The sequence below is a fragment of the Manis javanica genome, chromosome 15, assembly GCF_040802235.1.
Source record: "Manis javanica isolate MJ-LG chromosome 15, MJ_LKY, whole genome shotgun sequence".
Classification (NCBI taxonomy): domain Eukaryota; kingdom Metazoa; phylum Chordata; class Mammalia; order Pholidota; family Manidae; genus Manis; species Manis javanica.
Window position 1 is genome coordinate 13,197,765 of NC_133170.1, and position 136,403 is coordinate 13,334,167.

The 136,403-nt window shown below is 36.3% G+C and overlaps 1 protein-coding gene and 1 non-coding gene across 28 annotated transcripts; one reads left to right on the forward strand and one right to left on the reverse strand.

Moving 5' to 3' along the window:
* Window positions 1–4,155: 4,155 nt before the first annotated feature.
* On the forward strand, window positions 4,156–90,818 carry C2CD5 (C2 calcium dependent domain containing 5). Of its 27 annotated transcripts, none has more exons than XM_037020311.2 (29): window positions 4,156–4,286; window positions 11,709–11,795; window positions 15,323–15,494; window positions 17,870–17,965; window positions 20,233–20,388; window positions 23,675–23,873; window positions 28,848–28,999; window positions 31,909–32,100; window positions 33,685–33,770; window positions 34,393–34,425; window positions 39,379–39,487; window positions 42,175–42,240; window positions 51,838–51,952; window positions 54,675–54,770; window positions 58,002–58,193; window positions 61,221–61,407; window positions 64,137–64,301; window positions 71,037–71,177; window positions 72,554–72,617; window positions 73,004–73,065; window positions 73,283–73,381; window positions 73,868–73,957; window positions 74,389–74,476; window positions 75,431–75,517; window positions 83,723–83,773; window positions 84,678–84,779; window positions 86,086–86,276; window positions 88,215–88,361; window positions 89,497–90,818. In XM_037020311.2, the coding sequence occupies exons 1-29, from the start codon at window positions 4,197–4,199 to the stop codon at window positions 89,626–89,628; spliced, it is 3,447 nt and encodes a 1,148-aa protein (XP_036876206.1). In that variant the 5' UTR covers window positions 4,156–4,196; the 3' UTR covers window positions 89,629–90,818. The 27 variants fall into 27 exon arrangements, with proteins under 27 accessions (XP_036876206.1, XP_036876207.1, XP_036876216.1 ...); XM_037020312.2 differs by having other exon boundaries at window positions 84,708–84,779; XM_037020321.2 differs by lacking the exons at window positions 28,848–28,999; window positions 31,909–32,100 and adding an exon at window positions 27,740–27,864.
* Window positions 90,819–94,166: 3,348 nt separating this feature from the next.
* On the reverse strand, window positions 94,167–94,356 carry LOC118972754 (U2 spliceosomal RNA). Its single transcript, XR_005061833.1, has one exon. It is a non-coding gene; the product is annotated as a U2 spliceosomal RNA (small nuclear RNA).
* Window positions 94,357–136,403: the final 42,047 nt, after the last annotated feature.

Here is a 136,403-nt window from a genome sequence, read left to right on the forward strand (position 1 = left end):
GTTATCCCATTCTTGAATTTCTGTACATTCCTACTTTCTTATAAAGAAAAGAGTCTGACAAGAATAAGGGAGTATCCCCTGATCTTTGGGCGGAAAAAATTCCCCTAAAACTACAGTGATACAAATATACTTGCTATCTAATGCTATCTAAAAAATCACTTTGACTGCTTTATGGTGAATGGATTGGAGGACAGCAAGTGTGGAAGTGGGGATTTCAGTCTTCCTGGGATAAATGGAGAGTAGATGGATTTGAGAGATCTTTAGGAGTTATAAACAATAGCACTTTGTGAGTGACAGGGCATTAAGGGTAAGGAAGTGAAAGAACCAAAGATAATTGTCAACTGTGGCTAGAGTTTCCTACAAAGGCCTTAAGTAGACATAAACAAAAAACCTCTAGTCTTTGCAGTATAGGCAACCCATAAAGGGAGTTTGTCTTGGCACAATAAGGAAGTCAAGGCCTATAATTTGCTCATTACACCTGGGTGACATGGCTCACTAAGTACACTGATGGATACTTATACAAAGTGATGTGTTCCACTTCAGTAACCTTCCATTCGGAGAACATTTTATTTAATGCCACCCTTATGCCCACTGTACATTAGACACATCTTTATGAGATAGAAAAGAACCAATGGGAAGATGAACCTACCTAGCAGTCCATTTAGCTCAGTTTTACCCTTTGCTCAGCTGATACGCTGCTTAGAAGTAAATCAAAGTAACTGAACTGAGTTCAAGCTGCCACTTTTCTCCGCCTTCAGACCAGCAAGTTTCTGGCTCAAGCACTTGACTAGGTAACTGGTGTTGCTAGTGTTTGAGATGAAGAACATAGTGGAGGACAGGTCTTTTTTTTATTGTAGCTGTAATTGCTATTGTAATTGTAGAAGTGGTATAGAAAATACGTTCAGTTTTGGATATGCTGACTTTAAAGTCACTTTGATACTCCAAGTGGAAATAGGAACTAGACAGTTGTGTATATGGGTCTGGATCCCAGAAGAGTTACAGGCTAAAGATAAAAATGCCATAATCCTTATCTAAACAGACAGAAATTGAAATTATAAGCAAGAATGAGATCACCTAGGGAAAGAGTAAAGTTAGAAGAGAAGAGGGTCAAGAACTAAACTCTGAGGAAAAGACAACATTGTTAAGGATGGCGAGCAGCTGAGAAGGGATATGTATACAGCAGAATAGGTTAGAAGCATGGTATCTGGAATACCAAGAGGAAGACTACTTCTAGGAGAGAATGCCCAAGAGTGTCAAACGCTATTGAGAGTCACGTGAAATGCATACTGTCCACTATATTTAGCAGTCAAAGGTTACCAATGGCCTTGGTGAAAACTGTTTTGTTAGAGTGTGGTAGCTAAAGCCAGGTAGAAATAGTCTGGGGAGTGCCTGTGAGGTGAGAAGCTACCAAATATTAGATAATCCTAGAGAAGTTTAACCTTGAAGGGATGGAGAGAGATTAAAAGGAACATTTTAGGAAGCCAGGAAAGAGAGAGAAAAGTAGTAAATGTATATGAGGTGTTACTCAAATTTAATTCCACAAGCATTTATGCTGATCAAATGAAGGGCACAGGGTAAGAAACTGAGAATTTAGAGATGAGTAGAAAACAGTCCTTCCTCTTGAGATGTTCAAAGTTTAACTGGGGGGAGAGAGAGACAGATAAATAAAATAATTATGTATCTGGAAAGTGCAACAATAGATATTCAGTGGTAGCACAGCAGTGGGAGTGGAGACTATGTTTATTAGGAAGGAGATCAGGAAAGACATTAGAAGTAACATTTAAACTGAGCTATGAATTTTTAAGTGTCTTCTAGGATGCTATAAGAAAGGCATTCAATGCACAGAGAAATGCATAGTTTAATCAGAAAACTACATGTAACTTTTAGAGAGCATGGCATTTTGGAATCACATTGCTAAGATAATAATTGCTGCCTCCAACATTAGAGGCTCCATGTCTTTGGGTAATCATCATACCTTTGCAAAGTCTCGACTCCTTCTTCATAAAATGAAGACTGATCATCCGTATTGCATAGGATTTTAGGGAGGCTTAAAAGCTGTGAAGTACTGAATTCAGGAGCATTTCTAACATAAAAAATGCTCAATACATGTTAGCTCGTTATTACTGTAGGATCTAAAATGCAAAAAAAAGAATGACAAGGTATGAAAATAAAGAAGGTAATCAGGAACCAGATCATGATAGATTAGTCAGGAAAGTCAGCATTATTCTCAGCATTAATTAAAACAAACTAGTACATTAATTAGAAAACAAACTGAAGTCAGGCTTAATTCTATTTTTAAAAAGTCTTCAGGAAGTATTTTAATTATAATCTCCCATTGATGAAGCCTAAGGCAACATGTATGTGTAAGAACCTTACAGGCTGCTTAATTAGCAGGCTGAGATTGCTAACCTCTAACTGTACAATTTGCAAATTTTTTTTTACATTACATCTTGTAATACAATGTAATACTTTCCATTAAGATTGTTGCTAGCGTCAGTTTTCTAATGTTTTTTCTTCATGTTTCAGATTTTTTTTTTGAACTGGTAGTATGGTAATACTTTGATTTCAGCAAAAATCTGTGTCAACTCTACCACCAAAACAAAACACAAGACATCAGAATTAACTGATCACACAGTGTAGCTGACCTTTAGAGTTTGGGAAGGGCATTTTAATGGTAGAGTTAGGCTCCACAAAAAGCTGCAGGTATGCACCTAAGGATATTTGCATGGGAATTCGGGGACTCTACCCTTCTGCCAAAGTTCAAAAGGATAAAGGTGTCTCTAGTCCAAACAGTCAGTGATTTATTATCTTTTAGATTTTTATTTTGAAGAGGTCATTTTCTTTTCTCTTTGGAAGAGTTCAACTTCTCCCTTATGTGAATATTTCATCTGAAGAAGGAATGTTTGCCTTGAAAAGCTAATTCTGGGTCACCATTGCTAGAGCACTAAATTCAGCCTGCTCGGTATATTCCAAGTTAAAAAGTTCTATCAGCTAAGAAAATAATCATTTGGGAATTCTCCATTCCTACTGAATCCAGTGGTATAATATTTCTACTGAAACTGTTAATGGTGATTTTGGTGTTGGATATGGCATGTATTATTATTGTCAATGCTGTTTTTGATATTTGGGAGTGATTTGAGTTACATCCTGTGCAGGTGCCTCAATTTCCCTAGTAATGTTCCGAGGGCCTAAGCCTACATACTATGCTTCATTTTTTGCATATCTATATGTGTATATAAATATGTATGTGTATATGTATGGATACGTATGTACACGTGTATACACGCTTTAAGATACTTAATAAGCACGCTGGGACCATCTAAGGGAGCAGGGGAAACTCCTTCAAGCAGCGGCTTTGGGTTTCCAAGTGTTTTTTATCCCCCACAAGACCTACAGTAACATCTAAACCTAATTCACAGTAAAAGTGGATATGACTGAATAAAAACTGTTACTACTGAATACTTATTCGACTACTCGAGATGTCCCTAAAATTCCTCATTCTGTTTCATATAAAACCGTGCACTCCTTCCGGGTAAAACCAGCTAAACTGTTTTTACGAACCCCCACCGGGCCGTCGAAGGCGGCCTCCGTCACCGCGGGCCGGGCTCGGCGCTCGCAGCCGGGCGCCCGCGCTGGGCCGGGGGCAGGGGGCCGGGGCCGGGGCCGGTGGATGATGCAGGGCTCCACCCACTTCCCTGCCCGCCCGCTTCCTCGAAGTCCGTCCCGCTCCGCCGGCCCCGCTTCATTCCGCGCAGTTAATCTCTCCCCGGCGAGGTGGGCCGAGAGCGCCGAATGGTCGATGCTTCCTCCCGGCCCCGGAGCCGCCATTTTGGGGGGAGAAGGAACACATGTAGCGGCGGCGGAGGCTCAACGGGATGCTGACTGGCTTTCGCCTCTCCAGCCAGGCCTGCGGGACTGGGATGGAGGAACCCAGCGGGGCCCCTGGGGTCCCTCCCTCGGCTGCCTCTCCGGAATGAGGCCTCGGCGGCCGCGAGACGGCGCCCCGTCTCCGCCGGGCGTGAGCGCCGACCCGCGCCCGCGCGCGCCCTCCGCCGTCAGTTACCCCGCGCGCCCCCGCCGGCGCGCGCCGCTCCCCGCGCGCTCCCGCCCCGCCCCCGCCCCCGCCCGGCTGGCGCTCGGCGCAGGCTCGCTTGTTTGTTTCTGCAAGAGCGCCGGGAGAGGCCGAGGCCGAGACGATGCCTGGGAAGCTGAAGGTGAAAATCGTGGCCGGGCGCCACTTGCCAGTGATGGACCGAGCCAGTGACCTGACTGATGCCTTCGTGGAGGTTGGTGCAGGGTCCTGCCCCTCACAGCACAGGGAGCGCCGAGGCCCGTGCCGGATCCCGCCTCGCCCCGGCCCGACCGCCCCCGGCCTTTCCCACCGCCCTGCTGTGGCCGTGCTCGCCCAGCCCTCCGGGGAGGGCTCACCGCCGCGACTGCAGCCCCGGTGATGGGCGCCCTGCGCCGCGCGGGGAGGCGGGTGCGGCTCTGCATGCTGGGGTGACCCTGGTGTCGGGGCTCCTACAGGCCACCTGCCAGTCGGGAGATCCCAGGTGCGGCCGCCGTAACACGCACGCACACACACTCAGTCACACTCGCGCCGAAACGCGCGCACACACGTCCGCCCTTCTTTGGCGGAGGGGTGGCTCTCACGCCAGGGTGATGGAGAGGACGTTTGAGAGTGTGGATCAGCCCGTTATGGCCACTTGGAGACCTACAAGGCGCGCAGATCCACGCTTCAGCGTACCGTTTTCTGAATCATCAGTGTAAGCTCCAAAACACAACTGTTAACACTTCCGTTCTTGTTTAGACTGGTAGGTCCGATGAGCTGTTGTAGGCTAATTTAGTGCCTTGAGGTAGGAAGCCAATTAGGTGTCATGGATTTAAATTGCAAAATTGCTTTTTAAATCTATGATTAGTCCAAAACTCATGCAAATTAGCAGAGGCCTAGGGCCCGGAAAGTAATAACACAGAGTCTGAAAGAAGCCAAGTAAAAATTCTAATAAAAATTGACATCATGAACTAGATCATTGAAACAATAATCATTTGGGCTCTTAATGCTTGGAGTTGATTAATGATAATATACAGCCTGATTTCATCTCAGTGTAAGATATTCTTGCTGTTCCCTAAAGTTTTTCTAACCTAATAACTGCAGCCCCCCCCCAACCATCCCCTGACATTGCCATGGTGATTTTTTTATTAAGGTATCATGTCTATTCAATCTTATGAAGGTTTCACGTGAGCAACATTGTGGTTATTACATTCACCCATAGTATCAAGTCTCTCCCACTCCCCATTGCAGTCTCTGTCCATCAGTGTAGTGAGATGCTATGGAGTCACTATGTGTATTCTCCGTGCTGTACGGCCTTCCCTGTGACCCACCTATATTGTGATTGCTAATCATAATGCCCCTTAATCCTCTTCTGCGTTTCTCCCCATCCCCATCCCTTTGGTAACCGCTAGTTTCTTCTTGAAGTCTGTGACTCCGCTACTGTTGGGTTCCTTCAGTTTTGCTTGTTATACTCCACAAATGAGTGAAATCATTTGGCACTTGTCTTTCTCCGCCGTGGTGATTCTTAATCCCAACTTTACTTTCATTTGAGAAAGTTAACTGAATGTGTTCTTGGGCCAGATGCTAGGTCATGGGGATGCAGCGTTACCAAAGCATAGTCTCTGCTTCCCAGTAGCTAAGAGACTGCCCCACACAGGTTAGGTTAATAACCAATAGCTAACATTTATTCATTCTCATTGTTACTAGGTCTGTGCTCAGTACTTTTTAATTCTTAGTCCTTATGACAGTCCTGCTATTGTGTTGTTATCATTCCACATAACAATTGAGGTAACCGAGGCCTAGGAACTGTAATTTGCCTAAGGTTACTTAACCTCGTAGATCTCCATAGCCTTGTGGTGTGTTTTCTTCAACACTGCTAACACTGCCTCTTCAGACAAGAAATATAGTGAGTATTGCTCTAGAATATGAAAACTTAATTCTGCCTAACTACTAGGAAGTCTTCCTGAGAAAGTGCCATTTGAGCGGAACCTTGCAGGACATCAGGATTTTACCTGGCAGAGGGAACATCAAGTGCACAGAATGGGATACATGATATGTTCAGGAACCATCTTAGTTTGGAACGTGTCTGGAGTAGAAGGGAACATGTGGGTCGTGGAGGTTGTGCGGGATGAGGCTGGGCAGGTAGGTTGGAGCCAAACCTCACTTTCTATACTAAAGAATTTTTCCTTTATTCTGTAAGCAAGGCGTAAGCCAGGAAAGCTTTTTTAAGCAGAAATGAAATAAGATCATGTTTGTAGGAGGTTGTTTCTTTAATGGTGGTGGACTGGATAGATGTGAAATAAGGCAGGGAGATCAGTTAAGAAGGTGTTCAGGCAGTCTGTACGTTGAGAATGGCACTGGGAATAGATTAGAGAAGAAAGACTTGAGGGATATTTCTTAGGTAAAATTGTCAAGCTTGGATAACAAATGTTTTTGCTGGTGAGGAAGGATTTGGATTCAAGGATGATTCATTAATTCCTTCTTTCAGCAAATAGTTATTAATTGCTGTTTGCCAGATCCACTACTAGTCACTGGGTAACTGATTCATACACATGGTGAACAAAATAGACTTGCTTCCTATTTTATGGAGTTTGTATTTTGGTAGGAGAGATGAGACAGGCTTTAAAAAGTAAAGACATAATTAACACATAATTGTGATGCACACTATGAAAGAAAGCATTAAAAAGAGTAACAGGGAACATCTGCTTTAGCTTGGGTAATCGGGAGATGTCTGAGAAAGTGTCAGTCAGTCAAAGATCTGCTAGATGAGAAGGAACCAGCTGCTCAGAGTGTGTGTGTGTGTAAAGCAATTTCTCAGAAGGCAAAAGAGAGGAAATTTCTAGAAAGAGGAAGCTGTCAACTGTCAAATGGCACTGAGAGGTCAAGTAAGAGGACAGAAAAATCACTTGCTTGGACAACATGAAGTTGTTATTGGTTTGACAGAGGGGTGTTAAGGATGGAAGCCAATACCGCAGTGAATTGAAGAAGGTTAAAGTGCAGGAGGTGAGAAAGTAGGAATGGCATGAATTGACAGTTATTTCAAGAATATAGTTATGAAGGGGAGAGGAGAAATAGTGTGGTATTTGGGGAGTATGTAGCTTTTAGTACTTTAAAAAAATGTTAAAAGATATTAGAATATATTTGTGTTCTAATAGGAATAATCCAGCAAAAGGGAAAGATTAATTCAGGAAAAGGGGGATAATGAAGGATTACAATAATAAAGGGATAAATTGTGAGAGACTTTAAGTACTATATAAGCTCTTAGGGAAAGGAGGTGATAAAGCCTAGGCTGGTCATGGGATCTTTGTGTTAGGCTTGAAGGTTGGTAAAATTTCCATTGGCAGAGAGGGAAAGGAGTATTGTAAAGATGAACAGGAAAAACTTGGTAAAAGCAAACGAGGGAAAGAGCATTATGTAATTGGAGGGAGGATTCGTGTTAAATAGAAGTGGGAAGTAAAATTTGGCTGGGTTGGCGGGATATAGATTACTTACTGAGTAGTCCGAAAATGAGGGGACAAGTCTTTTCAGAAATTCTCTTAACCAGTTTCCATTAACGTGGTCATCACAGAGTCCAGTGTTCTACGTTCATTCCTTCCATAAGCATATTCTGGAACACCCCATATTGTTATATTATTGTTCAGCGTGCCTGTATGCCTGCTTCTCTCATTAGTTGTCTGATATATTTACCACAAGGCAGTTATGTTTATTCCTGGACCTGTTAATACAGCTCTGTTACTGTGATTTATTTAAACCTTGTATCAGTTGGTGGAGTGTGAAATTGATATTAACAATGGTATGTAAAGATGTATGTATATCTAATACCATTATATATTATTTACCCTTTAATTAGATGGAGAAAATATTGTAACAATACCTCAGATTCTTTGTATTTTTTTGCAAGCAATGTTAAGTGCCACCACCACATAAAAAGTACCACCCTGGACATCACAGATTATATATTATAGGTGTAATTTATGCAAAAAAGGTGATGCAGAACTCTCAACAGTGAATCCTTACTTAAAAAAGAGGCCTTAGTCTTACATTCAAAGATAGAGGAATGAATTATTTATGTATTTCATGTTAAAATGTTTACTGTTTATTGTTTTTAATGATTCTCTGATTTAACCAAATTACTTGATTAACTGATGAAGTAGTGATTGCACTGGTTGAGGAAATGTCTACTGTATATGATGTGAGGAGTTTAGGAAGCGGTGAAAACCAAGTAATATTTAAAGATGATGATTATTGTCAGGAATCTCCAGGATGAATAGTATGGTGTTCTGTACAAGGGAAATATTAATGGAAATATATCCCAATATTAATGTGCATGTTACACACTGTTTGGCAGACTACATTATTATTTGTTTACCTAGGAGCCTTTGAGGAAACAGACAAGAAAAATTAATATTTAATGATGTACCAGATATTTTTTCTACATGCATTATCTCATGTAATACTGGCAGCAACCCCCCTTTTCAGAGGAGGAAGCAGCCTTAAATAATAGGTTAAATAACTTTCTCAAGGTAATTTAGCTAATGAGTGGGGGAAGAGAATGCTTTTACTTTACTAGGGAATCTCATTAAAATCCCTGATGTTCATTAACAAAGTTGTAAGGCATTCATTTAATTGCTGAGTAATAAAATCTCCTTTGAATTAAGTAAGGCGAAATGAACTGTGGTTCTTCTTTAGTAGAAGAGGAATTATCACATTGGCACAATATACTCCCTAGCCTTTTTCTTTTTCTAAAATCTTCTTTATTCAGTGTGGCTAGAGGACTGTCGGATTTTTAATATATCTGGGATGGGCCAAAAAAACAATAAAAGGCACAGTATGGCCGTGCGGTATATAGTCAGTCAAAACTGAAGCAGGATCTGAACTCTAATGTAACAAATGATAGGCTGTTTGTGGCAGTTGAGTCCAAACCCATAAGTACATTTGGCTTTCAAAAGTTTTTGAATGGTTTTTAAAGTCCTCACAACATTGTACTTAAGATAAAGCAGTCTGTAGGTAAATAAAGCAATAAGAATTTCCTTGCTGGTTTGAATATTGAAATGTAATGAAACTCAAATTAGTATTGAGCAATAACCTCTGTTCTTCCCATGTTTTTTTTCCCCCCTCTCATTAAGTTTCATGTCTTTAAAGTTGGTGATAAAAAAAATGATAGAAGTAGTACATGACTAGCTCCTGTTACAGAAGACTCAAATAACTCAAAAGTCAGCCATGGAAGCCCCTCACTTCTTCCCTCATCACTGTACTATATATACTGTATTTCCTATAGCCTGTCACTCCCTACTTCAGAGATAATTGCTGTCAGTTCTTTGGCATGTGTTCATTTACTCTCCTGCCCTTCCTTTAAAAAAAAAACAACTTTTGCATATTATATTTTTAGAACTAATGTATATTATGCACTTTATCTATTCTACTTTTTCTCAACTGTTGTCTCATTGGCATCTTCACATGACAGTACATGTAATCAACTCCATTCTTTAGTAAGAATGCATGTGATTTAGTAACTTTCCTTTTGAAAGACTAGGTTTTTGTGTATTTTTTGGGAGGGGGCTTTACGTGAAAGTGCTTCTTTAGGGTAAATTCCTGGGAGTTGACCAAGAATTCTGTAATTTTATTTGAAATAAAGTTACCATCATTTAAGATTTTAATTTTTGGTGTTTTTGAATTCTAAAATAAGACATTTTAAAAATAGGTATTATATGCATGGTTCAAAATTCAAAAGGTACAAAATGAGTCAGCCTTTCTTATTGTGTTTGTTTTCACCAACCTATTCTGTTTTTTTCTAGTGGCCACTGTTAACATTTCTTGTATATCCTTGTAGACATAAATCTGTGCAACATAGGCATATATGTCTTAAAACATTTTGCTATTTTCGTCTCCCCAAAGAATGCCATTCACATTGTTTGTTCCACAGCAGAAAAATTTATCTTGGATCCTGCTCTGACCCAGTGCAGAGAGAACTGCGTCATCTATTTAGCACTGCATTCTTGGCTTTACTGTACTTCAACCTTTACCGAACTGATGGACATCTAGGTTGTTTCTAACCTTTTGCTACTATAATGCCACTTTATACATCTTTGCACTCCACTCTAAGAACTTGTCGGATATTGGCATTTAAAACTCTGATATCTATTGTCAAACTGCACTCCTTAGAGATTGTTCTGATTTACACTCCCACCAACAAAGTATGAGAGTACCTCCCAGTACTGTTATCAAACTTTTTGCCAACCTGGTAAATAAAAATGTTGGTTTAGTTTGCATTTCTGACAGTATGAATGAGGTTGATCATCTTTGGATATATTTAAAAAACACCCATATTCCCATTTCTTTGAATTGTCTACTCATGTCCTCATCCTATTTTTCTGTTGGGTTGTTGCTCTTTTTGCTTTATATCAGCACATTAGAAACTGAGGAAAGTAGCTCTTTGTGACACGTCTGACAAATACTTTTTCTCAGTATCTTATTTATCTTTGACTTACTGTGTTTTACCATACAGGAAGTTATTTTTATGTCATTATTTTTAAGCTTTTCTCCCCTCTAACCAAACTGCCTCGGTACCAAATGGTTGATACCGCCTGATAATTCAATGAAATGATAAAATAATTAGAAAAATATAGAGAAGATAAAAATAATTACAGTTTAGATATTTTGCTTTTAGAAAATTTCCTGGACTGATTGAACAACAGTATCAGCCAGTATTACCATATCAAAGGAAAGGAGGTTTCATATATTATGTGATTGAACTAGCATTTCCTAAGTGTCAGTAATGTACAAAACTCTGTATGTTGGGTATTGTCATAATGGGGATAAGCTTTAGTGAATTTTGAGGTTAGGAAAGGTGGTTAATGGTGCTAACCAATAGAATTACAGAAGAGTTTGAAGAGATCAAATTTAGGAAAGGTGAGGTAGTCTACAAACTAGTTGCCTAGCTATTCTGTTCTTAAACTTCCTGACCATGTCTCAAGTCCAGTCTGAGGTTTCACAATGTCCACACTTTGTTGGAAGCAAGTAGCAGAGATTTAGCCTGCTTTCTGCCTTCTTCATTTCCTTCTTATTTACTTATTTTTGATTATCTATGATTGTACAGTGACTGCCAAGACTGGCTGTGAAATAAGATAGTCTTCCCATCCAACCCTTTTCATTGTCCTTGCAAATAGGGACATAAAACCTATAGTATTAATAGTTCATTGCTGAACATGATGTGTACAGAGATTGGAGTTAAAAAAATAACAAACATGGGGAAGTTAGAAAATGCAAGGATATATGACTAAGTTTTTAAAATAATAGGTAGTAGTTCTGGATTCCCTTTCTGAGATGTCAAGAGGATGGTCAGCTGGCCTTTTTAACCTTCTGATTTTAGTTTTGCTTGTCTTCTGCCATCAAGACTCCTTTTTTGTCCGAGCTCGTGTTTCATGAAGCCTATGCTGACTCCTCCCTCTGTACCCACGTAATTGTGTATGTTTCTGATTTCCTTGTAGAGCTGGCCAGGCAGAGCAGAGGTAAGCCTTTGTTCCAAGTGTGGGCTATAAGCTTAGCTGGACCCGTCTATACTTTCCTTCCTTTTGTTTCATAGGCTCATTGCTTGGCTGACATTAAAATTTACTCTTATTCACATTTTTAATATTAAATTTTTTCTTACTTGTTTTAGGTAAAATTTGGTAATACCACCTTTAAAACAGATGTGTTTCTCAAGTCCCTCAACCCTCAGTGGAACTCGGAATGGTTTAAATTTGAGGTAAGTTTTTAAATGTCAGCATTTTTTTTTTTTTTTTTTTTTTTTTTTGGGGGCAGAGGGGCCCTGGTAAATGTCAGCATTTTTTACTGTTTTTTTGAAGTGACTATTTTTACCCAGGAATGCTAGGAGTACCTTTTTTTTACAGGTGTAGTAGCTTTCCTACACCATAAAAATATTTTTTTTCTGCTTAACTAAGAATATTGAGTTTTTAAAAAATTCTTACAGTTCAGAAAATATATAGTGAAAAGAATCCCTCAAAGATATTATATGTTTATCACTAGAGTAATTTTCTTTTGTTTTTAAGTGATTTGGATATATTTAAAATCCATTTATAGATGAAAATTTTTTTTTGATTATGGTAAAAAATATGAATACTGCCATTTAACCATATTTGAAAACAATTCAGTAGCATTACTTACATTCACAGACTTGTGTGACCGTCATCACCGTATCGAAACTCTTCCATCATTCCAAACAGATACGCTGCTCATTCAGCAATAACTCCCTGTTACCCCTTCACCCCAGGCCCTGGCCACCTCTAATCTCCTGTCTCTTTGAATTTGATATTTCATATAAGTGGAATCATAGGATATTTGTCTTTTTTGTGTCTTGCTTTTATCACACAGCATAATGTTTTCAAGGCTCATCCATGTTGGAGGGTGTATCAGAAATCCACTCCTTTTTATGGCTGAATAATATCCAATTGTATATATGTATGTATGTATCTGTTATATATTCTTTACCCATGTAGCTATTGATGGACACTTGGGAGTTCTGCCTTTTGGTGTTTGTCCTGGTGTACAAAGATCTGTTTGACTCCTTGTTTTCAGTTCTCCAGGTTTGTACCCAGAAGTGGAATTGCTGGTTCATGTGGTAAATTCTGTCTTTAGCTGTTTGAAGAACTGCTGAACTGCTTTCTACAGTGGCTGCACAATTTTACATTCCCAGTAGCATGTATGAGAGTTTCCATTTTTCCACATTCTTGTCAAGACTTGATATTTTTCATTTTTCTTTCAAAAATCATAGTCATCCTTGTAGGTCTGAAGTGATATTTACAATGTAATTTTAATATGAATTTTTATTACACATCATATTACATATGATTTCTTATGGCTAAGGACCATTTGCGTTCCCTTTACTTTCAAGTGTTGCCTCATATTTTAACCCCAAAGAAGGTATTTAGAGATGACACTAGAGAGGTATGCTTCACAGGACTGGTGACTAGCTTAATACAAAGAAGGTAGATGTGAGGTGGTGTCTCATTGCTTTTGATTTGCATTTCCCTAATGAGTAGTAATGTTGAGCAACATCTTTTCATGTGCTTATTGGCCATTTATGTGTCTTTGGAAGATTGTCCATTTAAGTCCTTTGCCTATTTTTAAGTTGGGTGGTTTATCTTTTGTTGAAGTTCTTTTTATGTGCTGAATAGTAAACTCTTATCAGATGATATATGATTTGCAAATATTTTTTTGTGTTCAGTAAGTTGTCTTTTCACTACGCACAACTTATTTTTTATTTTTTTTTGTTAAGGTATCATTGATGTACAATCTTATGTTCAGGTTTCACATGAGCAACATTGTGGTTACTACATTCCCCCTATTATCAAGTCCCCACCACAAACCCCATTACAGTCACTGTCCATCAGCATAGTAAGATCCTGTAGAGTCACTACTTGTCTTCTCTGACTATGCACTTTTACAATTTTTTTAAATTTTTGTCAACACCAATTTATTTGTTTTACTTTTGTTGCATACCCAAAGAACTGAAAACAAGGAGCTAAACAGATCTTTGTATACCAAACTACAGTGTCCAATGAGAGATGTATTCAGTGTCAAATGAGAGAATCTGTTGTCGAATCTGAGGTTTGTTTTTTTTTTTTCTGAGTTTTATGTTTTTAGTTCCTAACATTTATGTCATTGTACATTTTGCGTGAATTTTTGTAATGGTGTGAGTACAGGTCCAACTTTATTCTTTTCAATGTGGAAATCCAGTTGTTTCAGTGCCATTTGTTGAAGAGAGTGTTCTTACCCCACTGAATGGTCTTGGCACCTTTGTCAAGTCAGTTGGATGTAGATGTATAGATTAATTTCTGGACTCTCTCTATTCCATTGGCCTTACATATCTGTTCTTATGTAATTACCATATTTTTTTGATTAGTGTAACTGTGTTAAGTTTTGAAAGCAGGAAGTGGTTGTCCTCCAACTTTGTTCTTTGTGTTAATTTTTTTTTTATCATGAAGTATTTTTATTCCCTTCTTATTTTCTTTTGTGTATATGGTGTATAAGCACAGATTTTTTTGTTAACTTCTTCCAAAATTACATTACGTATTTTGAAAGATCTATTATTGCACATGTATTAACTATTGTGCCATTTTAAACTATATTATTAAGGTAAAAATGTGAAATATTTGAGTCAGAGAAAGTAATTAGATCAAATTGCTTACACAGTTTCAGATGGAATTAAAATTACAAAGTGTATCTTCATTACCTTAGAAAACATTTAGGTGCTTACATAGCTTCATTTTGATGGCTTTTTCCTTTTCACATAACCTAGAGATGGTTAAAAACAAATGGTTTTGGTCAGTTACATTGTTACTGGAACAGTAGGAGGAGGTGGGCTTTATGTTTTAGTTTTCATAATACTGTGACATTCATATTTAAGAAAATGAGTATTTCATTTTATTGATTTACAATACTGGTAATCTTTAAAGCTATAAAGTGCTAAGCTTAGGTAACTTTAAAAATAATATATTTGGCTGGAGGACATTATGCTCAGTGAAATAAGCCAGGCAGAGAAAGACAAATGCCAAATGATTTCTCTCATTTGTGGAGTATAACAATGAAGCAAAACTGAAGGAACAAAATGGCAGCAGACTAAGAGTGTCCAAGAATGAACTAGTGGTTACCAAAGAGGAGGGGTGTGGGAGGACGGGTGGGGAGGGCGGGAGAAGGGGATTGAGGGGCATAATGTTCAGTACACATGTTGTGGGGATCACGGGGAGAACAGTGTAGCACAGAGAAGGGACATAGTGGATCTCTGGCAACTTGCTGCACTGATGGACAGTGACTGCATTGGGGTGTGGGTGGGGACTTGACAATATGGGTGAATGTAGTAACCACATTGTTTTTTCATGTGAAACCTTCATAAGAGTGTATATCAATCATACCTTACTACAAAATTTAAAAAAATAATGTATTTGTACTTTTCTGAAATACAGGATTTTGATAATATTAATGAGTTTTAGTAATGAAAGTTACTAGCCATTGCCCTTAAAATTTAGTCAGTTTACTATTTTGGCTAGAGCTTCTAATAGTCCTTAATCATTTTTGCTGGATACCACAGGTACAGTAGTAAAACACAGGATAACATGTAGAAAAAAGAATTAAAACATTTGGGTGGTAATTGTAGAGATAAATTTGTAAGATTTTTTTTCAGAAATTAATCTTTACATTTGGCATACATATACATACATTTGTGGTAATGAAGATTTTAAAAGTAAAAGATTTAATTTTAAGATATGCTTTTAGGTGGATGATGAAGATTTACAAGATGAACCTCTACAAATCACAGTTCTTGACCATGATACTTACAGCGCAAATGACGCTATTGGTAAAGTGTACATTGATATCGATCCTTTACTCTACAGTGAAGCTGCCACAGTCATTTCGGGATGGTTTCCAATTTATGACACCATACATGGTAAGTAGTTTATTTTAAGAAAATGTAGTCTTTTTAATTTATCCTTAAAGATTTTGTGCTGCATTTGGTGGTTTTAAAATGTGTATCTTTAAGATATGTCTTTGTAATAGGCATGTAGTAGTAAAGCATTGTTGGTAGAATTGTTACTTTCCTGAACATAATGAAATTCCTGCTGAATTTGTACAGCATAGCAAATGCATTATTTAAAAAAAAATCCCTTAATGTTGATAACTCTGCTTCTAGAACATATTTTCAAGTGGATACTATTGATATTTTCCTGCTTACAAATTCTTCAAAGGCATTTTTTGTTGCCTAAAGCAGGGTTCTCAAAGTGCAGTCTTGGGATATTATCCTAGGGATACTTGAGCTACTTTCACAGGTTCTGGAGGTGAGATTAGAATCATTTTCAGCATAATACTTACGTATACTATGTCATTTGCTATTTTTACTCTCATTTTCTTACAACTGTACAGTGGAGTTTTCTTGAAGTTTTCTTATGCATGTTATTGCACATTGATTTCAGAGCAGAAATGAAAATCAAATCAAATTAACTTAGGCCAAATAGAAATTTGCAAAAATGTAACCAGAGTGCCACTCTTAGCACTACATTTTTCTCCCAAAATAGAGTTATGAAAATGTTTTTTATGTTAATATAAATGGATTTATTATTACTTTAATAAGTAAATATTTTAAATTCTTAATTTTAGTGTACAATATAGTAAATATTGATAATGACCAACATAAACAAAAACATTTTGAGGCCCCCCAAAATTTTAAGATTATAAAGGCAGTGAGAACTGTTAGCCTAAAAATATGCCATCTCTTCAGAATGGCAGAGACCCAGAAGGAACTGGCAGATGCTTTCTCTCTACAATCTCATATCTTTCTGCCTATTTTATATTTTTGACTTGGAAATTCCATTAATAGTGATTATTATAAGAAAATAAGATTTTACTGAGGTTTATGTAAAAGTATGTCTATTATGATATGACTTAATTTTGTTATTTACTAATGTTTAAATGGTAAAATAAATTGGAAAACAGAATTTACTTATATAAATTAAAACATATGTAAGACAATGAACTACACAGCCAGAGCAAAAAGTATGTTTTCAGAATACACTGGCATAAGGAAATGTGCAGTATATTATGTATTGCAAAATTCAGATTATAAAACATTATTATAGAATGATTCTGTATTGGTTTAGGAACAAAATCATTGCATGTATGTGATATTATTGCATAAATTGACAGTACTTGATAACATGTTTATCCTTGGATAGTTTTATTTCTGGACTACAATCTTACTTTTTCTCTTTGTCCTCTTTTAGTTTTTCTATATTTCCTACAACGCATATGTATTACCGTGTAATCAGGAGATGAAATCCAGTTAAAAATGATATATTTTTTATTGAAGTATCATTGATATACAATCTTACATTCAAAAATTATATTTCTAATAAAGCAAGTCACTAAAGAATTAACCTGAGCTTGGATTAAAGGCAATAGCTGTATGAATGAATGAATTTTTCAAGCATTTTATATTTTATTTTGTTTATCGTTGGTTTAGTATGTTTATGGGCCCTTTGTTAGGAACACAATTCTTTAATTATTTCAGTGAAAAAACGAGCAAGTCAGTTTCCTTATAGGGCCTTCCTCCACAAGTATGAGTTTGACATGAAGTCAGGACAGTCAATTGAAAATAATTTAGTAAATGTTTAGAGATAGGGACTAAGTCATTTGTATTTATTAGATCATGTCCTGAAAAACTCTTCTTCTTGGAGTTTTAGCTCCTTTTAATTTATCTTATTCATTGAAAAGAACAAAACTTCTTTTGTGTTTAATCAGACTCTTGTATTAGTTGTGAAGAGCATTTACGCTGGGATCCTGAAGATCTAACTTTTAATCCTAGTTCCACCACTTACCAACTATTGACATTTTGAAGATTATTTAACTTTCATTAAACTTTAATGTTTTCCGCTGTAACATGGGAGTGACAGTACTACAAAAGTTACCTTACTGGGTTGGTGTGAGCACTGCGATATACTATGTGTAAAGCATTTAAAACATTATCAATGCTCAGCAGATGGTATCATCATCATCAATTTGAAGGGGACTCCTTTCCAGTTAGTTTTGGTTCAAATAAGTGGAGACTTGTGGTAAAAATGAAAATTTGTTCATTCTCTAATGCATACATGTCCTTCAGAAAATGTAATAAACTCCTGAGAACAAAAACAATTAGGAAACAAAGTTAGCATTATGATTATGATTGATACATTATTTTAAAATCATTAATTAGAATTTATTTCCTTGACTATTTAATTGTACTTTATTTGCTTAAGGTAGAAACTTAATTTTTTCCTTTTGATATTATAGGTATCCGTGGGGAAATCAATGTAGTTGTCAAAGTAGACCTCTTCAATGATTTAAATCGATTTAGGCAGTCATCGTGTGGAGTCAAATTCTTTTGCAGTAAGTAAATACATTTTATTACTCATTTAGCAGGAAATTTAATAACTGTTAAATATGGAAAATCAAATTAATATTTCAGAAAGCTAATGGAACACCTATTATAATTTGGTATTACTGCCAGAGAGAAAATTGTTAATGTTTTGGAAACAATTACTGTAGCTCTGGGGACTATTTATCTGATTTAAAAGAAAATGATATCTAAGTTTTAACAAGTCCCTACAGAGTTTGTTAGAAAATCCATTGGGATATGTGGTATGCGGGCTGTTGTCCTGGGGGATCAGAGGAGCTGGTGGTGCAGCCGGGAGGAGGCCAGCCCCCGCCCTGCCCAGGCCCCTTCTCTAGCATCTGCAATGAGTCATACCGAGCTTGCTGGTCAGCAGTCTGTTAATGCCAGTAGGAAGAGTAACAGGTGAAGATATTGGATTCTTTCCAGAATTTTAACAAAGAATCCATATATTAGTGAAACAACCTAATCTCATTTACTTCAGTCTGATGTTTAATGATACTGGGTTCGAAGGTGGAGGATTGATTGCTAAAGCACTGCATAAGAATGTGACACTGAAATATCTAAGAATGATTGGAAACAAGTTTGAAAATAAAAGTGGAATATTTTATTTGCTTCAGTACTACAAATTAATTCACCCTGAGAGAAATGGGATCTAATGACTGTGGTCTTGGGATGCAAAGTGTGATAGCTCCTCACAGAAAACCAAACAGTTAAGAGATAAACCTAAACTGACCTATACTCTGTGGTGGACAGAAAGAGTCTGCAGTTCATCTAGGCCACATGTGGAAAGAAAATCACTGCCTTGTTGAACTATTCATGTGTGAGCCTGACATAAAAATTGTGGTATAAAAATACTTAGGTGATATACTGTATCTGAATGGCAACCTGTACTTCCTTAATGTCTGCTTGCCAGTGGTCGGCAACAGCATAGAGGGAGGACTTGTTGCACTTTGAAAATCAATGAAAACAGACCCCACATTCTCTAATACCTACATTTGGGGAAATAAATTTGGTGAGGCTATGTGAGTGGCATATTCAGACTTAATTCAAATGGGTGGTCTGAAATCAGGTAATACAGATGTGGGGCCATGTGTCATGGATGGACAGGTGTATCTTGCAGAAGTCCCCAGTGGTCTTAAAAAGCATTATTGTTGGACACTAACTTAACAGAGACACTTGGATCCACTCGTCTGATGCAGGTTTTACTCTTATACCAGTCACTTAACATCTATGAAAAATAAGCTCTAAAATAATTTGTACATATTTGTCTTATTACTTTCACAGAGATTAATATTTCCTAGGAATTTTTCTTACATTAGAACAAGTTGCTTTCATCAAATGTGTAAAAGATACGACTCTATTAAATTTGTATAACTGTCAAAAGAGAAAAAAGGAAAAGCCAGTGGTACTTCACTCTCGTACACACACTGTAAGATAGGAGCAGAGCACTATAGCCGGGCACCGTGGTGCCGCCCTGCATCAAGCAGGCTCCCGCGGGCTCACGGCTCCCTGAGTGCCGTGAAATGTGGGCTGGAAGTGGGCAGATCACGGTGACTCACAGCCAGCAGGGATAAGTGGGGTTCGAAAACTCCTAAGTAGTGGAGTTAGTTTCAAGGCACAAATGTCTGTTTTAAGAGACTAGTTTGGTACAGCTGTTCTCAGGTTCTCCCCTTTTTGAATCTGACCAGATCGTATTTAAAGCCAGTGACATTGGGTGTTCCACATATTAAATGAGTCTGTTAAGAAGTACAGTGACTGCTGAACCAAATGGCCATATGGCCATGGATTATTAGAAACTGTGGGGCTGTATGACTCCTCAGATTATGTCAGAAATGCAACAGTTTGATTTTTGAGGCTGCAGCTATGTGGTGTACTAACTTTTTCAAAGGGCTTTAAATAATTGAAGTTTTTTTGTATTATCCACTTCCTACGTATTTATATAATGATCAGCCACCTAACTTTAATCTTAAGTTGCTTAAAGTTGTCTATAGCTATTCTCTAAATTATTCAAATAAAATTTATATCTACTATGCTTACATGAGAAAGGTGACAGGTCTCAGAAAAGAAAACAGTTATTCTAAGAATAAAATGAAACTTAGAAGACTGACTGAAAGTATTAGTATTATTACATTGGGATTATCATAGTAAAAGGTGTTCTTGTATGTCCAAAAGGTAAAATATAACTTAATGATACAATATTTTTTTAAATATATATAACTTTTTGATAAATAGAAGCATAATAGACAATTTCTTTTAATAGCAACATCTATTCCGAAGTGCTATAAAGCTGTGATAATTCATGGATTTGTAGAAGAACTTGTGGTCAATGAAGACCCAGAGTATCAGTGGATTGATCGAATTCGCACACCAAGGGCATCAAATGAGGCCAGACAGAGACTCATTTCTTTAATGTCAGGTATTTTTTCAAAACAACTTTATTACGTGTTGACTTAATATTCTTATGTTTTTCAACTTTGTTTTGACATGCTATCTGAAATTTTACAATGAAGGATATGAATTGCAAGTGGCCGATTCCCTTCCCTTGGCCCCATCCTTCTGAACACACATGCATTCCATTTTATAACAGGAGATCTGATTCAGAAGCTTAGAGTTCCTTCTTAACTAGATAGTAAAAGGGCACCCTGCTCACGAGGTGGCATGGTGGAAGGAAGCCTGAGCAAGACGGTAGGAAGCTGGGTTCTTTGTAATCAGAGTTTAGGTACAGGCATATCTCATTTTACTGTGCTTCATCTACACTGTGGTTTTTTAGAAGTTGGAGGTTTGTGGCAACCTTACATCGAGCAAGTCTATAGGTGCCACTTTTCTAGCAGCATTTGTTTATTTTGTGTCTCTTTGTCTCTGATTATGGTAATTCAGCATTTCAGACTTGATTGTTATTTGTTACAGTAATCTGTGGTCAGTAACCTTTGATGTTACTATTGTAATTGTTTTGGGACACCCTCAACCATGTCCACATAAAATGGCAAACTCAATCAGTGTGTGCCTTTTAACTTCTCCACTGGCCAGCCATTCCCCCATCTCTCATCCTCTCCTTGGGACTTTCTTTCTGAGACACACAATATTAGGCCAGTGAATAACCCTACAATGGCCTCTAAAATGTTCGAGTGAAAGGAAGAGTCACATGTCTCTCACTATAAATTAAAAGCTAGAAATGATTAAGCTTAGTGAGGAAGGCACATTGAAAGCTGAGATAGGCTGAAAGCTAGGCCTTAGCTGCTTGTGCCAAACAACTAAGTTGTGAATGCAAAGGAAAAGTTCTTAAAGGAAGTTTAAAGGGCTAACTCCAGTGAACTCAAGAATGATGAGGAAGTAAGAGAGCCTTCTTGCTGATTAAGGAGAAGGTTTTAGTGATAGGCAGAAGACCGAACCAACCACACATTCCCTTAAACCAAAGCCTAATCTGGAGCAAGGCCCTAACTCTTTTTAATTCCCTGAAGTCTGAGGGATTTGAAGAAGCTGCAGAAGAAAAGTTGGAAGCTAGCAGATGTTGGTTCATAAGGAAAGAAGCTGTCTCCAGAACCTCAAGTGCGAGGTGGAGCAGCAAGTACTGATCTAGAAGCTGTGGCAAGTTATCCAGAAGATCCAGCTCCGATTATTAATGAAGGTGGTTACACTAAACAATAGGTTTTCAGTGTAGGCAAAACAGCCTTCTGTTGGAAGAATGTGCTATCTAAGACTCATAGCTAAGGAGGAGTCAATGCCTATCTTCAAAGTTTCAAAGGACAGGCCGACTCTCCTGTTAGGGGCTAATGCAGCTGATGACTAAGTTGAAGCCAGTGCTCATTTGCCATTCTGATAATCCTCGGGCCCTCAAGAATTATGCTCAATCAATTCTTCTGATGTTTTAAAAATACATGTAAAAGGAAAAACAACCTGCATGACACTACAGCTGTTTACAACATGATTTACTGAATATTTTTAGCCCACCATTGAGACCTACTGCTCAGAATAAAGATTCTTTTCAAAAGATTAGTGCTCACTGACAATGTACCCGGTCAATTCAGAGCTGTGATGGAGATGTACAGCGGTGTTAATGTTGTTTTCCTGCCTGCTAACACGGTATCCATTCTGCAGCCCATGGATCAAGGAGTCATTTTAACTTGTAAGTCTTACTATTTAAGAAATACATTTCATAAAGCTAGAGGTGCCTTAGATAGTGATTTCTCAGATGGATCTGGGCAAAATCAATTAATTGAAAACCTGATGGAAAGAATTTGTCATTCTAGATGCCATTAAGAACATTTGTGATTCATGGGATGTGGTCAGAATAACAATATTAACAGAAGTTTGGAAGAAACTGATTCTAAACTCTTGGATGACTTTGAGGGGTTCAAAATTTCAGTGGAGGAAGTGACTGCAGATGTGATGGGAATAGCAAGGGAACCAGAATTGCAAGTGGAGCCTGGAGATGTGACTGAATTGCAGCAATCTCAGCATAAAACTTTAACAGATGAGTTGCTTTTTATGGATGAGCAGAGCAAGTAGTTAATCTTGAGGTGGAACCTACTCCTGGTGAAGGTGCTGTGAAGATTGTAGAAATGACAACAAAAAGGACTTAGAATATCACATAAACTTAGTTGAGAAAGCAGCAGCAGGGTTTGAGAGGACTGGCTCCAATTTTGACAGTTCTGTGGGTAAAATGCTATCAAACAGCATTGCATGCTACAGAGAATGGTTTGTCAAAGGGAGTCAAATTGATGTGGCAGATTTCATTGTCTGATTTTAGGAAATTGCCACAGCCACCCCAGCTTCAGCAACCATCACTCTGATCAGTCAGTAGCCATCAACACTGGGGCAAGACCCTGCATCAGCAGAAAAGATTACAACTTGCTGAAAGCTCAGATGGTGGTTAGCATTTTTTAGTAATAAAATATTTTTGAATTAAGGTATGCACATTGTTTTAGACATAATGCTATTACATACTTTATAATAGACTATGGTATAGTGTAAACATACTTTTATATGTACTGGTAAACCAAAAAATTCATTCGATTCACTGTATTGCAATATCCACTTTATTGTGGTGGTCTGGAACCAAACCCACAGTATCACTGAGGTATGTCTGTAATCTCTCTAATGTTTTCTGTTCACACATTGCCTCCTCATAGTCCTCTGACAACTTGTTACAGCCCCCTCTACTTCTCCCTGCCCCTCTTACCCTAGTAAGTTTTCTTTATTTGTATTGAAGAACTTGTTTAGCATCTATAGTTTATCTGTATATATGTGCGAGTGTGTGTGTGTATATACACAACTCAGATGATAAAGTATAAATATGTCATATTTATATATAATAAATACATATATCTTTAAATATAAAAATATATTTACAATTATATTAACATGTTAAATATAATATCAGTTGTATTTAATTAATACTTATAAAGATAAGTGTGTTAATGTTTACATGTAACATAATATGTAATACTTTATTTAATATATTAAACAATATACATCCTTTTTCATCCCTGTATTCCTAGCACTTAGAAGAAGGAAGAATACCAGGCATATTGTAGACACCAAAGTTATTTGGTCATGCATGCACAAATGAGTGAACCTTACTTCCCGTGTCTCTGAAGTGTGGCCAGTATCTTACCTCCCTGAAAGTAGGAGGCTGGGGTAGATAATCCTTCAGGTTTCCTGTCAAGTTCTAAAAAGCTATGGTTTTCTTCCTTTTTCTGTAGGTGAACTTCAGAGGAAGATTGGCTTGAAAGTACTTGAAATGAGAGGAAATGCAGTTGTTGGGTACTTGCAGTGTTTTGATCTGGAAGGCGAATCTGGTTTAGTCGTACGAGCCATAGGAACAGCGTGTACACTGGATAAACTAAGTAGCTCGGCAGCATTCCTTCCTGCATGTAATTCTCCATCCAAAGAAATGAAGGAGTAAGTATGAATCAGTGATTTGTTCTTATGGAGCTTTTATCATTTACCTATACATTTTCATTTGATTTGAAACATTTTAGTAGTTATTCAACATTTGTCTTTTTCCTATGATGATTTTTCCTATTAGAAAGGACTATTGAAATTTGAAGCTTAAAAGTATTCAGATACACTATTAAGACAGTATTTATTTGTACTGTCTTAATATGAAATTCCAATTATGTAATATAAAATTAACCTCATTTCAGATCTATAGAGACTGTGTGTTATATCTAAAGCATAAAATGAATGTTTGTGGAATTTTTATCCTCTGGAGAATGCTTAAAACCCAACACTGTGTCTGAAGATCCAGTTATGCTTATTACTAGCAACACGTATAGAAAGCAGGAAAGATTGACTTGTGTCGGGGTCTCAAACAAATGTCTACAGAGGCCAGGCAGTTTATATAAGTAAAATAATTGGGTATAATTAAATAGGAATACTGGGGACTGTGTAAAGCTGATATTGGCAAACTTTTCCTATAAAGGCCAGATAGTAAAAATTTCAGGCACTGGCCATGTAGTTTCTTTGTTCCAAGGAAAGGAGTTTGCCCAAACTGAATTAAAGTAATTTAGATTCATGTTTTTTTAAAAACTATGTGTGATCCAACAGAAAACACTTCTTTTGGCTGGATTTGGCTTATGTGTCATCATTTGTGTCTAAAGCAGAGATTCTCGATGTGGTGATGGGGCTGTCGACATGGAAATGTTTGAAATGAACATTTTCTGTCATAATGATTGAAGCGAGGAGGAAGATGATGGTTGGGGACTGGAAATGCTAACTGTCCTACACAGCAAGGGACAGTTCTGTACAACAAAGCTTTGTTCCTGTCCGAAATGCCAAATGTTACTTTCATTGAGAACTACTGAGCTAGAGATTATTCTAGGTCAAGGGTTAGCAAACTTGCTGTAAACGATTGGAAGGTGCAACAAATAATTTAGATTTTCCTAACAGCAGCTGCTCAGCTCTGCCCTTGTAGCATGAAAGCAGTCACTGACACTATGCAAATGATGAGTGTCAGCTGTTTGAGTACAACTTAGTTATCTATAAAACAGATGGCAGGATAGATTTGACCTGTAATATGTAGTTTGCTGACCCCTGTCGTATATTGTCAGGGAGTCAGAATTCTGTAGTCAGAAAACCTGAAATGTTTCCCAGTTCAGCAGTAGTCAAGACAGGCTGGTGAGAAAACAGTCACCACCTTTTTTAATAGTGAGGTTTTCCTCTTTATCTTAAGCTATTTTTTTTTATCTTAAGCTATTTTTATTTCCTTTCTGTTGGTCTTTAGTTATTTGGATTAAATTTTAATCACAACAGAGTACAGTATAATATATATTGCTTAGTTTTATTTGGAAGTACATTGACAGGTGAAGTAATTGTTTCAAATAAGTTGAAGAGTAAGTTTGCTTTATAGTCCATTTAAAATATGTCTTAAAAAGCTATGAATAGCCTGCTTCTACAGGTAAAGTCATATCACATGATTCAGATTTTTTTCTTTTTCCCTATTAAATTTAAATTTTCCATACGAAATCTATACGTGGGTTTCTCCTCCCGCCATTCTCCTGCCTTATCTGCATTGCCTGCAGGGGCCTGGCTTGTGCAGTTGTGATGTCTGAAGTTTTCTTCTTTTCGCTGTTACTCTGTGAAAGAAAGCTGTGTAGTCAATCTGTTGGTGGCTTAGAATGATATATGGAGAGTAGGGGAGTAAGTTTTGCCTACTTTCAGGAAGAGTTCCATGAATGTAAATCTTCTGGAGTTGTTTTGTCCTTTCCTAATCTTTGTCCTTTTCTGATTTTGTTGTAGCCAGTTGCATTAAATTGTCAAATATTCACACCATGAAGAATTGAAGTAGCTTCATTAAGATTTTGTGAAAGGCATCTTGCTACGCAAGTCATTATTATTAAAAAAAAAAGTTCAGTACCCAGGCTGCTTTATTTCAACCAGCTTCTTTGTATTTTTGATAATCAGTTTAGCTGCTAGTTTAAAATTGTTTTATGACTTAGCTGATTATAATTATTCTGGAATTTAATAGTAACATTGTTGATTCTACACTACACAGGAATTTGACAAAAGGTAGTTTGGATTGTGTTGCCATCTGAATGGATTTAATATTGGAAATACCACTAAGGTATTCTTGTAAGGCAGCCCTTCATGCAAGGAAACTGATAAGAGTAAGAACTGCAGGAATACATTAAGGTGATACTCTAGTGTATTTGGATTTTAATTTGATGTTATAATTTGTTTTGTTTTATTTTACCTTTATTAATGGTGTGTTCTCTTCAATTTGCTTTTTCCTTTTAGATGTTTAGTGTAATGTATAATATAAATCTCTTTGGTGTTTTTGCTGAATTATTTTGATTGTAGAAAATGCATTTAAATATGATTTATTGCCTTCCTTAAAAAAAAGTAATTTCTAAGAGACTAGCGATAATTTATCCTCTGAATGGCACTGATTCTTTTTAGACTTTTTAACTCCAACAGAGAAAGAAGAAAGAAAAATAAAACCTCACTCAGTTGTTTGTGTACAAATAGATCTCCAATGAGATGATTTTCACCAGTTATATTAAAGACATTTTTAATTTAAACCAGCACAAAAGCAGAAAGATATATCCTATGGGAAAATTAGTGATATTTTCAGAAAGTAGTCTGTAGACCCTATGAGAGACCATTGCTGCCAATCAGTGATAGCTTGTGTTTGAACCTTGACAAATCACAATTATTGGGAATGTACACTGGGCAGTAGAAAAGAAAAGGCCAGGAAAAGTTGGGTTCTTTTTAAAAATTGCCCTGCTTTTAATTTGAATTCTCAAAAGTGGGAGTATGATAGTTTTTCAAAGTGTATACTTGTGATTCTTTGCCCCTCATTGTGCACAGGTGAAGGCACTGCACAGTGAGAGGATGACTAATGTGAAGTCCAGGGTGTTTCATTATATCCCTTTTTCCTCATCCAGTGTCACTGTGCCCATTTAGCCAAAATGGTGAGAATTTTAAACATTATATATGAATATATATCTGTGTATCTGATCTAAATATATCTATAAATGCACATACTGCAGAATGTAAGTTGGTACCTTAGAAAATTTCATTTCAGAATGTACTTTAAATAATGAATTCTGTTTAAATTTAAATAGGATTCTGTTTGAAAGCTAGACAAAAATCATTTACATTGCTTTATTAATGTATTTTTAAAAGCAGTTTTGTTACCACTGAATCTAATTTTAAGCTATATAATTGGTGTGCTGAAATATGGGAATGTTTCTATCTGCTTATATCCATTCGGCTCACTCATTTTTCTTTATGCTGTCATTTTCATATCCTTAAGTACTCCTGTCTTGAGATTCTAGACATAAGCAGTTATTTTAAACTTTCTTTATAGAAAAATATAATTAATTATATCAGCAGTTATTCACATCTCAGTTTCAAAGGTAATACCAGAACTTTATATTTGACTTTTCATGCTTCTGGGTATTTTCTTCCTAAAATACTGTACTGAGCTCTATAGTAATCAAAATAATACAAACATTTTAAAGCAACTTAAAATCCAAATCTTAGTTTTTTTTCTTATTTACTTCTACTAACTATTGGGCTGGCTATTTTTTCTCTGTTCACAGTCCTAATTTATTAATGTGATCCTTTAAAGCTATAATGATATCTTAAACAAATTAATATTTAGCTATTCTTTTAAAATTTCAACTTGTTTTTTGCATGCTAGGGATTAAAAGTAATTCCTCTTCCCTAACTAAAGCTCCTTTCAAACTATTTTAACATAACTTTGCTATTTGTGTACGTATTGTTCTCTTTTCTTCCACTTTGGCCACAAACTCCCTCAGGTCTCCGCTGGTTCATCCTCCAAGCCATGGATGCCGCTCGACTCACAACAGCCCAATTCACACTGCTACTGGCTCACGACTTACTCAGAACTTCTCTGTGTCTGTTCCCACTCTCATCTATGCTGGTACGAGACTGCTCATCCAGAGCTGGGGAAGGCAGGCCAAGGTGGAGTGTGGCTACAGAGGGCAGGCAGGCAGGCAGTTAGGCAGGCACCACAGGTCTGCTTCCGCCTCTTCCCAGTTCAAGTCCAGCTGCCGTGAAGAAGTCCTGTATTTAGCCACCATGGAGGCTCTAACCACATGGGAGTGAAGGTTCTCTTCCAGCTTCCAATGTCTCTTCCATAGATCCTCTAAGAACCCTATCTTGTATATGGATACTGTGAGTTTTTAAGAGAATTCTCCAGTATGTATTTTTGCCGTTATTTCTGCATTTAGTTAGAAATAAAATTGCTAATTAGATTCTAAATGAAATGGCTGCCAAACCTTCCAATTTGCTTACTTTTTTAATGTACAAGACCTGTTACGTAGGTAGGGTCTGTTGCATTCTGTGGAAGAGAGCTATTGGAAAACAGGTAAGCAACTATTTTGCATAAAATGCGATGTTCTGTGTAGCTGTATTCATTTTTCTCTGCTGTGTTTTTAGCTGTGGCACTCTTGATGCTTTAGGATAAGGAAACATTTTTCTTTTCAAGATACATGTGTGTGTGCAAATATAAAAACAGTTGTGAATATTTACACACACCATTTGCAGTTACCATTTTTTCTTTTGTAGCTTAAAAAAGCATTGTTTATTTGAAAATATTTTCAGTCATGTATTTTTTTTTCTTTTTGTTTCTCCTTTTAATATTTTTTATCCCCTTGGTCCGTCATTTCATGCTTTTTTGCTTTTTTACTTGGCTTATTAACTGTTTCAATGCAGATAAATTATTTCTCTGGAGAATGATGAATGGTTGAACAGCAGTTGGTTGTCTCTGGCCTCATACCGGCTCCTCACCTAAGAAATGAGTGCTGGCCCTGCCCCAATACTTTCCTGGGTTTGGATCATGCTGCCTTCCGTCAAGTCCTTTGGCACATGATTGCTTAATATTTCTCCACCTTCTTCTGGCAGGATTCCCTTCAATGAAGATCCCAATCCCAATACTCACTCATCAGGACCCTCAACCCCTCTGAAAAATCAAACTTATTCCTTTTCACCTTCCAAGTCCTACAGTCGGCAGTCCTCTTCTTCTGACACAGATTTGAGTTTGACACCCAAAACTGGTAAGGCGCACTTTCACTCACCTTTTCTTTTTTTTTTTTTTTCCTTTATTTATTTATTTTGTTTCTTTGTCTTACTAGCTTTCATCCAAGCCTTTCCTCCTGTTTTTGGCATTTAAGTTAAAATGTTGAATACTGATCATTTTTAGTTACTGTAATTAAAATATGGAAATTTTGTATAGTTCAGAAGTGATCTGTTCAAAGATCTACACCAGATGCATAATCATAGTGTAGATGTGAAATCCGGGATTTATTTTTGCATGTAGACATTTTTCATTTCATGCTCAAGTTAAGAGGAATAAAATCTTAAGACATTCAAATAGAAAATAACCTTAGATGCTTGCAATCTTCATGCAGTGTAAGCATTTTTGAATTCATTGTTTCTGTCCATTTCTGGATTCTAAGATTTTATATGAAAAAAATCTTCAGAGCAACTTAAATGGTTATATTGGAATACATACATATATATTTTCTTGTTATTTAAAATGTTTGGTTTTGCTAGTCTTGCTTGCTAGGTTAGAAAATGGCAGTTTTGCTTCATTTACCATGTCTCTCTCAGGGTATGAAATTTAACATTTTCCCCCTCTCCTATTTGTATTTTGATGAATAATTTCTCTGAGTTTTTAATGAATATATTTTATGATAAAAAGTGACAAAAAAATCTAGGTCCTTACTCCTTAAAATAGAAATTAATGTATTTAAATAATTAGATTTTAATTCTTAGTAAAAATTTGTTAAGTTTAAAAGTTAATGGTTTGCAATTTTTGTAAATAGTATTTTTGTCTGGCAGTTTTTCTCACCAGATCAATAAAAATATTTTACGTAGTTCTTATGTGTTATTTTAAATTTATTACCTTTAACAATCTTATTTTTGTGTTAGACAAGAAACTTACAAAATGACTCCACAAATTTTATGAGGACATTGAAAAGATATCTAATCCCAAAACCAGTGCTACTGCCAAAGTATAAAGAAAGGACATTTTTAAAGAAGCCCATAGATTTAATCTGGTTTTTATGAATATAGTCACAAAATGTGAAGAAGATAATTATGAATACCTAATTCCTTGAAGAGAATAGCTTTACTTTTATATATTCATAGTTATGAATAATATTTAAAAAATAATGTGATATTTGATAATGATGCTTTGAAGTGTGATCTTAACCATTTTTATGCTATAAAAACTGAATGATTCAAAATGTAGTAAAGTTTTTTTTTTAAAATCAAGAATGAGATTCTTGTCTTGATATTCATAACAATCAAAACAAGAAAGACCTGGGGTGGTATTTGAAGAATAAGTTTCCATAATAATATTTTTGAGACTTTGTCCATTGGCTGTTTTTTGTGTATTCTGGGTCACTTTTCAATATTCTTACCTTTATTTTTCTTTGCCATGCCAAAAATCAATTTTTGTAAGTATAAGTATTTCCTTGGTCTTTGTTTCTTTTTCTTTAATTCACTACAAAGGCTAAGTCTAAAAAAGATTGTGAAATAATAAATTAACTGAACCAGATGTTTCTTAACTTTTAGTAGGCAGTCAGTTATATTAGCAATGAAAACTTCTTTGTATTTTTTTAACCTCCATATTTTTAACTTTTAAAGACTCATTTATAATAGAGGTGGTATCCTCATGGATTTTTGTATTTATAGGCTACCTCTAAATAAATTGTTTTATTTTGACTATCACTATCCACTACCTTAATAGCAAATGTATAGGAAATTAGCAATTTTTAATCCTTCGGCATTATCATGTGTACCTCAGTATCTCTGAGTACTCCTGAGGAGCTTTCCCACTTTTCATGGAGATTTAAATAGGAAATCTGTGATTGTTTTAAGATCTCTGAAACTGTAATTCACCATGTATTTCATGATTTTTTGTCTTCTAATTTATGTATATACAAAATCAGTCTCTTGAGAAATAGTGGGAATCGATAAGCTGATTATGATTGATTTACTATATGTAAACTGTGGAACCAAAATTAGAATAAAGTTAATAAAGCTTAGATTGAGAAAGTGTTTTTTTCTGTTTGTACTTAAAACTGTCCCCTGTTTTTCAAAGCTCTTGTTTTTAAAAATTTCATAAGATTTATTTCTGTAGATTCTAATTTTGACATTTTACAAAGTTTTCTTTTCTTTTTTTTCTTTCCCCATGCCCTCAACTAGTAGGAGTGGAATTTTAGAATGCTAGTGTTAGGATATCAATTGACACTTGATTCAAGCTAATTTTTACTTTCTTAGTCAGGCCTTTAACCAAGTATAGTTTTTGTTGGCTGGAGGGTATTAGCCCCTTAGGTACTCAAATCTATGTAAATGAAATAGTAATATGATCAGACTTGAGTATTTTAAATTTTATGGGGAAAGAAAAGTATTAACATACATCTCAAAACTGGACAGAAGTTAATCTTTTATTTAAAATGAATAATAGCAACTGGTTAATCTGTTAACTGAGTTTTTTAATACTCATTAAGTGATATGTTTCAGTTAGTAACATTTAAAGAATTGTACTTTACCTCTTTAAGGATTTATATTTGAGGCAACAAGCTTCTGGCTTTAAAAATTTGTCAAGTGTAGTACATTCGTAACCTTACACATTATAAAGCAAAAAAGGAAGATTATTTAAGTGTTTTTAAGAAATCAGCTAGAAGTGATTAGGTTGGCCTAAAATCCTCTTAGTGATTTACAATATGTTAATGAATACAAAGGTTATAAAGGTTTTACGTTTTAGACTGTGCCTTTTATTTTTATTATGTTGGATAGGTGGTCTTGCTAATGAGTTCATATGCTTAATGTAATTTGTGTATGCATTTAAAAATTCATTTTACTGTTACGTTTTGCTTCGTCATTGCTTTCCTTATTCTGCATTTTCTGGTCATCTTCTGAATCTGCATCTTTTCTCTGCTAATTTCCTCCACAGCACCTTACCCACAGGGGCCTAGGATTTACCTGTGTCCCAGCTCCCCCTCTCTCTCTCCTGGTTCCCTTCATCTTAGACAGTCCTGTCTCCTCCTCTCGGAATCTAGCCTTCCCCCTCATCATTCTAGCCTTGTCAGCCCAGTTCTGAGGAAAAGTGTTTCTTTCAGTGAAGAGCTGTTCCTGGCTGCTTCTGGTATGATCACATTATGTCAGCTTTTTAATCCCTTTATTTTAAATCAGCTTTAAAAAAAATTATTTATTTTATATTATAAAGAAGTATTGGGTATTTTACACAGGATGCACTTCAGAGTTAAATGATTAAAATTATGAGGACATGATTGAGGACTGGTAGATAATTATGAATAAGCTGCTAAAACTATTTTATATATTTAAAAAATGATATGTCTAAGGACATAGATCAGCATATTTCCAATAATTATTAGGTTCTCATTATTAGAGTTTCCATTTTAGATGCTTTACTTTGTTTCCCTTCATACCAATTCTGTTCATGTTGGACCTGTACCATCATGTTGCTAAACCATATGGTTACATTAGTAAATTACTCTGTTTGAATCAGTTTAAGTCTCATTTGGATATTCTTTTATTATCCATTTTTTTTCTGTCCATTGCATTAATTTTCAAATTATTCTGCTGAATTTTCTGATGTTTCATTTATCTCTACAAAATAATATTTTATTTTATGGCTTTCAATATGCTTCATATACAGATCTTAATTTTATTTATTTGTTTAGTATTGTATAGTCTCTAAAAGAACATGTTTAGGTTACTACAAGAAACATGAATTTCTTTTTTATTTTAAAATAACAGAATGGGACTATACATATGCTAACCTTTGTTTCCTTATCCAAGAACAGCTAAAAATGTAAAAGTGAATTAGTTCTTCTGTAAGTCATTGTATTAAATCTGTATGTATCTTTAGTTTTGAAAGGATGGGATTAAATGTTAAGTCCTGTGCATAGAGCACTGGCCTCTCACCTTTCCCCTGCTTTCTGTAATTCTTTGGCCATAGTTGGTCTATTGAAATTATCAAAAGAATAAAATAAGGTAGGGAAAGAACTTTAAAATTAAGCCTTTAAAAAACACATTTAAGAGCTTGGGAAATACAGTTCTTTCATCCATAACTGTACATTTGTGATGTGTCTATTATATGTCCATGATTTTTAGTTTCTTAAAAAACTTTTCTGTTGATTTTTGCTAATAAGTGTTGAAAACTGAATATTATTACATTTCTGTCATAAATTTTATGTTTAGGAATGGGAAGTTGTCAGGAAATAGATTTGATTACATTTCAAAATTGCCTAAAATTCATGCTCTCTAGAAAATTTTGTAATGGAATATTTTAAATAAGCATGATTAGTGCTTTTCTTCCCTATATTTACTTTTATACATTTTTTCTTTCGTTTGAATATTCTTAAATTTGTTGACATAGTAATTTGTATTACCTTGAATATTATTTGGAAGATGCAACTATTAAAAATTAAATATACAAAAATTCATTTTGTTAATGTAAGTTTTAAAATAGTTTTTTAGAACAAAATAAATCTGTATCTACCTGTGATCAGTAGGACTTTGACGTTCTGCTTCTAAAGAAAACTGAATAAAATGGAGTAAATACGTGCTTAGTTGCCATCACAAATACTTTAAATATTGATTATTTTAACAGATTTTGACTCATGATAATTATGAAGATGAATGCAATTAAACTCTGTTTCTATAGTTGTTTCTTGGTTGTTATTTATGTACTGATGTTCTGTAGGAATGGGAAGTGGTAGTGCTGGAAAAGAAGGGGGGCCATTCAAAGCTCTTTTAAGACAACAGACTCAGTCAGCACTGGAACAGAGGGTAAGAGTCATTCAACATTCTTTATTTTTACACTGTTAATATGATTTTGTTATGCTTCCATGTACTTATTATAACTTACTTCATAGACTGGTTTTGATCATGTATCTGTAATACTATAGTTTCAAAGTCTAAATATTTAAGGTATCCAAATAATTTGTTTATGAATAAATCACTTTTAATTTGAAATAATTCTAGAACTGTTTTTGTTTTTTTTTTTTTCCAGTCTTTTATTAGAGATAATCTATTTGGAAATATACATTGAATGATGAAATCATTTCTTATTTTATATTGAAGTTATAAATAATATGTAAAAGGAAATAGTAGATGTTTTTCTAGAAAAAAACATTTTAGTTGTATTATATTAAAATAAGTCCTTAGCATATTAATATTTATTTGTTGAGATTATTTTTATCTGGCCAATCTCTTAGGGGTAAGAAATGAACAGTTCCATATTTCTACAGATTAACATAAATAATGTGGTTACTCTGTATGAATACATCTCTTAATGATTTTAAGTTTAATATTTAGTTAAATAATATTAAATGGGAAAATGAATAGTTGAAGTTTTTGGATGATATTTCTCTTTTTATTTTTTATTTTTTTGTATAACTTCATTGCTAAGGGAGGATCGCCTCATAGGTTCTGTAGAAGGCGGGTATGTTTCTGTACATGTGTCAGAGCCTCTTTCTTGTATTGGTAGCTTTCGTAGTTTTAATCTTGGTCATTTAAGTTTTATTTCAGCTTTAACAAATGTTGCCAGCTTTTTTTTCTTTTCATAATGCAAAGTTTTTTTTTTTTAATTTAATAGCACTACAAGGCTTACTTTTTTTTTCTACTTAACTAATACAGTGCATGATTTTATATGTCATACAGTTACTTGAAGGCGTTGTTCCATAGCTTCCATTATGCCTGATTGGAAAGTTACAAGCATTTATGGAATTTTCTTTTACATGTTCCATTTCACACTAGCATTTTCTTACAAAAAGGTAAAACAAATACCTGTAAAAGGATGCATTTTATGAAACAAAGATTTCTAGATACAGGACAATAATTTATTATTATTATTATTTTATATAAAATAAGCCAGTGCTTGGCTTTTACCCTGCATCAGGCAGCAGTTGCCTTTCAGCTACTCTTACACCTTGTTATGCCCACCAACTGATACCATGGAAAAGCCCACCTAAAACATTCAAACCACCCACTGAAACAGAGCATAGAGAAAGACGAAAAACGTGGAGAAGAGGGTCAGAATGAGAGTGAAGATGTATGTGTCCACCTACCATTTTTTAGGTCAGAATGCTCTTAACTCTTTGCTGTCCCCTGTTTTATAATCTCTCCAGAGTCCCTTACACCAGCAATTTTCCCTGTAGTCATTCTAGACTTCCCAGATTCCCTGTCATCTAATTACTATTCTAGAATTCACATGGGCAGGAAAACCTGGGTTACCTTGATGGTGGGTATGATGAGATTCTGCCTCTATTTTGCCTGTGACTTTGCTACCTCTACTAAGAACTTTCTGAGCATCTAGCTTTAAAAGAAAAAAATACTTAGTTCAGTGGAAATTGTTTGGATTCAGTTTGGATAAAATGTATGTTTTAAAACATGCTTTTGAACAGTCTTAAAATTCTGGACCCATGAACACATTGGGCATATATTAGTATATAATATTCATGGAATTAACAGCCAAAATGTGGAGAACTGTAGTTATCATTTACAACTTTGTACACCTGAGTTGGCAATGTATTTCACCTTAGCTGACCTTGATAACAGGTACTTGACTTTAAGAGACTGCCTCTCCACCCTTTGTGCATAGTAAATACAAAAAGCATTATGATCTTTGGCTTTCCCATTCATCTGTGGCTGCCGTTAGTATGGTTTTGTTTTGGGAAAAATTTGTACGGAGTTATGAGGAATTCTCCCCATATGTGTAGGATATGCCTTAACTCTGTTAAGTTGAATACTAGGTCAAGTTGAACACATGATCTACTTATATAATTTTTTATATTAATTTTTAAATACTCATTTCTCCCCCTTGCCACCCTTAATAAATTGTTTTTTTTTTCCCTTGAGGAAAAGAGAAACTTTATTTGTTCAACATCTTTTATGTTAATGGCTTATTCAAGTAGAAGTTCTCAAAAATAAAAGTGTTATTCTTTTCTCTCCTGAGCAATAAAAAATAAGTTGACAAGATCTTGGTAATAGGTATCAGATATTTGGGAGATGAGAAATGGAGAAAATCATTTTATTTAGAATTGGATTCCATCTGTCAACTATTTGGTATGAAGCAAACATTTATTTTTCAATATGACTTTTTTACACATAAGAAAAATGAAGGTGTTTTTTAGATTCTAGGATATATATTTTTCTACAGTAAAGAAACCTAGTTGACTAAGTTTAAACTAGTATTTACCAAATACATTTATCAGGGAGTCTTTCCATTTAAAATGCCTATTAGTGAGGAACATACTTTGGGAAACTGATATAAAGCAAACTCTTAATGAATTATGATCTTTTTAGAATTGGGGCTAAAATTATACAATAGATCATAGTAGGAATCTTGCATGGAGTTTTATATCTAGAAAGTTTACTCTGGTCTCTTGGGATAATAAAAAGAATATCTGAGTAAAAGATATTTAAATATCTTCTAAGAAAAATCCTATTTAAGTCTTAAAAAAATACTCCCATGTGTTCTCAGCTCTTTCAGATAGCATGGTTTTGAGCACATGCTGTTAAGTCAATTTATGCTGTATGCACTTGGCTTATGTCACAGCAACAACATATGAAGACTTGTGTAGATACCACAGGGCAACATACTTTAAATATTAGGACTTTCCATAGAAAATGTCTTCTACAGTAGCTGAAGTTCTCATCAAGGCATATGCTTGGGCTGATCTTAAGGAAGCTGGCCTTTTCAAAGGAAGAGAACCTATGAATTCAAGTGTAATAATAAACTAGAGATTAAAATCAACTCTTTAATTCAGTGTTTTAGCCAGAAATGTCAAGAAACCAGATGATAACAGTTTGTTGCTAGGCTCTCCTGAATTCAGTGTTTCACCTGAAACCTAATAGATATAATAGAATCTCCCTCATGGGTATAGCAAAAATTATAAAGCCTAGTTTTTAGATTCTTGGGCACAAGGCTGGTACTTTGTTTAAGTATCCCAGAGAGTTGCTGGTGATGGTGGTGAAAATAGGTGTTCATAGCAGCTGGCTGCAGATGATCAACAGTAGCTCTTCTGTGGAGGGTTGTCTGGAGATGTAGTTTTGGTGGAATAGCAATGCCATTATTAGGTTAAATATTGTGTGTGAAAGTGAGCGGGTGTGCTGATTGGATGAACTAGGGACATGTAGGACAGAGTTTAAATTGGCAAAGTGGGCCTCCCTCTTTGGTCAGCCATTCCCCTAGTTTTTCTACTATGACCAGCTCTAGTATGATGCCTCTTGTCCCTTTTGTCCCATCTTAAATTTGCAAAGAAGAGTCAAAGAACCTCAAATAGAGAAATCATTTAGGTGCATTTTTTCATACTTCTCTAAAATCTTATATACAGATGTTTTCCAGTGTGTGAAATTACCTAATTTATCTCTGTTTTCTTAGAAGGAAGTACTACTTTCCATTTAGCTTCCAAAGATTTTAGTTTCAGTGTCTCTTGCCCAGAATATTTGAAATGTTTATAAAGATTAAATGTAAAGTGCTTTTTTATACTATGCCTCAGTATTTTAAGGAAATTGAAAACTTCATTGTTCTTTAAAATTGAAAAAAAAATCTTAAGACCTAATTTATTAGGTAAAATACTCTAGTTTCTAATAGCATAAGCTTACCTATGCATTTCTAATTTAAAACATAAATTTAGGGGATTCAGATGGAAATAAGGAGGCATTTTGACTAAACAGTTTATAATACATTGAAAGTGAAATTCCCCTTCCATCTTCTCCCTTTTCCTCCTTTTCCTCTGCTTATCAGCTGGGCCAAACATACCCACTTCCATAGACTGTTTTTTTTTTATTCTTTTTTAATATAGCTTAGGTTTTTCTTAACCTTTGTTAACTTAAAGATTACTTCCAAGTTTTAACTGAATTTATTTCTAAGTGTGTGTATGTGTATATGTATACACACACACATAAATTTTATGCTGTGTCTTCGTGGGTTACTGAGGTATGCAAGAATCTTTGCATTTGTGCTAAATGACTCCAAGTTGCTATGCTTTGTGAATTATGCTTTTTGAGTTCGTATTCTCCATGCTTTAAGCAGCCAGTCAATAATCTTGCCGCTTTTAATGTGCCTGCTTCTAGTAGTCCTTGTATCTCTTTTATCTCCCAGCTCTTATTTGCTGCGTATAATCTGCTGTGGTTCAGAAGAAAAGATACTGATAAATTTTAGAAAATGTTCTTAGAATTTTATGTTTGTAATTACTGTATATCTGAATTTGAATATGATCTGCAGGGATCTCCTATAAAGTACATGAACTTTAGAACTTAGAACTGTAACAGTTCTTTTGATTATTGAGAGCCCTATTTTGCTTATTTTCCAGTTCTCAGTTATGTTCTGAATAGCTGAGGCTACTGGTAAGTGACTTCTGGTTAAGTGAGCTACATTAGTACTGCAGCCAGATAAGTCAGGTATTAACTTTCTCTTACTTGCATCCAGTTTGCATCATGTGAGAGGGGGCCTCTGTATTTGGGCAGCCACAGGAGCTTCCCTTTCATCCTGGGTGTTATTTCAGTGAATATCCTTTCTCTCTTGCATGCTTCTCTTTGTCTCTAAATTGATGAGATTGATGTCCTTGAGAGAGAAGGAGAGAATTAAGTTTGGAAGAGCTCGTGGAACTTGATTGCCTCCCTGGCTCTCATCTACATACCTCCCCCTTTTCCTTAAGGTGTATTTATGTCCTTATATTTTCTCCTGCTGCCCTGGTTTTGGTAGGGTAAAGAATCTCTCACAAGGATTCTGTACCCATCTAACTCGATTTTTTGCCCTAATCGTCACCTTTCTATGTATCTCTTAACGCACACTGCTCATGCCATCCCCCCATCCCCACACTCCCAGTCCCACGTTTTTTTAGAGCTTTTGCCCCAGGCCTTTAGAGGCTTTGCAAGTAGCCTACAGTCAGGTTTGTATGCAGGGGGCAGGGTGGTCTACCCAGCTGAGAAGTAGATGTGGGGTAGAGGGGTCAGGGAATCTCCTCTCATTGGAAAGTTGTATCACGGTAGGAGCTTGAGGGAAAGGAAGACTATGCTTAAATAGCTCAAGTCAGAACTCTGAGAACATGTTTTTCCATTGAGAATTGATAAAAAGAGGGTTTGGATTCTGTATAACATGGTATATATGGGAAAATGGATTAGAAACCCTAAACATCATAAGAACATTTTTACTACAAAGTATGTATAATGTATAATTGGTAGCCTTTTGTTAAGGGATCGAATTTATTTCCTTATGATAAGCATTTCTTTTTTGGTATCATTAATTTACAATTACATGAGGAACATTATGTTTACTAGACACCCCCATCACCAAGTCCCTGTTACAGTCTCTGATGATAAGCATTTTAACAAGCTAGTTTTTTGTACTTTACACGTGGTCAGTTGTTTCTTCCCCCATTCTTTCTGCTAGGAATTTCCATTTTTCACCTTGACGGCATTTCCTCCAGGATTTCTTACGCATGTTGGTGGTGTCGTTAGTGCGCGCTCTGTGAAGCTGCTGGATCGAATCCACAATCCTGGTATGTTCTTTGGAAGTTTGTTTTCTGTGTTTCATTTACTTAAATTGTGGTTATTAAAATTAATTTTTAGAATGTTGTTTGTTTAAGGCCGTATCTATCCAAAAAGAGGAGTGAAGAAGAAAGTGTAAACTAGCACATGTTGCTTTAAAAGATATGCACAGTAATTTTAATTAAAAATAAACTAAGTAGAAATATATTAGTTATTATACTTTTATACAAAACAAACAAATCTTGATTCATTTTTGGCCAAAGATGTAACTTTGAGAGAATCCTTAAGTAACTTTTGAGTCAGCTACTTTATTTGACCCAGGCAGATAACAAATTTTACAGTTTCACCATTGTGGCTGTTCTCTTAATGTAGTAAGTTAATTCTTTTCACTAGCATTAGCTTTTTATAGATTATTTAAATAATTTCCTTATTCCTAAAAGAAGCTTTCTTTTAAGATGTAATTATAAACACTGTGTAGAGCATCTAAGAATTTTTTAAAAATTACTGTCTCTGGGTCCTGGTTTCTTTTATGTAGCTGTTTGTTCTGTATAAGGAACAAATAAGAATAGTAGCTCACTCCTTTTAAACATGGGGCCATGATTATAACAGAAGAAAGGGATCAAAGCCCCAGAAATTTCAGGCCCTTGGATCAGAAATGTTTTGGTGATTTTTTCTTAATCTAAAATAAACTTGTTAAGTGTGGTAGGACCTTTCCATATAGAATGTTTTTTTGCATCTCTCATTGATTAAAAGCCCAGTAACTTGCTTGAGTCCCTTATAATTTGAATGACATACCTTAAAATTAAAGTTATATTAGTATTCTTATTTGGTATATATACATATATTTTCAGAAATTTTAAATTGTCACTTCCAATAATCTCTTCCTGAGGCTTGCCCTAACTGCTATAACAAAGAGGAAAATACTTTGAAATTAGTGCATGCAGAACATTGCAGGTAGTGATTTTGAGGATATAGAGCATTACTGTTCTTTTAAATTTTAAAAAAGTTTGTCTGTGCCCTGTGGTTTGATGTTATTTAAGTTAACAATTACAGAAAAACTGAGTGGATTTTTTCTAGACCCTGAGTGAGATTTCAGAAAAGCAATACTAGCTAGGATTATTTAACTAAAGCTGAACAAATGCATCTTTTAAGTGTCAGTCTTCTCTTTCTCTTTTCTGGTTTATTATTTTTCCCCTCTGTTCCTTAATTTTCTGGTCAGTTTAAGATCTTCATATAGTATTTGTATATTCTGTAGTAATTAAAGGCAAATTTAGACTGATGCCAGTTTAATGTAGAGACCTTGAAGACTCTGTCAAGTTCCTTATCTTTGTGTTTAGGAACTTTAATTATTTGGAAGGTGTAAGGAAATACTGAGTTATTTGATTTTTAACTGTTACTCAAGAATATTTACCTGTATTTCATTAGACCATTGACTTAAATATTTTGGTAGATGGTGCTCGCTGTCACATGATAGCTCTAAAAGTGGTTTCAGGAGTATATTCACTTGTTGGTGATGTCTAATGTCAGAAAACATTTTGATTTTATTGTTGCTTCCATGAACTCTGAGTAAGCTGTAGAGTCTGGGAGAACAAAGGAAGGTTACTTAAATAAGTTTAAAAGTAGAGAACTATATTTAAGATCACATTACTGTTTACAAAAACCTGCTTTTTGGGGTTTATCACACTTGCCAGTTTATTCTAGCTGTGTAAGAAATCTAAGAATCTAAGTCTGGGGAGGAAAACAGAACTCCTAACTGTAAGATACATTTTGTGTATTGTAATTACCAGCTTACCCATATTCTTCCTTTCAGAACATTTTCTCAGTTCACATGTAGAAATTCCCAGTTACTAATGGATTATTTCCTAAAAGATTATGACTGTATACATTTAAATGCTTTTAATGGTATATAAGTTGTATTTTAATTTTGCTTTCAATTAAGTACAAATGAATTTTATATTCAAATGGTACCAATATTTTAATATAAATGTCACATTCTTTCATTGTTTTACATATGTATTATGCATTAAAAGGAACACTTTATTAACATATTATTAATCTCTAGGGTCCCTTAAATAATTATTTTTCAATTTTAATTTGTTGAAAAAAACTGAATGGTAAAATAAAACTGCATATTAGCATCTACCATAATGATGATGTATTAATATCATGACACTGAGTTACTCTGCTAAGAGAAACTTATGATGGGTTGACATTAGCATGTGCTAATGTTAAAAGTGCTCTTTTTGCACTTAGTTGAATCTTGAAGCTATCTTTTTTGATTTAGTTAATGTGGGAAATTTTCATTTCACACTGAGTGTAGAAGGAAAAAAATCTTATTTTAAAACCACCACCTCCTGAAAACTCTACTGATTATTATTTTGGAGGTGTTACTTCTTTTAGAGCTTCCTCCTTTGTTAAATTTTAAGCAAACAGGATCATATAACAAGGGAAAGAATGGGGTGGTTTTAAAAATCAAGGTAATTATCTTAAACAGTTAGACTTTAGTTACTGTTAGATTATGATAGCATGCTTCTTCTTCCCTTTCTATTTCTACTTCTTATTAACTCTGCTGTCTGTGTCTTTCCAGTTCCTGTCGAGTGGTGTTGTCAATTGTGTTCTTGTTTGTAGTGTTTTTTGTTTTTTTCCCCTACTATTCTGCACCTAAAACTGATCTACTAATTTGCTGTTTTGAACTCAGCCTTTGTCGGAATTATGGGTAACACAAGATCTTACAAACTGCTAGACTGGAATAGTTTCAATTCAGGTATTTTAATGGTCATTCAGTACTACATATGCTGACAAAAATTATGGCAGCTCAGTGAAGTTCTTAGAAATGTTGTAGATTAAATAGGTTTAATGTCAATTTAGTTATATAGATATATTTTGTAGTACGTATGTTACAACTTCTGTAATTTCCATGGAAATGCAAATATAAAAATGTGTTAACTAAAATGGATTAAAACCATAGAAATACTATAAATTATGAATGACTTTTGTTAGGTGTTTAATTTTAAAAATGGTAACTAAATTATATTTATTATCTTTTGGACAGTTTTTTCATATAGGTAAATGACATAGGCATTAGTTTTACAATAAAGGAAACATTAAAGTAGTAAATGACTAGTTTAATAATCTTAAAATGTATTTAAACTTCAATTTAGATTTGAATATATTTAGTGTTGTATAAGTACTGTAAAAGTATAACTTTCTATTTATAGCTCTAGAAGTGTTTCAAAATTTGTTAAAAGCAGATTTGGGAGAATTAATAGCTTTCATAAGCTTTCCTCCTTCCCCTTCTGCATGAGAATATAATATTTCTTTTTATAAAGTAATTTTACATCTGGATATAGTTTGTAGCTTTTAAAGAAACTAACTTTACAGCTGATGATGTGGTTTAGAGTCAAAGCCAATTTTTCTTTCTCATAAAAGTATATTCTCATAATAATATAAATATCTAAATTTTTGTTATTTATATTTCAGAATTAAATTTTTAAAAACCATTTGATTCATTAACAGAAGCTGATATTTTGCCTAAAGAACTTTTTTCTGTTCTTTGTCAGAAAGTTTATTTGTTTACAGAAAAACAAAAACAAATGCCAAGAGCTCAGCATTTTTAGATAATATCTCATAATCTTTTCAATATTGTAAACTTTTTTTGTTCTTCGGAGTCCAGGATGTAAGTTCTCATGTAAGTAATACATGTTTGACCACAAAGTCACCTACATTCATCGTACAGATTTACCTACATTCAGTTAAGTACACAATCTCATCAGTTCCAACCTTTGCAGATTTAGACTGACGTCAGTGGGTAAATCTTTAGGGCAATTACCTCGATTTCCTATTCAAGTTTTTGCTAACATGTTATGATGTTGATTGGAATTAAAATAATCATTTTTAATGTAATGTTTTAGTGAGAAATCAGAAATACCCTGGTGGATTCATTTAATAAAAATAATATATTTTTAAAACATAGGCAGTGTAGTGGGAAGAGAAAAAGGCTAATTTTGTAAGAAAAGGACATTGAGAGCAGATTGGTAATTAGTGATTTAAGGAGCTGAAACCTTGTCAGGGCAATGATGTTAAGATTGAGATGTGTGTAAGTCTGCTGATAGAACAGACTTGGGAAGTAGAAAAGGCAAAAGTTAAATCTTGTAAACACAATAAGACTTTGTCCTATGTAAGCCAAATTATAGAATTTGGCAAGGTAAAATATGGTTGAGGAAGTAGTGTATCTTGCCATCATTTAAAATAAAGTCAGGTAGTAAGTGTAGGAAAAAAGACAGATGTAAGTTATAGAATATTAAAGAATGCAAAAGACCTTTTCGTCTTAATGTTCTCAGAGTTGTATGCTTTTGATTGAGGTATTAGAATCTTTCTAATAATGCTACATATTCAGAAATCAGGCTGATTCTGATATTAGACTAGGAAAAATAACCTGATAATTCTGAAAAAATGATGTATTTGGTAAACATATTCAAATAATATATGTGTTCTTTCCTATAATTAGGGAATATTTAGCTACTGCTGTAGTGAATTACCATAGAAAATGAAGAATTGACCACATCAGTAAGAAAATAATTATTGATACAGTTTTCATTAATGCTAGAAATTGTTCATTCATATTTTATTTCCTGGTTTCTCTGACACCATGTGTTATGTGATTTACCATCAATTTAATAATAAACTTCCAAGAGGAAAGAGAAACAGCACTGTATTAAATATTAATTATTATGTGTCCTTATTTCAGAAACATGAAAATGGGAAAAGAGGTAGGAAAACATTTTATATCACAAAAATATTTCATGAAAAATGATCTATCATGAAAGCATTTTATTTGAGTTTGTTTTGTGCCATGCAGTTAGCTAGATAATAGGTGTGCGAAGATGCCAGTCCCCCTGTTTTCAGGAAGCTCCTATTCTGGAATGGTCGAAAAATATGTAAATGGTTTACAGCATGGTACGGTGTGATACAAGCTACAGAGTTAAAGAGGAAGCTGTGATTAACTGTGAGATGATAATTCTTGAGCTCAGATTTGAAGGATATATAGGAGGTTGATGTAGATTTATTTGGAGCCATGTTAATACATCCTTTGATCATAGTTCTGAAACTTCAAGCATTTGCAGAGCAAATAAATATTCAGTGATATTCACTTAGTCACTTCATAGGTTGAGTACAAAATGTCTTGGTTAGTTCAGCATTTTTTTCCTGTCCTCTTTTCTCCTGCTTTGCTTTCTTGATTTGTGTTAACTACAGTGATAGAAAATGTTTTTATAGAGAAGGAAGAAGGGAACTCAGTATCTGCAAATTTGTTTAAAAATTACTATCTTTTCTTATGTTTCTGGCCTGGTAACAAGCTTTGATAAAGACAAGAGGAATCTTATTGCTAGGAAGGGGGATGCAGCATTTGTGGATCTTGTGTGTAACATGCCAGAAACAGGGTGTGCATAGGAATAAGGGTAGCCCGTGGTCACTTTTGCATTAGATCGCTGACTATAGGATGGAGAATGGCTTTAAAAGCGACAAGACTAGAGCTAGGGAGACCCGTTCGCCCTGGCCAGATAAGTGAGTGACCTGGCTCTGGTGGTAATAGGAAAGTTAGAGTTTATAGAGCATTTATGATGTGCCAGGCACTCTTCCAAGTGCTGTATGGTAGTCATTTAATCTTCAAAACACAACTCTGAGGTTTAGGTACTATTCCTATTTTTTAAATAAGCAAAATGAAACAAAACAATTTTCCCAAGGTAAAATATTTAGAGAGTGGCTGAGGCACAATTTGAACCATACTATTGTGGCTTTAGGGTTTACACTCTTTAACCATAAATATTTAAAATGTAAAATAAGCAAGACTTGGTACTTAATAGAATGTGGTGAGTGAAATAGGCTCTTGGAAACTTTCAGCTGAGAGAGGGAGAGAGAGATTATGTTTATCAAGCATATCTGCAAGTCTAAAATCCTAGTGAGCAATCAAGTCCTAGTTTTTGGAAACTCAAGTTTATTGGACAATGAGTTGTAAAAAATATTTTTAAGAGTAAATTTTTAAAGTTGTAGCTCATTATTTCTCAGATACCTATGGTCTTTTTTTTCCTTCTGAGTTTACTGGAAGTAAAAAGTATTTCTGAATAGTTCATATATATAATTTTTAAATTAGTAGTAGTCTGTGTAGTTGAGGAAAATTTGTTTTTTTTTGTATAGGAAACATGTCAGTTCAGATATTTCTTCAGGAAGTGATACAAGGAAATACAAAGTAGTTATATAATATGGTTTAAAAAGTACTTGTTTGAAAAAGCTTCTGAACTTAGACAGCATGTTTGGTGAATGTTAAGTCCTGAGTTAGTAAAACAGGTTGTTTAAAACTATATAACTTTTCTTCTATTTTTGAGAAAACTTTATAAAGTTTTAAAAGCATGTTTTAGTCAGATTGTCGATTTTAGGACATTTTATACTTAGGATTTTCTCAATCTTACAATAGATCTTTTTGTTAATGATAACGGAAAGGATAAGTGGTCTGAATTTAGAAAATGTTACTCTTGTTAGTCATTAAAAGTACAGTTCTTTAGAAAATTCATTATTTGGGGGGCAAAAATTAGTTAAAACCTAGAAAAATAAGTATCATTTTTACTTTAAAAATATTTAAATTTTGACAAAATGTGAGTCAGCTGATGTGGAAGGAAATATTTATAGAATATTCATATCAGGCTGATGGTTCAATTTTTTTTTTCAGTTTTAAGTAAAAACCTCTTATTCAGGGGATGTTTGCAGATTGCCTGCCATGTCTTGAGCACAGCGTTGGGGATTGGGAACACCATTGTTTAGACAGGTGGACATCCAGGTGGACTGTTTTGTTTACATACCTAGTCCCCGCTAGTTCTTACAGGATTTAGCTCTGTGTGTGTGTGTGTGTGTGTGTGTGTGTGTGTGTATTAGTATTAGTTAAGTGGACATAGGCTTTCTCAGAACTTGAATTCTACTGATGATCTCAGCAGTTATTCTTCTTACTGAGAAGTACTCATGAGCAGATGTGCAAACTAAGCCTTAAGTGGTTAAACAGCTTTTGGTTTTCAGTCTTTCAATAAGGTTTTTAGGAAGTAGATACATAGAGTTCAAAAAGGCATAAATACAGTATGTATGAAATGTGAATGTTTCTTTATATATGCTATATACATAGACAAATGTAATATATAATTTCTCCTCTGTAACTAGATATTCATTACTTCCTTTCTTTCCTAACTGTAAAAAAGTCAGATATGTACTCTCCTTAATTGTGAAATTTCACTCTTTATACATATATATATATATATATATATATATATATACTGTATTGGGATATTCATTACATTATTATAGTGTAAGATGTAAATGTAACATATAATTTCCTTTCAATATGTGTATGTATATGTATATATATAAAGAGTAAAATTTCACAATTAAGGAATAGATTACATGTCTGCCTTTTTTTAACGAATAGTAAAGATTCCATTTTGGTCCAGCATGTATGATAGCTCAGCTACCATCCTAAGTGACTACGTCTAGATTTTGGTCTGGATTTGCACATCACTTCCTTTATAATGAGACTCTTCCTTCTAGTCTGATATTGAATCCCTACTTAGTCTGAGTTTGTATATGCCCCTGAACCTGAACTCTCTAATATCTATTTTTTATTAAAAGAATGTTTTTCTTTATAGAAGTATCTTTGATATACAATCTTACATTGATTTTAAGTATACAGCACAGTGGTTCAACAGTTCCCCATATTATTAAATGCTCACCCCCCCTAGTGCAGCTACTATCTGTTGCCATAGGAAGGTATTGAACTCTCTAATTTCTATTTCATTAGGGGAAATTTATCTTATTCAGAAGTTGTTTTGGGCTGGAATATTACTTTCTGGTATTTGAGAATGTAGCTTTTTATGCTGTCCATTTAATACAATCCTATCATTGTATTAAAAATCTTTATTTGATCCTACCTAACACTTTATCTCCTCTTGTTCATTTAAAAACTAGATTGAATAACTGTCCATTTCCTTTTTTCTATTTAAATTACATTAAAATATTCTCAAGAGCAGAATTATTATCTTCCAGAGCTATGGAAATATAACTTTTTTTAAAAGATTTTTGTTTTATTTTTTAAGTTTTCATATGCTTTCACAGGACTATCTTTCAACATTTGAAACAATTTTGTGAAAATAATTTGAAATGATTTCTGTGTAATAAGGGACATAGTCTGTGGAGGCAGGATGGTGAAAGAAAAATATACAAATGTAGTTCTTTTGCTGAGCTACAATATTATGATTCTGTTCGCAGCTCCTACTGGAGCTCATCACCACCTAGTTCACATTTTGCACACAGTGATGGTTTCATTGTAAAAATCTTTTGTGTCTATTTTCAGAATTGCTGTGTTGTCTATAAATATTTAGTGATAATTCATGATCGTGTTGTATTTGCCCCTGTAGTCATGTATTACAAACGGAATGACAGCGTCTGCTGAAATTAAAAGTGGCCACATTTTCACTGGAGCTTAATTAATGCCAAAATTTATCTACATTAACAACAAAGTAGTGAAATTTATTGATCAATTCCCATGATATAAGTTGACAAATGGCTTAAGCAATTGGGAATATAAATTTAACACTTCAGGCAGTCAGGGTTTCTTATTTGCAAGGGTGTGATTTCCTAAAATCTCAAAAGGATTGAGTTTTATAAAGGCATACTATATTGAGTTGTTCGTTTCTTTACTCTCTGAGATATGAACTATTACTGTCATTTTAGGAATCTTGACCAGTTTCACCTGTACTTCAGAAATAAGATAAAATGATAATAGGATGGCAAGATACCAAGCTATGGCCATGCTCTAGAAAAGTAACAGTAGTAAAATGAATTAGTTATGATGGTAACCCAAGTATGCAGACATTACCCCCAGAAGAGGCAAAAGTGAGGCATTGATCTAGAGCTCAGTTCATGCCAGCCATTAAAAGGATATATTAAAAGATTTGTGATATTATCTATGAAGAGTTGTGACCCATAGAAGGAAAACATAAAATAGCATGAAATGTAATTTGTATAATAAATTAATGGTAATATCTCCTAAAATACCTCTTTATGACAATAAGCATTCTACAGATTATTGGGAGTAGCATGGTATTTAAAGTAAAGATAATCTTTTTCTTTGTGTCTCTGAAATATTTAACTTCCACACTCACATCTCAGCTGTATAGCCTTCAGATTGCTAAACTGTGTTAAATTGTATCCAGTTTCACATATGGCGTGTATAGTTGCCGTAAATTTTAAAGTCAGATTCTTTGTTTTTGCCTCTTATACAAGTGTGGTAGATCCTCAGTTTTGACTTTTGTAGGGTGAATAAAACAATTCAAATTCACTAGTGTACCTATAAGAATGTAGTTAGCAGTTTTTAAGGTCTAAAAATTCTACTGTAGGAATTAAATACCATGGTACTGTATGAATTTTCAGTTGTAATAGGTTAGGCTGAATCATAATTACTAAATATTCCCTGGCTTATCTCTGGCATACGTATAATGCAGGCTCTGAAGATAAATTTAATCTTTCTTTAATATTGAATAAACCAATTACTCTTAATTTTATTTTAATTAATCCCTAAATTTATTAGCCAAAAAATTCATCTTTTGGCTTCTTGCTTACAGTTGTAGGTAATTACTGTTAATCCAATTATTGGTTTGTGATTAAGTGCTCCCTATTGTATGCTTGCCTTGCTTTCACCTAGAATCTAGGGCCATTACTTTCTGTAACCATTTCAGTGAGCTGCCATAGTTTTCAGTCTGTACTGTCACCTGATCCAAGCATGCGCCAAAATACCCACTGTTTCTGGCTCCTGTCTGCTGAATCTGCTTTGCAAAACCTTTGTTCTCTGAGCTTTTGCTTTAGCCAAAAACAAAATTTAAGAAATTCTTTGGAGTGTGGACATATCCCATTTGCTTTCCGAGCTCCCATGTTATGTAACTCTTCAGCTTTTTCTTAAACTTGTAAATACTTTATTAAATACAACAGTGGCATCCCCATGTGCAGTTGTGTGGCTCATGTGTCAAAATAAGGCTGCTTGTGAACTCGTCAGAAGAATATGAATGCTCCACTTGTGCTGCATTCAGCCTTTTGTTTTGTTTTGTTTTGTTTTAAATCAGCCACTTCTTTCATAGTGTTTGGTTTAATTATCTGATTATTTTATGTGTTATATCAAGGTAAGTTTGATGTAAATAAACTTTGTATTCTATGTGGTTACATGTATCTCATAGCAATTATTATTACATACTTTTCCATTTAGATATGCCCGCCATTTCCAAATAAATAGATCCTGAACTTTAAAATAAGTCACTACCTCCAATTTTTATTAACCTAAAAAACAATGTTATGGATTACTTTCTGAAAAATTCACTTTGAAAAGCAGAAAAGGTGCCATGTATTACTTGTGGCACAGAAGTAGGCCAACCTAATGTGAGAAAATGTATTTTTATAAAAACATTGTTCACAATTATTTGCTGTAGCAAATGATATTTTTAACTTCTAGAATTGTTTAAAAAGTAAATAGCAGGTTCTAATAGTGCATTTAGGAAAAGTTAGACTCTTTATTGTGTACAGTTTTTCAGGAAATTGATTATTTTCTAAACTGAGATATTTCTAATGTTCTTTGTGATAATCCATGTTCAAAGAACTGTAATAATTTGATAGATTGAGCCACTACTTGAATAATCATTTGTCTTGTGAAATAAAAATTCCCTATTAGGAAAGGACTATGTCAGATAGGTGTCCAAATTGGTCTGGGAACATGTCTTAGAAGAAGAAGAGAGAGTGGATTTGGAAGTGTATTTGTGCTGTTAATGTCTGCATTTCAGTTAGGACTATGAAGAAATTCTTTTTAACATAATAGTGCATGTAAAAATACGGTCACCAAATTGTCTCACAACTTTCATAGTTCATAATACTGATTGCTAACTCTGCATTGTAGTCTTTTCTATTTCTCTTCCTTTATTTTATCTCATACTTTGATCTTTTCCTCAGTTTCCTGGAGTCTGCATTTCTTCCTTTTCTTCTGAAAGAAAGTTTCAGGGTAGCTCTGTCTTGGATCCAAAACTTTAATCCAAGAACTGGCTGCCCTCATTTGTAGTTCTGGCTTCTTAGCTCCTCATTTCTTCCTTTTGCTTATCTCCTCCCTGTGGAAAAAACAGAATTACATCATAGAAATGTGAGCTATATCAAGCCTTTTAAACTTTCTTTACTTTGCTGTCTTCAGTATTTTACTAGTGAGTATAATTCTACTTATTTTGAAAAACATATTTTGAAAACTGGATATGTATTGAAATTCAAAAAAGAAAGTTTTTGGATTGTTTTATTTTCAGTTTTAATAGTGCCTTTTATGTGTAAAATTGACAATGAGAGCTTAGCATCCTATTAAGGGTTGATTAAGTTTTTTCTATCTCAGATTGTTCCCAAATGAAATTGGCCACAAAAATAAATTAGGATATACTGATTATAGACTGTTTCTGTTTTTAACATTTTTGCTCATAAAAAGTTGCTGTAATTTGCAGCTGCTGTTCACCAGCAGTTTGCAGCTAAATGCAAGTGATTAGGAAGTATGTATGACAGATGCTCTGTTATAAGCAATATTGGACTTCTCTGTGGTAATAAAATTCAATTCTATGATACTAAGGCATTTTCTTAATTACAGTTATATGGAGTTAGAATGTTGTATCTGAAACTTGTCCTTACGTACATTAACCAGATTATTTGTGTTAATCTTTTAAATGTATTTGCTTTCTTTGAGTTGGCTAGTCCCTTTTTTCTTGTCATTTTGCTTTAGGACCCACATCTCTTTAGAAGGATGGGTATAGATGGCTTTCCGTTTATTAACATTGACAAATCTTTGTCTTGGAAAGAACCCAGAATATAATGGGTTATAAAAAAAAATAGCTACCAGGAAATGAAATCACAATTTAAATTGTGTATCTTTGGATATGACTCATAAGGTGTTCACTCAGTGAGGTGAGATATAGGATATCTTCTCATTTTAAGACTGGAATCTGGAAACTCTGGGTCTACGTTTTGAGCTGTATCTGATAAAATACATCCCTATAGATGTTCCTCAAAATAATAAAGCACATAGAAATAGGTGGTTTATTTTCTAGTAATCAAGTTCAAAATGTTAAACTTTGAGAAGTAGCCTTAAATTACAGTGTTAATACACTTTTTGAGAAGTAGCATTTTAAAGACGTGATGTTTTAAAATCTGTTGTAGAACAGTACTTCTTTGCCTTCCAGAGTAAGTTATTTTAAAAGTTTTTTGTTCAGAAAGATAATGTGCTATTGAGTAGTGAACTGATTTAAAATTTATTTTTCAGATGAACCAGAAACTCGAGATGCGTGGTGGGCAGAAATCAGACAAGAAATAAAATCACATGCTAAAGCATTAGGCTGTCATGCTGTAGTGGGCTACAGTGAATCAACTAGCATCTGGTAAATGATAACAACACCTTGGTTTTCTAGATGCTGTAACTTAAAGATTTATCATCTGAAAGGGGAAAATTTATATGCAGATATAGAGAAGAAGAATAGTGGAGTGAGTCAGGAGCATGGGCCTCAGAGTATGTCAAATGCCATTTTTGCTACTTAATTGCTGTGGAATTTTGGGAAAATTACTCCTCTGAGCCTCAACTTATACACTGAAGTGGAGATGATAACCACCTATCAATTAGGCTATTGAGGGATTAAATGAGACTATAATACTGGCACATAGCAAGTATTAATTCTGGGCCTACTTTATTCCAATTTGTGACTCCACTCGCTCCTCCTTCTGGGAACTTTGCAGCCCTTCATCTGTTGTAAATGAATTGCCATATGTCTTTAGGCTTGTCGGCAAACTCCTGCCTTTCACTAACTGCAGCGTTACTTCCTCCTGCCAACAAGTCATCCTTCTGAACTCGGTCGGGTTAGGGACTTGCATACTCTTAGTTCTCAATTCCTTTTTCTCCTACCTTCCATTTGAACAAAATCTCCCGCCTTTAAAGTCCATCCCATGTCCCAGTTCAGACTTTACTACTTCCAAAACATTCTTCTACCTATCTTAATTACTTCTCTGCCATTTCCTCCATTAAAGTTGATTATCTCCCTTCTAAGATCCTCATACTATACTTTCTCATTCTCAAGTCCTCTACCCCTTCTTGACTTTCATATATTTTGGACCTCATTGTTACTCAAAACTGTTCCTTGTTAAAAACTTGTACCTATAAAATTTCACTCTTGGATCACAATATATTTCCCCCTGTTCCATTTGCCATATGTTACACCTGATTTGTTTTGAGCCTTATCTTAACCAAGGTTGTTCTGAGTTCCTTATTCAGGTTTTGACGTGACTCGCTGTCTGTTATCCTTGAACCCTGCTTTCAGCCCCTGTAAAACTTTACAATAGGTATCATCTAGAAACTGACCTTCTGCCCTCTTGTTTTTTACACCTTCTGTCCTTGGATAATTCTTAAATGCCAGCCAGCTATTACATGGATAATTCTCTTGCACTTGTGGTGATAATTTTTGTTAGAGAAAAATGCCTGGATCGTGTAAATGTGGATAGTACAGATCTATGCTATTTCATCAACTGAGGGCCCCTTCTTTTCCTTTGCAGACTATGTAATGCATATATATATATGTGTGTGTGTATATATATATATATATATATACTCTTGAGCTCTTCTGTTCCCACTGTAGTTTTTCTACTCTTGTTTGGCTGCTAAACCACTAACTTTTATTTTGCTTATCCTAACTTACTCCCTAGTAGATAGTCCTACTTCATTCATGGATTTAATGCTATACTCTTTCAGGTCTTAGGGATACAGTTTTAAAAGACATAGTTCTTACCATCAGATTCATATTTTCTTGGAGAATTGTGATAAGTTATATAATACATTTTATGATAGAGATATTCTCAGATGCTGTGGGATCCCAGGGGTCTGGAGGTTAGAAGTAGGATTAGAAAAAGTATTAATGGAGTAGCTGAAGCTTGAATGGAATCTTGGGGGATGTGTAGGAATTATGTAAATGAAGACAAGAGGCATAGAAGAGTGTTCAGGTCTCAGAGAATAGCATATGGAGAAGGCCTGAGGTATAGGTTGAGTATGGCTGGAGATAGGTTGCAGATGCAGGAGTCTACAGAAATGAGTCCAATTAATTTACTTAGAGGTTTGGATTCACCTGACAAAATGTCTTTTTTTTTCCTCTAGACCTCAAAAAAATCTCTGTATTTAAATCTCATCTTTACTAATCTTTGCTGTTCTACTACTGAGGATAACTGGATTAAACACCTTGATGCACTTCTGGTCTGGTAGCTCCTTGACTCAGCACCGTCACTGGCTCCGTGTTATCCCTTCTCCATTCTTAGTTCCCACTTAAACATTTCTGGCCTTTCTCTTTTCAGCTACAGATCAAGTGGCCATTTCTTTCATGTCCTCTTAGGCTTCTGGTCCTTTGACACTTTACCTTATTTCCAGCATTTTGTCGCTAGGCCAAAACTTTGCGCATTTGCTTTGGGTGATCTCATTTACCAGTTGTGCTGTGTAATTTCTCAGCTTTCAAATGGATGATACGTCATAGTTACAGAGAATTCTTTTGAAAATCAGTTTTTATCATACATATGGTGATGTAGTTTAAGCTCTGATTAGCATACTTTGGATATTACTTGTTTCAGATACCTTTTTATTATAAAGTTCAAATTAAGCTATAGCAATGTAGATATTTACACAGTTGTGGTTTTAGAATAAAATTTAATACACATTTTAAGTATTGTAATATAGTGTAATGAATTATTGCTTGATTTAGCAATATAATTTATTAGTTTTACTTTGAAACATTCTAGTCTTATCAGCTTTACAATATTTTATGCAAATCTTGTCATTACTTTACGATTTAAAGATTTATCATTTGAAAGGGGAAAAGTTATATGCAGATATAGAGAAGAAGAGGTTTGTCTCTTACAATTTTTAAGTAATAAGGAGTCCTTACTCTTTCCATTTTTATAGTATTCTATTTCCTGTCCTAGGACAGCAGGCAATCCTGTGATATTATTAGTGTTTAGTAGAATATAACCTGAATCTAAAGTGTCACCCTTGTAAATCAGTTTGATAGTTAACATTTTCCAAAGTTAGATTGCCTAAAAATGTTAACTAGTTTATGTTTTTTTCTTTTATAGTGAAGAGGTCTGTATTTTATCTGCATCCGGCACAGCAGCTGTACTGAACCCTAGATTTCTGCAGGATGGCACCGTGGAGGGCTGTTTGGAACAGAGGTTGTCTTGGCAGCCTAGCTTATTTTCCATAAGGGCAGAGAAGGGAGAGGTTGACTTTTCTCCCAGAGTTGGGAGAGTTCTTTTCTGTGAGGGTGGGTTCTTGTGATACAGTGTAGAAATCAGGACCATGCACTTCACTGATTTTTACCTAACACATAGCAACAGACAAGTATTGAGTTCACTACATGACATACATTATTTCTGGCATCTTGATAAGTGACATGTATGACTACCAATTGAAGAATTTCAAGTATACATTTTTTTATTTGTTACAAAACAAATATAGTTGATCTTTGAACAGCATCGATTTGAACTGCACGAGTTCTTATACATGGATTCTTTTTTATTATTATTAAAGTATTGATATGCAATCTTATAATGGTTTCAAATATACAACATAGTGGTTCAGCATTCACCCATATTATCAAGTCCTCACCCCCTCCATTGCCATCACTCTATCAATGTAGTAAGATGTTTTAGAGTCATTAATTTATACAGGAGTCTTTTCAATAAATATATTGGAAAATATTTTGGAGATTTGCACCAATTTGAAAAAACATTGTCTTTCCTCTAGCTTGCTTTATTGTAAGAAGACAGTATATAATACATAGAACATACAGTATGTGTTAATCAACTGTTTATATCAGTAAGCCTTCTCATCAACAGTAGGCTGTTAGTAATTAAGTTCTGGGGAGTCAAAATTATACATAGAATTTTAACTGTGTGGGGGTTCCCTGCATTGATTGAGTTAACTATAATTTATTTGATTTTTCTCTTCCTTTTCCTTTGTCTTAACCTCCAAATAGTAAAAGGCCATGAGACAATTTTCATAAGGAAAATTCTTAATTTGCAAAACTAGCAAAATACTATATTATACCAAGATTATATATAAAAGCTTCATGAAAAGTGAAATATAACTTTAATATATGTTAAAGAAAAGGTTGAACTTGAAAGCATTAGGTAAAATGTGGTTACTTTTTGGTTAATTTGATTACTGGCCCCTTTATTAGCTTCTATAAATGTCATAAATGCTTTCTGTAAACAGATAAAATTATCATATGTATACACATACCCACATAGAAAACAATTAATTTGGTCCAGAGTCTACTTGGGTAATAAAATTTTAATTACTCCTCCTTGAAATTATGTGCACAGAATTCATGTTTGCTTTTTTTTTTCTATGTTAATATATATATATAGTGTGCAAAATATATACAAGTTCTATTATGTGATCAGATTTATTATCTATTTGCAAGTCGCTATATAACAGAGATGCTCTAGCTTGCGTAGCCCGGCACACAGAAGACATTGGTCAGTTTCTTCTTTTGTCTGTATTAGAAATGGATTTAACCATAATATATTTCAGACCATTAGAAGTCCTTATAAATAAGAAAGTGAAAGGGGGACATTTTGAAATACATTAAACAATTGGACTGTTCTGTTGGGAAAAAGGACTTTGCCAGCAGTTTGTCCTAGTACTGAAATATAGCTCTCTTGCGTGTAAGTAGATTTCATTCTTGTGTTGACAGAAGCCTAATCTAACAAATGACCCTTTCCATGCAGTTTGGTCATTTTGGTGTCGTACGTTGGATGTATACAGTTAATTCTCTTATACGGCAGTTCAGTGCAATAGATACCATCCTGATTTGTGAAAGAGGAAACTTACTTTTTGTTTTTCATTATAAAATTATTAATGCTTACTAGAGAAAATTTGGAATGTATAGGAGAGTAGAAGGAAGAAAAAATTCCTTAAGATCTTCCTATTCGGAGACAATCCCTTTTGTACATTTCATATTTCAAATGCTTTCATAAATTTAGAATTTTTACTTTTTATACTTTATGTTGTAACACGTATGTTCAAATTTCTGTGAGGTGTTTATTTAAAAACTCCCCCAGTTTTCATTTTTTTATGTCCCCATAAAAAAATGGGCCTTGGATTCAAGCAGACCGGTCTGCTCCTTTGTATTTAGTGTGGCTGACATAGTTAGTGTATTAACTGACAAATTATTAGTTAGTGTTATAACCAACTTAGGTTGGTTTCAGGCCAAGGGAACTAGTTTTGTTATCTGCTGGGCATTATTTTGGGGAGGGTGTGTTTAGCTATAGTTTTTTTACTTAGTCTTCAAAAAAATCAAAACCATTTCTAAGTAGATATTGTTCAAGTTTCATTGAAGAACCTCTGAGAGGTTAAGTAACTTGCTCAGAGCCACACATCTCCACTCAGATATGTCTGATTCCCCTGTTACTTTTCATATACCAGAATGCTATCTCAACAATAAAAAGAGTGATATCTTGGAAGTATTTTGTTTTGATTTAGAGGGTCGTGAAAATTCAGTGAAATCATGTACACAAAGAATCTGCAGAAAAGCCTGACTCCTAGTGGTACAGAATCAGTAGCATTTCTCTTTTTTAATTTGTCTACTTCCCAAGTTGCAACTTCAAATGGTTTGCTTTAGATTAGAGAGAACTGAAACCCCACGTCTTCCCAGACCCCTGGAAGGTGTGGCTCTGAGAGTCTGGCGTTCTCTGTGGAGCCTCCCTCTGTTTACATTGCTATCCTCCTAATTACCTCAGATTTAATGAGTGAAAAAATACTTACTGTAAAATGAATTCATAAACAGCATATTACAACAAACATTTTACAGTGAATGGGACGGTTGTGGTTTGTTCATTGGTGGAGCATGCCATGTATGAAACAGGTGTCCCAGTTTCTCAGAAATGTTAAACAGTCATTGGAAATTAGAAGCATTAGAGTATGCCTATTTTTGACTTACTTTTTACATTCTTAAATAGATTTGTTTTTAACCATAATTTTTTTTTCAAATTGTTAGGTTGTCTTGTTAAAAAAAAAAGTTTGCTTAGGACTATTTTGTGATATATAGTGTTTGTCAGACTGTAGGAAAATGTCACTCTTAATCACCTAACCGTTTGTTTTTAAGGTTGTATCACAAAGAGAAAACTTTGGTATAATAATGGTTTATGTCAGGTGGTAAGTCATCAAACATATGAATTGATACAAAATGACTTTCTACTTATATAAATATTTTCTCTTATGGGAAAGTGTATGGCCTGATTTCATCGTCATTTTTAATTGTTAACCAATCATAGCGGTGCTCTTACAATCTGTGGTGAAAGTTGTGGTACAGGTACTGCATATGTAGTATATGTTTTTGAAAAAAATGCAAGGAAGTTTCAAGAAGGCCTTAATGCTTTTTTAATGCATTCATGTAGGACAGAAGAAAATTTGCCTGCAGGCTGTGGATTTTGCCATATACCGTATGATGAACTGAATATGCCTTTTCCAGCTCATCTCACGTACTGCTGCAACTGCAGGAAACAGAAAGTTCCTGATGTTCTCTTTACAACCATAGACCTCCCAGCAGATGCAGCAGTTATTGGAAAAGGTTGTCTTATTCAAGCAAGGTATGTTTGTGAGAGCATTTTGGGTCCCTGAAAGAGTTTATGGTATGGAGTCAGATAGATGTATCTTCAGATATCTGCTTGACTGTTTCCTGTGTGATCCTGGTCAGGCTGGACAATTCTATCTGAAACTTGTATTTTACTGGACAGAAAATTGGGAGAAAAAAATACTCCTTACAAAAACTCACATTTATATGCAAAAGCGATTCTGAATATTTAAGTTCCATACAAATGTTTATTATTATGAAGATTATTAATTTACCTGTTGCAGGCTAGAGAGGTGACTTAGTATGTTTTAATGACATTAAATATGGAATACATTTTGGAAATAGACTTTTTTCTTTAAATAACGGTGCTATGCTGTGGTTCTTCTACTACTTCACTTAGCTGCTAAGAGTTCCTTTGAAAATATACTGGAGTAGGAAATGCCAAATTGTGGTAGGCCTCCAGGAAACAGCTGTAGCTGTCTTGGGCACCAACAACTGCCAGGTTACCAAACCTGCTGAACATTTCTGTCATCTGCCTAAACGTCTCAGCAGTAGTCACACAGTTGATCTTTTCTCCTTGACCCTCCTCTGACTTCGCAGTACCACACCTTCTGCTTTTTCCTGCCTTTACGTATAGTCTTCAGTCTCTTTGTTGATTCCTCCTCATTTCTTGAGCCTTGAGAGCCATGGGTATAGACCTCTTTTCAAAGCTTTCCTCCTAGTTGAACTCATCAGCTTCTGTCAGTCTATGTGCTGTCTGTATGTCTGTGACTCCCAGATTTGTAACTCTAACTCAGAACTCTCTTCCGAGCTTCATATACCTATATGTCTACTTCACACCCATTTTGATATCATAGATATCTCATACATACTCCAAATTGAACTGCTGATTTTCTCTACTTCTTTCTTATTAGTCTTCTCTGTTAAGGTGTTCTTTGATTCTGTCCTCTTTCCTAACTTCACCCCATCATTGTTACTTTACAAAGTCACGTTGAGTTTTCTTCTAAAATATATTTCTAATCCATTTACTTTTGCTTTCATTCTCTCATGTATCTTAGACCTTCTGTTTGGGATTATTCCTCTTTCCCCTGAGGTATATCCTTTAGTATTTCTTTGGTAGGTTTAAAATGGTAACTGTCTATTTTTGCTTGTCTGAAAATGTGTTTACCTTTAAAGATATTTCAGCGTGGCAGTTATTTTCTTCTGGCATGTTGAAGATGCCCCTCCACTGCCTTTTGTCTTTCATTGCTGCTGTTGAGAAGTAACCTTTTTGATGAACTGTGGTTCCTTCAAAGAGAGCTTATTTTATTTCCTCAGGCTGTGTGTGCTATTCTAGTTGTCTTTAGTTTTCTGCAATTTCCCTATGAAGTGTTAGGTGTGGAGTTCTTTTTATTCTAATTGTTATACATTGGGCTTCTTGAATCTGTAGATTGGTATCTTTCATATGTTTTAGAAAATTTTTAGATGTTAGTTTTCCCATGTCTCATTTCTTCTCCCTTCTTGGTACTTTAGTTAAAAATATGTTAGACTTTCTCACTGTGTCTTTTACACTCTTGTCTGTATTTTCAATCTGTTTGTTTCTCTATACTATATATTTTAGATACTTTATGTTTCAATTCTTTAAATCTCTCTTCAGCTGTCTTTAAAATGCTAGCAAGCCTAATAATTGGGGTTCTTAATTTTTGATAATCTGTTGTTATTTCTAGAAGTTTCATTTTGTCTTTTTTCAATTATAATATCACATGTTACAGACTGATTCTGTAACTGATAATTTTACTATCTGAATTCTCTGCTTTCTGTTGTATCTGCTGGTCATTACTCATTGTGTTTTGTTTGCTTTGACTGTGATAGGCTCACAAGAAGTTGCAATGGTAGAGGGTCCTTTTGTACCCTTCACCCTCCTACCTCCATTGCTGACAGCTTATGTAGCTATAGTAGAGGATCAGCTAGCAAATTGACATTGGTATAATGCTGTTAACTATATTTTAGACCTTACTCAGTTTTTACAGTTTTTAAAACACGCATTCATTTATGTGTTTGTGTGTAAATGTATTGTCCTAAGCCGTTTTACCACAAATGGATTTGTGCAACTCCCACTGTAGTCAAGAGACAGAACTATTCCACCACCACAGAAGAACTTCCTCATGGTACCTCCTTATATTTATGCCCCCACTGCCTCTTGCACAGATCCTGTGATGCTTTTAAGATTAAAAAAAATAATTTATCCAGCTTTTTACTTGTTGTTTTAGGTAGGAGGGATTAGTTTCCATTAGCAGTTCTCAGGGTGTGGTCTCAATAGCATCACCATCCGCAGGGGAACTCCTCACCATGACTCGGAGCCCCTGATACAGTCGTGGCCCTGCCTGATCCTCGTCTGTACTGCTCTCACCCTTGCTCCCTTCACCTCAGTTACAGTCATCTGCCTTTGTCTCTTCTAATACGCCAGCTCCATGCTGTAATTGTCTTTCCCCAAGGTTCCCAGTTCCATCATGTCGCTGAGGCCCCTGCTCAGGTGTCATCTTTCCTGTGAGGACTCTAGTTACCCCCAGTCACTTCCCCTAGTTCATTTTCTTTAGATACTTGTCTTAAACTTAATCTGAGGTTGTCTTGCTTCTTTGTTTATTCCCATCTACCATCTGTGCTGGAACAAAGCCGTGAGAACAGGGACGTTGGGTTTTGTTCCTTAATTAGTGCTCACTGCCTAGAACAGTGCCTGGCACATGGTGAGATACTCAAGATTTGCATTCCGTTAATGAGTAAATTAACTTTTTTTTCTTCTGCTATCCATCCATCATATGATCACAGGGAGTTATGAAACCTAAGATATAAAGTTATATTCTGTAGTGATTTGGGCCAGCATTTATTTCATTTGTAGAGATTTTGAGATTTTTGTCTTTTTGTTTATTGAAATAAGACTTCTGCAAAAGCGTGTACAGTGAAAAAAATGGCAGAAAAGATGATTTGAGAAAGTTTGAAAAATTGTACGTTTCTTAAGATGGTACCAAGAATACTGTCCATGGGCTAAATTTGTTTGCTTTAACAGGTTATGCCGCTTAAAAAAGAAGGCACCGGCAGAAGCAAATGCTACAGCCATCAGTAACCTGTTGCCATTCATGGAATATGAAGTACATACTCAGCTAATGAATAAACTGAAACTCAAAGGAATGAATGCTTTATTTGGTCTAAGAATTCAGATCACAGTGGGTGAAAATATGTTGATGGGCTTAGCGGTAAGTTTATGTGTTGTGTTTGTGTTTTGTGATTCCTGTATTTGCAGTGGATTCTGTTTGATGTGATTCAAAGAGTCTTTTAAAAAGGCTTACCTAAAAAAACTGACATCCAGAGCTTTAAGGGGTGGGGACATTATAAGAAGTAAAAAATCTGGTGATAGGCTTCCAAATATTTTTAGATGTAAAAATTATATCTATTATTATTTAAAATGAAATGAAATGAAATTATTATATAAAATTATTTGTAATTACATTATTAATATACTTTTATATTCTAACCGTATCTTCAGTAGTCAGATACCTAAAAATTATTATGGTTAACTTGTTTAATAAGTTGGCCACCTTTGTTCTGGACTTTATTGTTTATCCATTACTAAAATGGGTTTTTCTAAAAGGGGTTTTTCTCAGCACTGATGACATTTGGGGCTGGCTAACTCTTTGTTGTAAGGGTCTGTCTTGTTCATTGTTAAGATATTTATCAGCATCCTTGGCCTCTGCCCTCTAGATGCTAATAACTTCCCTCCAGTGTGACAACCAGAAATGTCTCCAGGCATTACCAGATATCTTGGGAGTGGGGAGAGGGGGGAGAATCACTCTGAGGGGGAGGGCCACTGTGCTACAATGACCTGTAGTTTTAATGGAGAAAATAAAGCAACACATGTGAGAGAGACTCTGCCTACTCTTAGAAAATTAAGTCATCATAAATGTGCACTTGTGGTCAACAGAATGTGCAATAATGTATGTGTGTTTTTTAAGTGCTCATAAATTGTGAGGCAATGAAAAGCTCTTTATCTCAGCTTCCTGTTCACCTTGGGTTGTTAGAAAAAAAGTTCTGATTAGAGAGTTGTCAGTGGAGAAAGTGAGAGCTACTTTTATGAGTAGCCTGAGTCCCAGAGAACTAGATGCCTGCAAAATATGTATTGATCAGATAGCTGATCAACAGTACTTAGGGAAATCCTCTCATACTCCAGAGAGTTTGCTAGCTAGAATTTTTCTCTGTATCATTGGCACTTTTCAAATTGGAATTCTTCACCATCTTTCTAAAATTATGCATAGAAATTTACTTTAAAGAAATTTATGCATCTTGAATTCTTTTTTTTCTTTATGCGTTTTAGATAAAAATGCTAAATTGTTTCCTGCTTCATCTCTTATTTCTATAAGGGCAAATACCTAAATTTTAGTATATATAGGGGGATAACAGTGTGAAAATGATAAACTAGGTGATCACAGTTTTTAAATAAGAGAAATTTGTAATTAATCTGTAATCTGATTTGTATTAAAATATTTGATATTTAGATTAATATGGGGAAAAAAGTGTTCATTATAATTCATTAGTCTAAAAACTCACATGCTTAGTGAGGACTTAATGTAAATATGTAATAGGGGCTAAATACAAAACTGTAGTTATTGGTGGGTGTCTATGAGAATTAAGAGCTTGAATTCAGATTCAGAGATTCAAACAGCCTTGTGCCGGCTATGTCAAACACGTAATGGGTGAGCCCCAGCAAACTAGTTTATGCCCCTTGTATAATTCTTCAGTACCTGCTTCAGATACTGCCTTTTCTGATACTTACTATCTTTCCCTTCTTGATCCCTACTTGTACTAATGACAGCTGCTTGAGATTTTAACCTTTGTGCTCTGCTTTAGCTTGTACACTTCCATCTCACAGTTCACGAGCAGCTTCCATGGTAATGAGTGCTTCCGTTCCTACGCCTGCTCGGTGTCTGGCACTGTGCTTCTCCAGAAGGAATGTAGCCCTGCCTTCACTTTACACGAGGAGAGTATGGGCGCTCTGATAGGTGGAGACTTGGCCAGAGTGTATGGTCACACGTACTGCAGCTGGCTGTCACACCCAGGCTGGTCTCGTTCCGCAGTCTGTATTCTCAGCCATTCTGTGCTATTGCCTCATTAGTAAATGCAGTTAAGAAAGTGTTAGACATGTTGCACTAAGGCTTCATATGGTTCAGAGGGTGTTCTGAGGTTGAGCGTCTGAGACTGGATCATAGGTGCATATTTAAACGTAGATGCTTAAAAGAGTATGTGTGTGGTATATGTGTGTGTATGTATGTGTACATATAAAATATCTTATTTTGTATTTCCCCAGATAGTTTTTCCAGTGTGGATGGCATATCATACTGTTACAGAATCAGAAATGAATAGTTACTGAATTAAATATTTAAAATGAATCTGTATCAAAGTTTTCTTTCTTGGCAATTAAGGAGGTAGGGTGGTGTAGTGGAAAGGTCTTGGGGTTTGGAGTGAGAAACAGATTCAGACCTTTTCTCCACATTTTGACAGTGTGATTTTAGTAAGTTTCCTATCCTTCTGAACTTCATTTTCTTCACTTGCTTTGCAAATTTCCCTGTTACTTTTGCCACTTTAAAGGTAAATTATCTTATTCATGAAAACCTTTCATTATTTTTTCTAAGCTGTTTATTCAATGCATCTTATTTTTTGCGATCATAAGGTAAAAATTTTTAAATGCAGTTGAGAATGCAGTGAACAGTGAATCCTCCTTTCACTTCTATCCCCCAGGGTTCTCACCAGATGCAGCCAAACCCTTTTCACCAGTTATGTTTTTCTGTGCCCTTCCATGTATGTCCTGTGCAAACCCTGATGCTAATTATCTTTTTCCTACAGGGCAAAGACCACTTTCTAAGTACGAAAACTTATGAACTACTGTTTTTTAGATATTTTTTCTGACTATTTCCTCATTTTTTTTTACAAGTCGGCCACAGGTGTATATTTAGCAGCCTTACCAACCCCTGGTGGTATTCAGATTGCTGGGAAGACTCCTAATGATGGCTCATACGAACAGCATATCTCTCATATGCAAAAGAAGATAAATGACACGATTGCTAAGAATAAAGAATTATATGAAATCAATCCTCCAGTAAGTAAATTGATATTTTGAATACATTTAGATGTGGGTTTTTTTTGGTTACATTATTTTGGACATAAAATGTATATATTTTTCATTGTTTAGATTTGCTCTCCTCATTATTCACTCTTTGACCCCTCTCCCTTTCCGTCTGCGCTCAAGTGTCTCCTTTTCAGGGAGATCCACTCTGACCACCCTATTTGAAAATTGTAATTTTCCTGCCGTTTTTGGTACTTCTACCCCATTCTGTTATATTGTTTGCTATTTCTCTTATTTCTGTGTGTCTCTGTGTGTTTGCATATACACAGAGAGATACGTTTTTTGTTTTTGTAATTGCTTGTTACTTCCAGTAGAAGTACTTCCTTCAGGGCTGTATTCCTAATGCCTAGAATATAGGTCCCTCCAGGTAGTAGCCTCTTGATAAATATTTGTTGAATTACTAAATAAAGGCTTAAAATATTCTTGTTTAGTAAAAAGAGAGCTTGCCTGTCTGTGGTGAAAGAATATAGTTTTTCAGGTTCAGCTTCTTTCTTACAACTTTCCTCTTGGTTATTGCCGTAGTGAGGCTCGCAACCAAGTTTGCTGTAGGTGTCACAGTGCCCGCTGCCGAAAAGAGCCTGATAGCCATAGTCTGAATGCAAAGAAAGATGTGTTGGAGTTAGAGTGACGATGATCTTATGAGTCTTGATAAGGAAATGCTTCTCTAAAAGGAAAGTGGATAACAATGTTGGTGTTTTTATTTTTATACATACGTCGAATTTTGATTGATCTAGAACAATGCATCTGAATTATAGTTCAGACCTACAGCTTTCTAGCAGAGTTGTTAAGCTGGGAGGAAATTTAAGGATATGACCTAGAGTCACTCTGTTCATCGTAGTAGACACAGGCCACATGTGGCTTTTGAACACTTGATATGTGCTTAGTCTGAACTGAGATGTGCTGTAAGTAAAATACACACCAGAATTTGAAGCGTATGAAAAATAATGTAAAATAGCTCATGAGTACTTTTTATATTGATCACATGTTGGAAATACAATGTTTTGGATATATTGAGTAAAATAAAATATTTTATTAAAATTATTTCATTTGTTCCTTTTTTTAATTGTTACCTATGAGGCTTGCTTTATATTTTATTGAGCAGTGCTATTATAGAGCTTCTTTAAACTCACTAAAAAAGTTGATGCATTAATATATTAATGCTTAAATGCCTTTTGTAAGAGCTTCCATGTAGCACTTTGCTGCTTTTTTGGAGTATTATTTTTTCTTTTCTGTTTATATTTTGATAGTTGAACATCCACTAATAGTGTTTATGCAAACTCCTGGGGAGAATGATTTGCAAAGCTGTATGTTAGGGCTTGGTTTATCAGTTCTAATGATATGAGCTGAACTCTTTTGCTTAACAGTGTTTATGAACTCTGTCCTTCCATCCTGACCTCCCACAGGAAGAATCGACCCCCTCCTCCATTGTGTTCCTATTGTACCTCTTTGTGCTTCTGTCACGGTGCCTGTTAAGTATTACTGCACTTTGCTTTTACAGGTCTGTCTTCTTTTACTATGTGAGTCTATTGAAGACAGACATATTTAGAGAATGTGAATTAAGTGACTTCACCCACTCAGTAAATACTGAGCTTCTATTTTAGTAAGACAGTTTAGAGGAGGGAATAAATCTGTTATGATTCTCAAAAGTTCAGCATATATGGATTTCATGTGTTGAAAATGACTATTTCCACAAAAGGGCTAATCAATTTATGTATCTTCTAACATGTCTTGCCTTTTATAAGATATGACTACATTACAGGTTTTTAGTGTAATATCTTAGAATTTGATAAATTGTACCAAGCCACTACTCATATTATAGTTTTGTCTTTTCATTTCTCTGAAACAATGTATGCCCATCCTGAAAGTGTGAATCACACTTGTTCCTTCTGTTAGGAAGGTAGCCCCAGCTGAAGTGAATGCTATTATTTTTATTTTGGTATCATTAATATACAGTCACATGAGCAACATTGTGGTTAGTAGATTCCCTCCATTATAAAGTTCCCACCACATACCCCATTACAGTCACTGTCCGTCAGTGTAGTAAGATGCTATAGAGTCACTACTTGTCTTCTCTGTGCTATACTGCCTTCCCTGTGTCCCCCCCCACTACATTATGTGTGCCAGTAGTAATGCCCCTTATTCCCCTTATCCCTCCCTTCCCACCCATCCTTCCCAGTCCCTTTCCCTTTGGCAACTGTTAGTCCATTCTTGGGTTCTGTGAGTCTGCTGCTGTTTTGTTCCTTCAGTTTTTGCTTTGTTCTTATGCTCCACCGATGAGTGAAATCATTTGGTACTTGTTTTTCTCTGCCCAGCTTATTTCACTGAGCATAATACCCTCTCGCTTCATCCATGTTGTTGCAAATGATAGGATTTGTTTTCTTCTTATGATTGAATAATATTCCATTGTGTATATGTATCACATCTTTATCCATTTATCTACTGATGGACTCTTAGGTTGGTTCCATTTCTTGGCAATTGTAAATAGTACTGCGATAAACATAGGGGTACATATATCTTTTTGAAACTGGGCTCCTGCTTTCTGGGGGTGAATTCCTAGGAGTGGAATTCCTGGGTCAAATGGTATTTCAATTTTTAGCGTTTTGAGGAGCCTCCATATTGCTTTCCACAATGGATAAACTAGTTTACATTCCCACCAGCAGTGTAGGAGGGTTTCCCTTTCTCCACAACTTCGCCAACATTTGTTGTTGTATGTCTTTTGGATGGGTGGCGATCCTTACTGGTGTGAGGTGATATCTCATTGTGGTTTTAATTTGCATTTCCCTGGTAATTAGCGATGTGGAGCATGTAAATGCTATTTTTTTTAATCAATACATTAAAAAATGTTTCTAATGCAGAGATGTAATATCACTTAAATGGAGATAATTCAGTCAACTAGAGGTACCAAAATAAGATGCAAGACTTTTAGAATAACCAAAAATACCAGTGGTGAAACCTCATCATGAATTTAAGATCTATTTAACACCAGATAGGTACATTTATTAGGTCTATCATACAGTGAACAGCAGCATTATTGAATTTTAAGTTACTATAAATTATAAAAAGAAGGGTGGTAAATAGTGGGAAGAGCATTGCACTCAGAGGCAAAATAACTGATCTAAACAAGTTCCTTACTTACTAGTTTTCACACCCAGGCAAACCACTTTCCTCCGAACTGCAACTCTATCATTTGCAGTTATACTAGGCACCCTGTCAAATGTATACAGGGCAAGTTAATTTAGAGTGCAAATATGATAAATGAATGTGAAGTGCTTTATAGATAGCTATGTTATGAAACTGTGATGATAGTGTTACTTAAGGTATGCGTTAGCAGTGAACATTTAAAAGTACAGTTTTGAAAATCCTTTTCTCATAATTTCCTTGTTTTTTAAAAGATAACTTTTACACCAGTAATGGGATATGCCTTTTGTATTTGTGCTCACATATCCAAATTCTCTTAATACTCTTTGTGGCCAACAGATACTTAGAACCTCTAATTAGTTCTGATCTTTGACTGTGTAATACTTGTAAAAGCTAATGAACCCATGTAGGATTGCACCATACACTGATCTCAAGATCATTCTTGTAACTACCAAAAATTAATTCAGCTTAATAAATTGCATTAGTAAATACATGCATAATCTGTGTATTACCTATACATACCCATAACATATTTTTCATAATGCATATTGTACCTTGTGGAGCTTTAAAAAATTACCACTGGGTAAGAAAAGATATGAAAGATTAGCATCCGTTTTGGAGACCTAAATCTTTAATTCTTGATGGGCTATTAGGTCTTTTTATTTATTTATTTACTTACTAATCAACCAATCAATCAGTCAATCAATTAATTAATTTTTATTTTGGTATCATTAATCTACGATTACATGAGGAACATTATGTTTACTAGACTCCCCCCTTCACCAAGTCCCCCCAACAAACTCCATTACAGTCACTGTCCATCAGCGTAGTAAGATGCTGTAGAATCACTACTTGTTTTCTCTGTGTTGCACAGCCCTCCCCGTGCCCCTCACCCACTATACATGCTAATCGTAAGGCCCCCTTTCTTCTCCTCCGCTTCTCCCTCCCTTCCCACCCATCCTCCCCAGTCCCTTTCCTTTTGGTAACTGTTAGTCCATTCTTGGGTTCTGTGATTCTGCTGCTGTTTTGTTCCTTCAGTTTTTCCTTTGTTCTTATACTCCACAGATGAGTGAAATCATTTGGTACTTGTCTTTCTCTGCCTGGCTTATTTCACTGAGCATAATACCCTCTAGCTCCATCCATGTTGTTGCAAATGATAGGATTTGTTTTCTTCTTATGACTGAATAATATTCCATTATATATATGTACCACATCTTCTTTATCCATTCATCTACTGATGGACACTTAGGTTGCTTCCATTTCTTGGCTATTGTAAATAGTGCTGCAATAAACATAGGGGTGCATCTGTCTTTTTCAAACTGGCCTGCTGCATTCTTAGGGTAAATTCCTAGAAGTGGAATTCCTGGGTCAAATGGAATTTCTATTTTGAGTTTTTTGAGGAACCTCCATACTGCTTTCCACAATCGTTGAACTAATTTACATTCCCACCAGCAGTGCAGGAGGGTTCCCCTTTCTCCACAACCTCACCAACATTTGTGGTTGTTTGTCTTTTGGATGGTGGCGATCCTTACTGGTGTGAGGTGATATCTCATTGTGGTTTTAATTTGCATTTCTCTGATGACTAGCAATGTGGAGCATATTTTCATGTGTCTGTTAGCCATCTGAATTTCTTCTTTGGAGAACTGTGAGTTCAGCTCCTCTGCCCATTTTTTAATTGGATTATTTGCTTTTTGTTTATTGAGGTGCGTGAGCTCTTGGTATATTTTGGATGTCAACTCTTTTTTGGATCTGTCATTTATGAATATATTCTCCCATACTTTAGGATGCCTTTTTGTTCTATTGATGCTGTCCTTTGCTGTACAGAAGCTTTTCAGCTTGATATGGTCCCACTTGTTCATTTTTGCTTTTGTTTCCCTTGCCCGGGGAGATATGTTCATGAAGAAGTCGCTCATGTTTATGTCCAAGAGATTTTTGACTATGTTTTTTTCTAAGAGTTCTATGGTTTCCTGGATTACATTCAGGTCTTTGATCCATTTCGAATTTACTTTTGTGTATGGGTTAGACAGTGATCCAGTTTCATTCTCTTACATGTAGCTGTCCAGTTTTGCCAACACCAGCTGTTGAAGAGGCTGTCATTTCTCCATTTTATGTCCATGGCTCCTTTATTGTATATTAATTGACCATATATGTTTGGGTTAATGTCTGGAGACTCTATTCTGTTCCACTGGTCTGTGGCTCTGTTCTTGTGCCAGTACCAAATTGTCTTGATTACTGTGGCTTTGTAGTAGAGCTTTGAATTTTAGAACTATTTGTTCCAGTTCATTGAAGAATGCTGTTGGTAATTTGATAGGGGTTGCATTGAATCTGTAGATTGCTTTGGGCAGAATGGCCATTTTGACAATATTAATTCTTCCTACCCAAGAGCATGTGATGAGTTTCCATTTGTTAGTGTCCTCTTTAATTTCTCTTAAGAGTGACTTGTAGTTTTCAGGGTATAGGTCTTTCACTTCCTTGGTTAGGTTTATTCCTAGGTATTTTATTCTTTTTGATGCAGTTGTGAATAGAATTGTTTTCCTGATATCTCTTTCTATTAGTTCATTGTTAGTGTATAGGAAAGCCTCAGATTTCTGTGTATTAATTTTGTATCCTGCAACTTTGCTCTATTCCAATATCAGTTCTAGTAGTTTGGAGAGGAGTATTCAGGGTTTTTTTATGTACAATATCATGTCATCTGCAAATAGTGACAGTTTGACTTCTTTACCAATCTGGATTCCTTGTATTTGTTTGTTTTGTCTAACTGCCGTGGCTAGGACCTCCAGTACTATGTTGAATAACAGTGGGGAGAGTGGGCATCCCTGTCTTGTTCCCGATCTTAGAGGAAAAGCTTTCAGCTTCTCGCAGTTCAGTATGATGTTGGCTGTGGGTTTTTCATATATGGCCTTTATTTTGTTGAGGTACTTGCCCTCTATACCCATTTTGTTGAGAGTTTTTATCATGAATGGATGTTGAGTTTTGTTGAATGCTTTTTCAGCATCTATGGAGATGATCATGTGATTTTTGTCTTTCTTTTTGTTTATGTGGTGGATGATGTTGGTGGATTTTCGAATGTTGTACCATCCTTGCATCGCTATTAGGTCTTTTAAATGTTGAGTAGTAAGTACCTTCTGAGCTGTGACTGCCAGTTGTAGTGCCCTCTCTGTACATGAGATGTCAGTATTGCCTTGCTATGTCTGTGACATGTTTCTGAGTTAGTGTATCAAATAGCAATACTGCTTATTATCCTTAAAAGGAATTATCCACCTATTCTGTAAAAGGTTAATTAGTCATAAGGGATATAATTAAATATAGACTGTGTATTATTTTGTATTTGTATTATTTTGTAGACTTTTCCCCACAGGTATTTGTCTATTAACAAAGATTTTAAGCCAAACTGAAATCTACAAATAGGAAACTGTAACTAATATAATGAAACTAATATCTGAAACTAATATAATGTTACACATGTCAGTTATACCTCAATAAAAGGAAAAAAGAAAAGATTGCAGTTTATAAGAAAAATAACAAAACTGAAGAAAACTTAGATGATACAAACTGATTTATTTCTTTTAGGAGATATCTGAAGAGATAATAGGATCACCCATCCCAGAACCTAGACAACGCTCAAGACTTTTAAGATCTCAGTCAGAAAGCTCTGATGAAGTTACAGAATTGGACCTTTCACATGGGAAAAAAGATGCTTTTGTTTTGGAGGTATTATTTCATTGGACTAACCTTTTAAAGTTTTTGGGAGATAAGATGTGCGGTTTTATAATCATATCTAAAAATTGATGTGATATTTTTGTATCATTAAAACTTGTAATACTTCAAAGTTTTATTATAGAAATTATAAAAAACTTGAAAATATCAAGAGTTTGGTAATATATTCTTCATGTAACACTACATGACTGATATATTAATCTATAATTAATGTATGGGCTAAAATGAAATTAAAATAATGTTAAGCTCTTGGAGCTATTTTTGCAAACTTGAATAAATTTAAATAAGAAAATGTTATTCTTCCACTTACTGTAATTATTGCCTGCTTAATATGCTTTAACATGTTACTATAATTATAACATTTTTACATGTAATGTAATAAGTGCCGTGAATTCTGACTGTAGTGTTTTCTTACTGAATGCAGAAGGTATAACTGAGCTTTCATTATAAAAATCCACTCAGAACTAACATTCCTGTTGAACAAATGTGGCATGAAAAGTTTATGGAGCTTCTTTCCTCACAAATCTGTTCCCTCACCTTCCCCTATAGAATGGTCAGGCTTGTGAGAAATGCAAAATCCAGAGTCCCTAGTTGAGACCCAGTGAATGAAAGTTTCAAGGTGGGATCCAGGAGTCTGTAACAAACTGTCCAGCTATTCTCTGCATTACCTGAAGTTGGATCTCGAGCACTATTGATATTTCTGTTTGGGGTCCTGGCTAATTAGAGAACAGGTGTGGGCAGAGGACTGAGGGCAAGGTACAGAGTCAGTAAGAGAAGGCACAGAGAGACAGGGAACTGGAGCTGGAGAATGCTTGAGATGTGGGAGTGGAAGGTCTTTGGGAATAGTGGGTTGAGATATGCCCATGATGACTGTGGGTAGCGAAAGTAACGCTGAAGTGAAAGTGGCCTCGAAGTCCCAAGGGGTGGCGTGAAGGGAGGCTTAGGGTTCGTGAGTCAGGACTTAAATTCTGCTCCTACGTAATTATATTTTAAAGCAGCTCTGTATTTAATAAAAAGATTTTACTTATGTTTTAACTGCACTTTATTAATTTAAACAAATGGAGGTGATGGCTGTGGTATCTTTGTCTTTTGAAAAAAAATGCCTTCATGAAGGCATAAGAAAAACTTTTTAAAAAAACTCAATATACTTTATAATATAAAATATTTCACTTGGAAGTATATTACTGTGGAGAAATATACAGATATTAGAGGTTTTTTTTTCAAGTTCTGTATTTTAACTTAGGGAAAAGTGGCTCTACTTTGACTTACGTTTTGTATTTAGTAAATAGTAAAAACAATAATTCTGTTTAAAATTTGAAATGATTATGTATTTACCACTTATGTAATAGTCTTAATCTTTTTATTTTCAGATCGATGACACAGATGCTATGGAAGATGTACATTCTCTACTTACCGATGTTCCTCCTCCTTCAGGTGAACAGAAAAAATTACTTTTGTGATGAGACTAGTTTGCATATCAATATTTAAGTTCATAATTATTATAGTGTTAACTTTATTGTAAAGGCTTTATCAGTGTCACATCCTGTCATGTGCTTTACTGCTCCAAGGCCGAAAACATTTATGGTTTAAGAACATTTATGTTAGAACCTAGGGGAACTGATTTTTAACCCTTTTGTATTTATATGTTAAAAAACTGATAATTTATTAAGATGGTCTAAAGTTTCCTGAAGGTAAGAGTTTTTGGAAAAAGAGTGAATGGATTTTACAGGTGGAATTTCATGCAATAATTGAAAAATGTTATTCTTTAACACGAAAATAGATGGAACATTATCATAGCTAACTGTAATTTGTTTTGACAGGCTTTTATAGTTGTAATACAGAAATTATGCCTGGTATAAATAATTGGACATCTGAAATACAGGTAAACCTTTCATTCTTAATTTTAAACAAATGCAACATACATGATTTTAGCAAGTTCCTTTTTAATATGTTTGCCTTTTGACCTCCTTATTGCAATTAAAATGTTAACTTTTTCATACCACATTATTTATTATTCATTATTTTGCAGTTTTACCAGCTGTTACAGTATTTAGCTAAAAGTAATAAAATGACATGCTATTATATCTCCCCATATTTAGATGTTCACATCAGTAAGAGTAATACGATTAAGCAGCCTTAACCTGACTAATCAAGCCCTTAATAAGAACTTTAATGATCTCTGTGAAAATTTGCTCAAGGTAGGAACCTTCTGACTAACTATATTTTAGTTAAAACTCCTCTAAGAATCATGACATTAAAAAAATAAAATTTATTTATATTGTCTGGAATACCTTACAGTTGTGGGCTGAATTATTTTTATTTATATATCAATAACTGCCTAGGTAAAATACTAAAGTTGTCCTTTTCATCTTAATATAACATAGTATAAAAGAAATATATTTTATTTCATAGCTTTAAACTTCATAAAAATCTATTGTATATGTATAACAGTTTTTTTAAAAAACATTTTTTATAACTTACTGATGGATGTGATTGAATCTTACTGTCCGCTTAGATATTTAAAATGCATTGTTAATATAAGAATTGATAGAACAGAACAGGAGCAGTAAATTATTACAGTAATTTAATGCTGTAAACTTTCCATTTGCCATAATATACATGCATTAAAAAAACAGTTTTCATAAAATTTTTAATTGAAAGAACTAATATTTTCTGTTGTGTAGAGCCTGTATTTTAAACTACGGTCTATGATCCCCTGCTGCCTTTGTCATGTAAACTTTACAGTATCTCTGCCTGAAGATGAATTAATTCAGGTAATTAAGATTCAGTCTATTAAAGAAGATTTCTAGCTTTTATCTGATATGTTTTAATATTTTAAATTTGCCATAATTAAGTATAAACTTTTACTTCAAAGAATGTTTAAAAATATTAGTATGAATCAGACTATGTACATTTCATTCTTCTGAACTCTATCTGAAGGTGATCGGATATGTACTTAATGTGCGGTTTCTCCAGTCTCCATCTTTTAGAGAAGGTTCCTGAGCTCTTCCTGGAATATCTAGGTCTATACATGCTGAGCTTAATTATAGTCTGAATATCTGGGATTATGTGTTATTTTGGTTAAGAATCTTAACAGGAAAGGCAAATTAGTCAATTAGTGTAAGTTTTTCCATGGTAGAAAAAGATTTGTAATTTTGACAGTGATTATTATTTTTATTTTTCACAATTGTTTCTGTGATTCTAGGTTACAGTTACAGCAGTTGCAATAACTTTCGACAAAAATCAGGCTTTACAGACTACAAAATCGCATGTTGAAAAGTCATTGCAAAGAGGTAAACCTATGATGGATTAGTGAATAGCTCATGTTCATCCACCTTATATTTCAATGAAAAATATAAAGGATAGGTAGATTAAATGACTTACTTCTTGAAGAGATACTGCCATTTTTTCTGTTTAACAAGATAACTGTATGGGTAAGAATATGGCTGACTTCTTATTTTAAACATATGAATAGGTTGTTGAATGGTATTTACATAGAGAATGCTGCTGTTTTTTAGACCTTGATTATATAGCATATTAATTCTGCAATAATTCAGATGTTTCTATTCTAGAATGGGGAGGTCCTCAAGGCATCTGAGGGCCTACTGAATTTAGCAAGCAGAATGTATTTTTCTCAGGAAAAGTCCCATCGTATTCAACAGATTCTCAGAACTGTTCTTCAGTAAAATTTAGGAAGTACCATTCTTAATATATTCCAAATAAATCCAAATTATTAGAAACTATTTATGTACCCTAAAAGAAAAGAAGAGGAAAAAAAGTATACTTTCTAAAGTTTAATGATTTATTGGCTAAATAAAATACTCATGATTAGTCTAAAATTTTTAACTCAAGTACATTCTACATGTATAGCATTGAATTAATGTTAAATAGATGAATGAAATAATTGTGTTCAGATATTTATCAAAGAAGACATAATAACTGGCTTAAGTATCATAGAACTGGTACAGTATAAGGAGTTGGGTAATATTATTACTGAGTCATTATTATTTGCAAGGCATTGTGCTGAGATGCTCACACATTATCCTTTCTAAATCTCACAACCTTCCTACCAAGGAAGATAGTGCCACTCATGATCGTGCCCGTGAAGGGTTCCCTTGGAGAAACCGAGAAGAAAATTGCCACAATAAATTGGGTTGGGGGAAATACATATGTTATCGCAGTCTTAATTTTTAAACAATTAATAAAAGATCACTACTAACTGACTCCTGTTTTTCTGGCCTCTCAAGCCTCTACAGATAATGAAGAACTTCTGCAGTTTCCACTGGAGCTCTGCTCGGACTCACTTCCAGCTCACCCTTTTCCACCGGCTAAAGGTTGGTTAATTAAGTCAGGGAAGTGCAAACACAATCGTAGTTTTTAGTTCCTTTCACTTGCCTCTTCACTGTAGGTGGTCTTACTTATTCTTAAGGTGAAGATTTATTCTTCCTTCTTTCATTGCATATTTCTTCATATTCATAAAGGGGAGAGAATGTTGTTCCTTTAATTTTGATATGTCAAGTAATCTTACCAGAAGTTACTAAGGTAATTTTTTGTATGATATTCCATTCTTACACCTCCAAGTGTTTTAAAGTTTTCTTTTCAGAGATCTGGATTTCTCAAGGGTAATTATTCACACATGGTATAGTTGATATTTATATTATATTTGGGAAGTTTTTTTCAACAACAATTGAACCTTTACAAAAATTTTGGATTTTCATACACAACAAAATACTTGTTTTCTTCCAAAGATAAGTGGAGAGGTTTGGGTGGAGGTACTACAAGTGAGAAGGGGATAAGCTTTCTGATTTTGGGGCATCTTAGTTATAATTAAGGAATACTGTTATGTACTTTACAAGATGCTGCCATTTTTTCAAATACAAAATGATTGTCCCTTAACTTAATAGTAGTAAATATATTCAGATCTTTACAATCTTTGGAGGAAAGGGAGTAGTAGTTTTTTCCATTTCTCTTCTGATTGCAGTACACTTTCTATTATATAGATTTACAGAATTACTGTGCTGTATTTCATATATATACATTACATATACAACAAATGTAGTTTGTATTTTTTCCTAAATTTTTTATTCTGAGGAATGGTGCATTTGTAATTTTAAACCATGTTGACTTTTCTAATTTTTATATTTTATAATACAAGTGAAATTATTTTATAATTTCTACTTGTCAATTATTTTATCTGATACAAAATTAGTCATAATACAAGAATAGCTTTATATTTACATTGTATATGTCAGTAGACTCTTTACTAAATCAGGGCAAGGCCTATCTATGTAGAAAAATAGAACCTGTCTCACATTTTGGAGACGTAAAGTTAAGCTACTTTTCAGATTCTGAACTTTCAACATGGTAAATTTGGTCCTTTTTCCTTTTTGCCTAAATTGAAATTTTAATTTAGAACTCCAAAGGGAATTTTAACATACCTCAACTCCTGGAAAGAAAGGAGAGGAAAAATCAAATCCAAAGATAATCTGAGTTCAGACTTAAATATTAAGTAGAGCTTTCAGACCAAAAAAACGACAGGATTTTTTTCTTTTAAATACCTGCTTTATATAGTAATTTGTATTTAACACAGGGTTAGTTCCAAACCAAAATTCTAATCAACAAAAAAGATATGATCAATTGGAATCTATAGGAATATATATTTGTGGATTTGGGGTCCCTATTAGCTCAATTTTACCATATTGTTAATAGCTACTGAATTCTGTGGAAGATTAAACTGTAAGTTTGCTGTATCTATATATTGATAACTTACAGTTCTGCAGTAGTTTTCAAAAGTACCTTTAACTAGTGCTTATTGTGGTCATCAGTATATTTTGTACGAATGATAATGTGTGAACAGAAGAACAGGGAAAGAAGAATTTGAGTAGATTAAGTAGTACCTGAACAGTTCCTAAAACATTTGCAATTCACTTAGGAGAGTGTGGAGAAGGGACCCTACGTGGAGTCATAAAGTGGCAGGCCTGGGTCCTCTTCCCAGCTCTGCAGCAGGTAAAGTATGACAGCCTGAGTCAGTTAACCTCTGATTTAGCCTTAGTTCCTCATCTGTAAAATGTGAAAGGATTAAGATTCTCTCTAATCTTTAAAATACCGATTCCTTGAATTTCTGTAGTTTATGATTCTTCCTTTATTAACATGTTCCCATTACTAAAGGGATAAATCAAAAGCTAAATTATCCCTTAGATCACACTGAACTTTTGTTAATTAAGTTAAAAAAAAATTTTCCAAATAGCTTCAAATCAGTTAAACCAACAATTTTAAACTGCTCCTTCAAACCATAGTTTCTTCAGAGGTGCCTCATGGCCTTCCTGGAGGGTAGGGAGTGTAGGGTGGGGAGGGAGCTGAGGAGAGCAGGGGAGTAACAGGATGGGTCCCTGGACCCCCTGCCTCTGAACTAGAGCACTTTCCACTGAGCATGCTTGTACATACCCGTTTTCTGTATGTGATTTTGTTGGAACAAAGGGTTTCAAAAAATGAAAACCACTGACTGAGATCATGCCATCTTTATCATCATCATTACCATCATCATCTTCATAATAATCAATATCACATCTATTACTAATACATATAGAACTTCTGATACTAAGGGCTTAAATGCAAAACTTACATGCTTTTTCTTGAATATTACATTTAAAATCATCAGTAAACACTGAAATGTTTATATGTACCTTTTGTAAATAGTTTTGAAAATTACGGTTTTTGTTGCATGTTTATTGTCTTTTGCTCCCTTAAGTCTTTTCAGGAGGGCATGGGCTACCGAAATATGTTAGAAGTTGTCTCAAAGTATTGTGGAAGATTGGAGGATAGGGTGGGCTTTGAAAAGGTCTGAAGAGTGCTGTAACAGTGTTATAACATGAATGTAATTACGGAGCATTGTAACATGAAGGAAGGCTTTGAATAGAAAATAAAAATATCTGGAAAAAGTTAAAGCTTAGGAATTTAGAGGAAACAGGCAGGAGAGAGAAGTATAAGAGTACTACAAGTAAATGCTCAAAAACATATCTGCTCTCTTACATGCAACCGCAAGAGCACATGAATACTAATACTGAACTACAGTTTTGTTAAGTCAGTTAGTAAGCAGAGCTTTTTCCTTTTTTTAATTCTGAAAAGTTTGAAGTCTGTTTTTCATGTTCTTACCAGAAACAGGATGATTTATTAAAATTTTTCATTTCCTTTTATGTTGAGAAAGTAGTTTCAAGAGCTATGCACAATATGTTTATTAATACTTCCATCTTTTCACTTGTAGATAAACCTTTCCTTCTTTTTGTGTTATTGACAATGAGTGAAATTACGTAAAGAAAACATGCTTCTATTACATGTATCCTAATTCACTGTGTAGAGTAAGCCTAGGCCTGAATTGTCCATCCATGTTCAATTTTTTTCCTTCCATCTTTTATTATATTTGGTTCTGTTTCTCAAGGTAACAAAACAATTTGATGTATGTCTCCAATTTATGGTTGATTTGGTGTTACCTTGCTAGTTATCTTGATTTTTCTGATTTGAAATATTAAAAGGTGCTGAGCCTAGGTAATTTCTTAAGGGACATTATCAAGTGAAAGTCATCAAAATTCTTTGAATACTATGAGGAACATAGATTATATGGGATCAGTATAAATTATTTTTTAATGAGGTTGTGTTACAAGAAAAAAGGTGGCTATACCAAATTTTTTATACCACTTTGATGATGTTTTTTCCTCATCAGTAATACCTATTCTTAAGTTTTCTAAATATTTATGTCCCACTCTGAAGTAGTTTTCAAGAGACTTTAAAAATGACATATACATATAGAAAAAAGAGAGCAAATATAGTAAAAATGAGGAATCTGAATGAAAAATATAAAAAAGTAAAAAATATTTTTTTCAGAGATTTTTCTCAGACTAAAAAACCTTACGCATGTAATTTTTATAAAAGATTAGATATTACTTTAGATACATCTCTAAAGACCTAAGCCTTGAGATATTATATACCATTTTGTGGGGCTTAAGAATTTATATTAGATAAATGTATGTGAATTATATGCCACTATAAATATACCTGAAATACTTTATAAATCTACTCTACAGTAGGATAATAGTTTTCATTAAACTTTGAGAATTTAAGGCTTTAAAAAGGTTTAAGTGAGTTTTAGTCTTTGTATACAGTCAGATGATGGTGTAGAGAAGAAGTGTTTTTTATACCCACCTTGTTGCTGCTCTCAGTTTGCTTCTAGCCTCATGTTCAATGGCATGAGCTGCAGGGTGGCAGGAGCAGTCCCCTCAGTAAACAGCTGCTGACCAATGAGACAAGCATCGGTCAAATTCCGGATTTCAGTATCAAGGAAAACAATTCAGCTTATTCTCTAAATACATGGTACTCCATAATTCATTAGCCACATTTGAGTTTCTTATCTTTATTTTTATTATAGGCTGCAAGAGTTACTTTCTGTTTATACCAAGTAAGAGTTTAAAAGATCATTTAGCTTTTTAAATTTATTGAGTTGCTTCCTATTACTTTCAACTAGGAGAACTATAAATCTATTAAAAACTGCAAAGGTTAGGTTTTACTCTTTCCTGTCAACTAATGGTTCTGAATTCTTACAAGTATATATAATTCTTTATACTAACTAAAAGTGTCTTTATATCTATTACCAATTCATTGCGTACTTGTTTTCTTTCTCTCTCTTTAAAAATATATTTTGTCACTCTGACCGAATGGTAGCAGCGGTAAAATGTGAAGTTCTCCATGTCATCAGTGGCTGCACAGTCACTGGGCGGTCCTGAAAGCGGACACATGCAGTCAGGAAGGGGGTTGAGATTGCGGGAAACTAGAATGGAACCTGTCTGGGGAACTCATCCAAGAAATAGGAAAGAAGGAAGGAAGGAATTGATGGAGAAGTAGGCAGAGGGAGCCTTAGCTGCTTCAGGGCAGCGCGAGGACAGTGAAATCCGGTCAGAGGAAGAGGAAGTACGAAGCGAAGAAAATTGAATTGGGCTACTGTCCAAAAATAGGATTATTTGGAAGAAAAGGTTCGAAAGATAGGAATGAGAGGAAGAGTAGGTGCCTGGAAACAGAGGCAGGAAAACAAGATGGGCACTGAAGAAGGAAGACCAGCGGTGTAGGGCGTGTGCAGTGTTAGAGGGGAGCTGTAATGACCGAGGTAGAGAAGCTAACTGTCCTTGTCATCCAGGGTATGTGTTACCTGGTATTACTTGAATTTTTTCCCTAGTGGACCATCCAGATTGGAGCTATTGATATCTTTCTCTATGCTGTGATAATTTTTAACTGTAATATGGCAGTTTCATTATCAGCTCACCAGTATTTGAATATCATTTTAGACAAGGTTTATACCAAATATTTATATACATCATTGTCTAATTCAGTCATTAAGCCAGATTTTATAGTTAAGGAACGTAATTACTCAGTATATTATAAATTAATGGAAATGCCTAAAAGGACATAAACCCAAAGTTTGATCATAATTTAAGATTGAGAGCATTTAAATAGGAATATTAAAGCATACATTTGAAAGACTCCAGATCTCGCATATTTTAATCTACTGGAGAATGTTCAAAATTTGCAGAAATTTTTTTTATTTTTAGTAATTTTTTTAAGATGACCAGATAAGATTGTCTCAAATATTTTTTAATTATTCAGAACAAAGATCTATGAACTCTGATGATGTAAGGTGATGAAATTATCAGAAGAGTTAGTGATAAGTATAAAACTCTATCTTAGCTAACAACCAGTACCTGTGTCATTGCTTATTACAAACTATTTAGAAGAATGGAGAGTTCTCAAACTTTAAAAGCATTAGTGCTGCATGTATAATGGAGGAAGACTCCTTGGTACATTGTTTTCTGTTATCAATATGCTGATTTCCACTAAACTAATCTAACTTAGTTCCCCTCCCTACACTGCTTGGGCTTGTTGCTAGAGTGTACTAAGAATAGTAAAACTGTATGTTCTGACACGTTCATCTCGCTAACTTTCCAAAGTCATTCATTTATAGATAAAAGGGTTATCACTTACTGGTGACTTTTTAATAAAATAATCTTTTTCTTGTCCTCAGTGGGGAAGGAAATCATTAAAAGAAGTGTGCTGCTGTGTGGCTTGATTGAGATTCCTTTTACAACTGTGATGGGCAACTAACATGAGTGTTTGTCTCAAACTCTCCCGCACAGATACATGAACGGCCCACAGCTGGGCGTTAGCTCCTCAACCACGCCTGAAAGACTCTTAATAAGATTTCTATGCCCAAATATGAAATATGTTGTCCTTTATTTAGTATTGGCTTAAAGATTGCTTTTGCATTTATTTCTTTTTCACCAGAATCACTAGTTTGCCCGTGAACCAGACAGCTTATATCTCCAGTACCTTCTCTTTTGAAAACACTGTTACTTGGGAAGCCAAACTGTAATCAGAAGGAGCAGAGTGACTGAAAAGTCTGAGGTTATTAGATACTTGAGGCATTCAGACCATTCTGAGGTACTGATGCCCACTGCTTCCAGGATCAGCTCATCTAGGGTCTTGTCTTTGAGAGAAAAATTGAGACCATAGCAAGCATGTTAGTAGATGAACCCACCCTCCTCAACTGAAATCAGCAATCGTCTCCTCACCTTTTCCCATAAGAATGATCTCCAGTTTAAAAAAGCTGTTTTATTTTTCAGATTTTAATTCAAATACGTTCATTATTTGAGGGCAGAGAATAAACATTTTCCCTTCTTTCCCGTCTTCTCCACCCTTTGTAAAATTTTTTGGGAAAAGTAATACATGTACATGGTGAAAATTCAAATCCTATAAAAAAATCACATAGTCCAAAATCAAGCTCCCATCTTCCCTCACATCTCTCTCCAAGAGGCAACTACTCCTAACAGGTTATTGCCTCTATTTATCCTTTCTTTAACATCACAATACTTTATAGATGATTGTGTACCTTTGGTTTTTTCTTTTTTTTTGATATAGTTAGACAAGGGAACAGATATTTTCTACACGTTTAAACTCTTTTTATGGGCATTTGCCATTAATTTGTATACAGTTGCTCCTGGGGAATTCCGTATTACCTAGCTTATAATGAGATACAGAAAATAATTTCACTTTGGTAATTTTAACCTTTTTTTTAACCTCTTTCCTCTACCCTGCATTTAAAAAACTTTCACAGAATTCCTAATGTCAACTGTATTTTCTTTAAGTCTGTATGGCACAGGACATACGGGAGCCTTGGGTCCTTCCTGGGATAGGTAAGCCTGGGGAAGCTGTCCCAGCTTCTGTCCCAGGGCTGTTTCGGTGCTCGGCCAGCTGTGCCTAGAGATCTGTAAGCCTCTGAACGTCAGTTTCGCTGTGGTCTTCTTCCTGTAGGTTCCATCTCCTCCTGGGCTCCCAGTGGCTTTCAGAATCCAAACCAGGAGGACTCCCTGTCCAGGTCTGCAGTGTGAGGGCATGTCCACGTCATGGTACCTTCACAGCCATTGTTTGGACCCGAACTAGTGATCCCTTTTATTCACCAGCTCTGTGCTGTAAGAGGAATGTCAGCCGCTGTACACTCTCCAGTATTAGCTGGTGGTCACCTGCTTTGCACAAAGGGGATGGGCGGGAGATACTTCCACTGCACCCAATTAGCAGAAACATTCTGTACAGATCTTATTTTTGAAAAGTACAACTTTTATTAATTTAGAAATATTAAAAAGATCAACACATTAGTCAGAAAATACAGGTGTTTACATAGTTTATAAATTTGTTTAAATACTGGCTGACCCAAATTATTCTGTGTGTTTTATATGAGTTATTTCTAACTTGGCAACACTTATTCTCTCAATTATAAAATTCCTTGAAATAAAAATTCAAGTATGCTAGCGAGGGTAGAGTTCTGTTTACATTTATTCAATACCCTAAAATATCTATAAAAAAAATACAAAATATCAGGGAAAATTCTGGACACTACTTTTGTAAGAGATAACTGGGGAAGGAGTGGCTAGCTTGGGATTCCCAGTTCTTTCTGTGGAAGCAGCCAGCTGTGTTTTAGCTCCACAAAGTCTTGATATCACCAAAGGGAGCTGTTGATTGTGGTGGAGGGTTATAGCTAGTAAGCAGCTTGTGTTTATCTGTAAGATGGAAACCATTGCCTTCTCTGTAATTTCTAATCTTACTGGCTCTTCCCCCACAAATGTTTCCCTTCCATGTTTCATTTCAGATTTCTTTCCCAATACATTGACCCTTTGTTCTGCTCAGTTTTCTCATATCCTGCTTTCATCCTACTAACTGTGTTTATATTTTCTCATGTCTGTAAAGTTTCTGAAACTCTATTTGTGTTACAGTAACTAACCAGTAGTTGGTCCTTGACATGGTATTTATTAACTGAGCTAGTTCTCATGTATCAATAGAAACTGCATTTTAAACCTAAATACTTCTGTTTGGTTTGCTTTTATAATGAAGCCATAAAGATTTCCTCCTATTCTTCTGGCTTATAGAGAGTATTAACAAACAACAAAGAAGAGAATACTGCCTTGTATTTAGCACCCAAGCTAATGTTGTTCATATTGTCTTATTAGAACACCTGGAGAGTGCAAGTTCTAACTCAGGTATACCAGCTGCACAGAGAGGTGAGTTTGTCTAATTAAGCAAATAGTCGCCCAAGGTGTGAAGTTCTAGTGTGGTGGTGCACAGACAGACACCGGAGAAATGCACTGGACAATGGAGTAGACACCAAAATGTGACTTTATTGTAGTTAGAATGTGTCTTTAAAAATATTGGTTAAACTAATATTTCAATTTTTTATCATTTTAATAGCTGCCCAGTTTCTAAAAATAAATATTAGCTCTTCTACATTATTTTTTTGGCCTAGTAGTAGTGAAAGCTACTTGTTTTAAAAGAACTTGTGAGGCTCACACCTGCCCCCTCAGCCCCATGTCATCAGAAGCTTTGTTGCCAAAATCAGACATAGAAACAGAATTCCTGACAAAATGACCCTTTGGCCTCCTGTGGCTGATGGTAGAAAGAAGGTGTTTTTAATAAAAGATAACTCAACTAGTGATTTTTTTTTCATGTATTCTTCACCACTGATTGTCATTTTTATTTTTCATTTTAAATAAATAGGGTAAAAAGAGGGAAGGGGATTATTCATGAAGTTTGGATTATAAGTGAAGTCCTTATATACACAGATTAGCTAAAACATTGTTAAGTGAGAAGAATGGGAAGGAGAGTCAGTTAAAACACAGTAGATGGTCCTTTCCTTGGTTCCTCTGTGGGGCCCTCGTCTGTTCCCCCTGAGAGACCACACAGCTGTGACACCGCCAGGAAGCTCAGCCAGCCAGCTGCGAACTTGGTCTTGGACAAAGCAGTGTCTAAAGCTTGACTCTTTACTATCTCTCTTCTCTGACTTGAAAGGACCATTCTCTTTCTAAGTCATGGTTAAATTATATCATCATCAGGAGTGTTACGACGAGTAAGAGACGTCATCCATATTTTTTCTTTGTTTTTTCTTTTGTTTTCTGTCTGTGTTTTCAGCAACGTCAGTTGATTACAGTTCCTTTGCAGACAGATGCAGCAGCTGGATAGAGCTCATTAAACTGAAAGCTCAGACCATAAGGCGCGGATCAATTAAGACAAGTAGGCGGATGTTTCTACCACATTATGACCTGAGAAGCATATCCCTGATTTCCCAGTGGTGAAGGCTGGCCCTTACTACCAGGAGTGACATTGCCAATCAATCATGTGTGGAGTGTGAAAGCTGCAGACTCTAATGGTCATTTAGCCAAAGTTAATGAAGGGCCTTCAGTTCGTTCAGTTTATCCATAGATTGTTTTTTTTTTTAGAATTTTACTTTTTTTGTGAAGGTATTCTTAAAAATATATAAATAGATATTTTATCCTTCTAATGAAAAGAAATTATGAGCTGTTAACAAAGAGACACTCTTTCAGGACCCAAGGTACTAGGTAGTATGTGGTGTCTCAGTTTCCGAGGAGTGACAGCCAGAGGGCTGAAAGAACAAGGTCTTTCTGAAGAGAAACTCAACTCTCATCTCACTACCAGAATCAGGATCAGTACTTTTATGTGCTACATGCCCTGTGGCTTGGCAGACCTTAAGGTAAATGTATTTGAGTGAAAGAGTTTACAGTACGTTAAAAGGGAAGGAGCTCTAGGAGGAAAGGTCACAGGATACGGAACCAGCCACATCTGGTTTTGAATCCTAGACGTGCCATTAATAGTTGTTTGACCTTGAGCAAGTTATTTAACTTCTCAGAGCCTCAGTTTCCTCATGTGTAAAGTGGGGACACAATACCTATGTTGCTGTGTTTTTGAAAGGATAGATACATGTATGTCTGGCTTATAATAGTTATTTGTTAAGTGGTAGCTATTATTACTTATGTTATTCTAAAAACAATCAACTTTTAGATGGCCAAGGTCATTTGTTAATTTTTTTAAGTTATGAGCTTGATCAAAAAGGTTTGGAGGAGAAACCTGTTAACAACTAGTTAACATAAGGTTTATCTACAAGTTGACAATGACGAAGTCCTCTGAAAAAGATGGAAAAAACCGCACTGGGAAATAAAACAACTTTCACACTCTCTATAATAATTTGTTCCTACAGCAGATAATCTTTAATGCTCTACTGCTTTTTCTTTCCCTTCACCTTGTAACGATCGCTGTGTGTGTAGCCACACTGTACCAACATTTTCTTTTGCAGGAATGCCATTTGCCATTTTTCTTCCAAAAGAATTCCATTGCAGCATTTCCTCTTAAGTTTTTCTTTCTCTTTTTAATTGCATGCAGTGCATGATAATTCCTTTTCTTTCATGACATGGCTTAGCCTCACAGACAGCTGAATGTTGTCACCACTTATTTGGAAACCTTAGGGAATGCTTGCGTTCCCAGTGTCTCAGCCTGATGCTTTCTCTCCTTTCTCCAATTTTAGCAGTGACGGTTGAAAAAGCAAGCCCAGTGGGTGAAGGAAATGTAAGGAGTCGTTCTGCTGCACCTTGTGCAAATTCTTCAGTTGGGGTTGTTAAGATGACACCTCTTTCTTTCATTCCTGGAGCAAAAATAACTAAATATCTTGGGATAATTAATATGTTTTTTATTCGGGAAACGACTTCTCTTCGTGAGGTAATTTTAAGGATGTTATTTCATTGTTCTGTGAATTTTCTCTGATTGAAGATATTAGTAAGAAAACCAAAAAAGTTCCATCCAAATTGTGATTTTTTGCCTAAGTAACAAACACACACAGTTATTTTTCAATAACCTGTCTGGATTGGCTCTACATTAGATTTACTAAATTTTGCATAGCAGCTAGTATTATCGCAAGCATCATATTGAGTTTAATCCTATTTATTATTAGTAATTCCAGACATTCTTTATCCTATGGTAAATAAAACAGATTTACCCATGACTAGAGGTTTGAAACAGCCCTGAAAAAAAAAAAACTTAGTTTTCTCAGTAGTTATTTGCCTGAGATATATTTAAATAGCAATTTTTAAGGGTTTACATTTAAAAATAGTAGGGAACTATATTACAGGTCGATGTTTATAGGGATAGTTTATATGATTTAGCTCTGTGTTCTCTGTCTGAGAAACAGTGAGGCTGCTCCTTTTTTCCCCTCTGTATCAGTTTATGAAACTGCATTTATTCAGATTCTTACTTCACACTGGTATCATTAAACTTTAATTTGGTTTTCAAGTAATGGTAGTTACATTTTACTTGATGTGGTCAAAGAATCTGAGTCAGCCTTGTATGTTTTTTGTTACACAAGAATTTAAATATGAGAAAAAAAATTGTGTTTATACTGTGTCTTGTGTGGTAGAACAGGGCTGTTGAGCTGATCAATACTGTGAATGGGGAAAATTTTAAATTATTAAGGTGTGAAACCCAGTAACTCTTCAGATTTTACTTTAGCAGCACTTTATATTTTTTAAAGTGTGTACATTATAAAGATGACTTAACTATGCTTTTCCCCATTGTTTCACCAGCAATATTTCCATACTTTCTTAGAAATAAATAACAAGCCCACATACTATTTTTTTAATATATGCTCATCATCCTTCACCTAGCATAGTGCCCTGCACAGTGTAATTAGGACATTGTTTTCGTAGAAATGAATGAATGACTTCTGGCAGATTGATTAATTAGATGTTTCCTTTAAAATAAATTAGGTTTTTAACATATTCTAATTGTGTTGAGATGGAAAAGGAACTTCCTTAGGATATTCTCAAAGACGTTTTAATATAGAATTAAAATATGTGATACTTTGAAGTCCATTTAAGTTTGACAGAGCAAGTTGGGTATGAGAAGCTGGCATAGCTTAGTGAATTAACCTTTTCCAGTTGCTCTTAATAGCACGTGGATATTGCACTATTTGGAATCTCTAAAATTTTATTTCCAAAGTGTCTTCTCTACAGTTTAAGCAACCATACCCAAAAATATTGCTTCAACAGATATTTATAATATTAACTGTATGGCTTAATACCCCAAACTTACTCATTGCTTGATGAGTTACTTGCTTACAATTATTTAATCTATTTAAAATTACCCTCTGAAGTCTCTGTTACTCTGCCATTAGAATTTCTTGATTAAAAGGCAGGAAGAAACTCATAAAGGAGAAGAAAAGAAGTACTTGAGCTATGACTGAGTTGGAGGTAGGCTGAAATAACATACGGAGAGCCGAGAAGTTATAGTGTTTATGTTTACTATCAATTTATGTGAATGATGATAGGAACGATTTGATACAGGGAGATGTTGAAGATGGAAGAACAGTTTGAATTATTGCGCTGCTATTTATTTACTATCTCTAGTCATGGGCTTATTGCAGATTCTCTGAGCTTCACTTTCATCATCTGTAAAGTAAGGGGAGTAATCCCTGTTTTATAGCCATGTGTTCAGTGAAGGTTGTTTTTTTCATTCATGCAGTAAGTCCCCATTCTGAAGGAAATTTAAAGTTATCCATTACATTAAGATCATTTAAAATGTTTAATACATATTCTTTGATGTATTGTGTATATTGGTGTGTGCATGTGTGGAGGTTGGCTGTTCTTGTGCATTCTTACCTAGGAAGGAGGAGTCAGTGGTTTTCTCCATGCTTTTATTGCTGAAGTGTTTGCTATGGTGAGAGCTCATGTCGCCGCTTTAGGAGGGAATGCTGTCGTCTCCTACATCATGAAGCAGTGTGTTTTCATGGAGAATCCAAATAAAAACCAGGTGAGTACAGTCAGAACTCTCTGATGGGGAACCTGCGAATTTCCCACCTCCCACCCTCCCCCACAAAAGAGAACTGTTCTGCAGAGTTCTTTGATTCTAGATTCTTAAAACATGTTTTAATTGAATATATTAATAACCATGGTCATACATAGATCAGATGCTGTGTTTGCATCCCAGGTGACTAGTTGTTTAATTCTTAAACACCTCTCTAAGTTTTGCTCCTAAGTTACTGTTTCCACCATCTTCTTGGTGGACCTTACCGTGATAGCTGATTGAGGAGAGTTAAAGATGCCCTTTGGTTTGGACTGTGCTGCCATCCAATTTTAATTGCTGTACTGGTGAAAAGCACATTGTGATGGGCCCACACTTTTCTTTCTTTTTTTTTTTATTAAAGAATTGTTGATATTCAATCTTATATTGGTTTCAAATATACAAAACAGTGGTTCAACAGTTACGCATTAAATCCTCACCCTCTAGTGTGGTTACTGTCTGTCAACATAGATGTTAAAGTATCATTGGCTATATTCTCCATGTACTACTATCCCCATGACCGTCCTACATTATGATTGAGAATTTTTATGTCGTTTTATCCCACTTACACCCCCTACCCACTCACCCCAACCCCACCCCCATGATAACCTCCAGTCACTTCTCAGTGTCTGTGAGTATACTACTGTTTTGTTCATTCTTTATTGCTTTGTTTTTATATTCTACAAATAAGTGAAATTATATGGTATTTGTCTTTCTCTGCCTGATATTTCACTGAGCATACAGGATTTCTTTTTTTATGCTTGAATAATATTCCATCGGCCACACTGTTTATTTCTAATAAGTAATACAATTCTGTTAATAGGAGCAAAGGGGTGTTGCTTAGGTTAATTTTTAGAATTAATTTTTTTTATCAGTTTTGTTAACAAATAATTCACTTAAAATTGTTAAAGATTCTTTAAAAAAATCAAATAACTGCATTAACTGGTTTTTTGAGTTTCTTTTCCTGTGAAATGCCCTCTTATCCTTTCCTCATTTTTCTGTTGGGTTGTCTGTCTTTTCTCTGACGACTTAACAACCTGATCTAATGCAAGAGCATGAACATATTGCTGCCTTTGTGACTGACCATTTCCTGTTGTTCTTACAGGCACAGTGTCTTATAAATGTAAGTGGTGATGCAGTGATTTTTGTACGTGAATCTGAATTAGAAGTAGTGTCAACTCAGCAACCTGCTGCCAACTGCCAGCCCTCATGTACTGGAGGAGAAGTTACAACCTGAAACTAAATTAGAAAGAAAGAGTTCAACTAAAGGAAATTAACCTGCCTCCATTTTTTTTGGTCATTAATTATCTTATTAGACTTTAAAACATGAGCTTCATTTGAGATAATTAAGAAGGAATTGATATATTATGAGTAGGTTTGATTTGCCTGGAATCCCTTGGAGGCATGAGAATTTTCGAATCTCGATGTTTCGTTTGCCAAGCCTACACCTGCGGCCCTGTGGAATCTTGACTTCTCAGTAAGTTCAGATAAATTTCTCAGAGAACTGTAGCAAAGATGAAAGCTATTTGTAATTTACGTTAATTAAAAAAAAATCATACTTAAAAAAATCAAATGGTAAGATTATCAGGAAATTAGGATAGTCACCCTAGCATAATTTAAAAAAACTAAGCAAGAAATTCACAAATTGTTAATAAGTAATTTGATTTGAGGAATGTGTGGGGAAAATGGAAAACAGTTTTCAGACAACCCAACTGTGTTTTATTTTAATGAGGGTTTGGTAACAACTGAAAGAAAAAAGTGCTTCAGCCATCTTTTAAAAGAAGTTAAAGTTCTGCAACTTGTATCCATTATATGTCCTAACTACTGTTAAAGAAAACATAACGTAACAAAGCCAGTGTCTTTCCATTGAAAGTTTTAATGTCTTTAAGAAGGGAGGGAAAAACTTACCCTGGAACTTTGTAAATGGCCAAATTTCAGTTAATGTTTAATTTATCCAGAAGAGACTTGGCTTCAACTGGGAAGAACAGGTCCTTGAATTTTGTTGAAGTGGGTAAAATATAGTTGGTCTAGTAGGAACATAAAATTATTTTCTAATGAAACCATACTGTACTTCTACCGAATAAACAGAATTTTAGTAGTATCTTAGGGATTTTTGATGGTGAGTTAGATTGTATTTGGCGTAGAATTTGGAAATGTAACTTGAGTGTAGATATGCTGCAAAATGTTGAATGTATACATAGAAATACTTTTTCTGTCAATGCCAAATACCTATTATAAGTGAACCCTAAAAAGTACATTCCGCCTTTGCACAATAAAATTTCTTTATGAACTTCATATTTCTTTTCCAGGATAACAAACTGCCCTAAAGATTAGGAGTCATTTCCTTGTTATCATAGGTGTCAATATTTTTCTGTATTTTGTTTATAATTTTATTTTTTAAATAAAAAGTTTATAAAGATAAACTGGGATATTCCTAACTCTCTTTTCTGCCTCCTTGATATAGTACTGTCAGTAGTCTGAAATCACTTTCCATGTGATCATAATCCATTCATTCCTTCAGTCAGCAAACATCTGTCCTGCATCTACTATATGCAAAACCCTGTTCTTAATTTGGGGTTGGGGAGAATATATGTATTTGGTAGGTAGGTATTCATTCAACAGCTGTTTATTGAATGCTTCCTAGATCTCTCAGGGCACAGTTTTAGGTGGAAAACAAAACATACCCAAGTTCCTGCTCTTGTGGAGCTTATTTTCAGTGGCTACACAAATAATTTATAAAATGTGATACACAGTTGCTAATGTTTATTGAATGCTTACTATGAGCCAGGCAGTCTAATAGAGTTATTTTTGTAGTAACCCTTTTAATCTTTACAGAAACCCTATGAGGTTAAGCCCCATTTCATAGTTGAAGAAACTGAATTAGAGTTTGTGCTATTTGTCCCAAAACACGATATGTAGTGGAACCAAGATTCAAGCACAGGCAATCTGGCTGTGTAACCTACACTAATGAGTGAAAAGTGAAAAAAATGTGTGTATTTTGGGATGAAGGTAGTTTCCCAGAGGAAATGTTTAAGCTTGGTCTGGAAAAATAGGCAGTTCACTGGAATTGACTTTTTCATAGTTTTATCCATCCAGCCATTCATCCCTCCAACAGCTATTTTGTGACTGCCTAGTGCTTCAGAGTGCCTTCTAGGCAGGGGAATAATCATTTAATCTCACTGATCTGAGCATCTGTTTTGTGCCCTGTGCCACATACCTTATTACTAATTCTTATAACAAAACTAGCCAGATGGCATTATCTCCTTTTTGTTACAAACAGTTGTCTACTCAGCAGAGGCCCAGACTGATTTCTAGGAAAGCTGGGGTTTCCTCGACCCCTCAGGCTTGCTGTCTGTCTGCTCACGTGGGCTGTTGGCTCCTGTGGCGACCTTTGAAGCACAGTCAGCCCACGCCAAGATGGCCGTCTTCCAGAAAAGCTAAGGTTACCCTGTGCCCAAAGAGCTGTTCCCCCTCCGTGTGTGGATTCCCTCAGAAATGTGGTCCCTTTAAACAGATGTGCTGGGACTTACTCTTTAGGAAATACTAGGACCAGTTACAGTATTGACAGCACATCTCACATCTCTTTCACTCTTCATTGCTGCTCTGAAGGTACTGTTAGATTTGCTGCATTCCCTGTCCCACTTCTTCCCCTCCTACTTTTCCGTAATCCATTACCAACTGGCTTCCCTCTCCTGACCTGCCCCTGAGGTTGAACATGCCAGGAATACAAGGGCTGGATTGTAGTATCACAGTGTGGGATAGCTGGCAAACTCTATTATGCTTACACAAAATGTTCCATAAATGCATAAATGGGATCATATACACAGTTCTTAAATTGGCTTTATTTTTTACCTTTTTGCCTGGCTTTCCCCATCACATCCGTCCCAATCTTTGTTAAAAACTTAGTATTTATCCTTACATATTAAGATGTGCTAATGGGATGTGAGTTAGCACTCAATAAAAATCTATTGTAAATGTACAGTCAAAGAATGAATTGCCATATAGCCATGTTAAAGATCATTTCCACTAAACACACGCACACACACAGAAGACCACTACTAGCATCTCCGCAGGTCCCCTCTTTCCTTTTGCAGTTGGCCCACTTCCCATTCTGTGTAAATGGGACCTTGTGCTTGGCAGCTGTCACTCACAATGCTCTCTAGATGCATCCGTATGTGGGCAACATTTTTGGCTATATGAAAAAAGCTGTTTTTTATATAAGTTTGTACTTTTCTGTGAAAATTGAATTTTTGTTTATGGAGTTGACTTCTCTTACTGATAGATAATCTCTCCTGTCTGACAAAGTTTCCCCTTATTTTGCCATCCAGCCATGTAGTTTATGGTAGGTTTTATCATATCCAAACTTTAATTTTATTATGGGCAATATGACTCTTCCTTCCTGAGATTCCCTTAGTTAAGGTGATGTCCCTTTGATTTTTTGGCCATCTTGAAGGTTCATCAAGCTTTAACATGTTCTGAATTGCTGTCATCTCACTGACTCCCTGTCAAGCTTGCTGCCCTTCATTATTTTTAATGAGATAAATGCTATCGCCACTTAGCCAGTGTTAGCTTGATTCAGATACCTGAGGGAACTCTAAAGCCTGTACTCTCCACTACACCTCCCAGTCTCCCAGACCAAGATGCATAAAAATGTGGAAGTGACACATTTATTTATAAACACATCTGTAGTTTTTTTTCTTTTCCAGTAGGGGTCTTCCACAGTACTTTGAGAATCTGTTGTAAGCACTGCACTTCTCTAGACAAGTAAGCATATGAATGAAATTTTGTTCACAACTTCAGGTGTATTGAAATCCCTTTATTGACCCTGGGTTAAATCTAGCATAGCATGAGTGGAGGGGAATAAGGAACAGTGAAGGATACAGCAGGAAAGATAGGGTAAATGCTAGCCTAAGAAGTTTGCTTTTCCCTAGTAGGAAAGTAAAGACATTTTTAAGATTAGATTTTTAAATATTAAAAAATACCCAATATACCTATGGTAGGCAGAATGATGAATCCCCCACCCCCAAATGCCTACAGCCTAATTCCCAAAACCTGCGACTATATTACCTTACGTGACAAAAGAAGCTTTGCAGGTATGATCGAAGTTTAAAGATCTTGAGATGGGGAAATTATCCACTTATCAACGCAGCCCGCAAGAGGTTTAAGGTGAGTTTCCAAACCGAGGTGCTGAGTACAGGAACCCGTTGTACACTGTTGCATTTGCTTCCCACTGCCACGAGGTGTCGCTGTTGGAATTGGGTACTACGCAGTAGAAGACGAGTCCTGCCGCGATGACCTATACAGGTTTGCATATTCTTCAGCCTGTTCTCAGTTCCTCCATGTCTCCTCCACCCAGGAAGAGCCGGCCGACTTTCAGTTCCTTGTGCTCAACCGAACTGTCTAATTGTGAAAGTTTCTTGCAAATTCTGGATATCAGTTAAAAAATACATATTTTGCAAGTTTCTGTCAGTCAGTCTGTGGCTTATTTTGCATTCTTTAAACATTGTCTTAGAGGAAAAGAAGTTTTTTTTATTTTGATGAAGTCTTTTTTGTGTGTGGTTTGTGCTTTCTGTGTTCTAAGAAATTTTTGCTTAACCCAACATCACAAAGACTTTCTAGAAATTTCACAGTTTATGGCTTTATATTTAGGTACACGATCAGTTCAAGTTACATTTTGTATATGGTGTGAGATACGGGTCAGTGCTTTTTTTGGCATATTGATGTCCAGTTGTTCCTGCACAGTTTGTTGCAGACTTTCGGGTTTTTTCCCCCTCAAAGGGGTGCACTGTTCCCAGAGATACTGCAATACCAGGTCGATGCATAGTGTAGATGGAACAAGCTCCTATTCCATCGCCCTGCTCCCAAAATCCATTTTATATATTGTCCTCTGATAGAGGGCATATCAGATATTAACTGACAAGAACAGGTAATACAGTTGATCTTAGCCAAAAGTCCAAGAAGTGATGAGAAAACTAACTTTCTACGTTCGCTGAACTTGGCATCTTTGTTGAAAATTTATTGACGGCATATGTGTGTATGGGTCTATATTCTGGACTTGTATTCTACATATTTCTCCTCATTTTATTCTTGCAACTTTATCGTAGTTCTGGAAATCAAGGAATGTGTGTTTTCAAACTTTGTCTAGTTTCTTTGTTTTGTCCATATAAATTTTAGCTTGCAAATTTTTATATGAAAAAAACTTACTGTTTTTTTCTTACTGAGGTTGGGTTGGATCTATAGGTCAGTTTAGGGAGCATTGACAGCTTAATATTGAGTCTCCAATCCTTGAACATGCTATTTCTCTGCTTACTTAGATCTTGTTTGATTTCTCTCATCAATATTTTGTAGTGTTCAGTATACAAATCTTTTTTTCCCTTCTTTATTCAATATATTTTAAAAATTGAAATATGTTTGGTATATAATATGATATTGGCTTCAGGTGTACCACATGGTGATCCAGCAATTATATATACATTACTAAATGCTCACCATGATGTGTGTAGTTACTGGTTGTTTACATACAAAGATATTGCGATATTATTGACTCCATTTCCTGGCTGTACTTCCATCCCTGTGACTAATTTATTTTAGAAGTAGATGTTTATACCTCTTTATCCCCTTTACCTATCTCACCCTTACCCCAGCTCTTCCCCTAAGGCAACCACCCATTTGTTCTTTGTGTTTATGAGTCTATTTCTGTTTGTTCGTTTTTTAGATTCCACTTGTCAGTGAGATCATAGGGTATTTGTCATTGTTCAGTACACAAATCTTGCATTTTAGGTGGGGATGGGGGCTTTCTACAGAAGTATGTCATGTTTTTGGTTCAATTATAAATGGTACTGTTTTGATTTTAATTTCTAGTAATTACTCACTTTTAGTGTATACAAATATCATTGATTCTTTTACATTGATTTTGTATCTTGCAGCCAGATATTGATTCCAGTAGCTTTTATGGGAGTTCTTTGGAGTTTTTATGTAGACAATCATTTGTTTGTGTTTGTGTGTATAGGGACAGTTTTATTTCTTCCTTTCCAATCTGAAATTACTTTTATTTGTTTTTCTTTTTCCTCAGTTGGCCTTAGGAATGGTTACCCTGTTAAATTATTAAGTATAATGTGGAGTGGTAAGAGTGAACATCCTAGCCTTGCTCCAGATCTCAGGGAAGACGTTCAGGCTTTCACTGTTAAGTACCGTGTGATCTGTAGGTTTTTCCAAGATGCTCTTTGAATTTTGTCAAATACTTACTTTCCATCTGTTTCGATGATCATATGCATTTTCTCCTTTAGTTTATGTGGTGAATGACACTGATTTTCAAATGTTAAATCGCATGTTCCCTCGTCTTCTAGTTTCCAGAGGAGGTTGTCCATAATTGGTGCTATTTATTGCATACATGTATGATAGAATCTGCCAGTAAAGAGTTTTCTTTGTTGGAACATCTTTAAGTATAAATTAATTTCATCGATAGATAAGGGGTGAATCAGGTTATCCGTTTCTACTTGTGTAAGTGTTGGTGGTTTGTGTCTAAGGAATTTGTCCATTTTTTCTAAATTGTCATATTTATTCTATAAAGTTGTTAATGCTATTTTCTTGTTATCTTCTTAATGTCTGTGAGACCTGTTGTGGTATGTTCTCTTTCATTCCTGATATTGATAATTTGTGGCTTCTCACTTTTTTTCTTCATCAGTTTGGCTAGACATTCATCTCATTTATTGTTTTTTTTCAAAGAACTGCTTTTTTATTTCACTTATTTTCCCCTGCTGTTTTTTCCTCTGTTTTTAAATTTTGTTTGAATCTGCCTTTAACTTTATATTTCCTTCCTCATACTTGTTTTTTATTTAATTTGCTCTTATTTTTATAGCTTCTTAAAGTAGATGTATAGATCATTGATTTGAGGCTTTCTTTTTCATTTTAAGTATTTGATGTGAAACATTTCCCTCTACATGCTATTTTAATAGGATTCCCACAATGTGATATGTTGTTTTCATTAAATTAAAACTATAATTTTCCTTTTAACTTTATCTGTGACTAATCAGTTATTTAAAACAATGTTGTTTAATTACCAAATATTTAGGGACTTTCCAGAGCTCTTTTTTTGGGGGTGAGAAGAGTGAAGAGCTAGTCATTTAGCAACTTTCAAGTTTATAAACAGTATTGTTGATTGTCATCACAGCGCTATGCAGTAGATCTCCAGGACTTATTTGTCTATAAGTTACAAGTTTGTCCCCTTAACATTGCCCCATATTCTCCTCTCCCCAACCCCTGTTAACCACCATTCTACTTTCTGTGTTTATGAGTTTGGCTTTTAAACTTAAAAACTTTTTCATTATTTGTTTATGTTATTGATATGATCGACGTGTAATATTGTGTAAACTTAAGGTGTGCAACATGTTGATTCGATAAACAATTTATGTATTGTGATATGATTACCATCACAGCATTAGCTATCACCTCTATCACGTCACATAATTATCATTTCTTTTTTGTGCTGAGAAATAATTGAGATCTAGTCTCCTGGCAAGTTGGATTTTTGTGATACAGTGTTGTTGTCTATGATCACAGTGCTGTGCAAGTTCAATTTTTTTAGATTCCACATGTAAGCGATGTCATACCGTATTTATCTCTAACTTACCTCACTTAGCATAATTCCCTCGAGGTCTTTCTGATTTTGTTTAAAGTTATGCTTGTTCTTGGAAAAGTTCCGCTGGTGGTTCTAGACTTTTCAATAGTTACTTTTAATATATCATTATCTACACTCAAATAATAACATAGTATTTCTTCAAGTAAACAAGCACAGTTACTTTGTGGTCAGGGACTATTCTCCGAGTGATTGCAATCAATTAATTTTTAGTATTTATTTTTTTCATTCTTCTTCCTTTAGGCTTTGTCAGCTTTCTGAGGTGAAAGCTTAGCTTGTTTATTGTTAGTCTTTCTTAGTTTTTTAGTTAAGTGTATCTAAAGTTATAAAATCCTCTGTAATTGCTCTTTTATGATCCTACAAGTTTTATACAGTGTTTTCCTTTTAAATCTAAATATTTCTAATTACCATTGTGATTTCATCATTAGTCTATAAGCAATTTAGAAGTATATGTACAGTCTCTTAATGTATGGATTTTTCCCACTCTGTTTTTCTAATTAAGCTGTATTATGACAAAAGATTGTGATCTAAATGAAAAGTTCTGTGGAAATTATTGGAAATTCCCTGTTCAATTTGTGTGACCATTTTCTATGTGCTTGAAAAGAAAATCTGTTGGTTTTTTTTTTTTTGCATTCAAGGTTATATATCTCTATATCTCGTATCTATCAACTATCATCATATATCTGTGAAATCATGACTTAATTTCATTATTTAATCTTCTATACCTCTACAAATATTTTTTTCCTTTGATCTATCAAATTGTGACAGAGATGAATGTGGTATATTGATTACATTGATGGCCCTAATTAATGGTGATTTTTGAAGCTTCTTCCATCAAGAGGTGGAAACTATTTCTCCACATCTTGAGTTTGGGCTGGCCTTCTGCCTGGAATTGGCCAATAAAATACGCATAAGTAAGATGTGCCTGCTCTGAGCCTAGATCACGGATGTACTGTGTTCTGCTATCACTGGGGAACCTCTACTGTTCCAGATAGATGAGCTCTGGCTGTTCTGCTAGAAGATGAGAAACTTCGTGGAGCAAAGGTGAGTCATCCTAGCTGTGCTCATCCTGCACTTGAACTAGTTAACTGATGAGTAGATTCATGAATACTAATAAATTTTAAGCCAAAATGTTTTGGGGTTATTTTTATGGACAGTAGCTAACTGATGTATGACCTTAAAGTTTTCCATGGTAATCATGCAGTTGTCAATTTGTCTTTATAATTTTGGCACTTTTTATATTTTGAGGCTGATTTTAATTGCATGTAATTTTATGATTTCATATCATCTTTGTTCTTTATACCAGTGTAAATGTATCATATAATGTAAAATACTTTCCCACTAATGCATTTTTTTAAAAATCGCATTTACACTGTTAGCAAGATGAACATTGATGTACCCATTTTCTTTGGGTTAATTTTTGCCCAGTACACTTTTCCTCCAACTCATTATATTTAAATTCCTGTGGGTTTTTGTTCTGATTATGTCTCTTATGTGTGGTCCACCATTCCCTTGCTTCTTTTTGTTTTCTCTTTCTCTGTTTGCTGTTGAATTGATCAAGTCCTCCCACCTTTTCATCGTTTTCTCTATCAGTTTGAAAATTCAGATCAAAAAAACTAATATGTAATATCCTGCTCTTCCCCATGTGCGTTCTGAAGTAATTGAGAGAGAGACCAGAGAGTAAGGTAGATGGAGATCAAATGCCACCTGTAACTTCTAATGAAGGTTCTGCAGAGTGTGACCATAAATCTATGAGCCCTGAATTAGGCAGATTTATCTGGTCCCTTGGTAGTGTTGAGTAGCCACAGGCCTCCTTCCTCAGGAAAGGCAAAGCAGAGGAGAGCAGAATGTCTGTTCTCTGCTGAAAAGCGTAAGATAAATTTTAGCCGAAATAAGCAGGCGAAGAGAGGCAACAAAGGGCCAGGTAGTTTATTTGAGTGCGACTCCCGGGTGATGTTCCGCGGTCTGGGTACTACAGGCCCGGGAAGTCACACCCGGTCAGGGAGGTGGGGGCTTATAAGGGGTTAGGAGGGGGAGGCGTGGGCAAGCTATCCTAGGGGTGTGGAGAGGTATGATTGGCTAAAGGTGACATAACAGACAACTAGAAACTTTTTTCCTTCCAAGAGGGAGGAGGCTGACATCCGGGTCTTAGTTGGCACATCAGAAGGATGGAATTCAGGAAGAGCTGTCCCCTTTCCATATAAGGCATGGACCTTGGGGTCTGGTCTGTTCTCCCTCTATGGCATCTTTCTGTTTGGTTTGCATGTCCTTGTTTTTCCTTCCTCCAGCCTAACAAAAAACATCCCAGGAGCGAAAGGAGATAAGGGGCAGAGCTAAGTGTTCAGTTGTACAGAAGACGTTGAGAGGACAGGACTCCCCCAACCCCTAGCTGGACCTGGGCAATCAGAGGCCCCTCACTCCCTCCCCTGTCCTCGGAATGTGTGTTTTGCCCACCATTCCCATACCAGGAGCCATTCCAAGGACACAGACCGATGGTCTATGGGACTGAACCCTGTTAAGGCTTCTATATAAACTTTTGGTTCTGGCCGGGGGTGCAGAGATGTACTAGTCTTCCCGCCACAAAGGGCAAGCCCCCCATGCAAGGTCTCTTGCTGATTAAATTTGCCCCCTACCCATCAGGAGTGGCCTGCCTCTTTCTTCAGTATCTCCTTGCCCTCCATGTACTTGGGCCAGTTTTTGAAACCACAAGTTACTTCTCCTAAACCCTAGGCAGAGAAGTAATTTTGTCACTACTAAACAAAAGTGGGAAGGGGTGGCCTGAACACTCAGGAGGCTTTTGTTGTTGGTGGTGGTATTTTTAATAAAAATCACTTGGGAACATGAAGCATGGAGGCATAAGAATTCTTTGAAAAGAAGTCATATATTCCACATCTGTTCTTTTAGTGGTCACCCCACATTTTTAATATATTAGTTTCCTATGGCTGCTGCAGCAATCACCACAAATTTGTTGGTTTAAAACAAACACATTCATTCTTTTACAGTTCTGGAGGCTGGAAGTCTGAGAGCAGAGTCTCTGGGCTGAGATCAAGGGGACAAGGGCTCCTTCCAGGGGCTCCAGGCCATGAATCTGTTTCTTTCCCCTTTCCAGCTTCTGAACCTGCATTCCTTGCATTCCTTGGCTCCTAGTCCCTTCCTTCCTCTTCCAAGCCAGCAGTTTAGCATTTTGCCTCACTTATCATATTGCCTTCTGTCTCTGCTGTTATTAAATCTCTTACGTGGACACTTGTGATCACATTTAAGACCCACCTACAAAATCATGGCTAATCTCCCCATCTCAAGATCCTTAATCATATCTGCAAAATTCCTTTATCATGTGAAATAATATTCACAGCTTCTGGAGATTAGGACATGGCTGCCTCTGGGGGCCATTATTTAGCCTGCTACATATATATTCCTAATGTTTTATTTCTCTAACCAGTCTCAATGTAGCGTCTTTAGCCTTCTCTCAAATAAGCAAGGATGTAATGTTGTCTATGATTTTTAATTCTCGCATTTTAAAGCTTATGCAAATTGTGGTTTTTATATTGTGAAAACTCACTTAGCTTACCAATGTGCTTTTCTGATGTCTACTTCTTTGTGTATACCATTCTTTTCTGCTGGGCTCATTTTCCTTCTTGCACCTCAAGTATGTATTTATCAGAAGTTAGTTTACTTGGGTTTTTATCTTTAGATAAACATTTGTATCTAGTTGTTTTTATTCCACCTTCACTCTTGCCAAGTAGTTTAATCATTTATATAACTGTAGGTTTGGAGTATTTTTTCCTCAGAACTTGTCGCAGTTCCTAGCAGAGCACCATTAACCTAGGGGTGAATGAATGAATGGACTTTACAGATATTAATAGTAAAAATATTCCTGGACTAGGGGTCAGGAGAACTGGCCTTAAATGCTAGATTATCTGCTTATTACAATTTGGTTTTGGGGAAGCCACTTAACATTAACAATCTCACTCAAAAATGAGAATAATAGTCTGGGCTCTAATATACAACATCCTAGTGCTTTTCAAAAGAAAAAGAAAATAATGAATTTCAAAATTCTTTGTTAATTGTAAAATTAACAATTTTTGAGCAATTGATTATTGTAAAATAGTATCAATTGAGAAAGATTTCTAAAATGCTTACTTAAATCTATATCCACTTAATTGGGTTTGATAATGTGTCTTGCAAATAACAGAATTTTTGATAAGGCTGGTTTATTTTTCATTGCTAATTAATAGAATCATTTTGTTATGGTTCACAGACCTCGCTCTGACCTATGGAATTTAATTATATCAGTTAGTAAAATGTATACTGCCACAGCAAGAATATATATTGTATATTTGAAGAATCTCTTCCAGTATACCAATATAGTGATTTCACTGTGATGGTTTTTCATGTAACTAAGTATAAATGGTTAATTGGAAGACTTGATATTCCTAGCAGTAGTGTTTTCTTGACAGAAAATTATTTGCAGTTGTTTAAGGGAATTGATTAGATCTGCAGAGAAGATGACAGACAGATGAAGTTTAGAATGAATAATGACCCAGAATCTATAATGGCTAGAAGAGTACTTCTCCTTTTACATTGCGGTCGGTCACACACAGCATTTTATCCTCACAGCTGCAATTTTCAAAGAAACAACAAGAGATCAGGTGGAGGGAACAAAACAGACTATTTATGGCATATGGATGAAGGTAACTTGTATACCCTACAAGACACAAACACACACACACACATATATGTTTTAGTAGCAGGTTAAATTTTTCTTGTCGGCCTTTGGCGGTATTTGCCAGGCTTGTTTGGAGAAAGTGATCTGTTTACAGATGTCATTCCTATCTCTTTATCATCTCTGAAATTGAGGATAAATTATTTCTGTTTTTGCCCAGCTACACTCAGCTATGTTTGATGGGCCTCTTCAGAATTTAAATTGACCTGTCTCCTAATTCTCCACTTGGAAATAAAGTACTCAGCTGTTATTCATTCCCAGTATAGATAGATATTAGAGATACTTACTTGTCTGTGAGGCTTTTCTCCACACATTGACACAAACACCTCACTTACCAAAGTGGTTATAATGATGGAAATAGAAGCTGAAGCATCACTTCCTCCAGGGTGAAAGGAGGTGGGGAGCAGCTGGGTTTAGCAGATTGATTTGCCAGAAAGACCTTTCATATCTATTCTTATCATGCCTCAGAGGCATGAACCGAAGGACTGCCTCTTAATGGTCCCAACTAAAGACCAATTTTCTTTGATACTCAGTGGGATGGACAAGGTACCACTTTACCTCAGATTTCAGGTCTTACACTATTAATAACCTGTTTACAGTTATTTACAAGGTTATTGGTCTTGGTGTATATATTAAGAGTTTACCACTACCAACACAGTGATTGGAACACAACAAGGGAACAGTAAATATTTATTATGTGTAAAATGAATGAAAGCTTTTGATTCTTCTTTTTTTTAAAAAAATTTGAAATGCTGTTGTTCAGGGGCCAAGATAAACTTTTAAGCATAAAACAGTGTAAGCTAAAAGCCAGTTAATTCTCTTAGAACTTATGTGTCTCTAATCACTTGTTACCATTTTAGTGTCGTATTATCTGAGTTTTAATCTATCTCAGGAGTTACCTTATGTGTCTTTTTTATTAACATTTTATCGGTCTTTAATTCCAATGTTTCAGGATCTTTTAAAATTTTATCACATATTTTATGGGCTTGTTTTTGGAATCTCAACCTGATATTCAAAACTGGTCACTATCCAAGAACTTTTTATTAATTCTTTTATAAATATCCAGTTTTAAATACTTCCTATCCAAACAGCCACCAATCAGGAAAAGAATAAAAAGCTAGTGAGGTCATTGTCCCTTTGGTCAAACTCCATATCCTCCAATTCTGATACTGGTTTGATCAAATTATTTAAAGCTTTGGCAAAAGTTTTGATGAATAAGAAAATCAACATTAAATATTTCTTTTTATTTTCCTGCATTTCACAGAGATTTTCAAGATCCATTCTCCCAATGTCACTTACTGAATTGAAAGTTGAATGTATTTTGTTCCACAAAACACCACCCATCTAAGATAGTTATATTTCCATTTCCACTGACAATGACAAGAGGAAAGAATAGTTTGCTTTTAAGGCCACATTAACTTTGATGTAAGAATCAGGCCACCAGAGTGAAATAAGAACTGCACTGAGGCTTCGGCACAGTTGTTATACCATTGGTGCTGGTTTCAGGAGACACTTCTGGTCCTGCTACTTCACCTGTCTGGTATTATTACCTCTTCATCTTACAGTCACCTCCATGCGGTGAGAATTTGGTAATCTATAGGAGCTACCCAGTTGCTCTCACATCACTTAATTGTGATTCTCTACATAGATTTATCACTCATATGTATTATTCTCCTTGTCCATTTCTCTTGATTATCCTTCTAGAACTTAAGCTTCAGAGACCTCATCCATCTTTTTTCATTGCCAAATATCCAACAGCTAGAAGAGAGCCAGAAATATACCATATCTCATCACACCTAAGAGGATACCAACTGTAAGATACACCATCATTTTATGTATGTCTGAAATAAAAAATACCATCTAAGCTGACAGTGCCTTCTTGTCACTTTAGACTTTTTAACTTACTCAAGAGTTCTTTCAGATTTATTTAGAAAGACCAGAGACTATCCTATAGCTTAACATGTACTCTAAAAATGGAGAATATAAGCAAAATAATTAGATTAAGCTATTCCTCAAACAGCTTCTCATTCAGAGTCCAAGACTTCAGTATCAGTTTTCAATGAAGAGTTGCCAATGTACAATATTTTCATTGATATTTCATTATCAGTGCCATAAGCATTGGTGAAGCAGTATTTCTTAAAAGATTGTTGTCTTTGAGATGGTGACAGTGGGTAAAATTGCAATATTCCCAGAATCTCTTGCCTGGCCTTAGTGCATCTCGATATCAATAGGTATTTCCAAGGGATGGAGAAAAGTAGTCCATCTCCATATCAGTAGGTGATCACAGAGTGGATGGGGAGCAAGGGCATCTTAAGGTTGCAAAAATGGGGTTTTAGGTACTCAATAAATTAGTTTTTTAATATTTAAATAAATGACTTCTCAATGCTCTATGTCCTTGGGTAAACCAGTTTATTCCTTGAGCCTTATTTTTCTCATTTAGAAAATTAAGATGTTAAACTAGAAACCCTCTAAGCTCCTGTATTGCTAAAAAAAATTGGTGCTTTCTAAGTGGCTGGAACTGTATAAATATAAGGCAATATAATTTTAGTGAGCTAGTAGAAAAGTTCTCTGTCCAGTTTAGTCTTCAAGGGTTCAAGGTTCCAGGTCAAACAGTAAGAATCCCACCCTGCTGTTCCCTCAGATAAATGATGAGGGTACAAAAACTCAGCTTAGGAGATGTAAGTCCTGTGAAATGTGGGGATTTTTGCCTCACTTGGCTGGTTGTAGCTGGTTAGTATACAGCACGCAGAGCGCTGCCATCAGAGAGAGAAAAACAATCAATGAGTAGATTTACAAACAGGAAGAAATGTATGCTTAGCCTTTCAACAGCTCCATTCCCAGGAGGTAGAGAAGGGATGATCTCTGGACTCCTTGCTAAGGTTACAAAATACTTGGAAATACCAAGCAGAGACCAGGCCTCTGGCTGCAGCCATGGTGAACTCTCTAGCTGACATGAGAATCTGGCCTGGCTGCAGGTGACCCAATGGGTAGAAGTTAAAAATCTTGGTTGTCAAGTAAGATCTGTTTATACATAGAACTCAGACTCCTATATCTTCCGGTGTGGCTGATTGACATTCTGTAAACAGAGTTGCTCTGTAAGCCTGAAGTCAATGACTATAAATTTCGGGAGCAGGTCCATGATGCACCAGGTAACCAGTATATATGCACACCATCCAGCGAAAAATGTCTATAGGGCCTTGCCCAACATGGCTATGGACACCAAGTAATCTCCATGGACTTAAACTTGTTAAACATCTCCCTATATTTCAGGAGGCCCTATCTTGGATACAGTGACCTCCTGCACATCAATGAATAGATTGAAACTAGAATAAGAAAAATTGGGATTAGTTTCTACTTTGTTTCTTCTCTTACCGAAAGTATCAGACCCTATTGTAATTAATTGCTTCCTGCCTGTTTCTTTCCCTAGGTTATGAGATACTCCCTGGAGAACCAAGTAAGAACAATAGGGTACATTATTATCTGAAGTCAGCACATTCCTTTTCTTTTTTTTAACTATCCTGGAACAGATAATTTATCGTAGTTTGATGCCTAAGGAAACAATCCATTTTGGTTATTGTCTCAAAATTCCCTGACAGACCCCTTCATCTACTTGGCATGATGCTGACACTTCACAGTGGTGTGGAAATCTTCTCTTCCCAGCATAATTTGAAATTCTACTCCGAGGTCTGAATCAAAGAAGGATTAGAAAGAAGTCCATTTCAATATTTAAAGATCACTTCAGGAATACTTGTCATGTTCTGCCAGTTATGAATATATTACATGTGCTAAATATTACTAAGTACCCTGCCAAATTTTTTGTTAATATTGTAATCGAAGGTCCTTAGTTACTGCATTTCTGCAGCCACTGAAAATGCCATGCAATTATATACAGAATGTACTTTCTCCTTTGAAACAACAAAGTCCCAGAGGTTCAGACTAACGGGCCCAGATACGTAATTCACTGTAAACTAGCTTCCCAGAAACCAGCATTAGCTGTCACATTTGAAACCACATTTATGCTAATTTATATTGATGAACATTTCAAACAATCTTTCACTCCCGGTCAACTGTTTTTTAAATAATAAAGGCACTGAATATTTTTTGGTCGAGCTTAAAAATTAAGATAAAAAAATTGGGGACGTTTGACTAACAAAGAATTTGGCACAATCCATTATTAGATGCTTGATAAACTAGTGAACTGGAAGATGAGTAAGACACGTATGTGCTGGATCAACTGTTAAGCTGTAGGTTGTTTTTGCTTATGATTCTGTATAGATGCTATGCCTGGGGTGGAAGTGGTAAGAGATGGGGACATGCAATAGAGGACATGCAGGACACTGCTTATCAGTTGCAGACCTCACCCTTGAGAGGAACTGGCACCCTTCCCCCCATATATGGAAGTTTATCAAAGATTAATATGGAATTACATGAGTGGAGGGGCCTTTCTGTCACCCAGACCTTGCTTTAGTCCGTTACTTTTATCCTTTGCTACAGTTTTTAGGGGAGGATATGTAAAACTGGTCTCAAGTATAGGTGTTTAAAAACCCTGGCAAGTCCTGAAACAGTGTCATACATAGAACAAACATAGAGAAAACTCAAACAATAACAACAAACCAGCTACAATTGTACTGGCAACATCTAGACCCCAGAGCTCCCTCAGTCAAATTGTCTCCTTTAAGCGCATCACTCTTCACTTATGTCTTATTACATTTAGAATGCAGTGAGAATCCTGCAAGATTCTAGATGAATCGTCCCCTGCCACCCTGCCTGACATCAGCTCCTACCACTCTCCCACCAACTCCTCTGCTCCAACTACTGGAGGAGAGCTACAATGTCTCTTGTCCTCACTGCAGCCCTTAGTAAGTATTTAATGAATATTTATGCAAATCTATAAAAAAATGGAAAAGTTTATATATGCATGGATTTATAAATATAAAATGTGTGTTTGCATACACGTGTATGTATTTAGTAGTGCTTTGTAGTTTTCAAAGTACTTTTATTATTTTCCTTTGATTTCTATATTGCTTCTAGAAACTTTCTATCGATATCTCTCAGTTTTCCAAAAACTCCTGTATTCTTGATATTAGATTACTAGGACATTAGCAGTTGGTACAAGTAATTGATAAAACAGATGAGTCAATCAATGTGGCTTGTTGGTGGCACTGAAAAAAATAGATTAGTACAAAAATAGATAGGAGAAGTGTGTTTATTGCTGTCAGAAAATACATGAAAAAGTTAGTGGCTCCAGCTGAGAAATCAGACTGAAAGTGAGAATTTTTAGCACAGTCCTTCCGAAAGCAGGGTGGCTTGAAGGGCAGAGATGCGAAATGAGTGACTCAGATAGCCCAGATTCAATTAGTGTAAGATCAAGACATTGTTTAGGGGCAACCTTGTGAATCATGGACAACAGCTTCAAACCAGAGCAAAAAGTCATGCTTCCTTGGACTGAAACGTGCATTGTGTCTTTAAGTCTCCCTTGTCTGAAGGTGGCAGTAACACTTGTCATCATGACACCACTTAACAAGAGTAGAAAACCTGGGTTCCAGTGCCCGCGACAAGAAGAATAATCAACACGTGTGGTCAGGTTCTGTTTCTGCTTCTGCCACGAATGAAAGTCATTTTCTAGACTGAATGAAACCAACCTTGCCTGCCTCATCCCAGCTCCAGTTCCAATCCACAGTGGGAGGTGGGCGTCCACCACATTGGCGGTACTTTTGCTCAGCTCCGAGCTTCCCCCACCCTCACACGTGATACGACAAAACATCAGCGGAAAGTACTCGCGTGTGCTGTTTTACATTCTGTGAGGTGGAGGTGTGAAATTAAACGGTTTGGTTAAAAAGCCAGACCGCAGTTTGGAGGATGTTGAATGATCCGCTCTGCTGCCTGCTCCACCCAGTTTCCACCTGTAAGCATTTAAGGGAGACGCTGGCCTGGCTCACCGAGCGACTGATGTACCATGAGTGGCTGTGTGCTGCCGGTTGTATTCTCCAAAATTGACACTGCCGTGTTCGCAATCCCACATGCACTTGGGACCTTTGCTTTCCCTCACCCAGAGATGAAGAGTCCCTTTTCACTTGAAATGGGAAATAGAATAAAAGGAATCAAGAAAGTAGAGGAGATACTGCCCAACTTCTGTGGCTACATCATAAAAAGGTGATCGCCAGTCCTCCGTCTCTCTCTCTTGGCCTTGGAATCTAGCCCCCACGTTTTGAAGAACCTCAAATAACCCATGTGAAGAGACTACGTAATGAGGCCATCAACCCAGCCAGCCAGCATTACCGCCAGACCTGAGACAGGGAGCTTTCGGATGGTTCTGGCCCCCAGTTTGTTATGCAGCGATGGTCAGTGAGTACAGATCTCATGCTCTTTGCTCATTAACTTTCATGTTGGAGGTTTGCTGCGGCCAAGCTCTACACGACTTGCTTTGCGCTTCTCCGTGTGATACACGCCACTTGGAATCGGTCTCCTCTTCTAAGCAAAGACAGGTGCTTCATTTGTGTTTCCCAGCGTAACTCAAAATCTCTCCTGTAGGGAGTGATGCTCTTTACTCTGTGCACCCCTAACACGCTGCAAACCCCGTTATACTGTATTTTCATTTGTGTGCATTTCTCTGCTTTTTCCCCCACAGGGTTCAGTCCTGAATATTCAATTACATGGCTAATGGCTGGAATTTGTGGGAAGGGCTGAGTGGGATGGTGGGGCAAGAGCACCGGGTCCAGGTCAGGACAGTGGCTCTGCCGCTTACAGTGTACCCTTGAATAAGCTGCTTGATGTCCGTACCAGTCAGGGTCTTAACTGGAGAAACAGCCACTGGAATATATGATTAGCGCACACACACATATAAAGAGGTTTATTTCAAGGAATTACACAATTGAGTGGTCTTGCTGGGCAAACTCAAAATCTGTTTTATTGCCACACTAGTGGCAAGATGGCAAATCTGTGCTTCTCTGGCCATGCACACTTCTTGCAAACTGGGGCCGGAGCAACCTCAGCTGCACGGTGAGCAGTACGTGCACAGTAGGCCTCATCCTGTCTCTGGTCTGCTCACTTTTCCCTTCCTCCAAGCAGCGACTTCAAACCTTATCGACTCCTCTCTACTCTCAGAGGATGAGGGATCTCTCCTCTTTTCTCAGGCTAGTCCCTGTACCTGAGTTTTAAGTCACATGTATGTAGTTTCCTCCTAAAACTCCTCCAAATTCTAGCCCATCTCTTTAATTTTCAAGCTTTCCTCTCTGCTTGTTCTTGATCTCAATGGACTGTTCCCCTTCTTCCCTGTGTCTGTATAGCTACTGGGCCTCCCTTTGTCAAACAGACTTCTTGAAATAGTGGTATATTTTGCTCTCTTTAAAGCCTGACCTGTCATTCGCTCTTCTCCCCACTGAAATCTGACTCTTTCCATTGAAACTGTGCTCACAAGGTTATGACCTAAGCAGAGACCCAAGAGATGACTCAAAAAGCTGTTTAGCGATCTTGTCCAAATCTCAGGAGCTCTGGATCCTGTTTACCTACCTCTCTGCTCGGCTCGATCCCCTCTCTTCTCTTGGCCCCTATGGCACTGCTTTCTCCTAACACATCTCTTCTTTCCTAATTACAGTAACTGCTCACACATCCATTTGCTCAAATTAGCAGGACTTCATGTATGTCTCTCATATCCTCTAATCAAATGTGTAAGAATCTGAAGGCTTACCGAGTCCAAATGGCCCAGTCCTGTGTCCAGGTGCCAGGTGGACAAGGAACTGAAGATTCTGGTCACTCCACTGGGAGACTCAGTTTTCACCTGCTATTGCTTCTGAACCCACCACTCAGCATGACTGAGGAACATCTGTGAGATGTGGAGCCATCGAGTCTCTGCCTTGAACAAAGAAAATGCTCACCAAGTTGAAATAGTGGGTTTACTGAGAGACAAAAGAAGCTGGGAACTTTAAACGGCCAGTTTTAGAAAATCCTGCCTATCTAAGCATCATCCCATTTCACATTGAAGTCACTTTTCAGTTACATACAAATATAACTATTTCTTAGAATGTAGTCCCTTCATGTAGTTTAGACATAGAAAATATGTGTTATTTTGTATTTTCTTGGGGGCGGTCGAACTAATTCCATTAACATTACCTCCCTTGGTTATTGACTGTGATTCAGACAGTTCCTGACTGATACAATGTTATGGTGATAAAATTATGGACTGTAACTTTAGGGCATAAACTGTATAATCCACCGTCTACTATGAAAATACATGAGGTGGGTTTCAGGGATGTCAAACTATGAAGTATAGAACATAGAAAACGAATATTATATAATAATAGAATAATTGGCACAACTGGCTGCTGGATAGCTATAAAGAAAATGCAGTAGTTCTCCTGAAGACCAGATAAGAAGAAATACACTGAAATGGTAATAAGAGATAAGACACCAGCTCCATCTTCGTTGCCTTCATTTCCACCCGAGCAAACCCCAGCAAAAAACTGGCCTTCCGCCATGCTTGTCATAGCACGCCGAATGCTTCATACCCACTAACATTTTAATCCTGACAACAATCCTATGAGGGAGGGACTTCACTCTTCTCTTTTTTTTATTTCATGTGCTCCCAAAACACAGAGAAATTAATTTTTTCCTAGTCACACAGCTAGCAGTGGCAGAGCTATCATTTCAATTTAACTCTCTGAGTTCATTGTTGCAATAAAGCCCGGATGAAGCTCTATGGCTCCGTTTCACCACCCTGAGTGACCACAGCTGCTTCTGGTTTTAAGTTCCTTTATTTTGCTTCCACTTTTACCACAAGAAAAGGGCAGAAAGGGCGAGTGATACCATAGAACAAACCAGTGCTTCTCCCTGGGATGCCTACGACATACCTGCCCAAAAGACAACGAGAACAAGAAATGGCTCGTGTTCCTTCCTCCAGGCATCTAGGTGGTGAGGGAGGGATGGGACGTGGCTGGCCTCGGAGCTGGAGGGGGAAGGGCAAGAGGATTGGAGGGTTTCGAGGGCATCTGCGATTCTCCATAGCCCTTGGCATTTTGGATATTTATAATTCTTTCAGAAGAAAGATGCACATTGGCTTCTCTTCCACTTTAGATCATTGGAAGCTGTAAAATAGAAATTATTGTGATGCTCGGCAGACGTGGAAACATCTTCTGATGGCCTCCTGCTGGCTACATGTGAAGGAATGTCTTCCTGATACCCCTTGTTGGAGGCTGAGGCGCTTTGGTGCTTGTTGAGGTTGTACAAATAAAGAAGTGGGAAAATTGGCTACGTGAGTCAGCAAGATCACTTCCTAATTCTTGAATATAGTTCCATTCTTCAGAGCAAAACTTCTTGTAAGTGGCATGATTTTTCTCCCCCAAAGGCAAAGGATTTATTTTCTCCCTTTGCTCTTTTGGGTTGAGATTCCACAGGACGGTAGATGGCATAAAATGTGAATTAACAAGGAATCTATTTTCATATTTCAATAATAAACCTCCACAGCCTGCTCAACTACTTCCTGTGACAAGAACTTACTACTCACAAAGCATCTTATTCTATTTTTAAAAATAAAAATATACCACAAACTATTAGGACATTGACATTAGGTAACTGGAGGAAAAGGCTTTCATAATACGTAAGTGCAAAATAGTCCTCATGGTTTGTGGCCCAGCGAATGTCCATCTGCCAGAGATGGAGTCAGGATGTCGTTTCAGATCTGTAACGACCAGTCTAAAGGACTCCCCTCTCATGGGCCTCCCTGCCCACGCCCTGGTTCGCCCCATGGCTGCTGCAATGCCAGTGCTCCTTGGTGCTCACCCAGGCTGGGACTGGGATCTAGGGGCCACTTCTGTGCAGTCAGGTCCTCAGAGATGACCTCCCCGCTGAGTACAAGCATAATGCAGTTCCTCATCTAGCATGTTTAGAAAAGCTAGCCTCTACAGTTATATTTCCAAATTTTCTCCTTGAGACAGTTTTTAGTTTTTCTGACCAAAAAAGCCAGATTTCTAGCTCAAAGAGCAGGCTTGTTTCCAAAATCCCATTGAAAAATCATACCAGTAAACAAGAAAACATGCTCTTTTAACTGTCATACTGACATAAACAAGTTCAAATTTTAATAGGACAGGAGCACTCTTTTTTTTAAAAAAAAAACATAAAATAGCCACGTAGATGTTCCCAGTATGGCTCTAAGAAAATGGTGGCTACTCAACATTCATCTGCGAAGAAAGAGCCAGGGAAGTAATTTCTGGAAGTTGATTGTGTAATACTGGATTTGAGAATTATCCAAGATATTTATAATTAGCATTGTCCTAGAAGGAAGGTCATGATATCCCCAAATGCCACAAAGTAATATTTGTTCCTAGGAGTACTGGAAGAATATGTGTGGGAGGGAAACATTATCAGTATTTTTAGGAGTTTTCTTTTAAGAGTGAGAGAGTAACAGATACGCATTTGACACACTGAAGTCGTGTGCTTTCCTTCCCTAAATCATGATGTCCTGGGACTTTTGTCCTAATGAACCAGTGATTCAGAAGGACAGAAAACACTATTTTTTGCATGGATGTGTGTAGGGATCTTGTAAAAGAGGGCTCCTGAGAGGCAAGGCTTGTTGAGAGAGAAATGGATTTCTGCACTTTTAAGCCCCTTAAACATTGGAGATCTGAAATTCAAATTTCACTAGGGATCACAGAAAGGGGGAAATACAGGCTGTGATGTGGGAAGGCTGCTGCTTGTGTAGGGAATAGGAGATCTTCAAGGGTAAGTGGAAAAGGGGAAAGAAAGAGGACAGGGTCAGATCTATGACTTCTTCCCACTTCAGGCCAAGCCCTGGGGGTGAGGTGTTAAAACTCAGGGTCATAAACTTCTACAGGGATAACTACGGACAGAGACCTTGGGTCGCTCTAGCACTTAGCCTATCCCACCTGATAGGTGGGCTCACGAAGGAAGAACCTCCCTTGCTCATTCCAGAAACCTTCTCTTCTGCCTCCTCCCTTGTGCTTCATTTTCTCTATCTACAGCTGATAAGCATTCAAGGGCTACATTGTTAGATGTTAGACTTTTTTTTTACCCCAAGGTAACTTTTTTTTCTCAAAAATTATGAGTAGAGTACAAGTATCAAGATTTCAATTTCATCAGATTCGATGTTTTTTTTTAATTTAAATGTTGAAAAATTTTGATTAGTAACAATTCTGACAAATTGGAGATTTTCAGGGTATCCTAATTAATGAGCCATTGCTAAACATAGTTATTAAACACTATAACTTTCATTATACCATTACTTATTTATTTTTTTTTGAAGTATACTTGATATACAGCATTATATTAGTTTCAGATGTACAACATAGTGACTTAACAGTTATCTGATTTATTAAATGCTTACCCCAACTTCTGCAGTTACCGTCTGCCAACATACAAAGATATTATAGTATTATTGACTATTTCCCAATGCTGTACCTTCATCCCTGTGACTAATTTATAATTGGAATTTTGTGCCTTTTTTATCCCATTCATCTATTTTACCCACTCCTCCACTCATCTTCCCCAGCACAAGTGTTTATATACTATCAATAATAGTATTTGTACTATACTATTGTTATTGACTTTTTAATAGTTACTTTTTTTACTCACAGTGGAGAAGTCACGAACAAAATGTATTATAATAAGTGTTATGGAAAAGAACTAACAGTATGATATTTTGCGATATCCAGGGCAAGCTAGAAAGATCATTAGAATTTGTTTCTTCTCCATAAGCTACTATTGTGTGTGTTTTTGAAGGTTTAATGCTGAATTAGGAAAATTCAAAAGAAGGCAAAGTTTTCTGTGGAAAATAGTGTGAGTTAAGTTGTTCCTAGGTCCCACATGGTATAAAAGTACTTTATCTCATATCAAAAGTAAAATAGAAAACATTTCTTGAAATATTATTTAACATTTTCCCCTGCTGATACGACTTACAGGTGTCCTCTGTGCTTACATTGATTGGCTCTCTTTCATCTTAAAGGTGATTCTACTGCCACGCCACCTGCAGAATAACTTATTTGAATAGCTTTTCAGAAATAAGAGATGGACTCCCACTGCCCTCTCACTCTTTTTTTTTTCTATTTAAGGGCAAATTGTACAATGTAGCCTGAAATTAAAGACAATTGGCCCATCAGGGTGTTGAACACACAAGCTTGACCTCATTGCTGGTGTATTAGCCCCATTTTCTGCTCAAAAGAGCAATCCTATAAGATTCTAGGTCCCTGCCACTGTAACAAGTGTGCTCTTTTTTTTTTTTTTTTTTTTTAGCAAGTGTGTTCTTCATCAATTTTTGTTTTCAAGGGCTCCAGGCAGGTTGTACTATGACTGCATCCCACTGAGCTCTATTTCTGTTCAAATATAGATACAACATATTTTTTCCTCCTTGAATTGACCATTCTAGGATTTTATGTTTTACAGAAATAAGAATTTCCTTTCTGAAATTCTGGTTGACTTAATTTATGACTATCCAACCAACTTTGATATCCACTGTGGCAAAACAAGTGACTGTCCCTCGTAATGTATGGATGGACCCTAGTTCCTGAAGTCTTTTGTTGATGTTTGTTTCCCCAGCAGATTTATGCTGTCTATTAAATCTTCCAGCACCATCTGGTATAATTAATGACTTGTGAAACTTGCCTCCTGTAGCACAAAATCCATCGCATGGCAGACAGTGCAGCTGGGCATTCCATGTGACAGTCAAGATTTTCAACCCAAAGGCCAGCTGGGAGCAGATGTGGGAAGAGCCCCTGCCACTTAGACTTTATTCTCCTTCCCCATTCATTGCCCCAGAACACAGAGCAGCAGCTAGAATTTGACAATGACCGAAACTGAACTTTCACCTAACAACAGTGTGAGCTTAGCCCTAACCTACGTCATCACCCGGTTGTTGACTTCAGAGTTCAGTATTACCTGCCAGTGCCTTTGTTTTCTTGTTCTTCATTCACAGTTCTTGCCTTTATTCAGCACTTGGTTCCTTTAACTTCTTCCCTGACCTAACAAATCACCATTTTCTTCCTTCTAACTCTTTCTCTCTCTTTATTTTTTCAGATGTGGAATACATGCTTATGAGAAAAACATTCAAATATTAGAAAAGTATCATAAAGCAAAATTCTGATATCTCGTGGAAGAAGTGAACATTGTGAGTAGGTTATTTTGTTTATATATATCTAAATTTTACATGTTTATTACAGAGTAGATATCTTTGCTTCAGACAAATGAAATTGTATTATGCATACCCTTTTGGATTTTTTTTTCCTACTTAAAATATATTTCAGCATCTTTCCAAATCAGTGCATATACTCTCACTCCACTTTTTTAAACAATAAGGGACATTTGTTATGTCATGAACAAGAGGACCTGCTAAGAAGCCCCAGTGCTCTAAGTTGGCTTTCTCTTCTTGGTTACAATTACAAAACGGCCGCAGTAGCAAGGATCATATTCTGACATGCCAAAGCACAGTATTAGAAGAACTGTCTTTTCTTGTCTCTTAAGAAGGAAAGTAACTTTCCCAGAAGGCCTCTGGTAGGTTTCCTCTCCCTCATCATTGGCCAGATGGCACCAAATGCCTACATCTAACCCAATTCCTGGCAAAGAGAGAGGAGCCACAATGACTGCCTAAGACTAACCAGGACATACCCTAGGCACGGCATGAGAATGGGGCATTCCTTCAGTCACGCGGCGGGAAATTGACACATTGGAGCTCGGCTAGTAACAGTGGGCATGGCTGTTGTGAAAGCAATTATGTCATCTATATTCTTACTTTCCTTTTTTTCAGATTTGTGTTAGTGTCCTTAGACACTTCTTCTATTTATTTATTCCTTCTTCTAAATTTGAGAATCTGTTGTGTTCTCGCAAAGTCCACCTGGATTTTGACTGGGACTAAAAAGAATTTTTAGATTACTTTTCTTTGTGTTTCTCTGTGTGTGGGGAAAAATGTCTTTATAATCTTATATTTTTAAGCCATAAACGTGGTTCTCTCTATTAAGTGCCTCTTCGAAGAGTTTAAAAATTGTTCTTCATGACATTCTATATAGCCTTTGTTAGACTAGTTCCTAGACATTTTAGTTTTATTGCTATTCAGGGTTATCTTATTTCCTAGTACATTGTCTACTCGGTTGCTGCTCTTGTAGAAGAATGTTGATTTTATCTGTTGATCTTTTGTGGACTGAACTTGCTGAACTCGCTTATTTCTAATAAGAGTCTGTGCACCAATATTATTTTGTTTCTTTCCTTCCAATTCTTATACCTATTATTTCTTTTCTTTGTCTTATTATGTTGGCCAAGACTTCTAATACTATTTTAAGGAATATATGGGACAGCAGATCATGCCTCAGTCATAATTTTAAACAGAATGTATGTCAAGTTTCTTCATGAAGTCAGAGGCTTTGCAGTAAGTAGCTTCTATTAAGTAAGTTCATTTCCTCAGTTTTCTGAGAGAAACTCACTTTTTAATGGATGCATAGTATTGTTTTGCCCAATTACATCATTACTTATGTAAGCAATCTCTTGGAGAGAAACACTTTGGTTGTTTTTGTAATTTAATTTTTTCTATTACAAGAAACGTTACAAGTGGAAAATCTTTACACATGTTTCTTTCCACATTTATATATGTATATGCACAGGAAAAATTTCTAGAATCATACGTACTGAGTGGAAGGGTGTGCTCCTTAAATTTTTTGGAAAGTGTTATCAAAGAGAGCAAGAGCTAAGCATTTGTTTATCTTGTTTTGCACACTAGTCCAAGCTAATTAAAGAGCCTTAGGTGATGAGAGTAAGTTGGTTTTACAGAAGAATTCAAGTTGAAAATACAGGCAGGGCAATAACTTTATAAATGCACTGTCTTGTGACTTCTAAAGTAATAAGTGATTCAGTGATCATTAATAGAAGTCAAAATCATTAAGAGGAAAATTGATGTTTATATTAGGATCAGACAGCCACTGTCTGAACGTATTTGTTAGTCTTAACGTCAACACAGTGAAACAACCAACTTTATGAAGTACATAGTACATGTTAAGTATTCTTGCAAGAAAACTTGAAACTGAATCTAAGTGATGTTATAGATCTAACTTTGAGTTTAATGGGAGGAGGGGAGAAAGGTAAAAGTAAAATAGCACCAGGAAGAAAATCAGACCAATCCAGAAGAACCATCTCATTTAATTCCCAAATTAATTACATGAATATAAAAGGAAGAAGTGACTGTTCTAAACTAAGAGACTTCGGAAATGTAGTAATCAAATGCCCCATGTGTGGACCAGTTTACTTCCTGTTTCAAATAAACCTGCAAAGATATTTTTAAGACAATTGAAATATTACAAACAAGGTATTAGATTGTACCAAATAATAATTATTAATTTTGTTATAAAATAATGAGACTGTGGCTTTGTAATAAATGTCCCTATTTTTAAGCCAAACTTATGGAAAGTATCTATGATTTCAAATAAAACAAAACGAGGGATTTTGTAAAAAAATTATATTGTACCAAAAACTCCCTCCCAAAAAAAAAACACAAAAACAAAAACAAAAAAAAGGAAAGAAAGAAAGAAGGAAAAAAGAAGTAATCTGAGTAATATACAGATAAACTATACTATTCTCTGTACGTTTGTGTATTCTTCACAACTTTCATCTTAACAATTTTGAAAAAATTATTGCAAATTAGCTAAAGTCCAAAGGATTTAAAATCTGAAGCCAAATAATTTTGCTTTTGTGAATTATAAATCCCAAAGCTCAAAGTCCTAATCAAATTTTATTGATCTTTGGAAGTCCAAAGAAATTATAATCCAATTTCTTAAATTAAATCCCAAATTCTAATTTCCCAGTCTCTTCTCTGAGTCTCAGCCAGGTCAATAACTCAATGCCTGGGCAGATTCAAGGTTTCTTTAACATGGTGGTTTTTAGTCGGATGTTCAGGATCTTCCTCCAGAATTTCTGATTTCATTTTCTTGAGCTGGGCTAGAGCAGTGGTCCTCAAAATTTAGTGGGCCTTACATCCTACAGTATGGGAGAATATATTCATAAATGATTTATCTGATAAGGGGTTAACATCCAAAATATATAAAGAACTCATGCACCTCAACAAAGAAAACCAATAACCTGATTAAAAAATTGAGCAGGGGGTCTGAACAGACACTTCTCCTAACAAGAAATACAGACGGCCAACAGGCACATGAAAAGATGCTCCACATCACTAATCATCAGGGAAATGCAAATTAAAAATACAATGAGATATCACCTCACACCAGTTAGGATGGCCAACATCCAGAAGACAAGAAACAACAAGTGCTGGCAGGATGAGGAGAAAGGGGAGCCTCCTACACTCTGGTGGGGATGTAAATCTGTATAACTGTTGTGGAAAATAATATGGAAGTTCCACAGAAAAATTAAAAATTAAAATACCATCTGACCCAGTAATTCCACTCCTAGGAATTTACCCTAAGAAAAAAAATCCCTGATTTGAAAAGACATATGCACCCCTATGTTTATCACTGTACTATTTACAATAGCCAAGATATGGAAGCAACCTAAGTGTCTATCAATAGATGAATTCTACACAATAGAATATTATTCAGCCATAAAAGAAAACAAATCCTACTATTTGCAATGACATGGATAGATCTAAAAGGTATTATGCTCAGTGAAATAGGCCAGGCAGAGAGAGAAAAATACCAAATGATTTCATTCATTTGTGGAGTATAGAAACAAAGCAAAACAGAAGGAACAAAATAACAGTAGACTTACAGACACTGAGACACTGTGGTTACCAAAGGGTAGGGGTTGGGGAGGGAGGGGAGGGAGGGAGAAGGGGATTAAGGGGCACTATAATTAGCAACCACAATATAGGAAGTTCATGGGGAAGGTAGTACAGCAGGGAGAATACAATTAATGACTCTTTAACATGTTACTGTGTTGATAGACAGTCACTACAATGGAGGGGGTAAGGACTTGATAATATGGGTGAATGTTGAAACCACTGTGTTTATGTGAAACCATCATAAGATTGCATATCAATGATACTTTAATTAAAAAAAATTAGTGGGCCTTGGAAGGCTTGGATACTACCATCCCCATTCCCCCCACTACCACCCCACAACACCCCACCATTTGCATTTCGAACAAGTTTCCAGGTGGTGCTGATGGTTCTGGTCCTGGTCTGGGGATCACACTCTGACAATCACAGGACTAAAGAACACAGTGTTTGAAAGTTCAGAGTTGATTTTAATGCCAGATGGGGCTGAGAACCACTGCTTGAAAAACTTCAGCAGATACTGTCTTTAACTGTTTTGTGTAGGGGAGGGAGGGTACACAAAACACAGTTACAGTTTCAGCCTCCCACACCTACCCCACCACAAAATTTAAAAACTCTGCCAAGCTCCAAGAAAAGAACTATTTCAAGAAAAATTATGTTTCCAGGACCAAGTATTTTGGTAAATTCCGAAGATGGGAACTCTGTGATAAGTGAATGAAGGAGATGGACAGAGAAGAGAAAACCTGATTTCAGGCCCACCAAGGGCATGGGTCCATCCAAGCAAGCTGTTTGGATTCCATGATCTGTGAATGTCAATTCTCCAGAGGTAATTATGGTAGTGTGTGCTTACACAGGAGGGAAAGACCCGCCTCATATACCATTATGTCTTTCCAGAATGAAGACATTTCAATGGCAGCAGTCCTGGTCACAATGTCTTTTGCAGATCTCTATTTTGCCTCAACAAGAATATTCAAAGCCTCTTCATTTCCATTTACTCTTGAGGGTGTATACTGTCTAGCAGTGGCTACCTTACTGTCTTGAGCCAGTAAGTTCAGTTCATGCCACAGAGCCCACTTCAACTTCTGCTAAAGAAGTGCCTTGAAACGGGCTTTCTCTGGAAGATTTTCATATAGTCTCCACTGTGTTCCAACTGGACAGTCAACCTCAGCAGATTCCTGAATTGAGGTTCTTCTTGCTGGATCTGAAGGGTGTGCTTCTCAGGGCACAAGGTGGATCAATGCTTCTGCCATGTGCTCCTCAAGACATGGCCCATATTATGTTTGTTTTCTCATGAATGCTTCTAGAGTTTGTTTTGTGGGGTCTCCCACTGCAAGAGTGGTAGGTCGTTAAGTTATAGATCTATGAACGCATCCACAGGTGAAGCAAACCTCATCCCTCCTCACCTTTGTAAATTGGCTAATCTGACACAGGAGGTATTTTCCCATTCAGCAGACACCTGATGCAGGCCTTTACAGATCTGTTGTCTTGCCTGGCTCCCTTTTATCTTGCCCCATTTTGGCTGTGTCTTTCCTTGAGTCCAAAATTCCATACATTTCTTGGCATGCCCCTCCAGGGGACTAAATGCTTGCATTGTCCACTTACAATAAACTTCATGTTGCTTTGAAACTCACCTAATAATTCATTGAATATTTTATTCTCGTCCTAATATTCCCCCCTCAAATCTGCCCAAATTTTATTTAGCAACTTTGCATACCTTTCCAGTCTTAAAATGTAATCACCACAATTAATCTCCCTATAGCCTCTCTAGACCTTTAATCCTGTCTGTTGTGGGGGACAAGGGGGTGGGTTGCTCCAGCTGACTGAGCCCCCACCTCTCTTCCTTTGTCAGATTGATTTGGCTTCTGAGCACCCTTTCTGCTCTGCAACTTGCACATCTCTCCCTTTTCCAATACCTGGATAGATCTCTTCTAGCATTTTATGAATTCTATTCTGGTCTTTAAAATCTCATTTCCCCTTTCTTGTCTTTCTAGTTCACCTTCTATCCTACTTCCTAAGAAATATCTTCCTTCCACTTAGCCAACTGGTTTTCCTTTATCATTGTTTTCATTTTTCTGCTGTTTCTTTTCTGATAATCCATTGTTCAGCCTAGTGGTTTGAAATCTGTTTGCGGTGTTTGTGTTAAGGAAATAACCATATATTCTTATTTCATTGAGTTTTACAAAACAAGATTAGATAGCAAATTTTATCCACTCTGCCATGCTTTCTGAAAATTTTCAATTCCCGATATTTTGTTTGCTTCTGTTGTTTCTAAAGATATTCCCCAATTCCCCCACCTAGTATATTTTTTCTAACTCCTTTTATATTTTTAAGCCATCTTTCCCTTCTTTTCTTCCTCTTTTATTGTGTTATTATATAGTCCTTCCTCTCTATTTTCAGTAGACAGTTTGACTCTCCTTGTCATCTATTTCCATAATGATTGAATTGCACTATGGCTCAGTCAAAAGTGTATGTCTTCATTTCCAAATATGGAATTTTCCTATTTTTGTTACTGACTTCCAGGTTCATTGAATTGTGGCCATAGTATATCATTTTTATGACTTCAAACCCTTCAGATTATCTGAGACCCTCTTTGGGGGCCAAGTCATGGTCAACTTTTGTAAAAGATTCATATGCATTTGGAAGAATGTGGTTTGCAGTGTTTGTGCAATGTTCTGTATCCTGTCCAGGAGGTCAGGTTCATAGGGTATGCTATTTAAATGTTTTATAGTCTTTTTTTTTTTATTGTCTGTAATCTATCAGGTGCTGAGGAAGATGTGATAAAATTTTCCCCTTCTGATTGTGGATGTGTTAAATTACCCTTGCAGTTACATAAAAATTTGCTCTCCATGTTATGTGCTTAAACAGAAACATAGACATGTAAAATTCTTTCATTTTTCTGATATATTAAAACTTTTATTTTTATGAATAAAATTTTTCTCCAGAATCTTCAGTGAAATGTTATATAGAAGTGGTAAGAGTGGACATCCTTTCTTTGTTCATGACCTAAGGCCAAGGCAGACCATCTTTTGCCTGTAATTATGTTAGCTGTGTGGTTTTGTACGGGGCTTTAGCAGGTTGACAAAGTCCCTTTTTACTCTTGGTCTTTTGTTTTGTGGTGAAAGAGTGTTGGATTTTATCAAATGATTTTGTGTGTGTGTCTAGATGATTGTGTGGGTTTTGTCTTTTATTCCATTATTGTGGTGTTTTACAGTGATTCTCACATGTTAAACCAACCCTGGGTTTCTCAGGTAAATCCCACTCAGGCATGTTATAGAATCCTCTTTATCTGTTTCTGGATTCAGTTTTGCTGAGGACTTTTGCATCTGTATTTATAGAGATATATTAGTCTACAGTTTTCTTTTCTTGTGATGTATTTGTCTGATTTTGCTATTAGGGTAACACTGACCTCATGAATGAGTTGGCAAGTATTCTCTCCTGTTCTATTATTTTGGAGAAGGTGAAGGATTGGTGTTGATTATTCTTTAGTTGTTTGGTAGAATTCACCAATGAATCCACTTTGTCCTTGGCTTTTTATCTATGTGTTGGGTGTGGGTGGAGGGGATGGAGGGGGTACCTTATTAATTAAATCCTTTTACTTGTGATATGCTTATTCAGATTTTCTTCTCTTCTTGAGTCTGTTTTAATAGTTTGTGTCTTTTTGGGCCTTAAAGACATTTAATCCACATAATAGTCTATTCTTTTGACCTAGGTAATAGAAAAACCAAGACTGAGAAAGAAACAATGTTACATGCACTTTGGCAATGAAAGTTTCAGGATTCTATTTAATATCTCATTCAAAGAGAGAAATACTTCTCAGGCTCTGTCTTTAAACAACAGATTTTTCTTTGAGTATAATTTATATAAATCTCAGTGGCTCAGGCCAGGATTGTCACTAAGGATAATGATTTTAGTAGACATTTTAAAGGAGTTAGTTGGAAATAGGAATTTATGAACCAGCATTGGAACTAAGCCATTTTCCCCATCAGTATCCTTTTAAAATTATTTTCAGACACACAATGCATACTTATCATTCAATATTTCCAGGCAGAGAGACTACTTTTTTCATACTAAGAAGTAGGATGCTTCTTGGGTAAGACTGGGGCGATGGACAGGGTCTGTTCCTGTTCTCACCTGACACACACACACCTTGGGCAGTCACTTAGCTTTCTGTGCTTGGTTTCCTCGCCTACAACTTGGGTTAAACAACGGTGTCTATTTCCTAGAGTTGTTGCGAGTGTTAAGAGAGTTCACATACACAAAGCACTTATAAAAGCTGTTGACGCAGAGTAAGCACTGTTACCTATTATTATTACTGTAATAGAAATAATTTTTAAAAATGTTATGTTAAATGTTTTAAAAAGGCTGCCACAGGTCTCAGCCTTTTTGCTATAGGGACTTCTTTGTCACTCATTACCCCTTCAAACTTGGGTAAGCTACTCAGCTTCTCCATGTGTTAGCTTCTTGCCAGAAATGGACGTCACAGTAGCATGCCGTACCGGGATGCTCTGGGGACCAGCTGAGTGAGCATGTCAAATACAGCGAGAAAGGTTTGGCATATGGTAAGCGTCCAACCAGTGGGAACTGTGCCCACATCTCTGTCACCATCATTGTGAAAGTCCACATGTCTTCTGTCAGCTAAACTTTATCTTTCTTGGCCATCTGAACATTAAACAAAACTCTGTTTTATTTTCAACCCTGTAAAATTTTTGTACTGGTAACATGCACTAATATGACAGCACGTTTTACTAAAATAACTATGTATTTCTTCTATCATTTGGCAAAGCCAAAGAGAACTTTTGAAAGACGTCCGCCAGCTTCCCTTTGGATTTCCAAGTTGGGTCTCTAAAATGTTTACCAAAACAACCAAACTACAACGAAAACCCCTGTGTCTTCTAGGGGATAGGTAGAGAGATTTCAGGGTTCAGAGTAATACGGAGGTGCTATCCATTTCTTATGCACCTTGTCAAGTCCGTAAAAATGGTATCATTTATTCCTCATAGCAATCTATAGCATAGGATCTGTGTTATTCCCACACACACAACTGAATAAACTGAGTCAGGGAATGGTTAAAAAATTTAAATAATTTGCCCGAGGTGCTAGCACTGTTAAGTGGCTGAGCCCCAGAGACTGCACCCAGGAAGCCTGGTTCTCAAACATGGACTCTCAAACATATTGCTATGCTTTGGGCAGAAAAGGATATGCAATGGGATAATTTAATTTTCTCTGACAAGTTCTTTCTCCTGTGGATTCTTTTGTTTCTTATGGCAATATAATGGGATGGACCTAAAGTAGTGGCAGACAGCAAGTGATATATTGTAAAATGAGCAGTTTTCTAGAGGGTTTTTTATATGTGTAGAGGAAGGCTCACTTTTATTTGTATGTTAATTAATATGTTTAATTCTTAATACAGGTTTTCCCAAATATTCACAAACTCTTTGTACAACACTAAATAAAAATGTACTTATGTAGACAATTAAACTTCCAAACCTTTAAGCATAGATGCAATCATAATGATTTCATAAATCTAACACAGCAAAATTTCTTAAATGTGTTAGTCTTTTAAAAATGCACATAGAACAATAGAGATCACACAAAAAATATTTCCTTTATTCTGATACCCAAACAAGTTTTTCAAAGTGTTAATATTATTGTGGTTTAAAATTCAGATTGATCTTTTTCCTCTTACAGAGAGGTCTTGGTGCAAGCAAAGTAGAGACATTTTCAGCAAACCCTTCCTTCCTCCCCAGTTTGAACTCTCATGTCAAAATAGGAGTTTTATTTATTTAGCCTTTCTCAGCTTTAGAGACTGAAGAGTTTTCTCTGGTTTATTTCATCTATCAAATGATCTGTCCACTTAACAGGGTGAGCCTAAGTTCTATACAGAGACGAACAATTACCTAAGTCTAAGGGCCCATTTACAAGTAATTCAGTTTACTAAGTTACAATTATTCCAGGTAAAAAAGTACCAACCTTCCAAGCATTTCAAAATATGATTATATTAGTATTTCACACTTAAAGCTAGTTTCCTTTTTTCCTCTCTTTTGCTATTATTTTTAACAAGTGCCCCTTAGTGGAGGCTGGGAGTACAATCCTCAAACTGTGGAGGTTTTCATCCCCAGAACAGGGTCTGTTCCTCTTCAGAGTTTATGTGGCTCCATAAACCAGGGCTCTGCAGCTTGAGTCAGAAAGTGAGTGCAAATGGTCAGTAGGACTGAAAAAATCTTGCTAGGTGTCTGGAGTCTGCTAGAGGGTCCTGCAGTCTTTTATCTAGAACCAAGCATGCTTATCAGAAAACCCCTAACAGCCAAAACTACAAAACAACCAGAAACTCCAAAAAAGGACTTGATAGAAAAATACAGGTAAGCATGTGCATGTTGATGGATGGAGATCAGCGTTTCTCAACCTTGGCAATTTGATATTTTGGACCAGATAATTTTTTGTTGTGGAAGGTGGTCTTGTGCACCATTGAATGTTTAGAAACACCCCTGTCCCTGTCCTTTATTTTCTAGATGCTACTAACACCCTTCAACAGGTGTCCCAGCCAAAAATGTCTCCATCCAGACATTGCTAAGTGTCACGTGGAGAACAAAATTCCCTTGTATGAGAACCACTGATACACCTGTAACTCACATGTATGCTTCTGTACAGAGAAATCAGACCCAAGTAGCTTTTTAAAAAGCTTCTCTTAATATTGCTGAATGGAGATGGCAAGCAGAGGAGCCTCCACCCTCTTCTTGTCTCTTTCCCTGCTAACATTTTGCAATTAACCAACACACCTGCTGACCTTTCATTCCTACTACAGTTTTGTTTCATTTTGTTTTATTTAAAGAACTTGAATGGTGAATGTACAAAAAGCACTTTGTAAGTTTTATTAGCCTGGATGCTTTCCATTAGATTTGGCAGAATTCTAACTCAAATGGTCCCATAAACACAGTACATTTACTCACTCGGAAACTGAAAAGTTCAAAGGGAGATGTGCAGAAATAGATCCAGAGACTTCCATGATACCATTAGGACTCGTCTCCACGTGAATCTCTAAGCTCTGCCTCCTCTGTGCTGGTTTCCTTTCCAATGCTCTCCATGTGGTAGTAAGACTGACTCCAATATCTTTAGATGTACTCAAATTCAGTTGAAAAAGATCTTCAATTTCCCAATACTTTTTTTTTTAAGTCCTAAAAGAGAATCTTATTGGCTCTGATGGGCAGGGCTGGGTCAGGTGCCCATTTCTGAATCAATCACTGTAGTAAGAGGCCCACAGTCCATGCTTAGTTCACAGTGATTAGTTCACAGGCCTAATCCTGTAATGGGGCCGAGTCAGGTGCACCTGAGTTACGTGGAGAGCTCCTAAAGGAGGGCTGGTTCTCACTGTGCTAAGACCCGAAGAGAGGGAATTAGGGGCTGGGAAGGCAGAAAACTAAGATGTCCATTCTAAGTGTGCTCACTGGGAATGCCAGTAAGAATATTCTGCCTTGTTTTGGTTATAGGTTGAAAAATATGGTATGTAGCTTAAAATTGTTCTTATCAGTCCATCCCTATAGACAATGCATTTAGTGAAAATTCTCAGAATTTGCTTGCTCTTGTCCGTCTGTGTGCATTTTCACTGGCATTTTAATGAACACATTTCTTTGGAAGGGCTTAGTGTTTTATTTTAATGGAAGATGTTATTTCCTCATTGTATGAAAGTATCTCTGCCACATGATTCTGTTGTAAATGTTGAAGAGCCACATACTTTGTTGGTAATTTTATGGTAACCTTTATCTGGCTTGTAAGTTTATTTTGATGTTGTTTTCAACTTAACATTTATGGAGAAAGCAGAAGAAAGAATATGAAGAAACAGCATCAGACATATTCATAAGAGAACATTTAGACAATTTCATTTTCTGAGAAGTTGGTGATATTTTATATGCCAGCTCTAAGGGAAAATAAGTGACAATATTTTTGCTAGGAAGAAGATTTTAAGCAATCTGTTTCATTGTGTGAGGAAGTTAATTCAACTTAGCAAACAGCAGTAACACCTACTACCCAATTGTCTTTGTTTCTGCTTTTATATCTGTGTTATGGGAAGTGTGTTCTGCAGAAGAAAGGCAAAAAATCTTAGACACTCCCTATTTCTTCTAGTATATTCTTTTCCCTCTTTATCTTGTCTTCCCTTTCCAACTCTACCTCTTTTCCCTTTTTATATTGTATTCTTAGTTTACCCTGCCTTGGACTTTTCCTTTCCTTTCCATCTATTTTTTTTAGGTTTCTTCATTTCTTGGTAGTTTATCCAACAGTCTACAGTGATTTTACTTAGTTTCTATATGGATGAGAAATTGCTACATTTTTTTTTATTCTGCTACTTGCAAATTTTTAACCTCATCATTTCTCTTTATGAGCCTGTGTAGAAAGGGTTTTCACCAGTGAATAATCCCTTGCAGAATTAAACTTGCTATGGTGAAGACTTACAGATTGTCCACAGAAGTCTCTTCTCCCCTTGCAACAATCATTGCCAGATACAAGGCTAAAGTACTCTGGCATGATAAAAAATATGTGGAGAGAGGCTCTAACAAGGCCTTATTTTAATTAATTAATCAATTAATTAATTAATTAAAATTTATTTTAAAAGTGATTTTTATTATAGTATTTTAATTTTACATACAGTAAAATGTACACTTTTGGGCATATAGGTCTATGTGAAACATGCACAGATTGTATAATAACCACAATGACAATCAAAATACTAAAAATTTCATCACCCAAAAAGGTTTCTCTTGCTATCCCTTTGTCATCAACACTCGTCCTGTCCCAACCCTAGCTAGCCACTGATCTGTTACTTATCTCTGTGGTTCTGCTGTTTCCACAATGTCATATATTTGGAAATATACCATGTCATATATTTGGATTCATCGGAAATTTGGAATCACGTACCCTCTAGAGTATGGCTTTTTAAACAGTATGGAGCATTGAGATTCATTCCTGTTGTGTATCAACAGCACTTAAAAAGAATTCTGAGTAATACTCTTTTTAATGGATGTATCAGACTTTATCGCTCACCAGTTGTTTCCAGCTTTCAGCAATTATAAATGATAAACATCTATGTACAGATTTTTTCGTGAACATAACTTTTTATTTCTCTTGGATAAATATCTCAGAATGGAATTGCTAAATCATACAGTAAGTGTAGATTTAGCTTTACCAGAAAGTGTAAACTCTTTTCCCAAGTGGTGGTATCCTCCGGCCTTCCCATCAGTTATGTATGAAAGTTTTAGTTGCTTCACATCCTCACTAGCATTTAGTATTGGTTTTTAATTCAATTCAATTAATTGATAAAGCTATTATAATAGGTGTGTAGTGACAGTCATCATAGCTTTAAATAATTACTCATTATTCATCATAAATAATGATGATGAGCATCTAGGCAATGCTTGTTTTCTATTTATGTTTATTTTGTTAAAGTGTCTTGAAATCTTTTGTCTTTTTTTTAACCGAGTTATTCATTTTCTTATTGCTGAGTTTTGAGAGTTTTTTTTTATCTATTCTAGATACTAGTCCTTTGCTAGTAATGTGATTTGTGACTATTTTCTCCAAATCTGTTGCTTTTCATTTCACGCTCTAACATTGCCTTTCAGAGACCAAAATATTGTAAAATGGAAATGGTGTAGGTATACAGGAGCAGCCCACAGGCCATGGCCCTGGGGATGAATATTGTATCCCTAACTACATTGCCACACTGCTCTAGGACCAATGACGGGAGCCCCCAAATTGGCAGCTCTTAGTGCCAAATGGTTTGAATCATATGTTTCTCTCCTTATTAAAGCAAAGTGGCTTATTGATAGAAATTCCCAACTTGGTAATGCAATACAGTCTAGAAGTATGTCCCATTTGATCAGTGGGTCATAAAACCTTGGCTAAAGAAGCAAGGATTAAGTTTGAACAGTGGTCAAAACTGAGAGCAGTGGATCTATAGTACAGCCCAGTTTGTGTATCCATAGTATTTACCAAAGTTATTTTTTTCTTTGCCAAAGTTATGTAATTTTTCTTCTGTTAATATTGTGAAGTACATTGATTGATATTCAAATATTAAAACTGCCTTGAATTCCTAGGAAAATACACAGTTGGTCATGTATTATCCTTTTAACATGTTGCAGGATTCTATTTGCTAATACTTTGAGGAAAAATTTTGTGTCCATATTCATAAAGGATAATTTTCTATATTTTTTATTTTTTATAATGTCTATGTCTGGTTTTCATATTAGGGTAATGCTGGTCTTATAAAATAAGTTGAGAAGTCTTCTTTCCTATTTTATTTTCTTGAAGATTATGTAGAATTGGTATTACTCCTTGTCAGTCAAAGACTCTGGTCATGGAATTTTCATTTTCTCTGTTTCTTCTTAAGTGAATTTTGGTAGTTCCTTCAAAGAATTCTTCAAATTTATTCAAGGAATTCTATTTTATCTGTATTTTCTTATTATGGCTATAGAGAAATTAGTGGTATTCTCTTACAGTCTTTTCAATGTGTCTATGGTCTGCAGTGATAATATCTTCCTGATATTAGTAATGTATGTCTTCTCTCTTTTTTTCCCTATAAAACTAGTGAGAAGTTCATCAGTTTTATTAAACCATTCAAATAATTGGCTTTTGGTTTCATTAATCTTCTCTATTTTTAAAATTCCAAAGTCACTGATTTCTGCTCTTATTTTTGTTATTTCCTTCCTTCCATTTGCATTGGTTTCAATTTGCTTCTTTCTCTAGTTTCTTAAGGTGGACTCAAATGATTTGAGATCTTTCTTGTTTTCTGCTACAGCCTTTTAGCAATCTCTTTAGGGGTATGGAGATGTTGTGATGTTACTAGGGCTATGAGGAAGCCATTGTTTGGAAAGTGAGAAAGTAGAATATGACAACAAAAAGATAAACACCCCCAAATGCAAAAACTTGCAGTGGCAATACGCATCCCTGAGTGCATAGCTGGAATAAGTGGTTGAAAATGGAAGGCTTTGCCATCGCTAGCAATTCCACCTTTTGCTTGATTTCAAATGGTTATATTAATTAGGAATTTTTAGAATTGCCTTAACTCTCCTCCACCCTGAATATTAAAAAGTATCAAATCCCAAGAGGATAACAAGAAATTCCAGCTTTAATTTAAAAATATAGTTGAAGTGAGGATAGTAATTCCCAACAGCTTGCTTTACCACCACCCTCCCTGGCCTGTGGAAAAAAAACGGTGACTCACGGAAACGAGCTGCTGTTCTTTATGCTTAAATCCAGTAGTTCCACTGATCAATCCCACCCCCTCAGACATGGGGAAAGCTATTCAGGAAATCCAATAGGCTAAAATGACTAGAATCCTGTGATCGTTTTGGTTAATGCTTTCTGCTCTGCTCCTGTCTTGGAAGCAATGGGCCAAGTGTCCTTTTTTCCATAGGAATGACTGATACACATTCAACGTCCTCTCCTAAGGGCAGCTGAATTCTTCAGTGTATTTTGTCCACCTGGCAAGGTGAGATTGAGACTATCAGAGTCAAATGCAAGTTAATCTATGCATTAATCATACCACGAGAGTTTCCCTCTTGGAGGAGGAAGGCCAGGAAGATTTGAGAACAGCACTGATGTGTGACTAGTTGAAAACGGTTAATCAGCCTGGCTAACATACAGGGCTGCATCCAATCAGCCAAACGGTGGGGAGTGACCTGGCTTGGGAGGTCATCAGAGACTGCCCCCAGTAGGCAGGGAATAAGCCCATGGACTTGCCAGGCTTGCTAATAACGAAGAGACCCAACAATCTCTGGGGTGTTTTGGATGTGGGGAACAGTATACTCCATTCCTGGGCATCTTGTTAGTCCCAATATATCAAATGACAAGAAAAAAATCTGACTTTGAATGAGATCCAAAACAGTAACAGGGTTTGAGAGACGTGCAGAGGGCTGTTGTCTAAAACCATACCGTTTGGGTTTGCCTAATGCACAAATTATTTTGGAGACTTTTGCTCTCTAGAGACACACAGAGTCTCTTGGGGAAATCTTTAGCACTATCCCCCTTTCCAAGCAGCAATTGCTAGACTATTAGATTTCACGTTACCTAATGCCCAGAAGATACATGGCCCTGTGGAGAGGCAATTGCTGCCCTTTTATTGGGCTTTGGTGGAGATCTCTACTGCTTAGGGACTTAAAATAATTCTGAGATCCAGGATACCTTTATGTTTTGGGTAATGTCAGATGCATTCCCATAAGGAAGGAGCCGCTCAGAAGAGCTCAGTGTTAAAATGGAAATGGTGTAGGTATACAGGAGCAGCCCACAGGCCATGGCCCTGGGGATGAATATTGTATCCCTAACTACATTGCCACACTGCCCTAGGACCAATGACAGGAGCCCCCAAATTGGCAGCTCTTAGTGCCAAATGGTTTGAATCATATGTTTCTCTCCTTATTAAAGCAAAGTGGCTTATTGATAGAAATTCCCAACTTGGGAATGCAATACAGTCTAGAAGTATGTCCCATTTGATCAGTGGGTCATAAAACCTTGGCTAAAGAAGCAAGGATTAAATTTGAACAGTGGTCAAAACGGAGAGCAGTGTTTCTATAGTACAGCCCAGTTTGTGTATCCATAGTATTTGCCAAAGTCTTAATGGATAGTCTGCAAACTTTATGGTGAATGCCATTGTGGACATCCCTGTAGGCATTCCGAGGATGAATTGATGTGGGCTGTGTAGATGCCAACCAGTCATGGCTAATGCTAGGCAAAGCCCCCAGCTTTGTTTTCCTCTGAAAAGGAGAACTGGATTGAAGCCATACTACAAGAGTCACCTGAAGAATATACTTGGGAAACCTAGAGAAAACATACTAATCAGCATCCCCTGATGACTCAAATAAGAGTGGGCTGCACTCATCATTTGGGTAATGTTATGTTCGTTGTATTTATTGTATTGATTCTTCTGCAATTTCTAGAGGGAACCTGCCATTAAACAGGAGGATATGTTGCAGATTTGGCATCTGTAGCTGATACTGTGCCTTGCTGGGAACCCACATGACAGCCTGTTAAGGAACTGAGTAAGGAGGGAGATGATCTGCAGCACTGCAGCCTGCCTTGCTCATGAGGGTCTGCTTTGCTGTTTCGACAGCACCAGGTGTGAACACATCCACTTGCTTTTGCATCCACGCATCTCTTGGTTATTTGGAGGTCGATTACGCGGACCCAACAATATGTATTCACTTATTTATTATGAAGAATTGGCTTAAATCACTGTTGAGGCTGAGAAGTCTTCACAATCTGCTCTCTGAAAGCTGGGGACCCAGGAGAGCTTCAGTGGTGTAATTCCAGTCCAATTCTGAAGGGAGGGTAGCTAATAGTATAAATTCCCTCCCAAGGGCAGGACAAGACTGATGTTCCAGCTCATGCCAGGCAGGCAGGACAAAGAAAGGGGTAAATTCCTCCCCCCTCTGCTTTTTGTTCTTTCCAGGCCCTCAGTGGTTGCACAAGGCCTAACCACAGCAGGAAGGGCAATCTACTTAACTGAGTCCACCAACTGAAATGCTAGCCTTACCTAGAAACACCCTCACAGACACACACGGAAATAATGTTTAATAATCTGGGTGCTGTCAAGTTGACAAATAACAGTAACCTTCACGCACCAAAAGAAATTCTTTTTTTCTCATTCTTAGTACATTTAACACTCTGATTCTAACTCTAGGTTGTGTGTATGTTATTGTGGGATTCTCTACCTGGAGGGACTTAAAGATAATCAAAAGTAATTCTCTGATTTTAGAAAAGGGATACATGTGGCCCAGAAAGATGAGGTGACTGGGATCCATTGTCAGCAGAGTTTGGTGTAGTGTCCATATTGACATTTAGAAAAAGTGAATACATTAGACAAAATGGAATGCGCATTTAGTCTCCATGGGGTTCCATAAAATAGATCACTTTACAAAGTACACAAAGAATTTATTTGAACATGTGATAAAACCACTGTAGTCTTCTGAAACAGGATTCAATACAAATTTGCCTCTGATATTTTTACTGACAGGAGCAAATATTTGGGCATGGAAGAGGAGGGAATTTTTTTGCTTAGACTGTGAACTTGGGAATACAGACTCATTTTGATAAACTGTTTTTTCATGTTCCATGGGCACTTTGTATAACATAAAAGTCTATTTTATGATATGCTCGCAGGACTTTTATCTCTATTAACACACCAAAGACTGGTGCTGGAAAGGATGGAGACTATAAGCATTATGTGAACAGGGTCTGTGTCTGCCTTGTTCATAGCTGTATTTTTGTACCTACCATAGTGGTTTGGCTTTAAAATATGGCCTTTTATTTGTATTTGATTGTGGCCAGCTCTTAAGTAGTTAAAAATCTGAGAAGGTAAGTCATTTAAATCCAAAATGCACATAAGAAAACAAAGTGAAAATTCAAACCAGGTTGCCTTAGTCCTCAATGACTGCTAAATGAGGTCTGTAGTAGATAAAAGTCATCCGGAGAGAGATGACATGGCCCAGAACGTTGTGCGGAAAAAATAAACACTCATGAAAAGGACAGGATTGAGAAGATGGTGAAATCTGGGTAGGCAGAGGAAGTAAGACAGAATTGCAAATGAAGGGCCTTCATGAATGAACAAGCACCAGAGAGGGAGGGACAAGGAGTAGAAAGACTTGGTTGGAGGCAACGCTTTGCATGGGGTTACCAGGCTGGGGACAAGGGTGGTGAGATTGTGGGGCTTCTTGCTTGCTAAGCTATGGACTTCCGACACAGATGTAGGTAAGTGGGAGTCCTTGTTTAACTGCAGGGTGGTGCAATTAAAAGAGTTTCTTAGAAAGATAAATATGTCAGTGGTACACCAGATGGATGAGTGGAAGGACTTCAGGCAAAAAAATTTTAGGAGACAGAGGGAAATCAGAAGCAGAATTGAGGCAGTAGCAAAAAGGGAAGATTCCGATTCTAAAGATAAAACAAATTGCCAGAATTTAGTACAGATTAGGTGGGGTAAATACACTAATCTTTCATTCTTTCTACCCACAACCTAGGGATGTAGGATTTTCTTAATTTAATATAAACATGAATATTTACCATGTTCAAAGTTAATGTATTCTTTTCAGTGTAAAAATATAAACTTGCGTTTTTGAGGCAATCTCTGAATATAAGTGGGGAAAATGATACCCAGACCCCTTCAGTTCTGTTGTTTAGGGTGAATCCCTTTAAAACTACCCATTTTTAAAAAGGGTTTCCTCAAGATATTTCTAGGCAGACCTTGAAAAAGAGTAACATGGTGTAAATTGTTTAACTTCTACATGCCTCAAAAACTCCTTTGAGAAATGGGAATGACGCTAGGGAGTGCCTCGCAAGGGATGTTGTGAGGATTAGGAGCGTTAAAGCGTGCCAATCATAGAACTGTTGCTGTATTCCAAAATGGCCATTTCCTCCCCAAATAATGGGTTTCAGACTCCTTCCATCACCCCAAAAATATATACTCTATGAAGGGAAATATATTCTCATACACCAGTAATCACGCCCTTCTCTATTCAATATTCTATTCCCTTGCCCTCTGTGGACCATACTCTTTGGGTTTTCATTCCATCTCTGGGGCCAACTCTTTTCTAACTCTCCTACATACTCATTCTCTTCTGTCAGTAACTGGGTGTTCACGGGTCGGTCCTGGCAGCTGTTCTCTCCTGGTGTTTTCCTGTACTAATCAGTTTCATCTATGTCACCATCTACAGGCCCATGGCTTCCAAATATACATCATGCCCAAACCTCTCTTCTGAGTTCCAGATACAAAGAGATCCCTGGTGAGATGATATTTCTATTGGGATGTCTCAGAGGTACTTTGAATACACATGTCCAAAACAAGCGCTTGGCTCCTTGGACCCAGCTTGCCCCTCTTCTAGCATTTAGTGTCTTTAAGAATAACACTTTTATCATTTAGCCAGAACCTCTGAGTTACCTCAACACCCACATGCCCTCATGTCTGCTTTCAGATTCATCTCCAACTCTCATCAGTTTTATCTCCTAAATGGTTCCCTCATCAACTTTTTGTTTGTAGTCTCTACTGCAAGCCTCCCATACTTAGTGATCTCCCTGAATATCTTTTTGAGTCCCTCTTAGTTGTTTTCTTTCTTTTTAGATTTAATTTTCATTTTACAAAATGAATAGAAACTCATATTTTAAAAAGTCAGATAGTGGCTTAAAACAGTAAATCAATAAACAAATGCAAAAATAAACAAATAGTGCTCCTTGCTCCATCCCTCATTTCCTACTCCATAGAGACAATTGCTTTTCAGCTCTTTTTGTTATTTCTGTAGGTAGTTACTCCATAATTCTAAAAAGTGTGCTTAGGTGGCTTTTCCTTGATCTTTCTTTTAAAAATGGGTTGTATATTGTGTTCTAAGAAAGATGAAGGTTTTATCTTATACCCCCCATCTTATTCCTCCCTTAGTATCATTGTATTACTTTTTCTGGTTAAATTCATATTTACTATTCAAGTTACTGAGATTATGGTTGAATGTATCAAAATAAACATTTTTTGATATTTCATGGAGAAACATTTACATAGCCCCTTCATTACTGCAATATGTCTTATTTTTGGTGGTTGTTTATGTATTTGTTATTTAGTCTACAAGTATCCCTTGGACTTGGGAAAGAAAAATCGGGATGGTTTGTGTTTTGTTTAAATTATAGGAACAAGGGTGGCAGAGGATTTACCCACAGCCCTGGCAACTTGGGGAAAGGTTCCCCCCTTCCCTTTCTTTCCAGAAAAGAAGAGGGTGGGTTGGTTACTTTTCAAGACTTCAGGGGATCATCATATCAGGAGATCTAGAGGCAACTTGGGGGTTACGCGGGTTCCCTTGTTTACTGATGTACACAAAAGTAGGAGAGATTTCTGGGCCATGCCTGTGAGTGGGAGGGCAGTGGGTCATTCTCCGAAGAGATCATAGTAGAGCTAGAGGAATGGGCTATGGTGGTCTTTTGGTCGTTTTTGGTAAGTAACTTTCCATCAACTTTGCAAGTCCACTTCCTGGTGGGGATATATGTGGGGTAAGATACCAGGGTGCGCAGCAGTCGGTGTAGCCTGCGTTGGACGGGCAGCCCGGTCGGCTGAGCAAGTGGAGCTATGGCCTTAGATTCTGGTTTCGTGATGACTAAGCTGACCCTGTTAGCAGGCTGCCGATTTCTTTGTCCCTGCACACTTTATGCTTGACGAAATGCTTAGGCAAATGGAATAGGCAACCGCTAGGAGGTACCCGAGCTGTGCGACGGCCGCCAGGGCGGGCAGAAATGGCTAACTGTGGGGGGATCCCTCCGCTGCGCGGGCCCGGGGGTGGGTGGTGGTGGCGCTTTTCCGATGCCAGGGTTGCGATCATCTTGCGGGTGGAGCGAGAAGGACGTCTAAGAACAGACAGCCCTGTGAGCTTAAAGGCAGAAGAGGCGAAAGGCACTGTCACGTCCTAGGTGTGCGTGCTCGGGCCTCCCCGGCTGCCCGCACATCTGGATGCAGCAGCGCCTCTCCCTGCAGGGCGGCGGCCAGGCGGAGGACCCCGGTGTGCACGCACCTCCTCGGGCGCGCGCGGCGGGCCCCGCCAGCCTCGGAGAGGGAGTGTGCGCGCGCGCTCACGGGGTCGCCTCCGGGATCGGCTAATGGGGGTGGGGGCCCGGGGACGCGTCCCCGCCGGCCTCTCCGCGCCTCGCTGCGGGTTGATCACCAGCCCTCAGAGAGAGACGAGGGTGGCGGCAGCGGGGTGACAGCCCCAGCGCGGGGGCTGCGTGCGGCAGGCTCGGGGTATTGGCCGGTGTCTGCCGCACTCAGGGGTATATATATGCAGGGGCTGGTATTTTTATTGCTTGCCTCCATCCCCAGGGAACAAGGGCGGGAGAGGGGCGCGCGCTCCAGCCGAGCGTCGCGGATCGGAACGGGTCGAAGGAGGCAGTTTTGCGAGTGGGGGAGGCGGGGGAAACCTTGATTTCCACCAATCC

Coding starts and splice junctions, on each gene's coding strand:
- C2CD5 (XM_037020311.2), top strand. CDS start 4,197: ATGCCTGGGAAGCTGAAGGTGAAAATCGTGGCCGGGCGCCACTTGCCA. Junction 11,796..15,322: donor CGGAATGGTTTAAATTTGAG/GTAAGTTTTTAA, acceptor ATATGCTTTTAG/GTGGATGATGAAGATTTACA. Junction 51,953..54,674: donor AGTGAATCAACTAGCATCTG/GTAAATGATAAC, acceptor TTTCTTTTATAG/TGAAGAGGTCTGTATTTTAT.